General features: G+C 35.4%; 1 long non-coding RNA gene across 1 annotated transcript; it reads left to right on the top strand.

The window, feature by feature from the left end:
* Positions 1 to 2,787: 2,787 nt before the first annotated feature.
* On the top strand, positions 2,788 to 81,267 carry LOC107322263 (uncharacterized). The gene is made up of 5 exons (XR_001558877.3): positions 2,788 to 6,707; positions 8,265 to 8,301; positions 30,679 to 30,806; positions 65,631 to 65,718; positions 80,853 to 81,267. It is a non-coding gene; the product is annotated as an uncharacterized LOC107322263 (long non-coding RNA).
* The last annotated feature ends 62,912 nt before the right edge of the window (positions 81,268 to 144,179 follow it).

A 144,179-nucleotide genomic window follows, 5' to 3' on the forward strand; every position in this document is an offset into this window, starting at 1 on the left:
AGCAAAGCATAATTGAAATGAACTCTGACAGAAGTTCTATAAGAAGATATTCTTTTAATGCCTATGGATGCATTCTCCGTAGAAGCTGGAGGAGAAAGCTCTGAGGGAGACTGGACTCCAAGTGACATAACCACATACCCTTGCAACAAAAGAAAGCTAAGTGTTTCCTTTATGGATTCAAATTTACTTAGAATAAACCAAAATTTCTGTCGATTGATATTTCAAAAGCCCAGAAAGATATACCTTGGGAACATTCTGAAAGGAGTACCCTCCTCCCTGTACCTTTTTAATTCATTAACCTCAGTCCCTTAATTGCCTTTGGTTCACTCTCTTTCCTCTGTGAATGCACTTAAATATAATGAAGTGTATCACTGAGAAAAGGAAGAGCAGAAAAACATCCCAAGGTGACCCAATACAAACAGCCACATTAATTCTCTAAACACAATTTGCAAGCATGTCATAGGCCAAATGTTACTGACATCAGATCTCCAAATAATTATAGGCTGCAGTCAGATTCATAAAAATAAAAGTACGTTTGTGAACAATTCATTTTCTTAATTGTTTGCTTCATATAGCCTGTATGTGGGACAAGTGATATTAGGAAATGTATAGCTCTTTTTACTCAGATGAATGCTTTCAGTAGTAATGAGAAGACCTTGAGTGGTGGAGAACATGAGAAAACAGTATGCCTAAATTAAACATGAGAATGTTTTTTCATAGATTTAACAGTATTAAATCTATTACAATATTAATGTTTTGCTAAATTCTACACCTAATACAATATTTGTATTTCACTGAATTCTTTCCTTGACACCAATAATCAGGCGTATAATTCTGAAGTCACGTCATTTGAAAGTACTCCAGTACATTCAGTTGAGTGCAATTTTTCCATTGTTTTTGCTTCATGGGGCTATCCAGCAAATGTTGCAGTCTCCTGCAGGCAAATGGCATTGTAACAGGTGTCATAGATTTTGATTTACCTAAAATACTTTAGATAATCCACATTTAAAATAAACAAACCCAAACCAATTAAAAGTCTGTATAACTCCTAACTACACCTACATTATTCAAACTGTTTCTTTATTCAAATAACATTTAATATGCACATCTGGAAAACAACAGAGGGGCTAGTGAAATTGATTGCAAATCTAATATTCCTGTAGTCAGCACTGCCTCGAGGTAAAAAGCAGTTAATGTGTTAGAATCAGACAGCTCTTCTAGCAGCATCTCCAGCATCTCTAACTCTGTGTTATGAAGTACTGAAATGCATTTTTAAATGCTTTGTAAAAACAAGCTATTAGTGTTGTGCTGTGTGGAAGACCAAAGGAATAGTCCGAATTTGTCTTTATTCTGAAAAATTCCTGAGAATTATTCTGGAGTTCCTTGGGTGAGAACCTCTCTCAGTCCCAGCTCTACGAATGCATCCAGCCCCAAAGACCAGCAATGCATGGACTCCCAACTGCCATGTTTTTGCTAAGAGGGTGTGAGTGACTTAAGGTTAAGATGCAAAATCATTTCACAGGTAATGAAAATCTCTGTTGAAGAGAAGTACAATTTTGGGCACTGGCCTTATGAATGAGATATTCATCTAAGTCTGTTTAGGATGCAGCTGCAGAAAAGACAGCCTTAAACATAACTTCATATCTCTGTATTACCTGTGTTGTTGTTGTTGTTGTTCTTTTTTTGTTTGTTTGTTTGTTTGTTTGTTTGTTTTTAAATGTTGCACAATGATGAGGAAGTTTCATGACATTTTATGTATTGCCAATTTTTTTTTTTGCATAATAAGTGCTAGTTCAGCTTGTGGGTTGATTCATTTTCTGTTCTTTCCTGAGCAAGCGGCCTTGCTAGGAAACTTTATTAGTTTTCTTGGATGGGAAATAATTTTACTTACATCTTTTCCAGGACTTATGGACAGGGTGGGACAGGAGAAAACACTGAAATAGCATGGTCTATGGAGGGAAAATGTTTTGTTACTTTAAAAGCAGTGAACAACAAGAAAGACTGAAAATGTAATATGACTGGTCTGTCATGGTCTAGTTTGTGGTTGGTTGGTTTGTTTGTTTGTTTCTTGTTTGATTCTAAGGAGTAAAGTGCACAGCTCCTAATGAAAGCCTGCTGGGTTTAGGCACCCTTAAGTCTTAGCCTTCATTTTATCTTTTGGAATTAGAAAGTGGATGTGTGTAGCAGATGTTCCCAGACTGCTTTGCCTCATTGTAATTCCTACAATACTCAGTTCCTTATCTTTAACCCATTTCTGAAATCGATGGTGTCAAGCCTCTCTGGCTTCACATAATCTAATATGTTTTAAAAAATGATTTTTCTAGCCATCTTATTCTTTCTGCCTCACTTCTGCATCTTCCATCGACTTTAATTAAGCTTTCCTAGGGCTTGTGACCTTGGTGAGCTTTTAAAAATAAAGTGAACTGTGTTGCAAGGTGATTTTTTTCAATCTTTTTGTAGCCCTGCTGGAAATTTGCTTTGTGTGGTGTTTGAAAATAGAGGCTGTTCTTCTGGGATCATCATATGTGCATGAAGTGGTAACACTGAGAAACCTCAGTCTGCTCATTACTATGTAGTAGTAAATAGCTCATTTCTCTATAATTTATGGTTTGTCTTTTCTACCTCTTTAGGTCCTAACTATACACAATTGTTTTTAAGAGAATAAGTTCTTTCAGGCAGACAGTTTTGAAAGAGAACCTTTAAAAATAGGTTACAGTGCAAAAGACTAGAAGAAATGCCACACAGAGACCCTCAGCATGCTTTTTACCTTCCTTACCATTTATTTTTTTCCCCTAATAAAAATGGGAAGAATTACATCACTCTTCCTAATTCTATTTATAATTACATTGGGCTGGCTCTGTCAGTCATCTGAATAGGAGAATCTTGTCCTGATTTTCACTGCTACTGAATCTACATATAAATGCATACTGTTGTATTCTGGAAGGTTGAACACAAAACAACCCTGGACTTTTAGGTGTTAGGTCTACGGATAGTTTTACATACAGAATGGATGAATAGGGCTAAAAATTTAAAGGATTTTTTGTTTGCTAGTTTATTCTATTTTTTCTTGCTTTGAATAAGATTTTTCTTGTTTAGTTTCCATGCCTTGTGAATAGCATGAAATCTACAACCCTGTGCAGAACTTGATGCAGCTTTTTATCTGCTAGCCATTGCTGAGGCTTCTGCTCCTGCATTCATTGCTGAACTGGAGGAGTAGGCAGTGTGTGGGACCTGCCCATTGCTCGCCCTTTAGTGAAAATCGCTTGATGCTAAAGCAGCCACTTTGTTTGAGTAAACAAAGACAGTATTAGCTGGAACTGAACACACAGAGCAAACCCACAGTAGAAAAAAAGGCTTTTATAGATCTTATATAATAGAGTAAATAACACAAGAGAAATCTTAGTAAAAGCTGTCATTTTAGTATTAGGCTGAAGTAAACATTGGGATGAAGACTACGGTGTACCTTGGCCTAATGACCTGTAGCCAAAGAAGCACTTATTTGCTTTTGCTAAGAATATATTATGGGCTAGTCAGAACTTTTTAAGGCAGTAAGTGCCTTCCTTTTGAAAAAAACAAACAAACAAACAAAAACAAAAAAACCCAATCTCTTGTGAGATTATGCTTAGTGTTAGTAAAGACTAACCTTGAATTAAGCATGACCATCTGAAAAGCTGCTAAATTTAGCACTCCATAGGGAAATGGTTCATTTAAAACTTTTCTAATTAACAGTACACCTCAAATCATACACTAGTGTGATGTCACTTTCCATTTCAGCAGGACTTTAAATGTGAACAACATCAGATTTTTGTTACTTAGATTCCCTAGTAAATTCCCCAGCAAAGTGCATCACCTCCCTGCAGCAACACTGGTATTCTCCTTTGAGAACTCTAAGTGATGCCTCCATTCAGCAAAGTGTGATTCCTTTCTAACACAGCTACAACGATTTTGACATGCAAGAGCTCTATGCAGGTGTGTGCTCTGCTACCAATGAACTCGATGTCTCAACCATATTACGGCAGAGCTCTTTGTAGACACAGCCTCACTGCACAGGAGAGGATGAGTCACCACCATGAAATTAGGTCTGTGACTTCAACAAGTGCTAGATCAAGGCCTCACCCTGATTTTAAAGAGCATTGATTTAGTCATTTAGGTCAAATTTAATGTAAGATATTAATCATGCTGTAAAATTATTAACAGCAATGCCTTGCCATCTATGAAAAGTGACTGTTTCAAACAGCTATGACATTAAAGTCACACTACCTTTCTTTTTATAATGTTAGAAAAAAATGCTGACAGCAGAGAGGCTGCAAATTATTTTCCATGTGCATTTTTTTTTTTCTTCCCCATGTGAAGCACTTCTTGGTGCGTAAAATAATATTTGAATGTGTAAGACTGCAAGCCTTGAGACTTTGAAATAGACTTATGTTGAAAGGCTGGAGAGGATGAAGGGCCACTTCTCAGAAAAGCTTGAACATTCATCCTGAACTCCACATGGTAGATGCATCAGAAGGCTTTAAAGAATGTATCAGTGTTGCTCTGGATTCATCATCTCCTCTAATGTGAATATTTGACAAAATGGAGACTCTTGATACTAAGTTCTCACTCTGGTATACTGACCTTAAACATGGGGAAAATAGTCCCGGGATTCTGAAGCAACTCATGACAGTGCATGAATTCAAACTGATGCAAGCATGTTCAAGAACAACACAAATTTGCTTTAATAGTCTGTCTGATTAATATCTGTAACTGCAGAAAAGGGGCTCTGTATCTAGATTCCCAGGGATGCATATCTGTTATGCTACAATAAGTTTGGAGACAAAGTACACAAAGCCTCTTTGAAAGAAATTTATTCTTCAGCATTTTCTGTTTTTCTCTTTGACTCCACAGATGTCACGATCAACTTGCCACATCTATATTTCTTTGAAGAAACAGTTATCACTGTCAGATGAATATGTGTGTTTCATGAGTATTTATACATGCCGTACATCATCACTGTGTAACACATCTTCAGTATCTTCAGTCATTACTGCAGATATTTGCAGAATATCTGGATTTTTTTTAATTTTTTTTTTTTTTTTTTAATTGCAGTCAGTCACCTCTGACCAAAATATCCAAGAAGCACCATGTTGCTGGAAGGTCTTCCATCCTCCCCTATATGAAACATTGAGTGGGTGGAGAGTAACCAGCTGGGGAGACCAAAATGAGGGACAAAGCAAGGAGAGATTCTCAAAGAACAGAAGGTGAATATGGGATATGGTGATATGCTGCTAAGTACAGAGGGCTATAATTACCCAAGCTGTAACAGCAGAGTCAAGTTCCTGCAGCATATCCTGCAGTTATTTTATTTGTATTCAGTTCATGACCGAAGACCTTGACAGTGATGAGTTCAGTTATGGTAGGCATTGGACAAATGCATGCCATTCATGCAATTTCTGAACAACGTATAACCTAAACAACACAGCTGTTGGGTTATCCCGTTTTATAATTGTCATTAGCAGAAAAGTGCCTAAACAGCTTTAGGGATCTGTTTTAGGATGACTATCAAGGTCATATGGACATTCAGGGGCCACTCAGAACTGAGCTCATGGGCCCTATCAATAGTCTCATGCCTGATATATTTGCTGGAGTAAAGGCATCGCTGTAACTCCTCACATTCCTAAAAGAGTGTGAAAAGGGAAGGGCAGCTTTCACTTGTTGACATTGTAACAGCACATTAATTTTAAATCCTTAAAGGTGGAACAGTGTTTAGAAAATACTTAAGTACTGTTTATAAGTAGGTGATGACAAACAGACAACTTTCTTCCCAGTAGTGCTTCTCTGTGTTTTGATTCCTGGGCACACTCTAAAGATGTATTTTAAATTTTCTTTACAACCAGTACAACTGTCAACTGCTTTTAGTGGGGAGGACTGCAACTCCTGAATTTGCTGATGAACTGTCTGAGAATGAGCTTTTATCTCTTACAGTAATCATATGCATTTAAAAGATACAAGGGAAGCAAAATCGCTTAATGTGTCAAAAAGAACAATATCTGTGTAGGAAAATGCCAGTCATTGTAATATTATTAAACCTCAACCCCCTATCAGCCCTGCCAGTGGGGCAGAGGAGTTGTAAAATGAATCCTAAGACAGATTTGTCTTGGAACATAAATACTACCAATAAGCATCATTGTTACAGAGTTATTTAAATCTGAAGAGATTTCTTCCCGAATATTCTCCATAAGCTCACAGGCATCTTCTTTTTCATCTTATTGTTTCTCTTGTTATTTATGTAAGACAAAAAGAAATGCACTTGAGTGTATTGTTGAATCAGATAAAGGAATAATGCTTAGCTGTCCTAGAGTGATTAGTCAGCTATGTATAAAGTAATGTCAGTCCAGTGGGCCACTCAAGTCTTTCCTTATTTATTCAGTCGCTGCTGGCTTTAGCTGGTCTGAAAACCCTGGTGGTTTTTCATATGGTTTTACTTTTTGTGTGTATGTTGAGGGTACCAGGGTTGCTGTTTTTTTTTGGTTTTTTTTGTTTTTTTTGTTTTTTCTGTTTGTTTGTCTGTATGATTTTTGATGAAGTTCTGTTCTTCCTGTCCCCAGACAACACGAACCAGTTGCCAACTCATACTGCTATTTATTGTTTCAGTTAAGGCCAAAGATCATCTCTCCAGAGGCTCTTGGGGCAAATTTATCTTACTGATGTTAGAGGATGTTAAGAAGGTAACCTGTTTATGACAGAACTTTCCTCTTTAAATTTCTGCTGCTGCTCTTTTAAGTACTGCTACAATTACATTAAATACAATGAGTGGGTGTACTTGATCTCCCATCCCTGACTTACTTCACTCACTTTTTCTTTTGGCTTCCAACTCTCACTGTGACGGTAGTTTAGATCAGTTAAATATGTATTTCAGTCTGCTCAGTAAGGAATATATGTCCCTTCCATAGAAAATCTGTCACATGTAAGAAAGAATTTGAACCAGTGTATTTCTCTAAGATTTGATGCTTTCTTCAATGCAGTTCTATCCAGACTACGTTTTCTGTGCAAGGAGGATGTCTTGGTAAACAAGAATTTCTTGCTCAAATATACTGTGTTTTTAGTGTGTGTTTGGTGGGTTGTTTTTTTTTTGTTGTTGTTGTTGTTGTTTTTGTGTGTGTGTGTGTCAGTTTGTTAATGCAAGTAGGTGTATTGGGTCATGGAATTTTCTCATTTCACAAACCTGAAAGGAAACTCAAGCTGTCAAAATGCAATAGAAATGCAAGACAGGCAGTCTTCTCATATGAGTGGGAATTGAGGTGCACTGACTGATTGCATCCGAAGAGGCAATGTATACTGCTTAATGCTTTTGAAGGCTGACCATTTGAGATCTGTCCTTCAAGGTTACATTTTTTTTTGTTCCTGCTCCAATTACACTTGCTTAAGAGAGAGGGGAAGTAAAAAGACAGAACAAATGGCCCATAACAGGTTTCTGGTTGATAGCACAGATTCAGGGGATCTTGTTATAGTGAACAGATATTACTTTCCAATAGTTCTGCAATAAAATTTCGCTGTCAGCAAGAATCCATATTTTTACTGAAAAATAAACCAAGATTGTTTAGCCAGATGTATTACAATAAACCTTGGAGTGTAACTTGGGAAGAACACATGGCTAGTAAAGAAACAAGTCTGTAAGATAAATGTATTTATTGCCAGTTGGTATAGCGCAGGTTTTTATGTACTGCATCAACTTAAATTTTATGTAAAAACAACAAGAACAACAAAGCACTTTTAAAGTAGTAATTTAAAAAAAAAAAAAAAAAAAAAAAAAAAGACAGAGAAAGAGAAAAAAGAGAGGAGGTGAACTGATTAGTCTATGCTAATTAGTTGAGATCTGTCTTGCTGCAGGCATGTTTAACATTGGAGAACGACAGTGCAGTTGTGCAGTCAATGGAGTTGTGAAGTTAATGTGCATTTCCAGAGCTGCAGAAAAATAAAATATATGATCACTCCCTAAAGCGATTAGTTTTAAACTGACTGATATGGTTACTACATTTTCTATTAGATACAAATCTCAGAGATAAAATTAGCCTAATTTGTCACAGTTTTTAAGATTTGGGGATTTTGTACACAACTTTGAGTTTCTACATAAATCATCTACTACATATCTAAACACAGTACATAATTTTCTCCTCTCTTTCTTTCCTTTAGTGTAGTATGAGTTCAGTACTTCTCCAACAAGTGCAAGACTTTAATTTTTTTTTTTTTTTTTTTTCCCTTTCTGAAAATTCTGGCCACTCCAGTCAGTCATCGGAGAGTATCAAGGCAGCTGGTTCCAAAGTAAGTTGCACATTTGGCCTGTGTGCTGATTTTTTTTATTTTTTTTTTTTAATCTTCTCTTCTCTTCTCTTCTCTTCTCTTCTCTTCTCTTCTCTTCTCTTCTCTTCTCTTCTCTTCTCTTCTCTTCTCTTCTCTTCTCTTCTCTTCTCTTCTCTTCTCTTCTCTTCTCTTCTCTTCTCTTCTCTTCTCTTCTCTTCTCTTCTCTTCTCTTCTCTTCTCTTCTCTTCTCTTCTCTTCTCTTCTCTTCTCCTCTCCTCTCCTCTCCTCTCCTCTCCTCTCCTCTCCTCTCCTCTCCTCTCCTCTCCTCTCCTCTCCTCTCCTCTCCTCTCCTCTCCTCTCCTCTCCTCTCCTCTCCTCTCCTCTCCTCTCCTCTCCTCTCCTCTCCTCTCCTCTCCTCTCCTCTCCTCTCCTCTCCTCTCCTCTCCTCTCCTCTCCTCTCCTCTCCTCTCCTCTCCTCTCCTCTCCTCTCCTCTCCTCTCCTCTCCTCTCCTCTCCTCTCCTCTCCTCTCCTCTCCTCTCCTCTCCTCTCCTCTCCTCTCCTCTCCTCTCCTCTCCTCTCCTCTCCTCTCCTCTCCTCTCCTCTCCTCTCCTCTCCTCTCCTCTCCTCTCCTCTCCTCTCCTCTCCTCTCCTCTCCTCTCCTCTCCTCTCCTCTCCTCTCCTCTCCTCTCCTCTCCTCTCCTCTCCTCTCCTCTCCTCTCCTCTCCTCTTCTCTCCTCTCCTCTCCTCTCCTCTCCTCTCCTCTCCTCTCCTCTCCTCTCCTCTCCTCTCCTATTCTCTCTCTTCTCTTTCCTCCCCTCCCCTCCCCTTCCCCTCCCACCCCCCCCTCCCCCTTAGTACTATGTACTAAGACAGGAAAGCAAAATGGCCTTGCTCCAATCTCTCAGCAACAACCAAAACAATGGTGTGCTGTTAGCACTGTCTCAACAGAAAACAGAACAGTAAGTTAAAGGCAAATCCATTCATGCAGTGACCAAGCAAGGGAGTTATCTTAACTGGCACTGTGCACTGGATGCTGCTACAAATGAAGTGAGATGCTAGAAACAAAGCTATTCCCATTAATCATCTTAATGATGATACTGGTGATGATGATTCTCATCATGAAAGTGATTGCCTGCATTCAAAAGGTCGAAACCTGCTTTTATTGAGTTCAGACGCAGCTCTGACAAGGGTTGAAGTTAGCTGGTAACATTAGTTGGTATTCGCAGTATAGCAGGAGTAAGTACACTTTTATACACCCCTTGCCCCCCCCCCCTCTCCTTCTTTCCCGTTTTAAATCACCAATTAATTTCAGCAATTACTCTTCCTCCTTTTTAGTTTATTGCTTGGATACCACTAAGGCCACCTTTGCACCAGTGTTGCAGTAGCAGTATCAGTTTAATTAGAAGCTTTCTGTATGACTCCCACAAACCCAACTGATTACTGACATGGGGAAACTACTGGAGCAAGAAAGTTATATGAGGATAGAAGTGAGGGAGACTTTTAAGGCTAGAGCCTTAAAAAGCTTAAGCTAAAGGAGTATTTGCAGAGACATCTAAAGATGCCAGTCCTATTGAGCAAAACTGACTTATAAGTAGGCTACAAATATTCTGCCTTTGAACTGCTTCAGCATCATTTTCAGTGAGTTCATATCCCTGTGCAGCGGCAGTCATGCATCCGTTCAGCTCATGCCCAGAGAAGATCAGTCTCTGTACTGTTATATGTGTACAGGGGTGGCCTTGCCACAAACTGGATGAGAAACAGCACATTTCAGTTTGAATCAAACTTCACACCACTGCAGCTTCCTGGCTGGATCTGGCTTGCTTCTAATTGATTTCGAGAATATACTGCTAGAATTAGTTCCCACTGGGAAATGAGTTCTGCTGACTGATCTCATTGGTCAGAGTAAAATAATGTGCAGTATAAAATATATGTAGTGTGAAAAGCTACAAAGCAATTAAAGAACAAGGGTGTTTTCAATGAAAACCAGCAGAGAAGAAATATTTATCTTCTGTCATTTTTCATAAAATTGAATATGCTGTAATTGAGATTTTTTTTAATTTGCTGTTTTATGAAGTAAATTGTATAACATTAATTTATTTTTAACTCATGTTTAAATCTTTTTTAAATTAAAAAAAAAAAAAAAGACTGGACAGGCAAGTAGCTGAAAATCTTGCTCATGGTGGTTGGAGAGCCATATGAAAGTCTTCATTACGGACAGCATTCAGTTTGGATAAAAATCTAGGCATGCCAGTATTTTCACATGTATGTGAAAAGGCACCTAAGGTCAGAGTAGACCATTCTGATCAGAGCTTGATCTCCTGTCTACAACATGTATCACAAAACCCTAAGAAGATTATATTTTCATCTCGCTGTATTCAGATCACCTTGACCAGCTGAATGTGAATATTCAAGATCTGTGACACTGCAGGAAAATATGCTGTAATTTAGAAACTATATCCATCAAGTCAGACGGTTAATTAGTCTGAGTTTAATGTGATATTTTCAGTAGAATCAATCAACATAGCATTGCTGTTCTTTAATACATATGCTTCATACTCGTCCTATGTGTTTAAGAACATCTTGAGAATGGCTTATGCTGACCTAATTACTGCAGTGGAAAAATTCACCATTCCAAATATGTTTGTTTTGCTTATCTTGGATTTTTCACTTGAGACCCATACAGGTCAAACACATCTATCATGAGACTCCTGTTCTCTTCAAAGACATGAAATCTATATAGGTCGCTCTGAAATTAGTGCCTTCTATTTATTTCCATGGAAACTACAACAGATTAAAAAGTATAATAACATTCTTTGATGGAGAAAATTCTTAACTACAAAATGTTATTTTTCAATGTAGTTACCACCATTAGCTATGCATTGCTTGCAATGAACAATTGTCTGCATGCCACACTTAACAAAATGTGCATGGCTGTCTAGAACATGGCTTGCCATTCGTATTGCTGTCACCACAGCTGAAATGCACCACTTACTGCCTCACCGTGCACACATCCACTGTTCAGCCTTCAGAAACTTTCAAGAAGTATTGCTGAATGTCAGTGATTGCTGTTTTTTCTGCATGGAGGAATTCAATAACATGTCAATGACACTTCCATGTTAGATGCCTTTTTGTCAGACTGTCCCTCTCTGCCATTTGTCACATAGCAACAAAATATAATGGAATATTGGTGGAAAGGTTCAACCTGTGTTACCATACCACCAACATATGACTCTGATATCACAGGCCAACATAAGAAAATAGGAGACATCACTTCTAGAGCAGCCATCATGCATAAAATGCATAACCAAATACTAATTTTTGGCATGAAAAAGAGGGTAAGCAAGTCATAATTACCAATATCTTTCTTGTACTTTTTCCTTCTTGTTTCCTGGAAGTGAAATCAATCAGAGAAGAATAATTTTACATGTGGCATAGATTAAATATATTGACTAGATGATGAATTGCAGCTAAGATCCTCTCACTCAATCAGTTTCTGAAGCCAATTCTACTACTACTTGTTCTTTTAAAATTTTATTTGGATCATTATATTTTAGAATTTCCTATCTGAAAACCATTCTAGGAAACATCTGTGAAGAATGCTATATTAAGTCAGATGAGGGAGGAGGACATTCTTTTTTTCTTGACTGTTTAGCATTCTGTCAATGGTTTACAGGCTGGTCTTGCCCAGTTCCGTGACTAGTGAGGTGGAGGGATTTCATGAAATCTGTGCCTCTGGAAAAGGGAAACAGGGGACCCCAAAATAATTAAAAACAGTGGCAACGATCTGAGGAGAAACAAACTAATTTACTAAATATGGTATCATTATACAAGATAACACAGTATAATACAATATAATTAGAATTGAAGCTAATAAATCAAATATAATGAAAGAGTACCTGCGAGCTGCAGGTCTAACAGTAATACTGAAGTGATGTGCACAGTCGGGACAGGCAGCAATGAGGAGAGATGAAGGAAAAGAGTGATGAAGAGAAAAGCTGGATCGGGAGACCTTGCCAGGAGTTCTATCTCCTCTTTGACTGCAAAGCCCCCTGGGTAATGTAGTTCTTCTTCTCTTCTGGACAGGTACTGGAGCATTAACACTTTAACTCCCAGTGCATTACATGATGTTATGATGAGGAATACCAGTAACCAAAAATCATAAAACCATGACACTCTGCTTAGTCTTTAATGTTCCAAGTGTGGGAAAATATAATTTAGACAATTTGTGTGTGTGTGTGTGTGTGTGTGTGCATGTGTTTTGTTTGTTCATTTGTTTTGCTTTTTACCATTCAAGACTAATGTGGGAGCTTGTCTGTACTGGAAGATGACATAATGGTGAAGTGCCCTTGGCTAAAAGCTGTGGTATATACACAGATAGTTGAGTTACCTCTTGGTCAAGCTCAGACACCTGAGGAAAAGTGATAGGCTAGCTTTGACAGTGTCAGAAAGGATTGATGGCTTTTATGTCTACTTAGGGCCTACAGCAGGGATGACCTAGTTAACAAGAGTGCCTAAGTTTAACCACATTAGCACATCACATCTGTGTGAGGAAAACAAGCAGATCCGCCTGAACTAATCATATTAACTCTGTTGACAGTCTTCACTGTACCGTGAGGGTTTTTCAGCTTTGTCACTTTGCCAGTGGGGTTGCATGTGGGGCTCGCGATAGCGTGAATCAGGCTCTCTTTGGGCTTGTCAAGAGTGTGGTAGATTACTCTTGCAATTTCCTCTTTCAGCTGTACTTGCAGAGAACTTCTCCAACAGCTAGATGCTATTTTTAAGCAGCCACAAGGAACTGATTTATCTGTCAGTATAGGAGAATATGCTTTGCAAAGCAGTAAGCTACATATCTGGGTCACACACAGTATCACATGAGGAAACTATGTTCAGTTCCATCACGAATTAGGCAGTTATCAAGTGTTGTTTTTTGGCAAAGAAAAAAGAATCCCAAAACAGTAGGGAAAGAGCGTTCGTTGGGTTAAAAGTCATTGTATGATACGCTAGACAACCATACTTTGAAGAATACCTTTAGAATTAAAGAAATTATTCCATTATTTTTAATGATAAAAGAAAAGTGTGCAGTTATTCATTGATTGAAGCTTTGTTATGAACACAAATGACAGGACTAGGTACCCTAAGTCCTTCCCTAAGCCACGCTGGCTTACATATATGATTAGTATAATTTCAAAAGTATTTGGACATGGGATTGAGAGAGAATTAGCTTTCTCTGTGGTAGAAAAGCAATCTTTGCATCTTTGGTGAGGTCTGAGAAAGGCAAGCTTGTTTGTTCTGTCATGTGTCTTGAATAACTTCACAGTAAAATGAATTTGCAAAGCATTGGCTGTATGATCTCACAAAAAGAACAGTGTCCTTCAGCTTTCCCTAAGTTTATGATGTTAGGCTTGGAATGTTTTGTTGGTGCAGCAGAGAGAGGTCTTGTTTGGGGACTGGTTCTGGCTGTCACAGGAACTTCAGCATCAGATCAGCTGCTGTCAGCTCCATGTTAGCAGATCATTTGATGAAAACCAGAAAGATTTACCCTCCACTCTGCAGCGTTCAGTAACCTGTGTGGTACTGCCAATGGGTGGTAGTGTTTGTGATAAATGAAATAATATATTTTATATCTTCAGCAACAGTTTCTACATCATTGCGCAGCAAGCAGACAAAATACGCTTTCTAAGACTTTGTAGGAAGTGAAGAATAAAGACAGGAACATGGAATAGATTTAAAAAATTAACAAATGAACAGTAAATCAATTCATTTGTTGCAAATATGAAAATTTAGCTTTCAAGGAGGCTGTTGTATACAGGAATGACCAAGTCAACTCTGATTCATTTGTCTGATGCAATATATTTTTAAGGTTTTGACAGCATAACCCTTTAATGGTGATAAATAATTATTCCTAGGCAGTCCAGACATCTCAGAAACAAGTCTAGGTCAGGATCAATCAGTACTGCTGAATTCTTCTAAAGCAGTTTCTGGTAAACTCCATTATGATGGTATTCCTAAATTAAAGTTTTAAGTTAGTGGTTTTTAAATGACAATGTATGAGTGAAAGAAGAAAAATCTCTCTTTTCTTTGCTGAGGACTTGTTGATCAGGGTGTTTTTGATGTGGATAGACTGGGATTAGAAGGTGAGGCAGTGCTGGTAAAGCTTTGGCAGAAAGTACAGACAATACAAACCAGAAGCAGAGGGAACTCATGACTTTACTTTTCTGGACCTTGCTACAGCATGGGAGTAGTGGCAGCATTGGCATGGTCCGAACACAACTACCTATCTGAAAACAGAGGGCCAAATCAGGGGATGCTGAGATCCTGAGTCTGATGAAGTCCCATCATTGTGATATGTTTGCCCATCATGGCAGGGCTGGTGTATTACAGACACCACATGCCTCAGAAGAATACGGAGCTGTCTAATTAGAAGCTCTCTAACAGGCAGGTAGAAAAGGAACAGAATGATGTAAGAAAAATGTGTAAGAAATTCCCTTTTTTCCCCTCTCCTGGTCAATCTAACTACATTCTTGTTCAAAAGAGCACAGTGTTTTATTGTGTCAAGCTTTTTGGTTCTAAAGAGATTTGTTAAACATCACTATGCATTTTATTATATCTATCTTTATAATGAAGTATTTGACTGAACTAAGGCTCTGGTTGTTTTTTGTGGGTTTTGTTTTGTTTTGTTTTGTAAGACTTATCTTTCTGAATCTTAGCCAAGTTTTTTTTAACACTATTTAGTTCTGTGAGGGTTTGTTGTCTGTTTCCCTCAAATAGCAAACATATTAAGATGAACTGATGTGTGCCTTATGTTATTTATCTGAATACTATACAAGAATGTACTTCTTGAGATACCAATTAGAATCTCATGTTTTGCAAAGTTAAAAGATACAATCTTGTTCTGTCATTCCAAATGCACCTACACAGTACTATTTGTGCTTGCTGGATTGAGAAGACAGTATCTGGTTTACATGGTATTGAATAACTTCCGAAGTAATGGGATTCAGTTTGTTCTCTTTCTGAGTTTTGCATGCCAGGAGAATTAATATGGTTACATGAGGAAATTCTAATCCAGGCATCTGTCATGAAATACATGGAATACAGTATGTCATTTGTGTTTTGATAATTTGATAATGAATAATCATACTTTAATTTGAAAGTAAAACTATTTTACATTTTTCATTTGTGGAGGAGCAGGGCTATGATTAGATAAAAAGGAAATAATGTAACATTACTAACAAATTAGAAAACTTTGGATTCATATTTTGTCAGTGAGTTACACTTCTGCTCTTACATTTTCATCATAATCTAGCCAAGCATCCTCATGATGATCAAGAAATGGGCTTCATGCCCCATTTTCTGGGAGTGAAACTTTGCACCTCGGACATGTTGCAGGTCTCCAAATTATCTCTGGCTCCCTTTAAGAGATTCAAGCACCTCATTTTCTCAACCTCTTACATTTGCCTCAGTAAAAGTTTATGCTGGAGTCAGCATGTGGAACAGCTTGGATGGAGAACTGTATGTCTTTCCAGTGCTTTTATGCAGATATGTAAAAATCTCCATCTGTCAATATGCATTGATATCTACTGGCCAGTTCTGTTGCTTAGAATGTAAAAACTACAGCTATGATTAACCTGTATATATAAAATCTTACATTCAGATTCTGAAATTCATAGAATATAAAATATAGTTTCACCAATTCACTTTTGCTTTCACATCGTATATGTGTTACAAACCGAAAGTCTCTGTTTAACTTGGATGTAACTGTTCCTATTTATAAGTATTTTGGAATTTGTAAATTCACAGACAATTACATAAATCTGGTGTCAACCCTTAAAACTCCCCAGAGGCAGAGGGTAAAAAAGTTTTTTTGTTATGATTTTTTTTTTAATTTTCTTTTATTAAGAATATAATGTCTACTCTGGAAGTTTGTGGTACGTTAAAGCAGATCTCTGAAAGCTTTTCCAGAAAATTTTTACTGAAGTTAAAAAATATACTTCTAGGATATGAATGAGATTTCAGGGTAGTGGACGCACTTGAGGTGAGTGTTTTTATCACAGAATGAATATGAGCTGCTTTATCTCCAGCTCAGCATGTTTTGATGTAATTACATGACTTAGGAAACCTTGTGAAGTGGTGCTGAACTTGTAAATTTCATTCATTTTCTTCTTTCCTTTCCCTGTCCCTTTCTCTTTCCTTTTGTGATTTGTGATGACTAGTGCATACACATCTCAAGTTGTAATAGTATTTATATTGTTAGTGACCATAGATTATTTTATTATAAAAAGAATTGTACTGTTATAAATTACAGGTAGATAGTATTACAAAGATAGAACAATAATTTAAATAGCCAGAATAAGAGTGTCTGAAATAGTGCCAGGGCAAAAATCCATTACATGTATTCATGTCCACTTTTAAACACCATGTAAATTGTTTCTTCTTAACAAAGTGCAGTGTTCAGAATTTTTCACTCCAATTCATTCTGTCCTGGAATCCTTTTATTTAAAGCAGAGATTATTCAAAACTTTTGTATATGACACTGTAAATATGCGTATTTTATATTTAATAGCTTAATTTCACTGTGTAAAGTATACTTACATATCAAGTATAGGAAAAAAAGAAACACACACACAACAGCAATCTTTCATTAGCAAAAAGAAAGAAAAACATTAATTTCAAGAAAGAATATCACTTTCAGGTTAAAGCAAGAACAAAATGAAGGTGGCTGGACATACAATTAGTGCTCTCCTGTGGAATTCTCTATTGTGAGCATTTACCTTAATAGCCTAAATTTCTATTCCCATAATTGCTACTCAAGCGTAGTGTACCTGGCAATTATTGCAGTTTGATCCAGCAAAAGATGGCTTCATAGAGACAGTGAGTTATGTGAGTTTTTCTTATAGAAACTGTAATGTAATTTGGGTTAAAAGATTATGCATCCATGGAGAAATCCTATTGTTCACTGTTTCTCAGGAAAAATTTCATTGTTTTTTCATTGTCCCTTCAAGAAGCCTATATTTTTCTTATCATTCCAAAGTTCCACACGCTAACTGTGTAACATTTATCGACAGTTTTATGTTCTGGCTAGAATATATCAGAAGCATATCTTGAAGTCTCTGCTTCAGATCTCATTGGCAGAGGTGGCTGTGGGGTTCCCAGAAAGCTTTAGTGACTGATCTTCTCAGAGGTACACTAACTGGTACTGCAGTTACACCAATAGGAACTTAAGCTCTCTGAAAATCAGGTTTCTACCAATACATGAAAGCATTCCTCTCAGTAGAAGGAGAATTTGTTTCCTACCGGTGAGCTGAGGACTCAGAATGTCCCCTGCTAACTGATGGTTTTATCTGCAGCCAAAAGGCAGAGCACAAGAAAGGATGTGAGGCTTGTCTGCAGGGTCCATCTGTGCCTCTAAACATCACCAGTTTTGGGTGCTGCTCAGGACCTGGGGTAACTTCAGGTCTTTCCAGAAAGCTACCAAATGTGAAGAATCCAACAGTGAGGATGAAAAAGGCATTGCCTTATCCCTGGTTTTAGTGGAAAGAGGCCGGGCTACTTTTTGATGACCCAAACCTTCTGGATCCTCCTGAAAACCAGACAGATCTATGCTGCCATTTGCTTCTCAGACTAAGCAATATGTTTTTGCTCCAGGCATCTCATTATAGTGAAAAAAAAAAATAAAAATAAAATGAGCTGAAGGTATTTTGAAAAAGGTAATCTGAAGCCAGGAGAGCCACTCAGGGATGTAATTATTGACTTAACTGTCAATGTAACTAACTCTTATATATTAAAACTGTATGCCTTCTGAGTCCACAGCCTTCCTACTACTGAACTGGATTCTAAGTGGGTGATCAGATTTATTTTCAAGTGGAATTTTACCACAGCAATTCTAGAAAGTTGATATTAAAAAAGAAAACAGATTTTTCCCAAACCTGTGCTTAGTAATTGTAGTCTTCCTGGTGCTGAAGTATTGGTTTAACTCCCTTTTACTGCTCAATTCCTCTTTCTTTTGTGCGATTAACTTCAAATAATTCCCATGCTAACATCTTTGAACAGTTTCATAGTAATTAAGATGACACTGTATAGTTTGTCCTCTAGGCTTGCAAACTGTGTTCTAAGCTCTTCTGTTTGAATCATCATCCCCAAATGTTTAAAAACCATTTGGATGTGGAGCTCAGGGGCATGATTTAGCAGTGGGTTGTTGGAGTTAGGGTGGAATGGTTAGGCTGCTGTTGGACTTGATGATCTCATCTTTTCCAACCTGAGCAATTCTATGATTCTATGATCCAGGAAACGAAATAGATTAACAACTTTGTCAGGCTGTTGACATATAGGACTACCTCTAGTTATTTCTCCATATTACTCATCTACCTTCATATTACTTAATATTACTGCTTCAAACCTAGTCAGAGACCTTTATGTGAAAATGATTATTTTCCAATACAAGCACAGCCTTATTCATTTCAAAAGACTGCTTGTTTAGGACCTCACATATTGTTCTGAGTTGAGGCCAACAAAAAAAATAAAATATGTAGTTTGGAAGATTAGATAATTGTACTCCGTTCTGGGCTCTACTTTAATACCAAAAGAATTTCCTTTTTGAAGAATTGTTACTAAAGGCTTAGTATCATTTTGGGCAACTACAAGTGGAAAAAATAATACTGAACTTGTGAGATCAGCATCATGGTCTTCTGTATATATATGCACATTGTTATATCACTGCAGATTACTACTCACTCACCCAAGTAGTAACTGTGGAACACCTGTGTTGGTGTTTGGTAATAAGTATATATTTGTACTTGAGTTTTCAGTCATCTACCCTGTTGGCTGTCAGTGATGGTGAGGTGATGGATGGAAGAAGCTGCAACTGCAGCACTGTGATTCTTGCCACTGTAATGGTGTGTGACAGAACAAGATACAGAAGATGTTGAGCAGAACTGATTATAGTAGTGTGGTGTTTCCTGGGTTTTGAGGAAAGCTTTGTTGCCTCAGTAGTACACACAATTTTCCACTTAAATGTAGAAATAAACATTTCAGGCCAACGTCCTACAAATAATTTAATGTATGCTGAACTTGGTCGAACAGGAACTTTCATTTCCTTCCTGATCTGCATATTCTGGGACGTATTCATATGTTTACACTAAGCTTATTAATTCTATAACCTACTTATTGTGATATATAAACATCAAAGTCTGAGGCTGAAAATGTATTCATAAAGATTAACTTTTACCATAACCCTCACCCTGTGTCTTATTATAAAATTATATATCTTATTTCTAAGGGGAGTTACAGACTGTATTTATCTCTGCATTGTGTGGTATTTGATAACTGAGTAAATATTCCACTAGTGACAATGTTAACTATAGTGTGATATGAGGTAGCATTCCTGCAAGTATCTCTCAATAAATCAGTTTGGATGTGCCTGGGCTGTTACTCAAATTCCTTAACAAACATTTACAGAAGTATATCAAGCCCAATGAATTATAGCTCCTAAATTGCTGGGAATGTAGTCATGAAAACAAATCCTGTTTGTATAAGAAGAAAGGCACAATCGTTCTTTAAACTGTACAGTAAATCTTTACTGCTGTGAAAAGGTTGAAAGTCATTTGCATTTGGCAGAGGTAATGAAATGTATCTTAATAGACTTAAATGGTCGGTCTTGTTAACACAGAGCAGCAGAACATTACCATTTTATGGGTGTGATCAGGTGAGTTTTACAAAAACAAGTTTTTGTTCAGCAGTTGGATCATGTTCATTGCTAAAATTCTCCTTTCTTTGTGGCATCAAATCATATATTAGACTTGCAGGAAAACATAGCATCAGAGCTATTATCTCATGGAAGTAAACAAGAGTCATTTGTTTAGTCAGCAAATATATGCTTAATAAAGAATACAGATTACTGCAACATTTTCAGAATTGCTGTTAGCTTGATTAGGAAAATGCTTTCTGTAAAGAATTTCACTGAACTCAGGAACGATAAAATATAATGGAATCAGTATCCCAAGGGGATTTGTGATGCTGTATAATTGTGAGAAGTTAGTCTTGCCACAGCTGTTCTATTTAGATTTTCTTTTATGAAATAGCTAACATTTCAAAATATGCTGCTTTCTTCACTTGTTTTAAAACTTGTTTTGAAAGAAGAGGCTAGTCTCGTCAGTAGTGTTGCAGACTTAAAATGCAATCCATTCCTATTAAAAGTGTTACTATGCCATAATAGAATCTGAATGCTTATTGTTTGTGTTAGAAACATGACTGTCCCAGGTGTACATTTCTTTCCTTCTGAAGAAAAATAGTTTTTTCTGCTCCTCTTTCTCCATTAAATCTTGAACTAGAAGGCTGCCATAAAAATAAGTGTCTGTTTGTCCTGTTTGCTGATGGACATACCAGTTAAGAAAAAAAAATAAATGCCCTTCATATTTTAAAGGTGCACATTGTTTATACCATCTCTCTCCATTTCCATGTATATGCACAGCAATGGTTAGACACTGAACAGACAGGGAAGAGGAATATAGCCATTAATAATTTATTTGGTTAATAGCATAGGAGTCTGTATGGAAAGTCAGATTTATTTTTATTTTTTTCCATCTGTTATAATTAATTAATCTATGTTTAAATTGAAATGTTAGTCTTTACCTATAGACACTGTTGATAAGACCTGATTATGTTTTCTCCTAATTATCAACTAAACGGAAACTAAAACAAGTAATAGACACTGGTATAAATCAGCTTCCATATCTCAACTTTCTCTTCTATGCTATTTGAAATCCAGAGAAACTGACTGAAAATCCTTCCCTCTCTCTTGTAACAAATGACAACTACAAAAATCAAGATTTCCATTTCTACAATACCAAGCTCTCTTTTAGAAAAATCAGAGGGATTCGTATGTGAGATCCAAGAAATGGTAAGCTTTGCTTGTTATTCATTGCACATGTATCCAAATCAAACATTCAAGTCTTAGAAGATCAGCATTTTCAAAGAAAGGTTCCAATGAAATTTTCATTCTTTGTCTAATTTTCTTTGGGAGTTAACTGTTGTGTACATTTTTCTATTCCAGAGATACTGAAATCTAAACAACACTTTGTTTAAACTGCAGCTAAAATAAAAAAGGCTAACACATCTTCAAATTCTAGTATTCTACTTATACCCATCATGAATTAGAGAAGCTGGTGCAGAGTAAACCTAATATCTGTTATTTTCAGCCAAAAGTTAAGTGGACAGAGCCTTGATGAGAGCAGAACTGTAGCTCCTCCTTTAGAAGCATGACCTCATATTATGTAGAGTCTCTTTCTTGTTGCAAGCACCTCTTTGCCACTTTATCTGTCTTTGGTGCCAACTAATGGTCTGCACTGCAAAGATTCCTTATTCTGTTCTGGACCCAGATGCCAGGCCTCCAGTCAGGTCTATCATCAGTCAAAAGCTCATGTTGTGACAATCTCAAGGGAGATTCCTTTGCAAATCCCTGTACTGCACAGCAAATACCAGCCAGCTCCTTAACAGGCCAAAAAGTCTTTTGAGAAGGTCTTGGAATTGTTTAATCCACCTGAGCATTCCTTTCTGAAGCAAACAGCTTTGATGCTCTGAACACCAGCATTTATATATAGTCCCCAAAGAGCAGCATCTTTTTGAACTGAAGAATCAATGTTAGCAAGGTGGATTATTTGAAGACAGTTTTGTTGTTGCTATGTAACCTTAGTTCAGTGACAGATACGCTATGATGGGGTAATTCTTCTGATTCATTTGCTGCCTCGCTTGTTCATTTGTTTTATCATGTTCCGCTAACCTGTCCTTTTCTTCTAACAATAGCTTACATGATCTCTCTTTCAGTTAGATCATCTTGTATGACTACAGAGCCATTTGATAATGCTTCTCTGTGATTTTCAAATGCAAACAGTACAATGGAATATATGTCAGGGTACTTTATCTTAGAGCCAAACAGAAATGAAATAAGTAAAATGGTTGATTTTTAGTCTTGACAACGAGGTCTTTTTTTTCTGCCATGCTATACTGTTTTTAGTATAAAGCAAGCCTAAAATTTGCTAATATTCCCTGAATACTTAAGGAGACAGCAGCTGAGCATGAAGGTAGCAGACAAAGCAGTATAAATTATGTAAGCTTGAAAGTAGAGGAATTGCAATGGAAATCAGCAACCCTGGACTGTATAGCAGTCAGGTCTTTTAACTCAAGAAATAATGTGGAAAAATAACAGCAGAATTATTCTGTGACATCTGCACTCTAGATAATAGTAGAGAAATATAAAGTGCTTTGAAATTCACCACCTATACCGTAAGTATTTTTAAAAATAGAATCACTTTTTTCTCCCTCTTATTAAGTACTAAGCTACTACTTGAGAAAGGAGATGCATTTGAAATTTAAAGAATTTCAAGGGGTCACTTTACAGCGACAGTTTCAGGGGAATTCTGTTTTGAATAACAAGTATATATAAAATTTCCTCTTCCCCTAGGATCGCATGCTATGATTTACTTTCAGCTGGTCTCTGACCAGCAGGAAAGGCTGATCTCCCAGTGCAATGCATTCAGGACACAGCTTCAACCTGAATTCTGAATTAGGTTCTTGTGGTGTAAACAGTGCTCTGAATATTTCCATTTTTTCTTAGCATAGTATTGTCCCAGACTGTGCTATGTTTCTAGATGGTCATAATTGCTCTGTAGGAACCATTTGAATCTCTCAGGTGAATGCAAAACTGATATGTAAGTCCTAAAAAATGTATTATGTGTATTCCCTGTCTGACTAACCTGCATTTTAGGAACTGTCATTAAAAGATCATTCAAAAGGTACATTATAAGCTAATAATGCAGCAAGTAATGAAAACTTCTTTCTGCCGTATTTATTTATTTTTAATTTTGAGAAGCCCTGGAGTAGCATGTCCATGGATTTGTACAGACCGTGGGAGCTATGGATTATTCATCTGTCATGAATGTGTGCTAAGACTTCAAGCTGAAAATCCCCTTGAGAGTTTTATAGGAGATGGTACTGCATTTTCAGACTCACTTTGAGAAAAAAATAACATCTCAATCATTTTTATTTTTCCCGTTGAATAGTCAGTGCATAGCATTTGAAGGAAGGTCTGTTGAGGTAGCTTTATCGCCATTGTGTTAGTAAAGTAATTTCTGCCTCTCTCCCATTTTGGGGATCGTATTCTTTCTTACAAAAGCTGGCCCATGGAAGTCATGTATGTGTGTGTGGGGACTGCCCCTTGTTTGGCAGCTAGGAGAATCAAAGCAGCTGATTAGAAGGGAGAGAAAGTTTGATATTGAAATCAATTATTTCTCCCTTGGGACAAGGAGAAAAATGATCACAGAGGCATTCAAATATCTCTGTGGGTGGAGCTGGTTGCATAGATCTTTCTTTTTAATCAGTTGGCCTTTTATTTAATTTATTGTTTCACTACATTTATGCATTAAAAAAACCTCTTAATTTATTTGTTGAATTGTTGACAAAATGATGAAATAACTAATAGCTTTATATATTATTTAACATCTTTGTGCAATCTACTCACTTTTAAATTTCAGTAACTGTTTGCCACAAGCATAGAGGTGAAAGGTAATTAGGGAATTCTGGAGAGAGAGAAATCTTTTCCTTCCTGGTTCTGACTGCTACTGCCATACCAAAGGAGGATAGAATCTTTTTCCTCTTGCTGCAATTTGAATGTGAATTTAATCCTCCTAAGGTAGGAAGATCTTCCTAAGGAAAAAAGATCAAGTATCTTGTATCCGCGCACAAATAAAGGGGAAGTGGAGAGAATAATTCTGTTTGACATTGTCAGTGGTGACATGTAACCTATTGCTGAGCATATATTAGAGACCTACCCATGTCAGTATACAGAGTGTATCTATTATAGTCCCATCTAGAGACTTTATTTCTCTGTTTTGGACAGTAGCAACTTAAATTTTCAGCTTTACAGATACAGCTGTACTTTGACAGCTGCGATCTCAGTCTATATGCAAGGGATTAAAAGTGTTTATTCATGCTGTAGTCTGTGCAAAGAAGGACTTGCATATTGCTCAACTTCGCCCCTATTTTCACTCTTTGTTGTAATGGAAATAGCAGAAAATGGAGGAAGGAGGTATCAAGATGAGATTGGTAGTGCGTCCAACTGCTATTTGATACAGCATGCATGGCTGGCTGCAGGTGGATTCAAGCTGCCTCTCCTCATTCTGCATGCTTAGTTAGGTACAAGTCTGCTATTCCTGGGTGGTATAGATATCTATAAACCATTTGGCTGATAGTTTTAGAGGATAAGTGATCACAATAAATTACATACAGTGGAATGAGGAATAACCTAATGAGGACAGCTATTTTGTAGTGAAGCTAAGTGAACAAGGAATGAAAGAGATTTTTGTTACAGAGATTTTTTTTGACAGACTAATGTGCCATAAAGTTTTGTCAGGTGTGGAGAGAGAAACCATTGGAAATGCTGTCGTAGAAGAGAAACAACCTCTTCTAGAGACTAAGTACTCTCTCAAGGATCCAGTGAGAGACGAAATCACAGGAACACCTTGTGAGGTCTTTTCGGTGAACCACTGGGTTTTTGTTTTGTTTTGATTTGATTTGTTTTCTGTTCTTTGTCTTGTCAACTTTTTTTGTTCGTTTGTTTCTTCCTGACAAATCTTGAAACAATAGAAGCAGAATATTTTCTCTGTATTTTCTATATTTACTTTTCTAATTTTGCTAAAACAAATATGCTCTTGCTCTGGACCTAAATTTTTGTACAAATGGCAATTTTTATTAAATTAAAAAAAATAAAAATAAAAATCTGGTGGTTGTAGGTTAGAATAAAGACATTTTCTTTGTCTGTGTCTAGCTGAGAAATAAATTATGTGGAGGAAACTATAGTCACTTTTTTCTTTTGCAGAGCTCTTCATCAAGCAGCTGTTGTTATAGTCATGCTCTGGACATGATCAGCACCATAATTTTTGTAGTTTGAATGTATTTTTCCCTGAGACAGGTATGCACATTGAGTATGTGTTCTTTATAAATTCTCTTTTCTTAGAGATCAATGAGAAAATTCAGACAATGCACCAGTTTCATTTCTTCGTGTTCTGAAACAAACTCCCTTTGCAACATCTGAAACATCTTCAAATGATTTCTCTTAGACTATTTACCTTCTAAGAGTCATAATATATCATTGGTTTTATTTGTTTATTTATTTATTTCCTTTTCAAGGCAGAACTTCCTACTGAAATCAATGATGACTTTGCTTAAAAATCAATGTGAAATTATATCCCTGAAACTTAAGACAATGGATGCTCCTTAATCATATGGAGAGGGTGATTAAGATACCACAAACTACTAATCTGCATGCAAAGAAACGTGCTACTTTGAAAGCAGCCATCTTTACCACAGTGTAATTCCTTTTGATTTCAGTGTGAACTCTGCCTGAAAAGGCAGAGTCGAAACAAGTACAAAATGTGGAGCGATGTCATCAGAATTATTAATCAAACATTTGTGCTGAACTAAGGTCACTAACCAAGAAAAGATTGGTCTTTAAGTAAACTACACAGGCAACATCACTGATTTCTTGGTTCAAAGATCTTCTGGTCCTTGGGGACTGGGAAAGCAAGAAATGAATGTTCAGAGCATCAAACTGCATGTTCACGAACAGACTAAAGTGATGAAACGATAACCAGATAACCTTCTTTCTCAGAAGACCTTTTAGACCTTCAAAAGGCTGACTGGGCTTTGACATGCATGGCAGGGATTTACAGAATTATTCCCCTGGGAAGTAAGGAAGTGGAAGTTTAGATTGCTTCTTGTTATCTAAACATCCTAGTCCTCTTATATTGCACTTTAATTTTTTTGGGCAAGCTAAAAACAAACAAGTGTTTCTAATATTATCAGCTATCAGCTGTTTTTGTTTTTGTTGTTGTTGTTGTCTTTATCTTTTTGCAATCGGTAGTTCTGATCCTTCATATCTGTGTGAGTCTCCTCACAGTTTTCAGAATACCTTCACCCTAAGGAAAGGGACAGAAGCCAAGAGCATCCTGGATGTAGATTTTTGTTCACCATCTGTTTCTTTATTGGACAAAATTTTACATGTGATGTATTTTTGAAGACCAAGAAGTAAAAAAAGCCAATTAGCATCTTTCAAAATTAGTTTAGAAAGTAGTATGTCGACGCTGGAGATAAGCATGGTTAAATTAATAATAATTGAAAATATATTAAAGGATAGAATTTGGAGACTAATTTTCCCTGCTAAAATGAACACTTATACTATTTATAGTGTTGAATATACTCCTTAGAAAATGACGTTAGAGGTACAATATAAGAAGAAACTGTGTGTGTATGGTTGCTATTACAGTCTGCTGTTGCCTTTGTCTAACTGTATCTTATCTCTGTCCTTAAGGTTAGAAAACTGATCTCAAAAGAAGCCTGATTTTAACTTCTCCTCTTGATTAGTTCCAAAAAGTCAGTTTAGAGATTTATCAAATGAAAGACTGAAACTAAAATTGGAGCTCAGATTAGTCATTCATCCTGTAAGTCAAGAGTGATTTAGTGTCTAAAATCTGATTAAATTATTTTGCCAAGAAATACTGAGAAAGTCTTTTGTTCATTTTCTGCATGTGGTCATTACTGCAAACAAATGAGCTTAATTTGTTTTGTAAGCAAAGGTGCAGTGGAGAGCAAGGACTGAAAAGGTCTTCTCCATGTGTGGTTTTATTAAGAACTGTTTTCTCCAGAGAGATCTCATGCTGCTAATACAGAAATATAAAGAGACCTTTTACTGTAACAGCTTTCACAGTTATCCCCTTAGCAAAGTTTGCTTTTGTGATAATTACATTTTACTATCTACAGTTGTTTACTAAATGAACAGCTTTTCTCTTGCTGCTCAAGTAGTTTTCCTTTGATAATTTGTGGTTTCAATGAAATATTCAGACATATATGTTTGCCTTATGTTTGTTTTGTTCTTGTTTTGTTTTGATAGAAAATGGCCTTGGTTGTGGTTCTGGTGCATATAAACCTCAAGGGTTTATTTAGGAATTATGCCTGAAGTAACATGGTATTAATGATGCTGTTCCATTGAGAAGAAAACTCATGATACCTTATTAATTTATTTTCCCAGTTAGCAGAAAAGAATCTTTCTGTTATGCCTGCAGCTTCTAGGATACATCACAAAGGCAGGACATCAGGTTAACAACATCTGCAGTACTGAGTAACACATTTTTGCAACGGAAATAAACCATGTGTGAATGCATGCATGTATTCATTCTACAAAATGTTTGCTTTTTCAGCTTTTTAGCAGGTAGCAAACCTCTGCTATAATTAGTATATCAAACCATCATGCTACCATATACATATGTAAATATATGCATACATATTAGGGATGCTCCAAAAGTACTGTCTTCTATTTCATTATGTTGGTCCACAGTGTCAGAGGTGGATGTTGGTGGCATGGCAGTAGAAACTGAACCTTCCCACCAATATTATCACATTTTGTTGTCATGCAACAGATGACAGAAGAAGGGAAGTCTGACAAAAAAGCATCTGACACACCTGTGCCACCAGCAGTATGGAATATTAAGATAAATCTAAACTGTGATTTGGAACTTTGTTATTTCTACAAATGTAAAACACGACCTCAGATACAGATTTCAGACAGTACCAGTAAATTTGTCTTTTGAGTACATCTGAATGTGCAAGTTTAAAACAAAGAAAAAAAAGTCAGGAAAATATCCCAGGATAGTCAGATCTTTTTTAAAAACTTCAACCTTACAAAGGTCCCATATGCCCTAAGAATAGCACACACAAAAAAAAAAAAAAAAAAAAAAAAAAGTTTTCATAGTAGTGACATAGCAAATTAGTAATGCTTTTGGAAGCACATTATTAATAGTGTAGGTGGTTTGAAGAATTTCCTTTCTTCATCGCAGCCTCCATACTCACTTTCTCACCTTGCTTTCCCCAGGATTTTTGTGATAATTTTCTAGAAAGGGTAAGTCAGCCTTGCTGAATTCCATTAAACAGAGGGAGGGGACTTTCCCAGTGATGAACAAAACCTCACTATGTATGACATCTTAAGTAAATAAAGCCTGTAGGCCAAACTACATCATTAATGGTATAGAAACAAATGCACTTCCATTACCATAATCAGACATCAGACAGTTCTTCTGTCTTCCATGTCATGTCTCAATTTGTGTCCATTTCATTCACCCTCAAAAAAAGTGTCATAAATTATCTCACTGAAGGTGTAGTATCTATGCTTGGTTCTAGATTTTTCTTAATACAGAGTTAAGAATCTCTGCAAGCAGGTACACGTGCTTTTTCTTTTTCTTTGTCATATAAAAGTAGCTGGCTAGATTAACAAGTTAGCAGTCTAACAGTATAAATGATAATATTATTACCCATTATAGTCTGAAAAAGGGACTATGTGTGTGTCTTGGCCACTATGCATTTTATCACCACTGTAACAAACAGAAACAAAATAGTGGTAAATCTACATTAAAATTGCAGTTCCTATGTTCTGAACAAGAAAGCTGGGAAGCTCAGTGCCGAGGCAGATCCTAATCCTTTTTCCAGCTGTAGGATTCCCAGTTGTCAGAAACCAAGGCTACATGTGCAATGCTGCTTTAACTTCAGAGGCTGACAGCACAGTATCTATAAATACAGGCAATGTGGAGAAATTTGCTTGCTTTTTAAAAACATTTGAACCTTTTGTGCTCCCTCTGATAGTGATGAACTTCAATTCGCATAAAAAGAATAAATTCTGAACTATTTTATGTGGGCAATTGATATCTTTATACTGATAAATACTGCAGTACTATAACTTCATGCAGATAACCTCCACCCTAAAGAGCATACAGTCTAAGTAGGCAAAATGAATAAAAAGCAAGAAATGCATCGTTATTCTTCCCTTTTTAGAGCTGAGAAAACCACAGCACTGAAAGGTTAAGTGGCTTGTCTGTGGTCAGGCAGGGAGCCCATGGCAGGGCTGTGAATTAAATGCCTGTTCTTGCAAGAGCTGTGCTGTCTCCTTAGGAAATATGAATAGCAGAGTACAGAGAAACTACCCAGCATGAATTTACTGTATGGTACTTGAATAACATAGCAGGTAGTGCTGGAATTGAAATAATGAACTGATAGCTGAAAGTGGACAAAAATGTATCATAAGACTGAAAAATGTGAGAAACTTGGTAATTTCTCCCTCTAAACATTTTTATTTTTTTTCCTCATGACAACAAAATGTGCAGGTTTTCTATGTCAGTCGCTCCACCTCTCTCTTTGTCACAAATCTTTGCATGCAGGCAACAGGTTTGGGAGCACCATGTTCTTACTCATATGGTTCAAAGTCACCTTGGTGACTTGCATTTCACACCCTCTAAGACAGAAATGCTGCAATGTGGGTTGGTGACTACCTGCTCTGCTTGGCTGCCCAGGTAAAAAGCACCTCTGGCAATGAGGGTGCTGTGGCCTGTCCTGTACATGGCTCATCTGTGAGGGAAGGAGGTATGTGGTGGGCTGCTCTAGGAAGGGAGCAGGAAGAACTGCAGGAGCTCCCTGCAGCTGTGCATGGGAAACCAAGCTGGTGATGGTGGGTTATGATCCATAGGTGCAGAGGAGTCTCACATCATTTAATGTGTTCCTTACTGGACTCACAGTGATTTTCTTCCTATTTGCTCTGCAGTTGTTACTTTGTTTTTCATTTATTTTTATTTTTACTTTTTCATCCTTTACTGTCCTATGTAGTTCTAGTAGAGTTTTTGGTTGATATGTGTGGAAATTCCAAGTTTCACTTTGAGGTTCATACTAATTTCAGTTCTTCTTTCAGACTTCTCAAGAGAGGGAAGTTGGCCTAAATTCAACATCCTCCAAAGTTATCTGAGCTGCACAAAAAAAAAAAAAAAAAAAAAGAGTACATGGCTAGTAATTAGCTAAACCTTGAGAACAGTTAGTTTAATTAGCTAGTATGAAAGAACCACTTCAAATCAAGGACTTTCTGAAACCTCCACATGAGCTTAAGGACATTTAAATTTCTGCAACACTTTTAGTTTCCTGTAAAAACCCTACAGCTTTCCATTTTATAGTTGGTAATGGTAATTTTGAAGCTTAAAGACAATACTAATTCTAATGGAAATAAGCAATGTTTTCTATCTGCACCTTCAAAGTTGCAACCTTGCACTACTTAATTGTTCATAAGACATTTTCCCCTTCTATTTCAATAGGCCTGAAAACATACAAAGGGTGTGAATTGCTACCATACAAATTTATTTTATACTGGCTTAGTGTTTTCAGTAATTAACACACATTCAAGCAAATCATTGTCTCTCCAGATAAATTATTAAAATAGCCACAAGGACACAAAGTTTCCAGAATGGACAAAAGGTTTCCAGAATTCATTTTTTTAATCAAGATATTTATTTATTTATTTATTTATCTATTTCTCCTTCTTTCAGCTAAAAGTTCTTCCCTGGACATTAGAAAGGGAGGCTACTTCATCATTTGATGGTGATTCAGAGGCATCTTTTAAAGGTGTAAGTTCCAGGAAGAATGTGAAAACAAAACAGTGTACCCATATTGTCAGGTAAGTTGTCTTTTGTTAATTATATTGCTGTGTATACAGGTAAACAAATTATTTTTCACTATCTTCCTCTATAGAAATGTGCTATTTTCATTCTGTGTTGATAGTTGTGGAAAGGCTTGTTTGCTGGTATGATTGTTGTTAGGCTGTTGTTCATTCTAAGGGAAAGAAACAGGAGGTAAAAAAGAGCCCACAAAAATCCCAGTGTTCCTTCCAGAACAGAAAGATGATGGATGATCTGGGATAGCTTGAGAAAGTTTTTCCTTACAAAGCAATGATAAGAGTTTGGGTAATTTAGGATGTTATCTATTTGCCTGCTGTAACTAAACTAAGAAAATAATTGAAATCAGATATTAAAGTGCACTTTCACTCCTCATGGTATAAAAAGGAAAAAATATATAAATATATGGCAATACATATATATATCTCCTTTTTGAGAAGCAATCTACAAGTCTAAAGAAGCTTTATTCAAACTGTCTGATGAACAGGCATCAACTTAAATTCCTGGAGCCTGGTGTGTCACCCAAGTACACATTGCTTTATTTCTGTGTATGAATGTCAGCTCTGGAGGTATTCCTTGATCCAGCATACACTGGCTGCTTCTTCTGTATTGTACCACTTGTTACAGAGAGTTGCGCTACCACTCAGAGATGAGGAAATATCATTACCTCTTGATAGCAAAAGATTGGCTCAAAAATTTCTGTGGCTTTCCTATAACCTACTCTTTTCTCCTTAAATATCCTGTATTTCTTTGCTTATTTTCAGCTCCCTGCTTGAAATGGCTGTGATCAAGAGGCTTTCTTTGAGAGTATGGAAAGAGTACAGTAGGGTTGCACTGGCACTCTCAGTGCTAGAACTGGAAATAGCTGTTTCTCTGATTCTCTGTGCTCCATTTCATCTACCACTTTCTTTCAGTGAAACAAAAAGCTTGGTTGCTTTCTTGACATAAAACATTGGCATCTCTTTTGGAAGACAGTGGAAATTGGAAACAATTTCTGTGAAAGCTGTATTCCTTACACCTCTGTGGCATGTAATGAATAGGATCTTGGTTAAAAAAATAATAATAAAATGTCTGAATCACACAAAATCTCCCTTTCTGTTTAACTTCGGAGTACCATGTCTCATGCTTTATTGAGTTCTTGCTCTGATTTTTTTTTCTTTTAATCTTGTGCCACAGACACATTTTGAAAACAGGTTTGTGGGGAATAAATGCTTCCTGTGCTTTATATATGTGACGCTGGGTGACACACACATTGCGTTCAAATTGGATAACCTCTGCAATCATTATTTGTCTGCTCTTTTCAATGACGTCTGAAGGCATGAGCTCAGGTCTTTCTAGCAGTGCACTTGAACCGATGAAGCTGTCTTTATATGTGCATTCCTGCAAGTAAGATCAAATGCCTGTACCTAGTGGGAAAATTTGCTGCTATATAATTGACATTAATGAAACACGTGAAACATATTTCTGTACTCTGGGTAATACCTGCAGCTGAGCAAAAGAATCAGCACTGTTTTTAAGTATGCATATAACAAAGGACAGCAGGATGTTCCTGGTTAAAAGAACACTCTGCTCTTTCCTCTGGTTATGTTTCTGGCTGGCAGTTTTTGAGAAGGCTTTGAAAAGTTTAAAGAATGGAATATCATGATCCACTACAAAAGGGGAAGCTTATTGGCATGCACTTTGTGATGACCTTTGATCAAAAGACAGAGCTTACTGTTGTTTAATGTGCTTGTGAGCCTGTATACTTGAATGAGGAGGTTTGACTTTCGGGGGTTTTGCTTTTTGAGATGCTGGCATGGTGTGCATAGTAGAGACAAGCTGCAAAAGACAGAATCACTTTTTCCTCCTCTTCTGTTTTGCCCTGCTGTATGCAGATCTCCTGCTAGTTAGAGGTTGCAGATGAGATGAGCAATTTCAGATTTCTTCTCTGAACTGGGCTCAGATCCTGTATCTGCCATCCTGTAGTTAGCTCTAGTCACAAAGCTCAGCGCTGGGCTTATGCTCTCTTCTTCTGACTAGGAATCCAATCTCCCTATGAAATTCTTTGATGTTTTCTGTTAGAAACTGTTTTGTTAAGAACTAGCAATCCAAAGCATCAATCCACATTCTATGCAATTATGTTCCGTAATAGTTCTTGGAAGTGGTAATGAAAGGTGCAATCTGACATTTTATGATAGAAAAGGTGAGAGAAACAAATGTGGGACCTCTTGAGTTAAATGCCTGATTTAACTTCTGTGCATTCCTTCTCTCTCTTTTTTTTTTTTTTCCCCCCCACATATAGTGCCTGATATTGAAATGCACTTAATTGCTTGTAGTTTTCCAGGAAATGCTTTTCCTGTCTTTTCTAATCTTCTAGGTTAGAACAGAAAACCATTCTTCTGTTGGTTGAGTTAAAGTGGATTAGTAGGGATTGCTCTGCTCTATTGTGTGGTGCTTCATTGACCTTCAGTGAAGATACAAGAAGGGATAAATTTAGCCCATTCTTTTCGCTCTGATAAGAAATAACTGCATATATGACAATAATTCCTAGTCCTACCTTCTAGTTACCAACAGGATCTGGAGGTCAGACTGTTTTCAGAGGGACAGAAGAGGCAATGAATACTAAAGCCAAAGCCTGAGAGATCCAAGGTCCTGGTAATGTTCTAAGTATATTATGTACATTTGAGGTAGGAGAAATATATATTGTTTTTGTCTTTAGCTATGAATTTAATGCAGTAAAAATGAATGGATATTATGCAAATGAAGCAGCAGCTTTATTTGGGAAATTGTAAAAGTGTCCTAGGAACACTTTGTATCTCTATACAAAAGACGAGTGGAATATTTTTAGATTCTGTTCTACATCTTGCCCTCTCTTTTTGTATTTGGTATTTTTGTGTTAAATTTGTTAATAATTTCAGAAAAAAAAAACTAGAGTGATGTTATTTAAATAATGCAGTAATGTCTAGTTCTATAGCAATCACAGGTAGCAGTCCTCTTCCAGCATCAAACTGTTTTCTCTGATTACTTTCCCATTTCTGCCAAATTTTCTAATTCAGTGGTAGGGTGGTAATTTGCAGCTGCAGTCTCAAATCTTGATTCCTCCCCTCCCTCTTCAAGGGTTCTTGAAAATTTATTCTATGTAAAGACTAACAGAAGTGACCTTATTGTCCTTCCGGTCCCTCTGGTTTTTTGTTCTCCTTCAGTGCTTTTGGTTGATTCATTGGTTTACTTTTTTTGTTATTGTTGTTTTGTTTTCTTTCTTTCTTTCTTTCTTTCTTTCTTTCTTTCTTTCTTTCTTTCTTTCTTTCTTTCTTTCTTTCTTTCTTTCTTTCTTTCTTTTTTTTTTTTTTTTTTCTCTCTTCTTTTTGTTTTTCTTGATTCATTCATTGGTATTTCATCCTCACCTTCCTTTGGCTAATTTCTTCCTATTATAAATTAATGCAGGTGTCCCATTTGATTCTGTCTGGGGTATATCAACTGTGTTTCCATTCTAGCTCTTCTAAAATTTAGCTTCAGTCTTTTGCAGACTGTTTTTCATGAGGATTCTGAAGCTTCTGATTTTGTTTTTAGCCAAAACTATATTTCTTGAACTACTAATTGCCTTTCATAGTTTCATCCATACTTGTCCTGGGATTTCTTCTTTCATAGACTTCCTTTCTTTGGTTCTTAATAGATTGTCCTTTGACTTTTTCTTTCAGAGAAAATAAAATATAGGGAATCAGTTTCTTCATCTTCCCTCTTGGCAGTATAATTTTTGTAGTAACTGCAAGTAAGAATGACTAGAGCCAAAAACTTAAGCTAAGTTAAGCGTACCGTGTTCATGGGATGAATCTTAGAGAGGTAAGTGGATTAGTTTTCTGAAAGAATCATTTGTACTTCTAATATGCATTCAGAGGATAAGGATATTATTTTAAAATAGTAATGAGTGGAAAAACAGGGAACTGCAACAGAATGCTTCCCTGATTGCAATAAAGGGTAAAACTGACAAGGGAATGTCAGAGACTTATACATGGTAAATTACACTCACATTGATTTAAATTGCTTTTAGAATTAGTCTCTAACCAGACAGTACTCCCACTGTGCCATGTGGTGTATAACTAAACAGATGGGGAACATTTTAGAATGACTAAGCAAAATAGGTGAAGAAGAAAAATGGTGCATTACAAAGAAAAAGGCAGTAGGTTATATTTCAGAGAAGACTCACAGATTCTCTCCAATTTGCAGATTGTTTTATCTAAGATATGGTGATTGTTTGGCCAGATGAATGCAGGTGATGGACTTAGCTCTTCGTGTGTTGTTTCTTGCCTGCTTTGGTAGCCCATTTGAGCCTGGCAGAAAAAGGTCCTGGTGCTCCCTGCCATGAGATGACTGTTCCACTGCAGGCCTGTATAGTATAAAAGTGAATGCCAAAGGAATGAAGTAATTGAACTGATGAGGCTTTCAATAATCAGGGCCAAATTCACTGACAAACAGATCTAACTCAACTAACCCCTTCCTGTTTTCTGTAGCTGGTTACCAGAAGCTCTCATTTGTCTCATCTCTCTGTCTCCATTTCTCTGAATAATGCCTTCTGCAAACCCTAGTTTAGTTCCCTTTCCTTTCATTTACTTAGTAATATATTTAACTTTAACTAGCCTATTTTACTGCCTTTACCACATCGATATAGGTAGCCATTAGGCAGGCTCAGTACAACTGAAGAGCTCATTGCCCACTACCCACTTGTACTTACTTGTCAGTCTGTCCCGGGTTCTGCTCATTTTGACTAGTGAGGTTTCTGGACAGTGTCTCAGCCTTACCATTTCTTCCTTTTCAGCACTTCTGAAAATATTTCCATACAGAAGATTTTCTATCCAGCTCATTCAGTCTCTTCTTTTATCTCAGCTACAGCAACATCCTTCACTCTGGCCTTGACAAATAGCGTTCTGCTCCACTTGTAGCCATGAAGGATACTGCTGAAAAGATCACTCTCTTTTGGTATCCCTCTCTCACAGCTTTCCTTTTTCTATATTGCATCAGAAATAACTGCTTTTGCCTTCCAGGTTCTTTAGAGTCCAACCTTGCTGTAGCTATTACTACTCATTCACTGTCAAGATGCTGACTCTTGCCTTTGATCAACCTATTACAGCAGCCTCCACTGCCTACTCGTTAAATTTTTAAACAGCCACTTGTGTATGTACTCCTGTGCTGCCTGTCATGCTTGGAAGAGCTTCTCCAGCCAGAAACTTAAACTAAACAGGCACTTTCGACTCTACCTCTTTCTAAATTCTGAGTTCAAAGCCCAAAATATTGTTGTCCATTGCTTACTGTCCCCAGAATAAGTAACTAGATCCTTGAAGCTCTGTAACTCATGGTGGGCATTTATCATACAAAACCCTGAGGACTCGTGCTGTAGGTAACTGAAGAGACCACAATGATAAGTTACTAATCATCTTATGGCACATTGTACCATCAATTTGAAGCATGTATCTCTGCTCAGTGCATAAAGGAGTTTCTTCAACAGGCCTTTGTGATGAGTGGTGTGTACCTGAGCAATGCTTTACGGTCTTTCATTAAAAAAGGAGGAAAATAGATATGTTGCCTCTTTTTCCTTCTGTTTTACAACTTCTAATTGACCCAACTGAAAAGAAAACAAAATATTGGTTTATTTTGGTAGATGTAATAAAGAGACAAGGAAGCTCCCTCCTATACATTTTAAATAAACACTACAGAAAAAGAAAAAAAAATGACTTGATGAAGTAGTGAACAGCAAGATGGTTTCTGGATTCAAGGCATTTTAGGAAGAAAAAAAAAAAAAAAAAAGGAGTAAGTTTTGTGAGGAACAGATAGAAAGAAAGGGGAGAGGGGTGAACTCTGTGAGGAGAAGGCAGCATATTAAGGCAGAGGCAAGATAAGCATGTGACATCTCATGCTGATTAAAATACTGCCTAACTTTGTAAAAATTACACCTTTCTCTTGCCAGTTTTGCCTATCAGTGTTCTCCCTAAGCTGAGTAAGGTGAGGCAAGAGCAAATGGCTTGAGGAAATTAAAAGCCTGCAGTTCCCATCAGTTTCATAAGCAGGTGCCAGGTGAGAGTGCTGTGGAAGCTGGGGCAGGAAGAGCCAAGATACTTACTACTGGCTGTGACCATCCTCCATTAAAGTGCTTTCAGAGCAAGCACAGAGGAAGTCTTTAACCATATTCTCTGCCAAGGTACAAAAGAGCTCTGTTAGATTTGGGAAAAGATGGAAAGAGGAAAGGGAGAAGAAGATGGAGAGGAGAGGGGAAGGGAAGGTATAGGATGAGAGAGGATGAAAAGGGAGGGGAGGGGAGGACATGCTTCACTTTATTAAAGAAAAAGTAAAGCTTGTTTCAAACTTAGTTATTTTGTAATAACCTAATTTTCCTAACTAAAAATGTTAGAATATATTTTTTTACTTCTGAAAGTATTTATAATAGACTTGCTCCAGGAGAGTAACTAAGGTGACCAGCACCCACTGACATTTATCAATGCTTGAAGAATGTTGATGGAGACCAAGGAGTGGATGTGAACCCAATGAGGTGGTGTGTGATGTTTTTCAGCAGTGGTAATAGTAGCAGTGGATCACCTCTGCTGGTGCAGATTTTTAAAAGAGCAGCATGTAGACTCTTGTTCATTCCTGATGAAAATTCATGGCTAATGGTGGAAAATAGTGTTTTGTAGCTGAGAATTTTTTTTCATCAAAGAGTGCTACTGTGCTCTTTGTTTCTGTTGTAGGTTCTATGGAAATAAATAGGAAGCATTACTTTCAGAGCAACACACACACATTTCCAAAAAGGTAAAAGAAAGCTTCAAAAACTGCTTACTCCAAAATGGTGCTAGGAAGGGAAAATTAAATTAATTCTCATTAAAGCAAATGTAAAACATTTGGAAAAACAGAAAACTGTTGAAGGAGCATACACCATTAATTAGGAATTACAGATACATGTGAAAAGTTAAGGATAATACAGTGTGTGATGAAGAGGAAGAAATAATTTCAGTATTGCAGAAAGATGGAATTCTACCAATGGTGTACAGCTGATACTAGATAAGGATGGTAAATGTATCAACCATAGCACAGAAAACGTAGAAGAACTCACTATATATTTCTATGCCGATTTGGAACAAAGCATTTTGATATACTCATATCTGACAGTGATAAGAACTACTTCCTATTCAATCAATAAGCTGGGAGGGTGTTAAACAGCAACTGTCAGAGCTAAACTTTTTTTTAAATTGACAGGGCCAGATAACTTGCACCCAAGAGTATTAAAAGAGCTCACTGTGAAACTTTCTGAACCATTAATGTTGATTTTAAATAAACTATGGAACAATGAAGAAGTTCCAGAGTACTGAAACAAATTCAATGTACCAATAATTAATGAGCTAAAATATATTGCAATAAGTCTATTTGGCAACCCAACATTAATCTTGCGCCAAGACTCAGAAAGGCTGTTATGGAACTCAAATCAGTAAATATATGTAGCCTGCTGTGATAAACCGTTTAACTGTGTATGGGGAATGTAAGTGTACACTTGAAATCATCATCATTTGGTGCTTTGTTCTGCCTGGGTTCCTCCTTGGCCTAATGCTGTTTAGTGCTGCTGTTAGGACAGCAACAAGCAGTAAAGGACAGTGTTTCCCACCAGCCTTCCGTGGGACTGCAGAGAGAAAATCTGCTTGCACTCACTATAGCCCGAGCTCAGAAATGCCCTAGCGCATGATGTTGAGTAGAGTATGCAAAGCAGGAGACATCTTTGCATTTTACTAAGATTTCTATGAAACTTGGTCAGGGAATAGGTATAATCAGAAGTGCAGCCATTTCTCATGAACAGAAAAGAAATCCCCTTCTTATGTTCACATACCACAAATGTGCTTTTGTATTTGATCCCCACTGGGCTTACACAAACTGTCAGACAATGCCCTGCTGACTTCTCCAAGCAATTCTTAAATGGGCTATTAGTGATACAGCATCAATTCAGCAGCTTTAGAGTGTGCGTGATCATGTATACAAATTTATATGTGGGATTAAACATACTTGGAAGGATTAGATAAAAAACAAACAATAAATACGCAAATTATAAATGTGCTTTCTTTTCAGCTTTTGCTTGGGGTTTGAAGCTATCACTTGTTATATCCTGAAGGAGCGAGATGAAGCTTAGGTCACTAGGAATCTCTGTATCCACCTTCAGGAATTACAGTCCTAGTATGTTTCAGAGTTGTGTGTACTTCACTTTACTGCTTCGACATAACACTCCTGAAATAAGAAAATACAAATTAGGAGAGCTTTGGCAATGTGCCTACTCAGTACTCAGTATTTCATTCCTGGTAGGTTACTAAAAGCAACAGCACTTTGTTCATTTGTTTGTTTGTTTTAGATCTGGGGTCTGGAGACCACAGACTAAGCAGATGAACTGATGTTTAACTTCAGAAATGAAAGGCAAAGAAAGGCAAGACTTGTAATCCATGTGGAATGCAAAAAATAATTGCATTTTTAGTGTTGAAAGTGTCACTGCATCCTCTGTAAAGAACACAGAAATATTTTCTTGTCAGTAAAGCCTACAGAATGTGTCAGTAGTGGATCAAATATTAAAAGTAATTTTTAATAAGTGGGAATCAAAGAGGGATTAGAAGAGCTCAGGGGACTTGGAGATGAGACCAGTTCAGCGAATCCCACAGCTCAGGGGCGTAACAGGCGAATGCTCTGCTACCCACAGATGAGAGACCTGACAACCAGGCTGATGAATTTGAGATTTATTATTAGAAAGTAGGGACTGAGGGTATGTATAAATGGAGATCAGGTTTGATAGGTATGAAAAGGATGTTTCAGACAGGTAATGAAAAACTCACAACAAAATTTTAAAGTCAATGCGTTGACTGAAAGGAAGCAGATATAAATCTGCTGTAGCTGAAGTAACGTGATTGGATTTATTGCCACAAGTAAACATATGGGATGCAGTATACTGAACAATGTGGTCATTTGTGAATATTATTTCGTATAACGTATACCTATTGTTGTAATCACAGAGTTATAAAAATGGTCTTCAAAACAGGGCAGGTAACACACAGGGTAGCCATAATACCTGCAAAGTAGAAGCATGTTACCCAAGTGACTGCTTTTGAGAAAAGCTTTCAAGAAGTTATCCATAAATGCACTAAGAGAGTAAAGAATATAAAGTTGAAACTTTTGGAGGATTCATCAGACACACATAACTGCCACCAGATGGGAAAACAGAATATGACAAACTGTACATAAATAAAAGACAGATGAAAAGGGGGAGGGTGAATTTGGGGATTTGATTTCAGAATTCAGTGTCTTATGTATCCATCATCAGTAATGCCTTCTATCTCCTTCATATGTGCGAACGTGCATGCCTTTTTCCCCTTATCCCTCTACCTCCCTCACTTGCTTGCTCTTTCTTTCAGAGATTGACAGCTCACAGTTTGAAGAGTAGCTTAGAGAGAAATCCATACTGTTCTTTGTCATACTTCATGAACTGAGTGATCTCATGAGAAATGAAACCTTCAGCAAAGGAGGGGCCTGAGAAGAATTTGGATCCAGATCTCCTACAAAATATTTTGGTGCACTACAGTAGCAAAGAGCCACATCACATGGGTCAGTCCTGAACATCTGCATGGCTTAAAAATAATGTTAGAAGTCATTACTCTTTGAGCAATGGCTTAGAAAGCATTATGTAAAGCTACAGTTTATATTAATGTCATTTTTATCCATTTCATTGCTATTATTGTTGGCTTTTTTTAAAAAAAATCATACCTTAGAGAAATAGGGGTCAAGTGATTTTTTTCTGTCCTGTGCAGAATTCAATATTGGTGTCACAATTTTATGATTTTTGGTTACTGGTATCCCACATCATAACATCATGTAGTGCACTGAGAGTTAAAAATTTAATGCTCCAGTTTTGGGCACCTGTCTGGAAGAGAAGAAGAACTACATACGCTGGAAGACTTTGCATTCAGACAGAGGATACAAGCTTTTGTAGATCACCTGACCATCCTTTCCCTTTTTCGTGATTCAGACAGAGGATACAAGCTTTTGTAGATCACCTGACCATCCTTTCCCTTTTTTCATGCTCTCCTCCCTGCTTCTCAACCTGACTGCCCATCTCACCTCAGACTTATGGTGAGGCCTTTTCATCTTTCAGACACTCTCTCATTATACTTGATTTATTAGCTTAATTTGTAATTATACTGTATTATAGTGTGTCATCTTGAATTCTGATACTATATTTAGTAAATCAGTTTGTTTCTTCTTAGACTGTTGCTGCTGTTTTTAATCATTTGCGGTCCCCTATTTCCCTTTTCTGAAGGCATGGATCTACAAATCCTCTGCCCCACTAGTCATGGAACTGAGCCGAACCAGCCCATAAACCGCTGACAACTGGAAGGTTACATCTGTCTGAAACTGCCACTATCTCCTTTTCTGAATTTTTATTTATTTATTTATTTATTTGCCAATTTGTAGTGTTGAGCATTTCTGAGTCATGAGATATTTACATTTCTGAATAACTCATCTATAAAATATTATGTTCTTTATTCATGAAGACTTATGATTTAACTGGAATGTTCTATAATTTTAATTTCCACTCTTCAATAATTTTTAGCACTATAGCTTGGTGAACCTGATTTCTCATGACCTGGAGTCATCTAGTAAAGCTTATTATAGTGCAGTTAATACTCTTCTTAGAGCAAGTTGAAAATGGAAAGACCAGATGCCTGTGATCATCTGTGTCTGGGTGGAGGCAAACAGCAACCTCTGTTTGATTTCTCTTCTATTACCTCATCATCATAAAGATATGGTTTTGAATCTCATGATTTCAGTGACCTAGCAAGGAAGGAAGTCCCTGAACAGATGATGTATTTGATCACAGAGAAGATAATTCATAGCATGGCTTACTTACTTTATTTACACTATTATATTCTGATTTATAAGTTCAAGAACGGCAACATTTTCCTTTTAAATTCTTAGTCTGAATGAAAACAGTGTCCTCTAAAAATGCTCTGGTTGACATTTCATTTCAATTATCATGCAATTTTCTCCTTATTTTGCAGCCCTTATATCACTCACTAGGGACAGAGAAAAGATTGATATCTTTGCCAATTATTTTAGATCTCCTCATGACTTAAAATGTCTTTGAAACAAAAGGTTTTTTATAACTCAAAGGTAAAACAAATTATGACATAAAATTATATTTTCTTTCTATATATTAGAAAAAGAGAGAGCATTTATAGGTAGCAGATAAAAGAGCCTCAAAGGTGTGAAAACTGATCTAGATCTGTATTTAATTTTTAAAAATTTTTAATATAAGCACTTGTAGGCAGATCTGTAAAAATACATAGATGTCTAAATTCCACTGATAGCAGATAAAGATGGAAGTCTAAACATCTTTTATATCTTAATCTTTTTTTTACTGTTTACATAATGCTAGGAAAAACAGGTAGTTGAGAGCAATATTTTGACCTTTTCAGTATTTTTTAGTGGGACATTGTTGATGGAAGCAGATGTTTTTGTATCTTGGAAGTTCAATTTCTGCTTATACTTGCCAAGATGCTACTTGTGACAATTAACATTACATTTCTATTGTTTCTTTTAATTTTTCTAATTTTACCAAATACCTGTAAGTACTCAGATGATTTAGGTAATTTCTCTCTTCAACAAAATGATTGTGCTACTGAACTGCTGTCCAACAACTTTTCTTCATTCTGGAATACTGAGAAATTTGCATTCAGTGTGTTTCTTGTCACTGTACTTGTGTGTATGATATATCTTGGCTAAAGCTTAGCATCCATCCAAGAAAATGTTGAGGAGCTTTGACCCACTTTTAGGAAGTATTGAGCTCATTAGGAATTGCTATTAAGGGCCGTGTATAAAATCCCAGCTATTTATAGAACTCCAACAGATGGCATGAAAAAGTTATCTTTTCTTCGTTCTGGGAAACATACAGTGAAGGGCCTGCCAGAATATGGCAAAGACCTGTGCACTGATGAATGGATGGGAGATGACTGAAATCGTTTGCTACCTTCTTTAGTATGGCAATATAGAATCATAGAATCCTTTGAGTGGGAAGGGACTTTTAAAGGTCGTCTAGCCCAACTCCCCTGCAATGAACAGGGGCTAGATCAAGAGTGCTCAGAGCCCTGTATAGCCTGACTTTGAATGTCCCCAAGGACTGGGCATCCACTACATGGGGACATAAAATGAAATCATCAGATATCTGTGTCTAAACAAACAGTGTAGATTTGTAACCCAATCTATAACCATGCCATGATATTTTGGGTATGCATTGCTGTGCACTTGTTTTGGTCTTGTGTTCTCTAACTACCTTTCTTTTGGCCTATCTTGAGGCAGAATCCTGAGCCATATGGACCTTTGATTAGATCTGACTTAGTATCAAGCTAGTATGCTGTTTTATTTGTATTTCATGCATGATGCTACTCATTAATTCCCCATATGCATGTACAAATGCAACCTTTACTAATATTTCCACTGTCTCAATCAGGACACAGCACATGCTACACTTCGTGATTACTGTTTCGGATCTGAACATAGCAGCATCTGGAAATAGGAAACGTCACTCAGAAGTATCAGAATGTTGCAGAAAAAAAGGATGAAACATCTTCACCCATGGTGAAAATAGGGTGCATATACACTGGTCTTGCATAGTTTGTATTTTCTGCTAAAACTGATAGATTTGATATAAAAGGAGTGATCACCGGGAACAGCTTGATATTCTGCCTGTAAGAGATTACTCTTTTATACTATTGTCTCAAATCTTGCTGAAGGACACAGATGAACTAGTCCAAGCAAGTCCTAGTCAAGGGCTGAGAAATCCTGTCTGCGGACACAGAAGGACAAGGCCAGGGTCAACGAGAGACAGGTAAACTGCAGCTTCGTGGTTGGGAAGCAATCTTTTGTGTGGGCTTATCTCAAGGAAGGTGGCCATCTCAGGGGATGCTGCACATGACTCTTATTCAAGCACCCAGGGATGTCACATAGGCAGGAAAGAAGGAAAAAAGAGGGATCAGCAACCATGAAGTTAGTTAGGTTTCTGACAACAGATTCCTCATGATCTGAGCCCTACATGCTGAAGAACAAAAAGGTTGTTGACACATGAAGCCCCACAACCTGCCTCACCCTCCCAGACTTAACCTGTGGCTTCCTCCTGCTACCTGGTTGCTGCCTAAGGCTGCCCACTCTGCTGCTGCTCTCTGCCTGCACTTTTGCCCTGGACTACTGAAACTTTGTGCAATGGGACTGCTGCTAGATCCTGGTGGTGACTATCCCCACTTTTCACAATTCTTGCCTCTTTCTGTCTTTTTATTGCCCACCTTCCCTTCCCCATTACCTTAAATCATAATATTGTCTGTCCTCCACTTCCCCATCTTCCTGATTAAGATTTGTAATAATGTGGTCAGACTAACATTTGAACCGTTGCTTTTTAATCTCATGCCAGATATACAAATATCTGAGAACCTCCTTCCCTCCAATAAATTGGAGCGAGACACTACCTTGCCTTAAAGATATGGGTATGTATTATGGGCTAGTCATAAAAAAAAGGGGGTAGGTGGTGAGCAGGGTGAGGGGGAGCACTACACAGAAAGTGTGGTAAGAAGGCTTGAGGTACTGCCACCTAATAGTGCGTGTCACTGCTGCACCAGGGTTGGAGAGCTTACTTGTGACCCCAGGGGCACAGAGGAATGGGGTGCATGGGTATGCATAGGATGTGCTTCTCAGGAGTATTTGTGGGCCTCTTAGATAATGTTTCCTCTGCTCCTCTACCGAGAGAGAACAATTAAGCAATATCATTTTGTATCATTTGAGGAGCTGTGTGAACATATAGGTATACATCATGTGTGTGTATATACATATATGCAACTTAGAGTGAATAGTGGGATGTGCACTGCCTGTACTATAGCACACTGAGCTGGCACAATGAGGAATTACATACATAGCTGTATCTTGTGTCATTTAAATTGTATAACCACACAGATTTTACTGTGTGATCAATCTGATAATGAAATATGCAATATGAATTCATAGCTCATATGGGCTATCAGTGACAGTTTGCTGAAGTGTCACCAGTGAAAGGACAAAATCAATTGTTTCCACATATTACTGGGTATTCATATGGATGGTTCTTTCTGTCTCTTCGCAAACTTTTCCAGCACTCATACTAGACTAAACCATTTGCCTGGCACTGACTTTCAAAGAGAAGTGACATTATTTATTCACATTACTAAATTTATTTTATTTTAAAAACATATAATTACAGAAATTTTTGTATTAAATACTTGAATGTTTCATAGATCCTTTTACATTACTGGTAGGTAATGTACTACTAGATAGTAGGATTATGCAGTAGTGCTTTTTGTGTGTGTGTGTTTTCATAAAGCAAAGTCGATCAAAATAGTATTTTTTCTGATAACACTGAGGGGATTGAGTTAGAGAAGGCATTGATTTAGATTAATTTATCTTTTCTTCTAACTTCACAATAGTGGTAAGAACTGTAATTTACTATAAATGTGTACAGAGCAAACGTTAATAGACATTATCAGCTACACTGACATTTCTAGGTTGGAATTCCTACCTTGGACTACAGGACTTTAGTCACAGTCATATCAAGCAGTGGGCTGATGCTAATTAGATTTTTATCTGACCTAGTGGGTATTAAAGCAACTACTAGCTAACTGAAACAGTGTGGAACTGGATCTTTGGGTCTTAAAAAAGGAATATATTTATTCTAGCTTACTGGAGAAGGTTTCTGTCTCACCTGATTTATTCACCGTTCTACCTTTCCTTCCTTTCTTTAGGAACTTCTTTGCTCATCTAAGAAGTTCATCATTGTTCTTTGATCAGTCATTTATTCAAATAAATAAAATATTAGGAATGTCTCTGCAAGCAGAAATGTTACTGTGTATTATACTCTTTTGTTGATAGACTCAACAGAGGCTTATTGAGGCCTACGTCTTTCCAATTAGGATACAGGGAGAAGCACGATTGAAACATGGTTCTGTGGTGACACAAAGCTGGCCAACATTCTAAGTAAGGCACTATTTTAATTAAAGCAGAAAAGCAATTTCATTTTATGATATATTGAAGGTTCAAAGTTTATTTAATTTTACAGTAAAATGATTGTGAGACTGTGTTTTCACAGAAGAATCTACTACTGAGCATTTAGAGCATGAAGTCCAGCCAGAAGATGGCTGGACTTGATTCTTTACTATTCTTCTTTAGGAATAGAAGGGTTTTTGTTATTTTTTCTCCATTCACATTTAAACAATTGTTATTTTGGATCTGACAGATTCTTTCCACAGCCTCGCCTTTTCTAGCTCTCCCTTGAAGCCTTCTCTGCATAAGAATTAATCTTAGCAAATGTTTAATTGAAATTGATTCATTTTCACAAAACATTTTGCTTCAACCAAATTGCATTTTTCGTAGCTGAAAAAAAAAAATAATATGACAGGTTGTAATTATATTCTCTACATAGCCATTGGGAAGAAAGTATACAGGATCAAAGTGGTAAGAGAATGTGAGTTACTCATAAAGTTTTATTCTCCTGCATAGAATAATAGTAAACCTCATCTATCTTAAAAAGACTTGGCACACATCCAGACACCAGGTATTGTCTTTGTCTCTGTTTACAGTGATTGCATAAAATGATCAGTATTGAACATTCAATGGAAGCAGATTGCATGCACAGCATAATTAAGTTGCTTAGGCGACTGCCTTTGGATAAACCAATTTCTAATAAACTGTGTGTTGGTATGCTTATTCTCAACTTCTCCAAAATATGCCTGCTGCTTAGTTATTACTGCTCACCTTTTCTTGTGCCAGGGTAAATTTTACTTATTAAATACCCTGAAAGGAGATTTTAGTGAAGAAAGGAGCTATGCCAGTGGTGAACTCTCAGAAATCTCAGCTATTGAAATCAGAGTTTGAAATTTCAGTCAACAGATTTGTGTTTCCTTAGAGTTTTAGTTCTCTTTTATTCCCCTCTACCCCTTCTTCCTTCTTGGTGTGGAGCTCTACATATATATATATATCTACATACTCTACATATATATATATATATATAGGATAAGGGCCTTGTTATAGATATTCCAGTGATATAGTCTGAGTACAAAACCAGTAAGGCATATATGCTTATGTGGAGATTGTTCTAAAATCATGTCATATAATGTTGTCAAAACTGAGAAAATGGTTCCTGAATGAATAGATCAGATTAGCTAAACCGTAGGGTCCTGTAGGCCTGAGATTGTCCATATGGCTCTTTAGTTTGCTACTAAACAGACTCAGACTACGTATTTTCTGACAGATCTTCCTCCTTGGAGAAAGCCAAACTGCTACACCTGAAGCAAGAAAGAAGTCAGAAAGAAACAGGAGTTGTAGGGAAGCAGTGATATGGTCTGACCTTCAGTAGATGAGGCTGGACACATGGGAGACTGCATCTCAGGGTGGCACATAAAAGTTAGCTAGGTCTGGTATTCTGAGCCTCACATCAAGGTATTGCAGCCAGTCTGTAACATGACCCTGTCAGGCAGCATACAAACCATCATAGGTGCTAAAGCTCTCTCCTGTCTGTTTTCTGCAGCGTCTCCTCCCCTGAGCACTCAGCATCAGTTTTGAATACCCATTTCTTTTTCCATCTTTTTCCGCTGAAGAAGCTGAAAGTGGTTTCTCTGTTCTGTGTAGAAGTCAGGTGCAACTTGACAAGAAGTAGTCTTTCCAGCTGTTTCTGATTTAGCTGCTCTGAATATGTATTGTATGAATTCTCTTGTGGCTGCAAAATCTAGCTCAGGCAGTTGGTTATCAACAGTACTTTTTTTCCTGCTCTTTTTGTGGGCATAGCGTTTCTAAAAATATATTATAAGCTATTGTATAATCGGGCAGTCTCCCTTTAAGCGTTCTATTGAATAGTTACTCAATATCAAGAAGCTATTCTCATCTTGAAGATGCCAATTACATGGTGCCAAACAAAAGTCTGATCTTTGCCACACTGATACTGGTGGCAGGCAGGGATGTGGTTTCGTCACATGACTTAGTAGGTCAGATTGACAGTTGGGCTAGATGTTCTTGAAGATCTTTTCCAAATTCCTTGATTCTTTCATTTCTATAGACTTGTAGAATATATGTAGCTGAAGAATGTTTTCTTAAAATGCACATTGGCTACCATTTTTCTTCCAAAGTATTTCTTTCAGTGAGCTGTAGGCTTTGCTGTGTTTTCTATCCAGGTATACATACTGTTTCCTGAAACAATACAAACCACTTTTTTAAGATTTTGTTTTACAACAAACATATGTTCATTTACAATAGGAGTGTTTTTACCACTATGCAAGCTGAGTTTTATCTCTCTGTGTTCAATATGACTGTCTTTTTATCGACATGATTTAATGAAATACAAGAGATTATATTAAATTATGTATCAGTGTCTAAATTGTAAGTCATAGAGCATTTTTCATATTCAAGGTGATATATAAAGCCTCTCAGTGTAGCCTTATCTTGAGCAGCTCCTGTAATAAAATTTAGTTCTTTGTTCAACGTGCATTTGATTCATATTTTGTTTCTCTTTAGGTAGCTTCAGTTCTTTGAATGCAGGCTTCTGCAAAATGTTTACATTTTGTGTGTAATGACCTTGTTTAAGAACAGAATGCTGCTAAGGGTTTGTGTCATCTTCAGAATTTTGAGTTACCTTTAGTGCCATCTTACATCAATTAATTTCAGTAGAACTCTGCAGATATGTCCTTTTAACCTTCAGCTGTTTTTTTTTTTATGCTCCTTAAGCCTTAATGTTTACTAACTAGAGACACTGCTTTGTTTTCTGTCCATCAGTTAGTTTTCACTGGTCAGTTTCACTTTATTCTTTCTGATACTACTTTATTTTATTATGTAATCAATTGTTTAAGTAATTTATTAATATATCTGTTTCTATTAATCTTACTCATTGACTTGGATTTTAAAGCAATTACTGTTTAAGTTCAGATTAAAGATTTCAAAGGAATTTCTATTCAACAGGAGCTGGACTGAGCTTCAGATTTGTTGTAAAGGCTTCATATGTTTCTTCCACATGTTTCTTCCCATCTTGGTGTTCCCAGATGAAATTGTTCACTTTCAAGAAAAAAATCTCTTTCTGGGCGTCATATATTTGAAACTTATGGGCTAAACTAATAACTGGTTTTGATATCTTTCATTTTGCTGTAGGCTTCTACACAGATTTTGGTTCTCCAAAAGGTCATTGTAAAAAGCCAAAAAGTATATTTTCACCCGGCTGCAAGAGAAAACAAACTCCTTGCATAATTTCTTCTAGTTTTCTGCTACACTTCTGCAACCGTCCATATTCCCTTCTGTCCTTATCTTTTTCTTCTGTTCTGCTTTCAGATTTGTTCTTCCTTATACCACGTATTGCCTGACAAGGTTTTCAGGGACTCTCTTGTAGTTGTATCAAAAATCTCACTAGACCATTACTTTAAGCAGAACTGGATCCATGAGATGAGTATTTATACTCCGTCCTGCCCACAACTTGGCTTCACACAGGGGCATTGTTGACCAGAGTAGAAAGGATAGGAACATACCTAGGGAAAAGTTTTAGTTTTCATTTTCTCTAGTGGCATGGACCTAGATTAGCATAAACTACTTGTGAAAATTCATCCCATTTCAGAGGCATGAAGCTTACTGAATTCAGCCTTAAGAATGACTTTTTCCAGTGTTCACAGAGTGTCTACACCTGCATAGACAATCCTTGTCCCCTTCAACTGCATGCAAACATTATCCAATCTAAAAACCCATACAGTTGCTCTATTCTGGTATACCATTGCCAGCAGGGCAAGGGGGTAACTGTCCCCCTCTACTCTGAGGTGCCAGCTAGAGTACTGCATCCAAGTCTGTGGCCCCTAATACAGTAAAGATGTGGAGCTTTTGGGAGAGGGTCCAGCAGCAGGCCACAGAGATGGCATAGGAGAGCACCTCTCCTGTGAAAACAGGCTGAAGGAGCTAGGCTTGTTCGGCCTGGAAAAGAGAAAGCTGTGGAGAGGCCATGTTGAAGGTTTCCATTATTTCAGTGGAGTTTATAAACATGAGGGAAATCAACTTATTACATATGTAGCGGTAGGATAGGGGGGAAAGGTTTTAAATTAGAGGAGGGGAGATTCAGATTATAAGTCAGGAGGAAGCTTTTTAATGAGGTGCTGGCACAGGTTGCCCAGAGAGTTTGTGGATGCTCTGTCCCTGGAGGTGTTCAAGGTCAGGTTGGATGGGGCCCTGGGCAACTGGTCTAGTGACTGACAACACTGCCTGTGACAGAAGGGTTGGAAATTGATGATTCTTGATGTCCCTTCCAACCCAAGACTATGATTCTATAATAGTAGCTGTTGCTAAACAGTATTAATGCATGAGTGTAATTTCCACGATGAGGTGTTTTGAAGCTGGTTGATGTGGTACATAAGTCGAGGAGTTTATATGTGTCTAAATATGCCTCCCTGAATTCAATGGGTATCTTAGGTTTCCTAATCTATCCTGACTGCATACTTTTTGACAAAACATGCACTGTATTGCTCAGGCAGGTGCTTCTCAACAGCTCTGTTCAAATGATGCTTTGTTAAATGTTTCAAATAATTAAATTTAATGAAGAGCTTGGGAAAAAAAAAACAAACAAAAAACCTATTCATACTGTTCACTGGTCTACTTTGTGTGCTTAAATGTGATTGACATCCATGGTGGAGAATGTGCATCTTCTTTCTAAAAAGTCTCCCCAGGTGGTTGCTGATGCAAAATTGATGAAATTTTACAACTTAATAAAAACTGTTCCTGCAGATGCAGAAAAGGTCATGTAGGAATTTTGTGTGTTAGAGGTGTTTTTAATGTAGTTTAACACAGCCAATTTCCATGGATTGTGAATGTGCTAGTTTGGTAACATTAAGACCAGCTGGATTATAGGAGTTGAGAAAAATAATGGTTTGGTGATCTTTGTCCAGCCTAGATGAAGGAGTCATTGCAGGGATCTTTGCAACAGAGGCTTCCTCTGACCACACAGTTTAAGAGATTTGATCCCCCTCTCCCCTGAAAGTGCTACTCTCTGCAAAGATCTCAAAACTAAATTAGTTTTTTAATAAATGTTCTGCCTGTGAATGTCTATGTAATGGATTATAGGTACACTACTGTGATTGTAACAATGGTCGGGGCAGATTTTCAAAAAAGCTTTGGCACTGATTAGCATCTAACAGTGGATTTTTAAATTTCAGGGAACTGGAAATGGAGAGGACTTTATTATCCAAAATGAGAGCTCTGAAATATTAAACACTTGTCAAAACTTACATGACCAAGTGAGAGGTGGTTAATCTATGAAAATCTGGTGTTAATTGGTGCAGTCTTCATGTTGTAAGACACACATTTCTCCCTTGTAAACTTGAGCGGCAGTCCTCTGTCCAGTGAAGAAAAGTAGTTATAAGAGATCTCATTAGAAGGAGCAGTGTTTGAAACCAGAGCTTGTAATGACATGCCATTTAGCATTTCTTTTCCATGTTTGTTAGATGCTTCTTTTTCTCTTTAGAAACATATTGTCTCTGAAATATATTATAAATTAGTATAGCAACTATAAGTATTATAAATACTGCTCCAAATGTAATGACTCCTATTTTATTATGAGGGTCTACAATCACAGGGATTATTTTTGGTGCTATGGCAGTAGAAATTGTACCTTTCCCACCAATACATCGTTACATGTTGTTGCCATGTGACAGATGGCAGCGGAGGGGCAGTCTGACAGAATGGTATCTGACATGAAAGTGTGTAGGAAGCAAAGATGTGTCACTGAATTCCTCTGTGTAGAAAAAAAAAAGGTACCCGCTGATATTCCTCAAGAATTGCTGGACATTTATGGAGACCAAACAGGGGATGTGAGTACAGTGAGGCAGTGGGAGTTTTGTTTGAGCAGTGGTGATAGTGACCATGAGTCACCTCCGCTGGTTCAGATATTTATTAGCGTACCACGCAGTCTCTTGTTAATCACTGGTGAAAGTGCTTGTTGGTGTGATTGTGTTGAAAAGTAGTGTTTTGTAGCTGGGAATTTGCTATATCAAATAGTGCTATTGTACTCCATGTATTTCCACAGAAATGAGCCATCTATGTAGTTTCAATTGGGGAAAAAAAAAAAAAAGTCTTCTGTGCCTTTGGATGTACTGCAGAGGTAAACAATTATAAAATTCTCCATTGTATGACTGCTATCTTTCTCCTCTGAACAAAGTTATTTTTAAAACTACATATTGATTTCCTTCTTTCCACATCAAAACTCCCCGGAAATGACCTCCACTGTCCTGCAAGGACCCCAGTTTATAATCTGTAGCTCAGTTTCATGGTCAAGTAAAAGTTTCCTATTGATTCCTGAAGGACCACTGATGAGTTCCTCAGGGACCTGGGGCCAGAACAGGAAGCACTGCTATAATGAACACCTTTTGAGATAAACACTATGTGAAATAAAAGAGAGCCTGCAAAATGTCCTTAAATTTATATTTCTATCAAGATTTCAGATAAAGTACATGACTTCTGGACTTTAATTACATTTTTGTCACTCAGCAGTAATTCACTTAGGATGCTGTTGTAAGTAACCAGGAGAATACAAAGCCACAATCACCTTGTTATAATAGTTTCTATGGAGTGCTCCTCATTTTTGTCCAAAAAAAATGTTGATTCTTCCTTTGAGAAGACGTGACTGTGGGAAAAGCACCAGCTTTCTTGGTCTGAGTTTATTATCCTGCTAAAATCTAAAATTCTTTAGCTGCTTCTTCTCCATCATAGACCTGATGAAGATGTTGAGGTATCTGGAAGAACAGAGCTGGAAGTAGACATGGAGGCCTAAGGTGTTCTACAGTAAGACTATTGCAGGATCAGCATTGGAAGCCATGTACCTTTTACTTAAATGTTTTTTGCCCAGCTCAATAGATGTCAGAGCTGCACAGCAGAGACTGAAAGTAAACATTGCCTGGGGGAAGGACACATAAAGGAGATCAAATTTAGGAGATTTTAAGGTTTGACAAGTCTTATGTTTACCAAGAATGTTCTTATCCTTAAGAATAAATAAATAAATAAATAAATGGACAAATATTAATCAAATCAGGTATTGAAAGGGAAAGATACTTTTATACATGTTTTGTATATGTTTGAATATTTATGTATAGATTTTCTTTGAACTCGCTCGGATGGTCTGCCATTATAATTAATGTATATTGTATTAGTTAATCTGCCATTGACTACCTCTAGGGATGTTGCAGTGAGGAGGGTGGTTCTCTGTTCTTAGGTGACAAGTGAAAGGATACAAAGCAAAACTTCAAACTGTACCAAGGCAGATTCTGACTGGTTATCAGGAAGAGTTTCTTCAAGGGAATTGATGGTTAGGCACTGGAACAGGCTGTCCAGAGAGGTAGTGGAAACATCATCACAATTAAGAACTGTATGGGTGTGGCACTTAGAAACCTAGTTTAGTGGTGGACTTTTTTAGTGTTAAATTGATGGCTGGACTTCTGATCTTGATAGCATTATCCAAGGACAGTGACTCTATGAATCTATGTCTCCTCATTCTGAGTTCTGCCTGTCATACAGTGAAGTACACAAACAGAGTTGTTCTTTTGGGAATTAAGAACTTGTGGATTTTTTTATATTCACATCACTTAGTATATGATATAACACTTGTTAAAAATAATTTCTCAAGGTGTTTCTAGCAAAAGGAAATTATAGAGAAGATTATTGCACAAAATGATTACTTCCAGAGTCTTTGAAAAAGATATCAGAATTTTCATTTCCAATTACACTCACGTATCTGCTATGTTTTGGTTGCAGACTGAATTGAAAAATTATCCCAGACATTTCTAAAATGATCTGTTTAGTATGTTTACGGGCTCAAAGTGTAATACTGTTTCAAAAAATGTGACATGGATTCTATTAATCTGTAACCATATGAACACTATAGATACTGCTGTTGGGCCTGTGACATCGGGAGGAAGGGTCACATTTACAGATTAACCGGGATCAATACAGTTGTATGGGCAATAAAACGTCTATTATTTATTCTTTCTTATGTTTATTAGGGAATGCTTGGAAAAAAAATAATGAAATATAAGACAATATTGTAGGTAATCTCTGCTGCTGAAAATGCAGAGAGTTTCCATGTGGACTAAAGTAACATCATTTTGGCTCCGGTTATCAGTTCAAATGTGCTTATGCTACATGAATCTATATTCTTGGTTATTGCAACTCACAGGAGTTATCTAGTTAGAATTCAAAACTTAGTTGTTCAGTGCTTTGACCTTTAAGGAGGACAGAAATCAGAGTATTGGAAGTCCTATGGCAGAAGTCCTCACAAGATGTAAAATACCACAGCTCTAAATTCACTGCACTTAGAGAAGGGATTTGGGAAACAGTGAAGAGAGAAAGGAATATATTCTTTGTTATAAGTGGCTCTTAGGAAATTTGTATGGTACATTTTTCAGTAACTATGGCAAGTGAAATCAAGAGAGCATGAAGCTGACAGTCATATGACTGCATGACTGTTAGAAAACTTACATATTTACTTAAGCTTTTAAATACCTAGACTCACAAGCTGTGGTGGTAAGATGTGTGAGTGAGCACTGAAGAACATGAGTGGCAAAATGTGATACCTTTAACAAATTATAAGTCCCTTTTCAGTCTACTGAATTTGACGGTTTTGGTGGTGTCTTGGGCTTTTAAGGAATAAGAAAATGAGGTAGTATCTCTCTTCAAAATCCTTATGGGATTTTAAATGCTACTACCAGAAGTAGCATAAAGGACATATTTGTATTTAGACAGAGCCCCAAATATTTCTGGAACTGATTAAATTCAGTGACGCCTGGATGCTTCTTCATCTGTCCCTGACTGACGAAGGTGCTCTGTGAGGAAATCTGCAGGTCTTCCTCTTAAACCTCTGGTAATTGTTTCTTGTGTAATAGATTCCCTCCTATTACTCCATTTGTGCCTGTCAGTTGTCCTTTTGCCAATGAGGTTAGATTTAAGAGGCCGTCAGGCTTGAAGGTGCCTGCGAGAACTGCACTGGGGACCCAGTGTGGCAAGGGTGCACAACCCCTTCCCCAAACCTAAGTACAGAGAGACAGCAGTGAGACCTGGCTGAGTATTGTGGTATTGGAGCAACCACAGAGAAGCACTCTCTTTTACACAATTCCAGTCTTTAAGATGAAAAAAAAAAACAAGTGAGGAAGTTGACTCATTAAGCAAAGGGCAATTTCTTCGCTTATGTAGGTTTTTTTCATACCTAGAAATGAGGAAGTGAGAGATAGAAACAAATGGATGAGTACTAAAACAATCTGATTATCAGTGTTTTTGTAAGGATGAGGAGTAAAAAGCTAGGAATCTGTAGAAAAAATGGAATTGTTTATTCCAGTGCTTGACATTTTAATTTCAAAGAAAAGCCAAAAACTAAGGAACACTTGAGGAATACCTGTCATGGACTACTAAACTGCCTACAACAACACAACATTTAATAAGAATAAATCATTTACCTTCTCACAGTTCTGACTGTAAAGTAATGGCATTGTCCATTTTGTAGATGCCTGCCTTGTTTTTTTCTTTTTGAACAGCCATTTCTTACCTTTAGTGAAAGGTTTTTCTGTATCAAAGTAATTTGTTTTGTTGTGTCATTAAAATAGCTGCAGTGTTATTTCTGGTCAAATTCCAAAATATGTTATCAGGGTTAGCTTTCAAATTTTAAGAAGTGTCATGCCATTTGTTAGCATGCTTGAAGATTATAGCCTATGAATGATCATGAATAATTTAGTTCAATTTAGTTTAAATGATGCCTCACTGAATTGAAAGATTTAGCATATCTAGATGGTGAACAATTGTAAGGTAAGTAAATGCATACAAATATAGAACGTGGCTCTAAAGAAATGCCTGAGTGACCTTCTAACAGATTTGCTCTAATATTTATACAGGATGATAAGATTTTTAAATCTGGAATTGATCCAACTTTTTGTTTGTTTGTTTGTTTTTGAGTGCGTCTTTTTAATGAGCATTGGTTTAAAATATCCAGGAAAATGAAGAAAATTGAGAGAAAAAAAATTAAAACTTCTTTGGTATAAAGAGAAAGAAGAAAATGAAGATAGATTACTATTTTTCTCTCAACAAACAAACAAACAAACAAAAAGAAGTCCCCACCCCACCCCACTCCCCCCAATGTAAAAACATATCTAAAGTAATTCTATATTTTAGGTGTCATACATATTTCAGGCATGTAGAAGAATACTGTCACTAGGATGATGAATTTTTGCATTGTAAAAGGAAAAATTAGGCCTGTAGTCTTTATGAAAGATTAAGAGGAGACATGATGGAGTTGTTTACTTTTCTGAGGAAAGCACTGTGGATGCAGATGCAGTAAAACTGCTGCAGATTATGAGTCTTGAATTTGTCATTTCCTTAGGAAGAAAATCTTCAGTATGTGAAAATACTTTTGAGTTTTGGAACCTTTAATATGTCAAATGTAGTTACACATATAGGTAGAAATTTGCATGTTAGCAAAGGTTCCAAAGGCATACTGGATTGTATGAAATATGGTATTATGTCCCTTGTCTTCAATATCATGCCTACAGCCCAGTGTGATCTTTGAATGAATTTGATGTAACTTTTTTCATGTTTAGAAAGATCAATGCTGAAGACATACAGCTTACTGAAATTCTTTGATCTGATTCAAGTCAATTGAACAGTAAGATGTTCTGTCCATCACTTCTGGATAGTATTTATGGTTTGTAAAGATTTGGCCACTGTTTGACTTAACAGAGGTCAGTTACTTGTCTTAATAAGAGACACATATCACAGTCTCAAGTTCTGTCTCCCTGCATCAAAATAATTGGAGATGATAATGCCAATATTGGATAGGACAGCAACTTTTTAGTTCCTAAACATTGTGGTGATTTCACCTGCTACTTCAGACTTCCACTGAGTGCCAAATGGTCTATTCTACTGAGAAGCAAAATAGCAACCTCTGACATCATCACGGATTAAGCTTACATCCTAGACTTGAAACAGTCTGGAGGTCATGGATTTTTACCAGGTTAATAGTATTGAGCACTGCTTACTGTCTGTTAATTAATGGAGGATGATTTCTCCATTCAATAGCTTGGGTCTGTCGTGTGCCTCTGGCATTGCCTGCAGTGATATAATATCCTACATAATGGAAATTACAAGACAGAGAAGACTAGTACTAAAACAGTCTGGTTTTAGATTGATTTTTTGTTTGATTGTTTGATTGTTTTTGTTTTTCTGTTCTTAGCAACATTTCATAAAGGTATAGAAATTAGTGAGATGTTTTCAGTTTTGACGTCTGTATCAACAATATCATTGATATGCAGATGTAAATTTGTAGGCTTGTCCTTCATAGAGCATGAAAACACTAACACCAGGCTAGCCCAGGTACTGTCTCATAGCTGTCAGCAGTTTGTTGAAACCAAACCAGAATGAGGCCAAGCTCCTGCTGGTTAGCAAAAATGAAAATAAAAAACAAAAACCAAACACAAAAAGACATATTAAGAATTAAAAACTGGATGTACAGTAGAAATGTAGAATGGGCAATCCTGGTGGCAAATCTTGTTTGACTTAGAAAAAAGACAGTATTGGAATGTCATTAAGTGATTATATTTTCCCAATTTCTAAAATCGTAGAGAAAAATTGAAGTGCAAGAAATTTTTGTGTAAAGATCTAAAATTCTGGAAGCCATCAAAAGCAAGCTTACCCTTGGAGTTTTTTTTTTCATCATTAGTACTGCTCATGCCTTTCTTCTGAAGCAGCATGTTTTACTGCTATCTAGGCTGGAGGTATACGGCACCATGCTTTACAGAAAGTCGGCTATCAAAAGGTATTCAACTTTTTGACAAATTACAAACTTCCAACATTACATTTTAGCTAGATAAATAAAAGTAAAAATAAAATAATAACAATAATAAAAGTATTAAAGGTATTAAAGTGGACTTTTTTTTTTAACCATAAAAATTTATTGGGGTTTACTTTGTAAAAGTGGGTATCATGTATAAACAAATATTAGAAACTTCTGAATACCAATCTGATTATCCTTAAAAGAAAAAGCACCTGAGTTCAAGTAGTTAGAATTGAGAGAACATATAGTTCTATGTACTATTTCTAATAAATGAGCAGAATTACAGCAATAATAAAAGCATTCTCCTATTCAGTCAAGGGGAAAATGCCTTTTGACTTAAAATGGAGTGAAATTAACATAATTGTCTTTTACATGTCTATATTGCTTTGTGCACTCGACTAATTCTACTTATATTTCACTTTAATGAGATGATTGCAGAAAAGATATTTCTCATTTGTGCAGATATTATAGGACTTGTTTACATGATCATTGTGAACAGTATATGTATTGGCTTATCAACACAGTTATTAAAAAAAAAAGTGCAAAAAAGAGATATTGGAAGACACAAGCGAGTAAAATTTATGTATTAAAATTGTGTGTGAAAGCATAACTAATTTTGGACGGTGATACAAAAGACGCATAATTCTAGGACTGAGCAAATCAAACTTGAACAAAACACTGTTAAATCAGAAAATCATAAATACTAATCATAAAGCAATATATATACCATAAAATAAGAAGAGGAATTGAATCTGTTGTCTGATCTTTTTATGCATTGTTGGAACGCAACAAACTCTTTTAAGCTCCCTTCCAGCCTAATAATCTTTAAAAATAAAGACATTTGCACCTTGTAGTCAAGAATTAAGTTTCACATTACCTACGTATTACAGTTTAACACGTATACTGCAAGATAAACTCATATCAAAACCAATTGCTAATTAAGGAGTTATGAAACCTGGTCTTTAATGTCTTCAGTCTTCCACACCTGCTTCCTGCCATCCTTCCTCTGGTTCCAAGCAGAAATAATTAGTGCTCCTGCTCTTTAGTAAAAAGCTGAATGAGGAAGGAGAGAACAATCTTAAAATATATCTTTATACATAAATTTTCACTCTGACTTGTGCTTAATACTATGAGAGAAAATTCATAAAGTCTGGGACAACTTTTTTGCACTTTTGCAAGTACTTAAACACTGGTATGGAATAATCAAATACTGCATGTGAGAGGAGATGGTGAGGGACTGGAAATTTTACAGGCAGCTCCAGAAACATGAAAAGAAATCGAAGAAACATCTCCTTAGATGAAGAAGGTATTTTTCTGCAGCATATGTAGAGGACCAGTATCCACACTGCAGCCTGGGAAGGACTCCGAGCAGGAGCAAGTGAGTACTTCCTGAAGGAGCTGCACTCTGTAAAGATCCCATTCTGTGTCAGAGAAGATCTATTATGGCTAGAGCCTCTATTCCCCATCCCCTATACTACTTGGGGAGCGAAGAAGCACAGGACTGGGAAATTAAGCTGAATCTGGACAAGAGGAGGAAAGGTATGATTTTAAGATTTTGTCTCTGTGTCATACTACTAAACTCTGTTTTTATTGGCAATAGATTAAATTAGTTTTTCATAAGCCCGTTTTTTGTGTGATGGTAAATAGTAGGTGCTCTCCTAGTCTATTTCAACCCACAAGCTTTTTCACTATATTTTCCCCCTTGGTTTCACTGAAAAGGGGATATGTGGGGGAATCTGAGGAAGAAACTGGAAGCCAGCTGAAGTCAACCCACCATAGTACAGCTCACTGTAGAAAGATAAAGGATTTATAGGAATCTTACAATATTAAGAGTAATGCTCAAATAGCAGTAAATATTCCTTAGAGCAAAGAGATTGTATCCTATCAAAAATCTGCCTGTATATCTTCCTGAATAATCTCTATTTCTATTCACCTACTAAGGTAGAGTACATCTTGAAGATCTTTAGAGTATTTTTTCACTGAGCAGTTATCACCCCAAGTAACAATAGAATTATACAGGATACTTGTTTAATAAGAACACTGATTTCTGCTGGAACTGATATTTTAGTTAAACATCTGGATTATCTTGCATTAAAAGTGTAGCACATTTTGAAACAGTTCATCGGCCTCTATTTACAATGAGGAATATAGTATAATACAAAGATCTTTCTAAGCAGAACCGCTGTATCAGAGCAGTAATAAAAGGCTGCACTTAAAAATGGAAACGGGGGAATTCTCCTCACTTGTAAGATTCCATCTGTGTTTAATACTGGTAAGGTATACCCATGGGGAAGAGAAAGTGACATCTAATATGGGGTGAAAGAGTACATTTAGTTCAGTGAAAATTGTCTTGATATTTTGCAGTTTCTGAGTTACATTTCTTGGTAGAATAAATACCACCTTAAAGCAAAGATGTTACAGTAATGAAACAGGCTCTGGTTCCACTGAGTTATTGCTACCAGTATCTTACTCTTTCCAATGCATATATGCATAAATTTTGCTTGCAGTCTTTAAATGACAATCCTTGAAGTGAAAAACTAAGTAGCATAAATTTTATGCATATATTTAATAATGTATTTGTAAAATTTATTTGTAAAGTAGGTTAATAAGAAAGTTGATCTGAATTAGTAACACATTACCTATGAAGAAGTTATACATATCTAAATTTCACTAGATGAATACATAGGAATGTGTACTGGTAGAAAACAAGGCAGCTGAGTTGAAAGTAATTGTGAGACTCATAACACAGACTTTGAGTTTACTTGTGTCCTGTGCACATGTAAAGAGACAGAATAAAAGTGAATGTTGAAGAAAGTCTCACAGACACATAGACATAAGGAAAAAAAAAAAAAGAAAAGAAAACAGAAAAAAAACACCACCAAAAAAAAAATAATCAAACACAAACAAAACAAAACAAAACAAAACAAAAACCCGAACACTCACTTAAATACATTAAATTGTTAGAAATAAGCAAAATCAAACATCAATCACAGGTCTAATCAAATACACAGGAAAAGTTATTGCTATAATAATATGGTTTTACATGTTATTTATTTTATTTGCAAGCAGATAAAGTTGTTTTTGTAAATTATATTTAAGAATGTCTGAAAGATGCCCAAAATAAATACAATTGGCTTCCAGAAGCAAAAGACAGATCTTGTCTTATCTTAGAGGAAGTTAATTTACTTGAATACATTTTGTGATTGGAATCCTTATGTTTTTGTCTCTATGGGAAAGATAATGTGATATAGTTTAACATCAGCTTTAGAGAATCTCTGAACATTGTGTGTTTTGAAAGTCTCAGATTTAAAGAGCTGTCCATCTGACCTATGTTTTATTCTAATCATCCCTGGAAGAATCAGATAGTTCTTAGTTGGAAGTGAAAAAGTAGGATAGATGTAGTGTTCTTGTGTTTGCAATGCCAAAATCATGTGTTTCTATGGCAACAGAATTAATCTATACTGTTTCAATTGGATGAACCCTGATAAATTTTTCTACCTAACGTAACATCAACTGTGGTCCTAGTGACATTAGATTGCATGATATAAATTGTCTGAGTCTAGTCTTTGTCACCATTTAACAAAGATGCATTAAAGAACTTGAGTAGGGTGACACAGGAGCTGTAGTTGGTACTACACTGTGAGATGCAAATACAACTTCATCTAAATTATGTTTTCTTAGCTACCGAATTAACAATGTCAGATCAATCTACCTTTTGTGAGATCATCCTCAACTGATGCATTTTTAAAGATAATCTCTATAGAAATTCAAATTTTAATCAAACCACTTTGCCACGTGAGCCTGATGAAATTCATAAAGGAAGACACCTTCAAAAATCTAGGTTTTCCTAGAAAGTGGCTTCCCACTGCCTTGTGTCTGTGAGCCTCTTAGGAAAACAGGATCTTGTGTCTAGCTCCTCTAGATCCACAGATCCACCATTGAAGGCTTCAGCTCAGCCATTTCTAGTGTGCCAACAATGCAATTATTGCAGTTTCACCTTTTAGGAGTATATGGTCTTGAGCAAAATGGAGCCAGACATAGATTTTTATGTTTTAAAAGGAAAAAAACAACAACAACAAACAAACGAGTTCTTGTTTAGTGCAAGGAAATAGAATTCTCATTCATGAAATGAACATATGACACTCGTGTCTTCTCTTTATATTCTTTGCCCCTAATCTATTATTTCTGGGTTTCATTATCTGTTGCATTACTTGGCCATGGAATCCTTCTTTTCTGTGAATAAGTTTGCTCTTATTTGGATGAACTTAGCACCGATAATGACATTTCTGATCCTATAGTAATTCCTTTCCAGATCTTCTCTTGACCTTCTTCCTTTAAAAAGTGACTTCCCACCTATTTTTCTGAAAAGATTTAGTGGGAACTAATAGCATTCAGGTTTCCTTGTCAAATGACCCTGGATTGGCGTCACCAGCTTATTACATTTTCTTTGCAGGAGGTTTGTGGCTTAACCTCTCCATTAATTCTTCAGATTTAGAAATATAAAGCAGCAAACAGCTATTTTGTTGTCCTTATCTTGTTCCACTTGGCTGAGGAATCATGATGGGAAAATCTCCTGTGTGATAAGCATAAGGTTTGCTTTTTACTCTACAGGACTCCTGCTCATTGTAAAAATAAAATAAAAAGAGTGAAAAAAGAAAAAAGCTTAATTTCAAACTGAAGTTCATACGCTAACATAAATATGTGCAAAGTCCTAAACAAACTCCATGCACGTTATATGAGAGAAGCTTTGAAGTGTGTAATTCTTCCACATAAAATCAACCAAAATACTCCATAGACTTCATTTTAAAACTGCAGTTCAATCAGTATGCTCCAGATGGCACACAACGATGATAAAATTATGCATATGTTACTTTGAAAGATGGAATATGCAAACTGAAGTAGCTTGTTAACACAAAGCCTCTAGAAGCAGCCTTCAGAACCAACACAGTCATCTGTGTAATCAGGAAACAAACAGCGTTTTTGACTCTTAAAATATAATCTCAAATATAATGCAGGAAACACTAATGTTTGAAGAATTAGCAGCATTTGTATGCTAATAAATACTGACTGTCGTCTGTTTTCCAAGTAGATAGATGACTAGTTTGACTCTAAGTAATTTAAAAAATAATACAAGATATATGAGTTTGTAAGATTAAATGTTAGTTGAAGATAATAAAGGATCAACAGAAAAACTCCATATCTTAAAGTAATTTTGCATTACCTTTCTTTCATTCAGATTAAAAATTTCTGCTCTGATTAGTCCTTGTTACATTGAATACTGCAGACTGCAAAGCAAAGTTACATCTGAATGCTGATAAGCCTAAATTTCAAGAATAATTCCATGAGATATCATTACATGCCTGTATGTGTTGTGTAAGATAGAAGAGAAATTCCCTGCTTGCATTTTAGCAACTGATTAAAACCTATTTTTAATAGTAAGCTTACAAAGTATAACTATAGAGAATGATGAGACATGGAAGGAGTATGTTGTAAAATAATTATATATAAAATAGAAAATAATTTCTGGAACTTCTGTTCATTCACTGTTAGTATAATTTCCATCAAAAGCACAGTTACATGGCAGAAACCATTCAAAGGGCTGACAAATCAGCCTTCTTGAGTTACTGGCTAAAAGCCTACACTCAGGCATCACAAAAACTGTTGTCTCAAAGAGCAGAACACACCTCAGTCTGGTCAAATGGAAATGTGGATGTCTAAGAACTAAAGAAAATGGCTGTAATAGAGTAGCTTTCCCTACAACAGCTATCCGAAGCATATTTATTTTAAATAGTAGTCTGGACGGTTTTAGATAAATGCCATAGCAATGCTCTTTGTAAATGCACAAATCTAGGTAAGTACTGTATTGTATGAGGGGGCAAGGTTTACTTTTTGTAGTTCTGCATATTGATTCTGATGAACATTTCATGCAAAAGGAGTTTCTGTAGTAGAACATTTCAGAATTCATGAATAGTAATTGAGCCCTTTAGTTCTGCACTAAACTTAAATCCATTATTCTCCATTTAAAGCAGACACATCATGTTGCTCTACAGAACACTGCTCTGTCAATTCAGTGCTTTTTTCAGTGAGCTGGGCTAGAATATTAAGCACTCTTTGCTCTCGGTATTCTTGCTGTGCTTGAACACGTTTGGATTCCATTTGAAATAGGCAAATAGCAATTCTGTTCATAATGAATAGCCTATATGTATATATGCACCTTGCCTTTGAAAACGGGAGCATACGTTATTTGCCACATCTTGAATCTTCGGCTTCATTTCCTCTCTCTCCTTCCTCAATTCGGTACATAACTGTGGAAATGTAAAGTACAATAAGAGTCATTGATGGATATCTGTCTTCTGTATCAAACATACCATTCTACTTCAGCATTCAAAGTATACATTTTTTTTTACTCATAAACAGATTAAAGAAACACATTTAAAGACAAAGAGTCAACAAAAAAGAATAAAGTTTCTAAAAGTGCCCTTCCATGCTGAACAATTTTCAACCATTTTTAGAATGTATTTATTACTCCGGTGAAGTTTTATTATGCTGATGCAGACAGATGTCTGTCTCTACCATGCTTGCAGAGATACAATTCATACTCTTCCAATATAACTTTTTTGGTTGTTGCTAAAATTGTGTGAATACATAGTTTAAATCCTCCTAACATGTCCTGTTAAGTTTCTGCACTAGAAGGATTTTATGTTCAGCACAAGCAGCAAATCATGCAGTTTTGCTTAAATGAATTATCTTGTCTGAGAGCAGTGTGCTAAGCTGAATTTTGTAAAAGCATGCCAAAATCTAAAATTTCCAGCCTGCCAATTTTTTCCCTGTTAGCTACAGTCCTGTTACATTTAGAACTCCATTTATAAGGATTGCCTTCACAGAAGCAGAAGAGAGAAAATTGAATAGAAAAAAAAAAATAAAAAAAAATCATATATATATTTTGCTTAACACATCTCCTACAGGGATACCTACAACTAAGAGAAATAATTAGAAGAAATATCTCATTTCCATACTTGATGTTCAAATAGACTTGAAATCATAAGGTACTAAGGAAAAATTATTACAGTATGTATATGTTAATCCACAAAAAGAACAATATTTCTCTCTTCCGTACTGGAAGAGTTGAAATATGGTTGTATAGAATAGTTCCCAGATCCTCCCCAAGCCACTCCTTTGTGTGTAGAACTGTAGACTTGAGATATAAAGCCTACTGTTCACATCTTCATTGGCTGATGGTATTTTCATGTGTACATCTAGTACATGTTATGGTAAAGATCAGCAAAAAGTTGAACCTGCTGAGGTTATGACAACATTTTAAAACCTAAGGTTGTTAAAAATCGTCATCACAAGCCTTAGCAAAAGTGAGACTGAACTGCCTGTGTGAAACAGACATAATAAAGACAGCATAAACAATGAGGGCTTCTTCAGCGCAACACATTTTGCGTGCAGCTATCAGTGCAGCCATTTATGCATCCTTTGCTAGTAGATGTTGATAATGAGCAATGTATCAACCGGTGATAAAATAACAGGTGTTTTATCCTGTGTGGTAACGTATATGTGAAATGACTTCCTGATTTCCTGAGAGCTAGCAGGACAGAACAGCTTGAGAAGACTTGCAAGCATATTCCAGGCTTCCCAGCTCAGGAGGTGTTAATGAATTACCAATTAAAACTGTTGTTTGAACTAAAAGATGACTGAGAAATGGGGCTGCCAATTTAGAAAATGGTTTAAAATGCAAATCTTTCCTCACAATCAATTTTTCAAGAAAATAAGATAACAATTCAGGATTTAAAGACTGTAATTTGAATTTGGTATTATTGCTTGGATGCTTGGATTGCAAAGGTAATTGACCTGCAGCCTCATGTAGTGTACAAAGTAGATGCTCATCCAGAAGAAAACCTATTTTTTTTTTTAATTTATTTAATTATTTTTTTTTTTTTTTCAGAAAATTGAGACATTCTGCTATGGGTTCACTTCTGTTCCTTGCAGAGGTCAAACCAGTGTCTGCTTGAAAAATTCATGATCCAGAAAAGGTAATTTTTAATGAATATTTATGAGAGATGTCCTTTCTTATCAGAGCTGTGCAAGTTTTCAGAAGCTTGCCACTAAGTCTGGATTCTGATTCGTAGGAAAAAAGCTTATGAGTTCAGTCTGACGAATATTCAGGTTACATTTTTGTCTAGGTTTTTCTAGCTTTTTCTGGTATGCATCTTTTTTGCAAAGAGAGATACTTTCTTATGATGCTTTTGTAGTGCATCACATATAGTTTTTGACACATTTTTTTAGACAACTAGTACTTTGAGAAGGTCAATAGTTTGAATTACTGCTGCTATTACAGTGTTAATCACTTAAAAATTCATCATTAAAAACAAGCCTATGATTTAATGTAGTTCATTTAATACAGTTCATTTCTGGTATAACTGTGTAGAATTGCCTATGTTCAATTGGACTAGTTTGCTTTCAGAGTACTGCCAAATAGTAGGAAAAAAAAGAGTATTTCTTTTTCAGTTGCTTTTGTTTTTAATGGCATTACAGCAGTGCCTAGAAACTGCAGCTGAATTGGTACCTGATCTTGTGTTCATATTGGATATTAAGCAATAAGCTTCTGAAGAGCTTGTTTTGTATAGAGCAGAGAGAAAGAGAGGTCTGGAGCCAGAAGTGCTCCAAGGTGAAATGACTTGCCAAGGCCATGCAGCAGGGAAAAGCTGAAATATTATCAAGAACAGCATTCAGAATGAGTCTTGCATTCCTTCAGTGAAGTTGCCTTTGAATAAGTTTATTTACTTGTAAAAATATTTCAAGAAAAATATTGCTCCTAAACCTAGATTGTCATAAAGAATAAAAAAAGTATTGAGTTCTGATTTCCTCTCAGAGCTTTACAATTTACAATTACTATTTGGAATTCAACTCACTTTTCTCTCTTCTCCTTTTTTTGTACTTTTAGTGTATTGAAAAATCTTTATATTTTTGTGCCAAAATATTTCTCATTTTTGACAAGTATAGCAAGCAAGTCCTAGCCATCCCATATTATATATTTTTTATCTTTTATAACTTTCTGCTACATATTTTGCTACATAAGCAAATATACATAGGTCACTCCAAAAGTTATGCCTCCCATCTTTTTCCTTGGAAGCTACAGCAGACACAAAGAGGACAATAACACTATTCGATGTACAAAATTCTCAGCTACAAAACATTATTTTTCAGTGTAGTCACCTCTGTGAGCTATGTTTTTTTACTAGCAATGTACACAAGCCCACATACTGTGCTTGTAAAAATCTGCACCACTGCAAGTGATCCACTGTTGCTGTTGCCACTGCTGAAATGTACTACCCATTGCCTCACTGTGCAATCTGCAGTTTGGTCTCCACAGAGTGCTGATGAATGTAAATGGGGGCATTATTTTCCATGCAGAGGAACTAAATGACACACCTTTGCTTCAAACACACTTCCACATCAGATGACATTTTGTTAGACTGTCCCTCTACTGCCATCCATCATGTGGTAACAAAATGTAATGGAATGTTGATGGCAAGGTTCATCCTCTACTGCTATACCACCAACATCTGTCTCTGATGTCCTTGGCCAACATAATAAAGTAGGAGACATTACTTCCATAGCAGCCCTCCTACACTATTTTAAATCATATCTGCTTATCATAGAATCACCAAAGTTGGAAAAGACCTCTAAGATCACCCAGTCCAACCATTCACCTATCACTAATATTTCCCCTCTAAACCATGTCCCTCAGTACAACATCTAAAAGTTTCTTGAACACCTTCAAGGACTTCAAGGATCTAATTAGAAAAATTATGAGGTGTTTGTTTTTGTTTCATCAAGAGCTTTACTGTCATATTGTTGTTCCTAAAATATGGGGAACATTCAGAAAGTAAAAACATAAAGCATTTTTAGAAATAGCAATAAGAGTATAACAAAACATGCCAACCAACAGTACCCTTCTCTACATGTTTTACTTCCTTTTTGTACAGTCTCGCATATACTCTCTTCTTTATTCTCTATGGTGCTGTTTGGGACTAAGTATCCTTTTTTATTTTCTATTTTATTTTATTTTATTTTATTTTATTTTATTTTATTTTATTTTATTTTATTTTATTTTATTTTATTCTATTTTTAAATTATTATTATTATCATTATCATTATTATTATTATTATTATTATTATTATTATTATTATTATTATTATTATTTTATTATTTTAAATAGAAAATAAATAGTAATAAATTGAAAAGTCATGCAAATGCTTTTTTTCTTCCTCATCAGTGACTGCACTGAAATCTCATCTTTAATTGATGGCATAACTGATTATTCCTATTTAGGAAATCATTCCTGCCAGAATAAAATATATGCTGCTTCGTTTTGCACCAGGCAGTCTTATTCCATCACTACCTGCTTTCCTCCTCCACCATCCTACTGCAATGCTTTCTTCACTTATATTTTCATTGCTCAACTTATCTGGAGTGGACTCAGCAGATACGATTCAGTACGCTGACTGAAATGAATCCTCTCCTCAGGTCAAATACGTTTAAGAAGTTAGCAGTTTGCTGCCTTATAAAAAAATAATAATGATAGTTAAAAGCTTTGATTTCTAGTTCTAGCTGGTTTGCAGGCAATGGATAAGCAAAATAATAGAAAAAACATTTCCCCCCCCCCCCCCCCTCTTTTTCTCATTTCTTCCTTTCAAATATGTAGGAATAAAGGCAAAGGCCCTTTCTCTGACAGTTTACCACTATACAAAGGAATTATTGTCACAGAAATGCAAAAGAACATTTAAATACTTTCAGCAGTGACCAGAGATTTTAAAATTATATGTAGGTTTTGTAGAGAGAGGAAAATGGAGAAATCACAGATGGAGTTTTTTTCTTTCTGTGGGATCTGTAAGTAACTCAGTCACAAACAAAGAGCAGCTTTAAATACCCTCCTCCCCACTTCATTCTGTGGGTGCAAATACAAACAGCTGCATGTCTGATGATACAGGACAGCCTGCTTCCCAGAGTAGTGATGAGGTGCATCTGAAAAATTGGGTGGATGTATGCTTAAGGTCATGAGATTGCAGCTTTGTCTCTCCATTTAGTTCTATGCAGTGTCTGGGGGGCAGATCAGCAACGTGGGAGCTCAGTGTCAAAACTGAATTGATAAAAAGATTGCAATCGATCTTAACTGTCTTTGGTGGTTATTTTTGACTGTAGGTTTTTTTGAATAGAAATGCCTGCCTGCTAGCTGTTATTTCTTATTGTCCTTTAAAGACACCAGCTCTTAAAAACATTTTATTAGGAAATGCTTTTATGCTCATTTTGACCTCACACTTCAATTGCCAGCTAAGATTTAAGTTATATATTTCAGTGGTCCGGCTCTGCTCCTAGTACAGTTGTATAGTTAAGCATTTGCTTAATGACTGCAGTGATTATATATGTTTTCTTTAAAAATATATATATTAAAAACTAATGATTACTCATCCTATGGAAATCCAGAGCCATACTGAATAATATCAAACTTAGTGCATCCATGGAGAAAAATGTAAAAAGATGGTGTAGCCAAAATTGAAATGACATTTGGTGTCTTTATGGCCTTTTTTTTTTTTTTATTTTTTTTTCCCCCTGTCCTCACTGTGTATTTTTTGGAAAAGACTAGCCACATACTCTTTTGAAAAAGATTTCATGTTACTGAAATCCTTATATGCTGAGAATGAAAAGCATCTGTATGCCCACAAAATGACTATAGTAGCTTTTTTGTTGTCGTTGCTGCAAGAGTTTCTGCTTTTGGTTTCTGGACAGCAAAATTCCTTTGTGAGCCCCTCCAAGACAGGCAGCCTAGCTTCATGGTGTTCAGCTTAACTGGACACTGCTTCCCTTCATCAGTTTCCTGTTGGGAGGGTATTCTTCAGCTCTGAGATCCAGCCCTGTGTGGATTTATCTCTCAATTTGATGTCACAGCTTGGTTTTGATGTACTTTCTCTTCAGGGAGATGCTGGTAAGGGTGTTTATAAACCAGGTTATCTTCAAAGAAAGAAACAAAAAAAAAAAATGTAAAAAAAAAAAGTTGCCTTGTCCTTATGCTGTACATTCCTTTCTTAGAAATTCAAAATCTCTATATGAAAATGTTTAAAAGGACAATTTTAGAAACCCCATAGTATCAGAAGAAAACTAATTACTATCAAATATAGTGAAATGTAGTCAGGTTGTGAATAACCTGTAATTCACATCTTTTACAAAGGTTTTTAAAATAGCTTTCTGAGGTTGAAGTAATTTTAGTAATTTTTCCCTTATTATAATGTTTACAAATAAAATAACATAATTTATTTATTTATTTATTTTTAATTGAAGGAATGGAGATTCTATGATCTCAGTGGGCTGCAAAAGAAGGCTCCAATTTATGCAATAAATTGGATACTTTGGGTACTCAGATACATTTGAAAGCCAATGCAAAGTTTGATACTGCTCTGCAGCTTCACCGACTCTTTTGTGGTGCAGAAGGGAATGAAATATTAATAAATCACAGATGTAGGGCACAGAACTGAAATGTAAAAAGGGAACCCTGTACCTAGATGTGGATCAGATAATCAGCTCCTCTTAAATGAACACAAAAATTATTTCACAGCATCATTCAACTGAAGGTTTCATTCTAACAAGCCATTAACTCAAGTCCAAGCACTGGACTGTTGAGTGAGCACTGCTCCTTTGATAAACTGGAGCTGACATGTCTTAAGGCAGAAATCTTTGAGTGGTGGAATGGAAAGCATAGTTAAAGGATCCTTCTGTTCTCAGTCACTGTGGGGATTCCATCACTTACCACTTTTGTTCCTGGCTTGCTGATTTTAATTTATTTTGTGCTTGGTGACCTTTTGAACTCAAAAAAATATAATGATTGAACATTGAGAACTTGGGAGTTTTTGCACAGTTAATTGATGCCTTTTTGTACAAGTGGAAATACTATTCACTGAAGTCATCTAGATACATAGAAATATTTGGCCTGTGAAGGAAATTAATATTGATTATTTCAAAATTACAAATACGCTAAAGGTCTGATTTAACTATGAGTATATGAATAAATACTTACTTAAACAGTGAAACTAAGAGAAAAGCTAAAAATATTCAAGAAAATTGAACTTGCCAGAAGAATTATCTGAAAATATATGTTCCTCGATTGCATTGAAAATACTCTTTATGTATAACTCATAGATTATTATTTATCTATTAATTGGTCACTGAAATGAAATAAAATTGAGTGGAAAGTACATTTTCACCAGCTAAGCAGGTACTTCTTTTTAGAAAGGTGAGAGTTAATAGATCATTTTTATTTTTGATAGAACTTTGTATTCTTATTTTCAGGGATAGTCTTTAAAAACTAGCCTAGCCCGATTTCCTTAATCTTAAATACTTAATTTCCTCTTAAATAAATGATGATCAAACTAATATGCTTCCTTTCTGACTAAAGAGGAGCCCATAACTGCCAACCTAGAATTAATATCCTGTTTTAAATATGAACATTTCCCCTGCTGGTTTGTTGTTGTTATTGTTTTGTTGTTGCTGTTGTTGTTGTTTAACTAAATAAAAGAACAGAAAACCTAGAAGAAATTCTGAAACTTGACAATTTCTATAGCAAAACTTCCCTATACTAGAACCAATATAAAACTCCTAACACAATAAAGTGGAACACTTTGCTCGGAATCTGTAGATCATAAAAAAATAATGCTTTCTGTTTACGTAGAGTCCTTTATTTCCAAAAAGAAAATTATTCAGAAAAAAAAAAAAAGAAACAAATGAAGGAAGACCAACTTCACATAAATTTGATTTAATTTTGTGCCAATTAATTGTTCCTGCATACTGTGGAATTCACTGCTTGCCACTTTGAATTGCACCACTGGTTGGTTTGTCTAAGCAGCTAGAATCTGAGGATATTAAGCCACTGACACTACTCAAAGAAGTAAGCACTGATAGTTGCAGAGTTGGAGTCCAGATCTGTAATACACAGGGATTGTAGAAAGAGAATTAAAAGCTTCTGTAAAGTAAGGAGAACTATTTGCAATGCATTTAGGAGTATTTGCATGATTAGACTCTAAATCATCATAAAAATGACAGCTTTAAATCAGGGCTTCAGAAGGAAATAATTTTGATTAAAATGTGTTTGTTTATTGCTGTTGTTGTTTGTTTTTAGCTGTTGTTGTTTGTTTATATTTTGTTCTGTGTAGAATTAGTACTGCTGTGTTTTTTTGTCATAGCTCCAATTATCTGATCTCTTTGTCTTTCATAAGCTGTTTTTTTAACATACTAGTCCGCTTCTGAAAACTATTAAAATTCAGTGAATGCCTTTATCTGAGGCCACATAAAGAGATCCACCTAAAGTCTACAATTTTGGACTGTAAGGGCTAGTTCACATCTGCAGGTCCTGTTTTGTGGAGCAACAGTGACAACCAGTGGCCATTTAGCTAATATTGGCCAAGCTATTCAGAGTGGACATCCTTCAGATTACTAGCCAGCCATATCCATTATTAAAAGATAAAAGACAGATCTAATTTATTTCCTTTTATCTCTCTTAACTCTGATGAGGAGTGTAAAAGAAAAAAGTGTAATGTCTAATGAAGAGCAGTATTGAGCTCTTTATTTATTTAGATAAAGAAATAAAATAAAGTAACTTCTGATCCACATTGTCCATATTTCAGTAGTGTATAAAATTATGTATGGCCATTAAAGGTTTCGGTGACTTGCTTGCGGGGTAGCACAGGGGGATCATTAACTGTGCTAAGGAATCATGCATTAGTTATTCCAAAGAGAAAAGGAGAGGGTTTGAAGAAAGATGCCATACTTTTCTACTTATCAATCATTAATGCATATAATATATTTGGCACTTGACTGCAAATAATTTGAGTATATCTTTTGTTGTATGAATTTTGGTTTATAATTTCTTCACGTAAAATACAGATTTTGTCTATGAAAACTCTTGGTGGTGATGTTTTTACCCAGGGTAAAAGTAATTATATCTACTGCCATTCAGTTTAATAGAGTTAAAATATTATTTCATTTAGACTGAAGTTTGAGCAAACCATACTTCATCAACAGTTCTTGCAGGATCAGTGGGATTACTTCTGTGGAAAGGTACCCTTAAAACTATGGAAGATGCCAGAATCTAGCCCAGAGGGGTTTGCTGTACATTGTTTAGAATTGTCTAGAATCATTTCATGCATAACATTTGAAGGCTTAATGCAAGGTCAATAGTTTACATCAGCCTTTGAATACCAGCTCTCTACACATCTTGCAAATTTTCTTTTTTCACCTCACAGAATTAAAAAAAATAAAAATAAAAAAATAAAAAAAGAATCTCCACACCTTCATTTCCTCTTCTCTGGCACTGCTTTAAGAGCGCTTATGGCAAATTTGCTTCTGTAATCATAACTTGAACCCATCTGGGGATGAGATTGGCTGCTCGCTTAGTATTTCCACTTAACATATTCATGATTAGCATGCACAGAAGGAGCAGAATTAGGATGAATGTTTTTGGAACAGTACAGATAAATCCTCATAAATGTAGTACAACAGCTCTGGAAATGCACAGTGCTGAAATGTAATGAAGCTGAACTCTATAGAGAGTTTGGTATTCTCAGTACCATGCCTCTCCTAATGAACTCATTTAGATTAGAAAATGGATTTAATATTTTATTGGAATTAACCTGAGCCAGTAAAGAGGATTACAATTTCTTTCCATAAATATGGTGATATTACAGGGTGAGGTAGCATGTTACATGAATATTAAGCATTTTGTGAACATTGTCATAAAGCCAGAAAGAGTATAAGGTAATTAGGTTTTAATATAGTGATACTGTTCTTATAATAATTAAATTTGAAAAGTAATAAAAGTACATTTCAAAATGACTTAAAATCTTTTTTTTTTTTTTTTTTTTTTTCGGGTTGCATTTTCACACACACACACACACAAAACCTGCTAAAAATGGAAATTATCTCATGATTTCTGAAAATAATGAGTTTCAACAGTTTGCTTTTAAACATGGAAAATTAAAAACACTGCAGGTCCTTAAGATACGGAACAACTGACATTCTAGGGAAGAGTAAATAAGGTACTTTTAATTTATTTGCTCCACAGTGTCTGCTGGTATAAGAAAACATGTAGAAACCAAAACAAATATTAACATGGATGAATTATTTTTCTTTGTTTTTCAAAATAATTCAAACTTGTATCTTATTATTTCTTCTCTTTCTTAGTCAGTCTCTTACATTTACAGACAAGTTTTTAATCACTGTCAATGTTTTCTCATTTTTAAGAGTAAAAAGAATAAACCTCTTTTAAGCTGTCTTGGTAGATCACACAATTGAAGGAAAGAGTACTATAAAACTGTGGAAGTGTTATTCTGAACACTACTGCTAGCAAACTTTTGTGTTTGTTTGTTTTCTTTTTTTTTTTTTTTTAATTTATTTTTAGAGCCTTAAATTGTCTTTCAGTATAAACTGTCTGTAGAAATTATGTTACCTGCTGAAAACCAGTATATGCAATGTCGGAGAATAGCCCCGAGCCCAAATTAAGAACAATTCAAAAGTTGTAACTAGATGTACAGACAGATTTCTTTAGAAAATTTCCTTCTTCTATTGAAGTTTTACACTTAAAATATCTGAATACACATAGCAAATTTGTAAGGTCACTAAGGATTATTTTCTTTGTAGGAATCTCTCATCAATTTTATCCAACCATAAAGGAATAAGTGCAGTCTGTTTAGAATATGAAAATAATAATCAATAGAAAATGTATCACAAAGAATAGATTTTGTGCTGGAAAAATTAATCTGAATTACTAAGTGTTGGAATGGGAATGTGGAAAGCAAACAAGCTCAATAAATAGGAGTACTCTGAGGATAGACAAGTAGTGGCTGTGATGGATAAGTGGGAGTATATACTATTTCTTGACTACGGTAATTTTAATATGGTAAAGTATCTGCTAAAGAGCTATGAGAGCTTCATGAGAGAAGTCAGATTTCCAACCACTCCAAAAATGCACATTATGCAGCAGAACAGAATCTGCTACACGCCTACGTATGTTTTGTTCACTGCTGCCAGGCCAAGACTTCATACGGTTTTGAAATTCCATCCTGAGTGACTGTCCAATTATTTAGTGTCCTGTTGCATTACAATCCGAATTGAACAACAGACTTAAAAAGATCAGATAAAGAGATGAAAATAGAATTAGCTATGAAAACTCTTACTGGTTTATTGAGTCTAAAAAGATGTTCCCAGAATACTTCATTTTTTCAAGGGAACCGAACAATGGTAACTCCTTTACTATCCACTGACTTTGGTCTTACTATAGCTAAAATCATCCTAAACATCTATGTCTACAAAATTGGGATATATATCACATATATCTCAAATATAATCAAGAAAATGGGGAACCAGTTATGACCCAAGAACTTATTATATTGGGAGGAAGATATTTTTCATTATTTTGATTAATCCATTTTAAACAAACTTCATATTTTTATTGATCAGATTTTAGTTATTCGATGTCCTTTCATGAATCACTGAAATCTAGGACCAGTGGGGAGAAGCCTCAAGGATAGACATCAGCAGATCATAATTTGCTAAAACAAAAACAAAGACAAACAAAAACAGCGAATAAGCAAAGCAAAACAAAACAAAAGGCAAAGAGAGTCTCTTTAAAACTTTGGCTGGTGCCTGATCCAGAGGTGGCAAATTCTATCTCAGAATTCCAGTAGTTTCTAACTAGTGTATTCATATTCATGGACCAGTTAGTCAATACCATTAATCCTAAAAGAAACCAATCAAACAAAAAAAGCAAACAGAAAGTGAAAAATATAAAACAAAAACAAGAACAAGCAACAACAACAAAAATGGGAAATGTGATCCCATTTTTTTTCTTTAAATTCTACACTGTTATTTAATTATCATCATCTTGTTTCCTTGGATCAGGAATTATTAATAGAATAGAATAGAATAGAATAGAATAGAATAGAATAGAATAGAATAGAATAGAACAGAACAGAATAGAATAATGTATTATGCTGTATATAATTTACATCAGCATTCCCGCCATATTTACAAAGGAAAGTTGCAGTATAATTTATCTACAAGATTCCAGTCTGCTTGGTCAGCACTTAATTATGGCACCAATCTACATTTTTCTGAGTGCTACCAACCTCAGCACATTTTCAGCAAACCTGCATTTCTCTTCTAAACCACCAGAATTTCATTTTCTGCTTCAATGAGACATGGTGGGTAGTGTGAAAGAAAGGTGAATAGAACAAGAGGGATGGAAAATAATGAAGAAACATGCTATTTTCATCTCCTTCTCACCTTTGTTTAAATAATTTCATTTGCTTTCTGAGACTGTTCTTACAGCATATTTTCCCTGAAAAGTTGGGAAATAAAGGAGAAATAACATATCCAAGGAGACTTGCCTTGAGGCAGGGATTGAAATTCCTTAGAATGCTAAAATACATATTAATTATGAGTGGCCTCTACTTGCAAGTGAATCTCAAGAGGAGGCAAATGTTCACATTGGATTTTGATCTTCTATGCTTCCAGTATAATCAGAGATTAAGGTGCTTATCAGGTTTGAACAGTAAGCAAGTAGGTTACAATGACAAATGGTATAACTAAAGTCTGCCGTAATAATGTCTTAATAACACAACATTGAGTTGTAATTGTCCTTTTGTTATAAATACATTTTCTTCCTTGAGCTTTTATCTCTGTTCTCACTCATTTTTTTTTTCATTTTCATAATTAATTAAAATGGCAATGTTCTATAACCAGTGATTGAATTATCCAATATTACATGCCTAAGGCGATCAAAATTAATCAAAATAAGGAGTGAAAGTTTTGCTATTTTTAATACAGCTGATTTGATTCCTGGGGTTTAGATCAAATTAAATGGAGGATCAAATTAACCAGTGATTAAATTGAGTAAAAGGCACTTTGTATTCCTGAAATATATTTTAATTTAATTAATTTCAAGACACAAAATATTAAATGGTATTTTAAAAATTCATTTGTATTTCACTATTTAATTTCTAGAAACAATTTCTTTCTCAAGGTTAGGATCTTTTAGAAGAGGAAAAAAACCATGCTTTTAAAATAATTTCCTGCTCAATCTTTTCAGTTCTTTTCCATACTGTTTGTGATCATACAAACTCATGAACTATCATTCCAAAGCCTCAAAGATTTGATATGCCAAATGCCATTTTAGGCAGAAAAGACTCTTCAGAGTCTTGAACAGAATTTTCTCACCATGGGAGACTTCAAATTGTTATTACTTAACCCTTGGATTTTCAGAACTATTTCAGAAGTGTTGGCCATGAGCCAAAGTATGTCCTTGTGATAAAGTAGGCCAGTGGTATTCTGGGATGCATTAAAAAGTGTGGCCACCAGGTTGAGACAAATCATCCTCTTCCTCTACTCTGCCCCGGTGAGGCCACACTACGAGTACTGTGTCCAGTTCTGGGCTCCTCAGTTCAAAAAAGACAGGGATCTCTTAGAAGGAGTCCTGCAGAGGGACACAAAGATGATAAAAGGCCTGGAGCATCTCTCATATGAGGTTGAGTAAACTATCTGTTCAGCCTGCTGAAAAGTAGACTGAGAGAGAATTTTTACAAATATCCATAAGGAGATGGGAGGCAAATGGGTGAGACCAGGCACTTCTCAGTGGTAGGTATCAATAGGGCAAGGAGAAATGGTCTAGAATCTGAACATAGGAAGTTCCATACTAACATGCAGAAGAACCTTTTTATGGTAAGAGTGACAGAACACTGGAACAGGCTTTCCAGAGAGGTTATAGAGTTTTAGTTTATGGAGATATTCAAGACCATTCTGGATGCCTATCTGTGCAACCTCTCTCTGTAGAGAGTCTGCTTTGGCAGGTTTGGATTCAGTCCTCTGGAGGTCCTTTCCAATCCCTGAAATTCTGTCATTCTGTGACTCTGTTACTACTTAGTCGTACACAGTTTCATTTACTTTTTGTTAAAAGAGAGTGTCATTTTATGTTTGTTCAACAGGCTGGCTAACTTTCTGCTATAGATGACCACTTACAATGAAATCGAGAAATAGGATTTCCATTTTAGGGCAAAAATGATCTGCATGAGAATAAAATAATTCACCATTTTTAATTTGCGTGGTTAGCACAAAATTCCACTCCACATCTTACTGGCAATTTTAATTGACTGATAGAAACTGGCTAACCTAGATGGGGGTGTCATTGCATGAAGCTGAAGCAAGAAGTAATTTTCTAAAAGGTTGTTTTCACTTAAGCTTTAATGTTCCTCAGAATCTGAGAACATAGGAGAAAGGCAAAGTGAGGAATGGGGTCCAATTTTGTGGGTTAACAGTGTTAGGTAAAACCATTATTTTCTCTTGAAATGCTTCTCTTTGAGTTTTGAATACTAGCAAAAATGAAATAAAGCTATAAATGTGTAAACATACCAAAACATTATTAAAAATACTCAGTGTTGTGTATCAAGAATGAGAACATTTATGGATTTGAGGCACATGTACATCTCAAGCAGAATGCACTGGTTATAAGTGGGGTTTAATCTCATTATTCTTTAAGTCCTTAAAATGCCATACTTAAAGGATTACATCTATTGAGTGTGATAAACAAGGTCAGTCTGTTGCAGCTATTTTTGTTTAATAAGAATACTCAGAAGAGAAAAACATTTTAGTGGGAGAAAACAGAAAATAAAAATGGACACATAAAGAAGTATGAAATTACTGTCATACTCTGTGTACTGTCACATAGTAACTTAACAACGTTGTTTTGAAATGGCCATTACGAAGAAGTGAAAAACTGGCTTAAACTTGATCTTTATTTTGTATTTCTGTACTTGAAGCCATTGATGGTGAGTAGGAACAGAATCTCTGAGATAAAACTTTTATGTCGCCTTTTGGTAATCCCATTGATAGCCTTAGGACAAAGATGTAGGACAGGAAAAAGCACACAGTTTTTGATAATTGAAGGATTTATATCTGATAGAGCCAAATAGTGGAGAAGCTGCAGAGAGCCCTAGCGTTGCCTAGCTTACAAATACTGCTTTGTGGCTTTCAGGGATTTCAAGTCAAATTTACTGGACTGTCCTACATGTTCTTTGGAGAACATGTAGGACACAGACTTTCTCCGAGTCTCTACTAAACATAGGTATTTTATGCTGCCAGAATGCCCAGTGTCTGCATAAAGATGATAAGTTGTTAGCTGATGGCATCTAAGCCTGCAAATGCCCAACGGTTTTCCAGTATATTACTAAACAGAAAAACATACTCCCTTGGAAACTCATCATGTAAGATTCCCTGTAGAATCTAAATTGATTTTCTGTCATATTTTTTATTAATATTTGATAATGGAAGTTTAATTTGGTGGGGAAAAGATTTCAAGGTTCTTCTTCTGGCTTTGCTATCATTTTGGAGCTACTGTTGTGACCTGTATTTCAATAACTTTCTTCCTATTCACTGATCTGCAAAAATGAACATAATTCCGTTTGCTTATTTTATATGACACTTGCTAGACTAATGCATTTTAAGATCCGTGGATAAATGTTGTTATGGAGCAATGTGTTTTTATGGTGTTTGCACTGTGTAGCTTAAAATTGCAAATAAAATTTGGAAAATTGTTTTTATGAGTGGTATCAAAAGTATTCTGAGATATGCTTGGAACTATCAGCAGAGCTTGATTCAAAAGGTCAGATGTATAACTGCATTTCTATAACATCCTTGACAGCTATTGTGTTTTATGTACCATTTTAACCCTGAATATAAGTTATATGACATCTCAGAGTTCTTGAACCCTGTTTAGTTTTTCCTCAGATCTTACTGATTTACACAAGTTCTTCAATCAGTTTAGTTTCTTCCACTGAATTTATTTCTTCCTACTTCCCACTTACTTTCAAGAACTTCAGATATTTACAAAGATGCAAACAGAAAACCAAACCATTCTTAAAATTCCAGCACTTATCTGTTATTCTCCCTGCCTTCTCTGATGGATATAATCAAAATTATTTTGCTTCTTCTTTGGTGTTATGTTCTTTACATGACATCTAGAGGCCAAAATTGATGTGAGCTGTAATTAATCTTTTTAAGAGGCTTTGTAGATCTGTTGGTGAACCAGAGATAGGAATCACACTGTCTGCATACATAAACTTACTGAATATCCCAAAACAAATCTGCATGCAGAAGCTGTATTTCTTGGTGCCATCATCCAGCAGATGTAAAACATATGTTGAGGAAAAAAGAAGTGTGAGAAACAAAGACACATTCACTGCAATCCCTTGTGCATTTAATTCTTATACAAGTTGTACGGTAATCTAATTAGTGCATTTGACATTTTCTTGTGACAGCCAGCACCCTTCAGGTAATCAATAATGCTAATATAAAGTGCCTGATTATATACACCTTCATTTCTATCTGTATTATCAAATTGATATGCAAACTCACCTTTCCTGTGTCATTTCTAATTCTTGTTCGCTGGTTCTTGCTTGTGACTGTATCCATATAGATTCATTTAAAGACCAAAAAGGCAAATTTTTCCTTTATAAGGCATTATAACTTCATATGCATTCTGCAAGCTGCATCAAAACATCTCATACAATACGATCAAGTTTCATTATATCATTGTTATATATATCTAAATATGTTACTAAATACATCAAGTAGAAAAATTATATTGTTCTATAATATTTAAGAATTACATTTACATAGCCTAAATATGGTTCTTCTTTTTATAATTTTGGACAATATGTTTTAACTTTTCTTTCTTCTGAAGACTGCTTATCAAGTTTACTGTTATTCATATCCCATTAAAAACAGTCTATCTCATGATTCAGAGCACTGACTAGCAATTAACTTGTTTCAAGTCATAAGCACTTTAGATCTTGAACTGTTTTTTGCACTGAAACGTCTAAACTAATTCATACTTAACTCTTCTAGACTTGAAATTCAGTTTAGATTGCTAACAATTAGCTGCAGGACCTTGAGTATGCTCAAGGTCACTATTAGTAATAATTTTCTGTACAAAATCTTGCCTTTTAATGTCATACTGCTTTAGAAGTCTTAGATCACAGTGAAGACTTTCCTTACTACTTTCACTCAAAACCCTGAATATGGCCAGTCTGGTATTAATGGGAAAATCTATCCCTGTTGCAAGTGCAGGTGAGTGTCTGCAAGACTCAATGATGATGAAAGGAGAAGATCCTGGCAGTGAAGTAGAGGCTGGAGAAGGAATTAGAGAAATGAGGAGCATATCTGAAACACATTTCCAGTTGTCTGCATTCCCTGACCCCAGCTGGCTACTGTTATCAATTTCTTCAGCACAAGAATATTTAGTCAAAATGTCAAATGTCATAGTGGTGTTTTTTTTTCATGAACTATTGTTATCTTCATCATGCTTCTAGAATAATTTAAAATTAAATATTCACAAATTTTTTAGAAAGACTGTTGATCAGTTTTGTGTTTTGATCTCTAGATGTAACACACTGCAGCACTACTACGTATTAAAAACTACCCTGAATTTTTATCACCATCAATCTGTCTCTTCAAAGTTACCCGGATAGCTCTGAAATTAATAATGGCTCGAGTATTTCAACTAATTCTTGTTTCCAATCTGCTCCGGGGGAAATAAATAAATAAATAAATAAATAAATAAATAGTTTCATATGAGTTTTTTTCTGCTTTCCTGTCCACTAAACTAAGAACAAAACAAGATTACCTAAGACCACAGCAAAACAAAAGCCCTCTTTCCACTTCTTATTGTGCAATTTAAATCTCAGCCTTTCCTTCAGTGTATATAAATTCTTTAAATAAACTGATACAACAAGAAAGGATAAAGATGCATTAAGATAAAATATGAAAGGATGTTGGAAGCTTTATTGGAAATGCCAGAATATGTTTATTCATAGATTTCTCATAAATTGTATTTATAAGTTTGAGTATTATGCTCATGAATATATACAAAAACTACCTTTGTATTCCTGAAGTATTAGCATACAAGAGGATGCAAGATGACTGGCTTCTGTTAGATATCCAAAAATATATTTTTTTTAAAAAATGTATTCTAGAATTAATGTTATTTGGTCTTTACTTTTCATATCCTCAGAGTATTTTTCTCACAGTAGGACTACATATTAAGTTTAACATTGTTTACTGATTTAAAGTCTTTTGAGTGAAGTTTAGACGTATTTTTGTCCTATCATAATGCATGTCAAGAGGATTATCACATCCTTTTGTTATATACTATATTGTGCATGAAAAATCAATTCATTTCATGTACAGTCAAAGGGATATGTTTTTACTCTATTTAAATGTAGGAGAAGAATGTAGCATTACTGTATCTTTTGAATTTACCTAGTATCTTCTATCATATTTCAACTATGAAGAGTAGACTAGACTCACCAATACAATAAAGCAAGTAAAGCACACCAGCCAGTTGAGCTGGCTGTTTATGGCTGTTAAGCATCTCCACAGAATGCTGATGGAGCATACGATCCTTAATTTGAAATAGTAGTGACAACCATCTGTCGTATGAGGTCAAAAGGGAGAGCTCTGTCTCTGTCACATTTATACAATCTCTATGGGCAAATACAGTTGCATTTTTCTTGCTAGTGCTCCTTCTCTGAGCAGTGTAAATGGCATTATTAGGAGTCTTTAAGGAACCATTGCCCAAAAAGCATGTGGGCCACGTGACTTATGAAAGGGAACTGCATCCTTACATTGCATTTCTGTTGCTGCTACCTGGTATCCCTCAGACTCTTAATAAACCAGAGACAACAGAAGTTTTGTGTGCAGATTTGATTGCTAATTAGTTTTTATGCCACAATGAAAATGTTCAGACTTACTGTGATTGTGTAAAAATTAATAAATGATATTAAATAATTAACCATCAGTTTTCCTGAGGAATATATGCAGGGATTCTACAGCCTTTTAAAATAAAGTTCGAGAATTTATAATATTTTCTTTCTGAAGTCATTAGTGGAAAAAGACTGACATATGTTATGACCAACTCTTTTCTTAAAGGAGTAAAATTTTAATTAACTTTAAGTCAAATTAATTAATTAACTACCTTGCAATTTCTCAGAAAAAAAAATTGTCCTTGCAGACTGAGTAGTAATTTTGGGGATAATGTGCTACATTCATCACTTACAACGAAGAAGGCATTGCAAAACAGAACTTGGTCAATAACATTAGTATCCCTATTTCTCGTGCTTTGGATATTTGTTTGAGGAGCAATTTTGAATGTGCCAGAAACACTGTGAAAACTGTCCTAAGAAAGCAGAGCAGTATAATCCGCAGGGAAAAAAGTGTCCTGACTGAGCTGTAGGATGTCATCATGCTCAGTTTTCAGTGCTTAGGTAAAGTCAGTTGCGGTTCCTAAGAATTAGGTGCTTAACTTACTTCACTGATTCCACTAATGAGATTACAAGATTCTCTACATGTTTCAGATCTTCTCTGTTCATGTTGTTGCCTTCTAGCATCTTACATATTATAGATTAAGCTCTGTGAATGTGGGGGGATGCATTTCTTCTTTCCAGTAGTCTTCTACACTCTTAAACATATTACTGGGTCCATTTTGGCTCCATCCTGGGCAAGAAGCCTACCCAAGGCCTTCTCAGTATTAAATGCAAGGTTCTGATTGCAATTTCTTGGCTTATTTTGCTATTAATAATATCCTCCTTATTCCCATTATTACTAAGGGTGTCATAGGAATGAAGTTAAGCTTTCTGATCCTAATTCCCTGGCCCGTTTCTTTTTTTTTTTTTTATTTTCTTCCTTCCTCTTTTATTTTTTATTTTTTTTTAATCCCTGAATCTATAACTATTCTAACTTTTAATTTTTTTATATCTCTTTTTTCTTCTAGAACATCCTCTATTGTCAACATATCAAGTATTCTGAATAGTGGTTTGTCATAAATGGTGATCTGATCCTGAAATAGTACTACATCAGCAGTCAGTCATGTGCTGTACCTAAATTTCTGTCTCCTCTGTCTTCAGTGTATTTGCTTACCTATGTCACCAAATCCAGTATTGATACTATGTCTGTGAGCACATGTCCCTGGCTTCTGGATCTGTGAATACATCCTTATTTCCCCTGGTTCAGTCTTTTTGACGAATCAAAACTCATCTACCATCCATGAGGCATCTTCAGTATTAAAATGATAAGAAGGTGTAATGAGATCTGAGGTCTGCATACTGAGTCCTGTCTGTAGGACATGTTTACCTTCATATTCTATCACAAGTTGTCACCCACAATCATTGCCGACTCATTACTATATTGATAGTAATATATTATATTATTAAATATACCATGAAAACTGATATTTTATACTTTTCTGAAGCAGTGAAGTACAAGCTGCTTGACTCAAAGTAATGAGCTACCAGTAAGAACTTTGCTATTTATGCATTAAATGTATTTTTAGTGAGTAGACCTTTAAGAAATCAATGAACAGCTTTGAAATGGTCATTTTTCAAATGGCTAATCTTTTCTTCAGCTTTTCTGTTGCATCAGATATCAGGATCATTTAAGGCTGAAGCACAAACTATTGTTTCTTCTTAGAAAACCTTTCATTTCTTTTTTTCCTTTTTTTTTTTTCCTTTTTTTTCTTTTCTTTTTCTTTTTTTAAATCTCATTTTTTTTCAATCTTTTTTTTTCTTTTTTTAAATCTCAAACTTCTGTCACAGCTACCAGACTTCAGAATTTCCTAGAATTTAAATATACCCTACAGAGAAATTTCACTTCATTACAACTATACAGAAAATGAAATTATGTTTAAAGATGCAATTTATAAGCAGCTGTATCCTGTAGAACCTCCATCAAATTCACTATGCACTTATTTTCTCAATCTATATCACTATTTAGAATAAATTAAATGGTAGGATTTATAATATATGTACTGTAGACATGCCATAATCAGAACAACAACAACAAAAAAGTAATATGCCAAGGATTAGTAAAACTGTAGAATTTTGCTAAAATTTTTTCACCAGCTTTCATGACAAAGAAGCACACGCATTTCTCAGTGGTTTCTATTCATATAATTGTTGCTCTACAACAGAAACAGATAACGCCATGCTTGAAAGTAATTGTTGGTTTATTCTTACTTGAGAAAAAAGACATTTGTTACCTACAGAAAAAAAGAGATATTAGAAGTCAAACTTTCTACTTTATTATTAAATATTAAATATTTTCCTCAGTCTGAACAGATATTACATATTTAAAGTATGCCCCTGGAAATGGATTCACCTATCTTTTTTATGACTACCTACTCTATCTGCTTGTTGTATCTTCTGATGTGATTCTTGGAATTTGCAGTGCTCTTGCACAGTGACAGTAGTGTAGAAATATGTAGTAAAACTAATACCCTTGTGCTATAATGAGCTGTAGACAAATAAAACTTTGAGATCCTTCGGCACCTTCATAGAGTTGCTGAACAGATCTCAGTTCCCTTAGGCTATGAATGAAGTGATTCACCTTTGGTGGGCCACTGTAAGTTCAAGATGTACACCAGTGTTAGTGAGGTGTATTCTGTATACATATTCTGTATAATTCTGTAATTTCACATGTGGACTGATATACAGGCAGTATGGCATAAATCACAAATTCACCAGTTCCTGTATTCTCAGAAAACCACTATCAAGAGGGCCTGGAAATATTATCTAAAACAAACAAACAAACAAATAAATCATTGAATGGCCAGATTCTATGAGAAGTATATGATAGTTAATTTCCAATAATCCACAGAAAAGACGGCTTGAAAAATGGCAATGTGAACAGCTGAAGTGTATTTATATCTTCAGTTCACATATTTCAGCTGTCTTTTTCTCATTAATCAGTCAAAAGTTTCAAAAATTAATCACTTTGTGAAGTCATTTCAGGAGTACACACTTGTACATTTCCTTCCTTATATTATTTTTTTAAACTGAGATTTATTTAAAAGGAAGACTGACAGGGATAATGACGCAAAAAAAAAAAAAAAAAAAAGTATTTTTAGAAGAGTAATTGATTGGACTTTTTAATAGTCCCACTATTAATTAATTATCACAATTTCAGATTCCTGCAAGGTTTTCTACTGTACCTTAATCTAGTTTTCAGGAAGTCTTATAAAAGTTAAGAGGCCATACATTACACATGATGCTTATTTATTAAAATTTATCTTTGGGGACTGTTAAGAAACAAAATTTATGACCATAAATTTGAGTTTACCTTCTGTGCTTCTAATAGCTGTTCATCAGTAATTGACACCTTATTGTAACACAAGCTGTTTGCTGAAGTGCACCCTATACCTTTCTATGTATGCAGTTTTGTAACATGCCAAAAATAAAAACAATTAAAAAAAAAAAATTGTACATTTTTTTCTTGTCCATGGAAAAAGAGCTGAACAAGAAAAACAAAGTGTACGTTATAGGGTCTATGACATAGGTCTAGCTAAATGAAGGTGTATAATATACTATATTGTATTATTAATATCTAGTCTAATAGCAAGTTTAATTATATTAGAAAGTGAATTATTGATAGAGTAGTATTATTAAAAAAACATCAATTTGGATGTAAAGTTTTCAGAGGGATACTTATCTGCGATTAAAATTAAAGAAGCTACAAAAGAATTTTTCCAAAACATCTCTATTCATTCAAAATTTGTTTAATTAAGCCCCAGAATGAACTGAGATTTAACTGAGATGCAGAGTCTTTGAGGATGAATAATAGGTCATGAATACAGGCAGTCTGTGAAACTCCTTGTATCTTACTTTATTCAGATTCCTTGAGATTATGAAGGTAAAAATATTGAGTGATTCTAAAATATAATACTAGTTGTAGCTTGATCTAAGCAGAGCTGTTTGGATTTATTTCTGCAACTCTGAGATCCTTTCTCTTTCCCTTTCTTTCTGTTCCTATTTCCCTTTGTTCAACCATTTCTTTCTTTTCAGTAAATTTTTCACTTTCTTATCCCTTTCTGCATCATCTATCTACCTACAATCCACTACATCCATTCATCTATCTACTTCTGTCTACTCTGCTGATTGCAGTCCTTCTTCACTTCCCAGAAAATTCAGAGAGGAACAACTAGTGCACTTGGGGAAATTTCCTCATCTTTCAAAATGCTGGGCAGCTGGAGGGCTGTGCATTGCTCAGGTGACCAAGGGCATACCCAGAGGATGAAGGCTACATGGCAGCTGCTGTGCATGAGAACACAAAGAAACAATGCTGCTTTACATCCAAGAAAAAGTAGTGCACTGTTCTAGAAAAGCTTGGGATAGGTTTGACAGATGTGCAGATACTGTGGAGACTATTAGCTGCTATTCAGGCACTAGAGCAGTAGTAAACCAGCTGCATTTCTGAACTTTCAGCGCTGAGGCTCTAGTGGGCTGTGCCTCCCCTCAGTAACCATCTCCTGGTGCTGTGTGAGAAGCTGATGAACTCACACCACCATTAATGATCCAGGAACTTCAGTACAAATTTGTGCTAAAGGTTTTGTATTTGTTGATCGTCATTCCTGTGTTCCACATTTGAAGTGATCTTGCCTTAGGCCCACAACCTCTGCTCAGCTTTGGTCAAAGCAGTCACAGTGGCAAGGACACCTGAACAAGCATTTTGCTCTCCTTTTGCCTAGAGAAAAAAAGTCCTGGCTTACAGATGTCAGACCATGCAAGGTGCTTCTCTGCCATAGCTGTCACAATCTATTTACAACTTCTTGTATTTCACTGTGGGCAGTAATGCTAAAGCAACATGTTGAAAGTGAGGCCAGGTAGCAAATACTCTTGTCCTTTGTAAAGTCACAGGCTCATTAACTAGTTACTGAGGAAAGTCAGTGCTTGGGTTGAGGCCTTACACAAGCAGTGATGATGTGAGAAGAATGGCAGTGTATTAATGTCATTTACTGAACCATAGAAAAGAATAGCGTGATGACATGTGTGGGACAACCAGAGGATCATGCCTAGCAAACATGAGTTCATGAAATGCTGGTCCTGCTTGACCAACCTAGTTTATAGGAAAGGTGACTGACATAGTCTACCTAGACTTCAGCAAGTCTCCCACAAATATAAAAGCAGATATACAAAGCACCATCTGCTTTGATCTGTGCCAAATTACTTCTTAGTGTGGGCACAATCCTTGTTACTTTCTTTTTTTGCAAAAAAACAGGTTTCTGTGCCATCGGTGGCAGGTTTATAATACTTAAACAAAGGGAATTTAAGTTGGACTAGTGATGTGTAAATGTGGTTAATCTAGAGAACCTAAAAATAGTTACAGGTGTTTTATATGTAAATGTGTAAGCATACATAATGCGTAACAGTCAATGCACTTTTAATGGAGAATAACACACTATTTTTTCACACTGTGTTCCTTGTTAGGTGCATATATTCAGGTTAAATGCCTTTCAAGAGGAAAAATAAGTATAATGGCAAATTCACTTTCTTATCATATCTTCCATAGGTGTTTCTATTCCTCTCTTTTAAAGCAAAGAGAATGAAACTCCTTTGAAAACCTTAAATAGATCAAGCATATTACAGAAGAAAAATCTAAATTCTATTGATAAATGTGAATGGTTGCAACAACTTGTTTCCATAGAGCCAACACAAGCAAATATTGAAAGAAAGGCTAAACTAATTAAAAGTGTAAAGTACTTACACTGTGCAAGTGAAGAGCTGTGAATCAAGAAGATAAAGGAAGAGCTGGCAAGCCAAAATTTACATATGTGAACAAACATACACAACAGAGTAAATAAGTAAATATTTGTCTGGAAAATGCAGAGGCAAGAAAATCCATGACAATATCCTTGTCTATTAATATTCCAGGTGTTAAAACATATATAGAGAGATATTTATTTCAATGTTTTTCCTCTATGGAAAAAAAGAAGGAAGACTGAATAAAGACTGAGATCTGGTCTCATAGAATCTAATTAAATTCCAGTCCAGTGTTTGGGGTTTAAATAATTTTATGAAGACTAATTTTAGTATATGATATACTCACAAATGAATTAACACAATTTGTCACATGAATTGAATATGTTTTTAAACTAGTGAATTGTAACACAAATAATTATTTATGAAATCTCTTTAAAAAAACAACAGCAACAACAACAACAAAACAGTCAGTGGCAGATATCAGTTTGGTCTAAGGCATATGTCATATGTTTTATCATAGAAATTTCAGCCTAACTGATCTGGTAAGTAACTAAATCTTTCAGGTAAACAATATATATATTTTTTTCATCAGTATGGGAAAGGATTTAGTGGTATGCACCTCAGTATGTTTTGATTCTGTTTATCCTGATTATAAACATCAATCCCCATTAAGATCATGTGCAGGAACTACTGTTTGTGCAAATTTAGAAAATGTTGCCAGTGGCAGATAAATGAAAATAAATAGATAATTTATTAAGTCAGCAAAATTGAAAATTTTGTTGTTCTCTGGTTAACAACATGGCCATAATGAAAAAGTTGCTTATTTTAAACGAGACATAGACATTGGATGAGATTTGAAGTTAATATATAAATGAAATCAGATGGACTGAAATTAAGGTATAATGTAGACTGATTAATTTTCAAGGCATTCTTCATCTAAAGAAGCAAAAATGAAAGGTATTATTCCAGAAGATTTTGAATCAAAAGAAAGACACACAAACAATACTCTAGAGATGTTTCATCTCTAGACTTTATCATCTAATTATCTAATTAACTGTCTAACATAATATTCCTAATGATACAATTAATAGCAGTTATTAGTATAGATAATCAATGCTAATGTTTATTAGAAGCTAAGTAGAGCAAATGATTTGGGAGGTGGCTTTGTAAGTCCAAGTCGTGAGTAGTCAGATGTGGTGCTAACATATGTGTAGAGATCTAGCTGCAGTTTTGAAAGGGAATTAGTAGATAATATCTATGATAAAGCACCTTCACAGATACCAGAGTTTGTTTGGTGAGCAAGTCATAAGGCTTTATGGGCAAAGGCTACCAGCTTTTGACAGACCAGTAATGGAGTCTCAGTCTACTTGAGGATCTCCTATGAAGTAGAATCTGAAAGCATCTAATTCTTTTGATTATTGAATAGGGTGTTAAATGTAGGAAGCTGTGAATATTCAAGAATTAGAAGATAAACCCATGGACCTGACTGCTTATTAGAGTCTGGCAACCAGTGGAGATGAAAGTCTGTGTAAAATGAGTATATGTTAATAAGGTTGAGAGGTTTTTTTCCAGTTTAAGTTTTCACCATATGATCTTTGTCTTCTTTCATGAAGGATGATTAAAAGTGTTTAAGTCCTTCAACTTGGCATTTGTTTGAATGAAGAGCAGACTCATTTGTGGTGGTCAGTTAAAACCATAAGTAATGTCATGATGGACTAAAGGAACCAGCTAAGTTTTGTACTGAAAGGCAGTGTTTGAAAAGGTGACACTCCACTCTTTGTGTATCTCAAAAGACAAAAGCAGTTGTCTGCAAACTTCTTTCATTATACAGTTATACAGAGAAAAATCTTAAAGACTACTCATGTCTGAACGTATAAAACAATGACAAAATTAAATTATAACTTGCATGAAGGTATTTGTAGACAGGAGTTCAGGAATGTGGTGGATTTTCTTGAGAGTATTTTCTGCATATCTTGATCATGAACACTAAGTCAAGAAGATTCCTCTTAATATGTGCATTATCTTTTCCATATCTAAGTACATTTGTTTTCAAAACTACAAGCCTGCAAACAACAACAACAACAAAAAACAATCCAACACAGGTGTCTTAACAAATTATTTGATTATTGATGATGGCTACTTAGTGCTTAATAACCCACCCAGAATTTATGAGTAGTGTCTGCAAGATTTTCACATGAAATGATCTTGAAAATTTCACTGTCTGGATCATCATAGAGTATGTCATGGAAGATAGAGGAATTTTGTCATGTACAGGGAATTTTTATTCATGTACAGAGTATGTTTTGCTTTATTATATAAAATCAGTGGATATCAGTATTCTCTTGTGGTGCAATCTGTTTATAATGTATACTGCATTACAAGATTTAACCCTACAGAAAAATACACTCAAGCTCATTTCATTACTATTTTCTATATTTTTGTAACAGTTCTTCCACAACTTTTATTTATTTATGACTTCCCTACAGTAGTCTTTACTTCAGCATCTTTCAATATAAAATGAAATAAAACTTTACCAGGCTGTCTTGCATCCAGTAAGTTTGTTAGCTTTTCCCTAATGAAATTTGGAGGCTTCACTTTTTTTTCTACAGGGATGATCTTATATGGATCTATTATTGCAGGCATTCCTTAAGTGGAAAATCAAATTAAATGTGAACCAGGAAAATAGAACAGTTAAACTATGGCCCTCTGTGAAGCTGGAGTGAGTACACAAGGAGGGCAGTTATCCCTGGAGGATCCTACTGGGCTCTTTTCCTTTCCTTTCTTCTATGTTATTTCATGACCAGAATACCAATGACTTTTGTCAGTTAACATTGTGTTGCTGTCATAGATAGAGCTGATTCAATGATCAGCTTATGGGGAGCTGGTGGGGACAAAGTGTAACTGTGCCTTATTTTCCCCCAAAAAGGAGTAATTAAAGTATTTTGTTGAAACCTGCTGGGAAAGGCAACGTGTCTCTTTAGAGTGACCCAAGAAATCTCTTAGCACGAAAGGAAATCCCTTTCTATTTTCATGTCATCTGGAAAGAAAGGGATAGATTTGGTGGTGAGACATCGAAATGAATGTACTGACTCCCACTGGGAATTCTGAAAACATTTTGTGTGAGCTGAGTGTAAAACAAAACACTCAATTGTTTCTCAAATTATATATACACAGATCAAGCAGAATAATATTATGCTATTTCTTTCTATTTATTTCCTATTTTTGTTTGGTTTTCTGTTGTTACTGTTTATTTCATTTTTTAAAGAGGTGCTATTAACTACCTGTTAAATATTTAGGACTTGTTCTGATATTGTACCACAGAATATATGAAGACGTGAAAAAAATACTAAAGAAGGAAGATAAGTAGTATTTTGTTGTCTTTTCTAACTACAGTGAATTTTGTGCACTAAAAAATAGCAAATTCCCAAAAAATTCATAATGGTTTTGATTCCTGCAGTGGATTTTTTTTTTTTAATCTGTTTTGCATGTGAATTAAGTTTGGATCTATGAGTGAGTAAGACCTTAGGGCTTGTTGGACTCCAGCTGAGATGCCTAAGGCTCTACAGCAAGGTGTAGGAATTCAGAGATTATACTCTGATTAGAAAGCAATGTTTTAATATGCTCTATGGAGTTAACTACTTTTTCATTTAGTTTGACATGCTCCTCATTTGCTTTTCTGGCATGATGCTGCATGAGTTACGCTGAAGCTTCTCTTTCCTTACATACTAGATATAAATCTAGGGGAAAAAAATAAAAAGCCTTACACTGTTTATATGTGACAGATTGCCAATGATAGGTGATACAGTAGATGCTGTTTGGATTACAGCACTTCGGAAATCAGTGGCTATCAGTAGAAAAGTCAACACCTGCTGGCAAAAAACAAAACCCAATATTCTCTTTAGATTCCTCAGTGTTATCAATTTTGGGGACATAGAATAAATTATTGAACAGTATTAGGGAAAGACTGTTGGTTTTTTTTGTTGTTGTTGTTGTTTTTGGTTTTTTTGCTTTTTTTTAGCTTATAAAACAAATTCGCCTGTAATATGGTAAATTGAGGACTGCTTATTTGCTTGTCTGTTTCTTACACATTCATAACATCTGAGTATATGAACTAAATGGAAAGTAAATTGAGTTTTTTCAACTTAATCATCCAGACAAGTGATTGTTAATCACAAGTGTAGCAGAAATGCTAAGGCTTGGCCTGAAGCAGTGATTGTGCACCTGGGGAAAGGCAAGGCCTACCCAGGGTTGCTTAGGTCAACCAATGTACTTGAGTGATGGGAAGCAGTGGAGCCAGGATCAACCCCTCTCCAGGTCACATTCAAGGGCTGGCATCTTGCGTACATGAGGCCTTCCAAAGGTAAGCACCATTTGTTTGTTTTCTCCCTTCATTTCTGTGTCCACAGCTGCTGCACTTGGGCTTGTCCTCATTTGCAGTAGCCAATGACTTTTTGCCACCCTGCTGCCATTGCAGTACTTTCTGTCACACTACACATTGCAAGAAGTTTATTCATAGATTGGAATTGATTATAGTTTGGAACCTCAGCTTCTGAAAGGTTGGGTTCAAAACAAAACAAAAACGATCTGAAGGACAATCTGGTGTATTATTCTTCCTCTAAAATAATTTAGAACCAATGGCAATTAAGTTTACATTGATCAAATGAAAACACAGAGTAACTGAAGTACAACTCCTTCTGAAGACAGAGTATGTCAGTAGTGTGTTTCTGTGTCTGGCACAGTGGGTGTGATGGCTGGTTGAGAAGAAGAGTTACTATCTGTAAACATGTCAATAATCTGGGATGTTTGACTTTCTGAGGTAAATGCAAAACTATTGTGAAGCATTTTGCTCTCACTAGCTTTTGTAAAGCAGTCAGTCAGAGAATAGCTTTTGTAAAGTAGTCAGTCAGAGAACTGAGGTACTCAGGGTTATCTTTGAGACTTTCAGGGATCTGATCTAAAAGCAGGTATGAGTGTTTCAATTCATAAGAAATTCAGATTAGCTCCATGCTGCAGTGTTTCTTGAGTATTAATTTCAAATCAGTTTATCTTACTGTGGATATATACCACATGCTGGAACTAGGAATGTGCTCTGATTCAGAAGAATATATTCGCTTATCAGTAAATGTTGTCTTGAAATTAAGCCATCAAAAAAAGTGAGTAGTTCATGAAATCTGCTACACAAACAGGAATAAAACACCTTTTTTTCCTGAACCCTAGTCTAATACCACATCCATAAGATTATCTCTTGTTCTCAAAACCTTACATCTAAAAGTGCTATAGTAGAAGTAGAAAAGATAAAAGGAAAATCAACAGAGATAATCAAAACTGTGGAATATTTTTGGTACAGAGAATAATGTTTTTAGTCAAGAACTCTTTATACAGAAATAGAAAGCATAAAGACTATAAAATCATGACCATGATGAAGAAGATGATTTACGTTATTCCTCATAAAGGGTTGATTGTAAAATGAAGTAAACCTTTATTCACATAGTGGATACAATTGCCATAAAAAGCTGTAGCATCAGACTGATTCTAAAGTCAGTGCAAACACTGAAAGAAAATGTAATCAAAGGATATTAAATATAAATATATAAAAGGATATTCATAAATAATATTTTGTGATATTTGTCTTAGAAAGTCTGTAATCTGTAGAAAACCGGGAGCTGTGTAGTTTGAGTACACTATCTTCTGCTGGCCTACACACATCTTTTGATCTTACTTTCATAGGAATGGTTATCAAGGATACTGATGTCCGCTGTATAAATTATTATAGGACAAATTTAAAAGCTTAAACCTCATGCTTGTAATCAAATATACCATAAGATAGTATATCAGTTAAGACATGATTAGTAAACATAAGCTGTAAGTAATGACAGATTTAATTTTTCAAATATCTGACCTATAAAATTCATGCTAGTTAGTTATTGCATATATCATTCCAAGATTATATTGTGATACTCCATGCATATTTAAAGACCAAGTTATACTTTATTAGTGGACCTAAAATAAAGGGATTAAATTCCTGTAAAAGCCTGACTATATATATAAAATAAAACTGCCATTGATAAGTATGTTTTGAACTGTTCTATTGATATCCGTTGGATGGATCCAGTTTCTCTATTGTCCTGGCTTAGAGAATGAACAAGGTAGATTGCCTAGGGACAAGGACAAAAAAGGAGCAGACACAGCATTACTTCCCTGAACATTTTCTTGGTCTCCACCAATTTGCTGCTCAGGGACTGCCTGACCCAGGGATGGCTGTATGTAAGTGTATATTTAATAATTCATTGTGGCATTACACTTTTGTGAGCTTGTTTTGTTTTCCCTTGGTATTGTGTAGCTTTTTATCACCATGTTGTTCTCCCTCTTGGCCGTGTCCTCACAACTCACCCCTTTCCAAGAGCATGTATGATTGTTGTGCTCAGCAGTGTATTGTACATCCGTAAAAAACACAGTAAGTTTGACCAAGTATTATGTTGAACAGCAAAGAAGCTTTCAGTGCATTTGTACTGATCTTTGCTGTCGTAGTTCACTTTCCTATGTCTAGCTTTGAATCCTATTAAATAATGATTTATTTATTTATTTATTTATTTATTAATCAAGAAAATAAAAACTTCTACTTGTGGTGATGTTCACCCTCTACTTCTGCTAAATTGTGTTCAAGAATATGAAATTAAGAACAAAGCTCAGGTCACTTTCAGGTATAGTTTTGAGAACTTGTTGAGGTTTCCTTCACTAGCACATTGTTCAACCCATCAGAATATTTGCTTGACAGGCAGGACTTTCTATTGCACTAACAAGGTAGAGAGCTTTCAGATCTGAGTGAGAAACCCTTGGATAAATTAACCTTGTTTTCTGGCAAATTTGATTTAGAGGTTATAATATGAATATTATTTGCAATATTCCAGCACTAATAAATGAATGCTTGCAAAGAAATTTTATTATAATTTTTCTGTGTTTTGTGTGTGTGTGTGTGTAAAGGACTTCACATATGCTTACACTGGATTTTGCCAGTTGGATTATTACTGATTTTTCATATGGTTGTAAGATAAGTGTATTCTCTTATTATTCTAAAAAGAATAGATGTGGGGTTTCAGAAAAAGGTGATATGATTTATTATATGATTGATTTATAGTTATTAAATAACTGTCATCTTTATACGAGCAGTATTATGTCTACAAGTATTAAAATATTTTTTTATATATTATGGAAAAGTACATTATATTAAATAATTATGCACTAATATTTTAGGTGGTAACCTATATCTTGGTTCCAAACAAGTTTTAGTTTGTTTTAATCTGAAGTGGAGAGCAGTTGTCATCTTTTTGTCCATTTATTTATAGATATGACACTGAGCAAATTATCTTTTATTGACATCAGGGAGAATATATGCCATTTACTTATGTGATTTGTATCTCAGTATTGACGGTTTCTAATCCAGTTATGTCTATTTATATGAACACAAAGCTGCTGAAAATTCAGGATGACAGGAAATATATTGGTAGTTTGCTTCCTCAATTTGCTTCATTTTTAATTTTAATCTTTTTCCCCCAATGAAAAACCTTGAGGATTTAAAAAATTAATCACTATCTAAATCTGGTAAAGGAAAAAGAATTTTTGAAAAGTACAAATGAAATATTTTAATTTTTTTCTACAGTTCTTGTAAAAGGATGCTGCAGTTCTTGCAGTATCCAATGTCAACATTATAAAATATCTATGCAACAACAAACTGTGTTCTTAATTTTCTCCAAATTCTGATTACAAAGATGTGTGATTTTACAAAAAGATAAGCAGCTTAGTCTCTTGAAGGATGATTTCCAAAAATCTCATGCTTACATGAAAGATTTCTTAATACATCTCAATTAAAGAGGAGGATTATTTATATAATGACTGATCTTGCTAATATTGGTACTTGGGAGAAAATGTGTTTGGGTACAGTACTCACTGACTTTTTCTGGTTCTAGAACAAAATCTGTGGTGCATCCCATGTTATAAAAAGTAATTTCAAATGAAACTGGGGTAGTGGTGGAACAATTTAGATGTTTTTATGGTAGCAGGAAGCAATGTGATACAGAGGCTGTGTAGTCTGCAGCATGAATTCTGAGTGACTGTCTTGTTTCCATGCAGTATGCAAAGCAGCTAACCTGGTAATAGCAGGGAAATTAAGAGAATTTTATTCTAAATCTGCTCTTGAATAAGATCTTCAAAACCGTCTCCTCCCTACCTATTTCTTAATTCACTAGCATGGAAAAGACAATTAGACTGAGAAAACAAAAGGAAAGAAAGCTATTGGAAATGTCAGCAATGATTAACAGTTAGAGGGCCAAAGGACTTTTAAATATTTGTAGGCATTCTTCCATTTTTAAGAGAGAAAAAGATATCATCAGACATCACCCAGGATAAGAAGAATTTTTGCCTAGAAGAGATAAAATATTCAAAGTGAATAGGAGGAAAATATTCCTTTAGTTTGTAATGTATCCTCTGTTAATTAACTTTAACAGAACATGTCATAGAATCATAGAATATGAGTTGGAAGACAACCACAGGTATCAGTGGCCCCAAATCCTCCATAAAGGACCACCTGAATATCAAACTTTATATCTGAGAGTGTTGTCCAAACGTTTTTTTGTTTGTTCGTTGTTTTGTTTTGTGTTTTTTTTTTTAACTCGGGCAGCTTGGGGCTGCAAACATTGACATGGGGAACCTCTTGGTAAAGAAACTTATCATAATTTCCAAAATGAGATATGATCAAATCCTCTGTAGAGCTTTTTATGTTGACACAGAAGAGAGTGAAATATACAATGAACAACTATCAGGACCCAGGTCAGAAGTCTCAATTTTGGCAAGCTTCTATACAGCATTCTACAGAAAAAGGATTCTTCCCACCTGTTTTGTCTAATCCAAAATAGATGACACAAAGAATGCACCTCGCTGTTTCCTGAACTCATGTTTTTGCCTATTACCCAAGTAGACACTTTTTATTTATCAGTTACCTTCATTGTGCGTCTTAGAGATTCTCTCAGAAGAAATTATTAATGTTGATGAAGATACTGCTTGTCACTGAGCTCATGCTGATAAAGCCAGAAAACTGTCTGAAGATTAAATACTTCTGGATTGGACGTTTTTGACTTTGAAACCATGAGAGGCTGTAGTGATTCAATGTGAACTGAGGCTTTAGTGATTCAATATGAATAGCCATAGCAGCCTTCAGTATCAAGGAGTGTTAATCAAGCATGAGGTCATGCAAACTCTTACCTATTTATAACAGAAGTTAAGCTCATCAGGCAATCACAGTAATCGAAATAAAACTTGGTGGAAGGTCTTAGTGTTATCCAGAATATATAGCCATCTTGTTATATTTTTAGTGGTAAAATCCAACTTGTATTCAAGTGAAGAACTGTTTTAATCTGTTTGAAAAGTTAGAAATGTAGGAGGTAGAGATTGCAGTAATACATCCAGTGAGAGTCAGCGCTGATGCAGTTCTGTTCTGTTCTCATTATCTGCCTTATTAAATTCTCAATATCTTTTGTCTTTATCTACGAATCAAAACCTAGAGATAAAGTCCCCCAAACTTCCAATGGTATTAGACAGAGACAGTAATCCATCTTGTATTGCTTGCTACCAGTGCTTCGCTATTGCTTCTAAAATAAAAATCATGGTTCAGGTTCAAGGGCAGAGCATCAGACTGAACACATGCAATAACAATATATTTCTCCTTTACTGACAACCAAGGTAGTACTTATCAATTCTACATACCAGCTGCTGAGGCAATGTACCAGCCCCGCCAGTGGCTTTCACTGAGTATTCATACATGCAATCTAATTGCAAACCTGCATATGCCATCAGATAAGCACAGATTTCATAGTTTGATATGCATTTCTCTGCAATTTCACAGACTGGACAATTTCTGCAGAAGTTTGTGCTGTTCCTAATTATTACTCAAGATTCAAGTTTTCCCTAATGAAAGGAAAGATATATATATTCCAGAATATATTTTTCTGTTAATGCATATAATTACTCCTTCCTTTCTCACGTGACAGAGGTTCATTATGATATTCTTTTTCAGGCTTAGGATGTCAGATGGACATCCCAAGTTTTCTCAGCAAGCTAGGAAACATTTTCTTTGGTCAGCCTGAATGTTTGTGGGATAGACTCACGGACTTCTTAACAGCTCAGAAGCTCTGCATATGTGCACACATATGATGACTTTGTTTTTGAAATGATACAAAAATATATTTACTCATTCAAATTATTTCCTCTATATTTCAGCACAGTTAAATATATTCTTATTTGGTTTTTCTTCTTCTCATATTTACAGTGAGGGTGACGGAGCACTGGAACAGGCTGCCCAGGGAGGTGGTGGAGTCTCCTTCTCTGGAGATATTTAAGACCCGCCTGGACGCCTACCTGTGTGACATGGTGTAGGGAGCCTGCTTTGGCAGGGGGGTTGGACTCGATGATCTCTAGAGGTCCCTTCCAACCCCTACAATTCTGTGATACCTGAACTTTGAATTGTATTACTTCACAACTTTGTCTACCAAAATTGTTAATGTTGCTCTAATGAAGAGATTACAATCTTTATTTTCTTGTCTATTTTACTAAGTATTTTTGATTTTGTAATACATATAAAATTATTTTAAGAACTTTTAGAGGTGCCTTATACTAAGAGGTTTTATCCCATAACTTTATCTAAATATTTTATTCTTTTCATATACACATTTATTTTCAGAGGTTTTTTGTTGTTGTTGTTCTTTTTCATGTATGTGAGTTTAAAAAAAAATCTTATGGCCTTTGTATAAATACCACATTTTTTACGATGCTTATCAACACTTCGCTGTTCTAAGGTGTTCCTGCAGCATTTTGCAATATTCTTTTCCAAAATGAACAGTATGCTGTAATTTTGCTTCCATGATTTCCCTATAGATCCCTGCAAAGTTTGCAGGGATAATCAGTTTTCAGTGGTCTCTACTGTGCTTATGATTGCAGTTCTCTTAATGAAGGTATTGACTCTATTGAACAAGTAGACAACCACACACACACAATATGAACTGGCAACATAGTAGAAGATCACAGTTTATCAATGTGCAAATCTGACCAGCTATTAAAGGGAAAAGGATGTAGAAAAGTGATAGAGAAAATTCTAAAAGCCCTTAAAAGGTGCAGCATGCTCCCAGGAGCAATTATGCCTGCTTGGAAAGGGAAAAGGCATTGTTCTATTCAGCATTTGTTGGAGAAGGTCTTCTGTAAAATGTATGTAAGTTGATCCAAATGTTATGTTGGCAAACACTAGTGAAAGAGCTGAATTCTGTCAGTGTAAGTTCTAATTTCAACTGCTTGAGAAACTTTTGCTTTTTATCTGAGTTTTCTATATAGATTTGATGAATAATTGCTAGTTTGAGGGTAGTGGTGGATGGCAATCTAGGCATGAGCCATGAGCCAGAAGTGTGCTGTTATAGCTCAGAAAGTCAGCTGTATCTTAGGCTGCACTAAAGGAAATGTAGCCAGCAGATCAAAAGGGTGCATAAGAATGAAGGGGACAGGCTCTTTAGCAGGCACAATTGAAACTGTTTCCCCTTCCCCGTCCCAAAATAAAAGATGGGGAGATTTAGACTAGATATAAGAAAACTGTTTCTTACAGTATGGGTTGTGAGGCACTGGGACAGATTGTCCTGAGAGGTGGTAGATGCCCCTTCCTCAGAGACACCCAAGGTCAGGCTGGATGGGGCTCTAAGCACTGTGATCTAGATGTACAAATATCTCTGTTCATTGCAAGTGGGTTGGACCAGATGACCTTTAAGGATCTCTTCCAATTCAAAGGATTCTATGATTCTACCATTTTGATGTTTACTATCTTTCTTGCATTTACACACTTATAAGAGCATGTAAATAAGAGTGACTGTAACCAGTCCAGATGGTTCCAAAAGGTTCTAATGTATGCGGTGTTGACTTCTTAGAGTAAGGTACATTATACAGCAGAAAGCAGATATAATTATTGACTTTGCCCTGACTGATGCTACTATCATTGTGATAGCTAAATAAAACTCTACTATGGTAGTGTAGCAGACAACAAAGATGTAGTGCTCGAACAATATCAGATAACAAGAAGAAATGGGAAAAACCTGTCAAACTTAGGCATACCTAGTAAAACATTAGTCATGGGTTATATATGGAATAACATTAACTTGTTAGGCAGTTTTTCGTGGTAAAACTTTGAGGAAGAATTAATGTTCCTGTAGAGAAATAGAGGATCTTTATCTCCAGTAAAAAAAAGATCTTTGAAATACTATCATTCCAAACACAGAGCAACAGTGCTGATCATAAATTTGCAAATTCTTATGTGAAAGCCTTTTCCCTCACATCTGAGGGAGTGCTTCATATACAATTTATATTATTTGTAATAAGAATGTCAAAACCCAAAGCCTTATTTGGAGAACATTTGTCTTTATTTTACCTGTCTAGAAATCCAACCAAGTGAAAATGAAATAGTTTATGGTTTTCATAATCTCATTTATTCCATTACATGTTAGAGCAGAGAAATAAATCCTGTGATTAAGATTTTCAGACACCTGTAGGTAGGCACCTGGCCAAGTTTACAAAATGCTGAGCTCTTGCTAGCTTCCATTTATCTCAGAGACCTGCTCTTCTGATGTTTTTTTTAAGACAGTTTTTACTATTTGCAAATTCACTTATTTTCATACAAAACAATGAAACTTGGAAACTTGAACAGATCTTAAAATTAAAAATGGATCAGGCAAACAAGTACATCTTGAGCCTGTCTGCTGTTTGTGAATTTAGCCCCAAACTGGTATGTCTGTTACTTACAGCTAATGAATAAAAGAACATTGATTTCCTAAATTTTTAATATTGTATAAAGCTAATGAGTTCTGTGAACTGAACCTCAAAAGATGACAGATAGAAATGGCAAGACTGAGCCTTTTGACTGGGTAGTATCAGACATTTTTGGAGGTTATTTAAGATAATGGATTATTCCACAAGAATAACTTTCTTTTTATAAGACATCCTTTTATGAACAGGAGAGTGTTTTGTTTGTTGATTTGTTTTGACTAGATGACTGGGTGGTACAGCCTGATTTTCTGCAGTTATCTCTACTATTATTATTCCAACTATATCATTAAAAATCTACCAAATAATTCCAGATGGGAACAACTGCAATCAAGTTCTAGTCTGTAATTTAACCTGAGAAGAAGACTTCTGTTTGTAGGAGGAACGTTAGGAACCTTTTGAAGAGGATCAGGTATTGATAGTTAGCAGTGAAGAAAGATTTTAGCTGAACTTTCCATCTGAATTCTATTCCTTTCTCATTATATGTGGAGTTATGTTTTCTTATATGAAGCTCTAACAGAAAAAAAAATCTGGTTTTGTTTTTCCTCGCATTCTGTTGTCTGTTTTATATGTAACAGATCCAGTTACCTACAGATATACCTCTAGTTTGGCTTAATATAGAGACAATTTTGAACTTTACATGTTCTTTGAAACTGTCAAATGTTTAATAAATTCGTCTGGAAAGTTTTGTTAATGTTGTAGATGAGAATATGTTAACTTTACTCTTGCCTTGGTAATAATATTTAATGCATGAGGGAATGGTTTTCAGATTTGCCTATTTCAGGCCAATAACTCAAACATTTTGCATTACAAACAGTGGCACTACTAGTGAGGGGTTAATTTTGAATTTGTCCTTTTCAAGATCAAAAACATTCTTAAATCATTTTCATATTCCACGGAGATTCTTCAAACCTCAAATATCCTATCTGTACATATTCTCAATTGTTCATTAATCCCTTACTTTCATTAAGAAATCTGAGTAAAGAACATACATAATTTCCATTTTAATAATATGTCTTCTGTTAATCTATCATTTGATGCCATGAAATACTGTAGATATAATAACATGTGCTGTTTTCTAATTCATTTATTTAGACTCTCTTATCATTTATGAGGAAATCCAAATATGCTCTTTATCATTTGTGGCTTAGCATCAGTAGCCCAAAGTACAATTTTGACTGTGTTTTACAAAGAATTATCTGTTACTATTATTGCATTTCTCCATTCATCTACTTTGACTTACAGTAAAAGAGATTTCATGTAGTTTTTTTAATGTTATTTTCTTTTCCACTTTAGACTAACTATGCAAAATAGAGTGCATCCTTCGTGCAGAAAGTGGAAACTACTTTTATCGTTCACAGTCACAAGTGCAGTTGTAGGCCTGAGTCATCAGAAACTGTAGAAAAAATTCTTATTTTATGGTAGCCAGTTGCCCGTTATTCACAAGAAATTTACTGTAGGAAAGGGAAAGGTTCTGCTGGCTAATCTTTAAAGTGCAGTTTCTACAATGGATGACTTCAGTTCTTAAAAGGGCTAAGAGCTCCAGCAGTGGAGAAACAAGAAAGGAGGTTTTGAATCACAGCCTTTGATTCCCACATCACATTTCCTTCCAGATAGGACCATTCACACTTCAGTCTATCAAATGTTACTCTGGGGAATGTGGGCTAATGCAGTCATCTACTACTAAGGACATAGTGCCAAAGTTTTTATCCTGTCATGTGCTGAAAAGAGAAATATGGTTAAAGATAACCTCTGGACACCCATCATGTATCCAGATTATGAAGGGCAAAAACTGAAACACTATGAGAGACTTGTATTGAATACACTATTCCCTGCTAAAATAGCTTTTGTTTGAGTGGATTTATAGCCAAAATGGAGTTGAAATAATGTAAAGACAGGTTGTCTTGTTTAAACTACAAGAATGTATGTACATACAATAAAAGTGTGAGTGCTACAGTTAAATCTTCAAGGTAATTTTGAACATTACCCCTATTGCTTCAAAAGCCTTTTTGCCATTGAAGTTTCAAGGGTGGCTATCAGGGATATCTTAGCAGCTGCTTTGTTGGCTTAACTGTTACTCCATTTCACATTGTGCTCTAGAAATGGAGAGCTAGCTAAATTGCTTCAGCAGCAGAAAATGAAGACAGTAGGTCAAATTTGCAATCCTGTTTTCTGTTTTTCTTACAGTAAAACAAGCTGTATAAAAAGGCAAAGGCTTTAATCTGTTAATTGTATTTTTTCTTTTATTTAAATGTAGGGAAAACATTCATATTAGCACAAAAATATCACTTTAAATACAGTTTTTTCCACACCCAAGAATCCATATTATGCAGCCAGAAGGATCATGAGATAGAAGACTAAGAATTACTCTAAGAAAATCAGACCTGCAGGGCTGAGGTTTATGTGTTTCCACAGGCTGCTACAACACTTTCTCCTCTTTCAGGTCAGTTACATTTTAATCTGTTTGTCATTTCCAGCTCTTTTGGGCAAAAGAATTCAAGATTTATGCAAATAAGATGCTAGATAGGCAAACAGATATTATCAGTGCTGCAAATGTGAAGAAGGGTAATAGATTACTATGCAGTATGAGGAGGCAGCGTAGGAGAAAGCTCTTCTCAAATGCTCCAGGCTTTACAGAGTCTTCCCATAAGTTTACCCAGCACAGCTGGCACTCATGAGACACAAAGCCAATGGAAGCAGACTTCATTAGCTAAGGTATTTGACAACTACTTCTTTGCCTCTAGACTTCCAGTGGGAACCAGGTCAATTGAGTAGTGACAAACTAATTACTGTTTGATGTCTGGCTGTCTCATCTGCATGATTTCAGTTCAGTTCCCCATGCGAAGCATTTGCATCATGAGAAATCCAGACTGTAGCCTGTTCTATACCAGTGGCTTTATAGTGGGAAAAAAGGAGAATAGAAACTTCATCATAAATGCTGTACTGTACAAAGATATTTAATTTCCTGTACCTAGAGTAGATAATAGTATGCTATGAAGGTTCATAGAAAGCTAGTTTCCATTCATTCCAAAAGGCAATGACTATTTTAATAATAGTTTTAAGAAGGATTATAAAGTACAAGCTGTGTTGTTATAATACTCTTTTCCCTGTAAATTAGAGAACTTTCATACATCTCACTTCTTTCAATATAAGCTTCTGGAAAAATTTCATTGAGTATGGATCACACTGTCATTTCATTTTCTATATTAAAGTAACATATATTTGCTTTGACTTTCCTTTTTCTTTTAATAATTGGTTAAGACTAAGATAATGTACTTCAGAAGTGGAGTTTTATAAGTGAACTGTGAGACTGCTTGACAAGAGATCCCTTTGTAAGTCCCTGACCAACAGATGCTTATACTCAACCTAACAACTACCTACTTAACTTTACCAGAGGAAAGCAAATAAAACAGAGTTGATTGTTAGTTTGGTGGCAAATCATATATTTCCAATTTAACACTCTAATGTAATAAGAGGTATAAAATGTATTCTGGTTCATTAGGGTTATTTCCTTCAATATATCTTTGAAGGGTATGCTATTAGTCTGTCCTAATGCAAAATGATCAGCTGAAACTAATCTCACTAATGAGGTTCATTTGTTCTTTGACAAAACCATAAATAGTTTTCTCAAGAAAAAAAACTTAACTAATAGTTTAGCTACAGACTTATAATTAATTTTCTTCTCCTGTGCTAGTAAGCATAGAAACAAACAGTAAATTTTTCATTTGTTCATCTCTTCAGAACAACTGTTTAGCACAGATATGCTTGATTAATGGATTTAATTTGTTCCCTTCTCCTGTAGTCTGTTTTCATATTACACTGGTTATCAGAGGATAGGACAATAATGTGGGCATTCTCATTGTACTGTATTCCATCAGTGTCAGAGCTGCCTTCTAGCTCTGGGTCTGCATCTTTAACCTTTGTAGTCCCACGGAATCTTTCATCAATCTGCGTTACAGTCACCTTGGAGAGGAAAAGCAGAAGCATTCAGTCAGCACTTACAGGTAGTAAAGTGTGTCATTATTTCTTACAAAATGCTGGCAGCGGTGCACCTTTCATTTCCAACAGAAATATGATTTGTGAGGTGAGCTACCCTACTGTTAAGAGAGGAAAACTCAAGTTAATAGTCTGGTTGCTACCTGGATTTGCATTTATATTTATGTGTATGTGCAGTAGTGTGTATAAGAATGCACACACACATATATATAAATTTTATTGATTTTTTTTAAGTTTATGCACATATACTACATTTTCATGGTTCTAAAAATCACTGTTACATACTTATAATTTATATACCTGTTTCAAGTAACATCATAAAAAATAAATAGGCTTCAAAAACTTCCATTTCGCAATCTTAGTTTCCTCTCAGTGGAGCACATAGAAACATAGAGACATGCTCAGTTTATTCTAAGGTTCAGGACAGCAAGTGCCATATGATTAGAAGGTGCCATTTTCTTTCAGATTCTATTATACTCAAAAGGAGCACAAGCAAACTTAGTGGCAAATATATTACTTCAGTATATGGCATACTACATTCTTATGTAATAAATCAATTTTATGAAATCATTAAAAACTACTGAAATAAAAATATATTTCAGAGTATCACCATAGGTATGTGTCACCTATGTTCTTTGAGGATGATGGGAAAATAACTTTACTGAACTTGTTATTCATTTGCCAGTTCAGCAACTATCTAATTAAGGGTTATACATCTGCTGGGTTGTCATGTGTAATTCAGTATTACACAGTGGTATTAATATTTACCAGTGTTCTCCTGATTTCAGTAATACATACATGCTGTGAAGGACAGTCTAGGCCAAATAATATTTACCATTTAACTAGAGAAGTCCAGTTACTCAAGTGAGGGGGAAAAAAAGAGATGAGAATTGCTTGCCTTGTAGGTTGGTTTCACAGCTAAGGGTACATCTGAGACCTGAGATTATGCTTGGATGAGCAGTCCACAGAGCATAATGACTGTCTGTCACATGTGTATTTCAATATCAACCATCCATATTATTTCTGAATTTATCAGGATGAGATAATACCACAATACACAGTAGATGTTTCAATATTGTGTTGGATAAGGAGGAAAGATGTTTGTTACAGAGTTTGCTTTAAAAGAATGTTATACAAAATTCTTCACTTCTCAATGACTGCAATGACTCAGCAAGTTGTGAAATACTTCTACACATTTTACTACTCAGGTTTACATCACTCATATTGAATATTTCAAATGTAGTACCAGATGAGGACTGAAAAGAAAAAGTGAGCATAAGTTGATAGTTACTTTTAGCCTGATGCAACCTAGAAACTCAGATTTTGTAAAATGAAAGAAAAAAACATAACTTATGTTCAATAATAATTTAAATTTACATAATTATCCTGACATCTACAGCCAAAAGTAAAATAATAAAGAAAGTTAAAAAATAAAATAAAATAGGACTGTGTTTAACTAACAGTGTGATATTTTAGGAATGCTGTATAACTAATATTGACCAGGATTACAGCTTTGAAAAATATCATTTTAGTTCTACTTCATTAACGTGTTTCCCTGATTCACTTTGTTTGAAGTTTTTGTCTTGTTTTGTTTTTTCCTTTTTTCAGTTAAGCACAGTTTGGTTTTCGGTTCTAGTTCCAAAGAATCATAGATATTTATATGCATATGTATACGGATATATATTTGGTTCTCCTGAATTTGAGAATCTTCATACCAAACAAACATTCTCAGGTACTAAAAAGCTCTTGTATGTAAATTTTACCCCTTGTTAACCAGGAATTACGATTTTCAATAATTTAAGAGGAATTCTTACACTATAATTTAGCCATGTGATTCCACTGAGAAATGATAATGTGAACTCTACCACATTATTCCATTCTTTTTGACTGTTATGTATTGCTTAGAGATAAGAATATATTTGATTTTTATCACTTTTTATCATTTGTTACTCAAATGATGTTGTCTCAGTCAGCTAAACAAAATAGTATTTATTTATTTATTTTTAAATTAACCTTTTGTGTTATTTAAGTACTTTAAAAATTTCATCCACATTCTTCTGAGGCAAATCACAGGATTGTAGAGGTTGGAAGGGATTTCTAGAGATCATCCAGTCCAGCCCCCTGCAAAGCAGGCCCCCTATAGCAGGCTGCACAGGAAGGTGTCTTAGCAGATCTTGAATATCTTAAAAAGACTCCACAGCCTCCCTAGTCAGCCTGCTCCAGTGCTCCGTCACCCTTAGTGTGACCAAGTTCCATCACATATTGGTGCAGAACTTCTTATGCTCAACTGTACAGCCATTTTCCCTTATCCTGAGCTACTAAGCTACATTACGGTATGAAACAGGAGCAATCAGACATCCCAAACAAGCAAAGAAGGTGACTTATAATTATGTACATTTGATAATGCACAAATTCTTTATAAAATAAGAGCTCTTTATTGGTTCTTTAAATTTCTTACATTGATCTCAGGTTGAATGTCTGGTTGAATGGTTGAAATCTGCCAAGAAAACCTCAGCCAATAGAGCTCATATATGCCTAAGAATGCATAAAAAAAAAAGTAGTTCATGCTGGGCAACATGACTAACTTGGACATACTCAGCTTCAGGCCATAACCAAAACTGAGCTCAGTTAGCATCTTGAGTTTGCATTTCATGACCCTGAGGAAAATTATGAAAACCATGCCGTTCAAGTGCAGGTAGGGAGATGGATCTGTCCAGGAAATGCCTATACATGGGAGCTTCAGGAGCAAGCTGTGGGGGGGGTGGAGAACATTTAACAGGGGAAAGAATAAGGTGAGATGGAGCCTTCTACAGAGCTTGATATAGGAACTAAGGTAGATTGAGGGTACTACAAGCTGGGGTGAAAGCAAACACATATTTTTATATGCTGGTAGTTAACAGCTGAATCTTTCCATAGATGATCCATATTCTGTAAATATTCAATGTAGTAACTGTTTTTGTTTTTTATACTATTTCAGTACTTTGGAGACCAACCTATAGTTGTGCTAATGAATTCAGTGAATATTTGAAAGTATATTTTTACAGTGTTTCTTACATTAAAAGAAGCAAATGAAAAAAATGCCATCTTGAGAAAATCTTTTCTGAGATAGTAAATCATTGATTTTTCAATTTCTGATATCAAAAATTGAAAAAGCCAAACTTCATTTTGCAGTTATGTTGTACAAATAGTTGCATAGGACTAAAATATGCAAAAAAATCTATGAGGAAATAAATAGCTCTGTTTTTAAATTAGAGTATGCAAAATATGTGATGTATAATGCCATACAGTAATTGTGGATTGTAATAAAATTCTTACTCTTATGAGTACATGCCTTCAATTCTGTAGGAAAGAATGAAGAGTAATGCAGCAACAAAATTGCAATTCACCTCTTTCTGTGTCTGTACATTAAAATAAAGTTGCCTTGAAACTACAGTTCTGTAACTTCCCATTTAAGGAATATTTTATTTTACTCGCAGATTATCATTATATATATATATATGTATTTTTATTTTTTTTTTTTAGTGTAGCATTGTGTGTGCACATCTCTGAACACATAATATCTATTCAAACTCCATCATTAACATGAGAGCTAACAAGCTTGGAGATGACTTAGTGAAAGGTCAGTTGCTTCATTAAAAACCACTTGTCAGCCATGGGAGGATTTCTAGGAATGGTAAGCTATGACAAAGACAACTCAATTTACATTATACTTCTGTACAATTAATTCTAAAGAAATTAGAGGCAATTTAGAGGAATAGCTGAGAGACTATGAATTATACTCATCTGTACTAAACTAACATACTTCATTGCCCTGGCAATTAAAATACTGTTGTCTATATAGGAATGACCATTATGTCAGGCAGCATGGCTTTGTAATCCTCAGTCAAAAAACATCTAATAAGTTTTTCTCAGGAGACATAATTGAATTCAGAAGTACTGCTAGCACATTCAACAGCATATTCACCTTCTGTGTTTACTGGGAAAAGTGTCCTGGTATTTTTGGTATAAGGGTTAGAAAGTCTGTTTTTTCAAGCAGAGGAACTGAAAATTGCTTAAAGATGATTTTGGCTTAGAGAGACTGTGAATGCATTTTGTACTTGCTGAGTTTCTTATACGCCAGTAAACCCAGAGGTGAAACAAATGCTGCATTTCTCCTTTCTGACAAAGCTGGAGGCTGTTCCAGAGAGATGCTACTCCTTTGCACCAGTTTTGATCTGCTGTCTGAAGGACGTACTCTGATTTTGGTATAGCTTTAACTTGGCATGCCTGTGACCATTACAGGAGTTGAAAAGAACTGTTGAAAGAAGACATTCATAGTATTAGAATAAAGTTCTTTAAGTACTCTGATCTGATACATTGACAGAGGAGTTAGCAATTTTGAAGGGACTAATTTTCTCTTAATGCCCTGTTACACAATCTGAGAGCAAAGAGAATGAGCTTGAAGTAGATACTGTTAATTCATACAAAGCAGGGTAGAATTCACTATTGATGGTCAGTTGTTGTAATTTGTATTTAAAGCAGACAGGAAAATTTACTGAATGTTTACTTTAGATGATTAATTTTTCAGTGTTTAAGAAAATGTAGTTATCCAAGCCTCGTGTGAGCTGTAGCTGAAGGGAAGAATTGCTGTGTTTTCACTTTGGCAAAAATTTCATTACAGTCTCCTAGTAGTACTTAAATACTCATAATAATTAAAACAAGAATGAGAAGCAGGTAGCAAATGGAAATAAATACATATTTTAAAACTATATTAGAATTCCTGGCATCAAATTAATTCATTAGACCATTCAAAAGTACCTGCCATATTATGAATAGTCAGGCCCTGGAATGCACTGCCCAGGGAGGTGGTTGAGTTGCTCTCTGGAGGTGTTCAAGAAACATTTAGATGTGGTAATAAGGGACATGGTTTAGCGGGAAAATATTGGTGGGAGGTGTGACTGGGTGATCTTAGAGGTCCTTTCTAACCTTGATGATTCTGTAATTCTAAGGTATGTAAAGAAAAACTTTTTATCGAATTCATGTCTGTTGAGTTTGTTGATCTTTTTGCCCTACTTCAGAAGTTTTCTCTCTGATGACATAGAAATACTTTTTCCTTATTATTTTTTTTTTTTTTTTCCAAAGCCTGAATATTCAAATTAACTAGTTTGGCATTTCTGCAGACTTAGTATGATTTAAAACACATTTATTATACATTTCCCAACATCATCCATGCTCTTGCAGCTTCCAGAGTTCCTCTCCCCTCCTAAAACTAATGCTGGATTGAGGGAAGGTTAGAAAAGCAAAAATGAACTGATCTGTTTTGGCCACAAAAAATGGAAAACAAAAATGTTTCCTCCCCCTCGTCACTGTCAACTGTTTACAGGCTGGTTCCGGCTGATCCCATGACTCGCGGGGCAGAGGGATTTGCAGATCCACGCCTCTGAAGAGGGGAAATGACCCTCCCTTTATGCTTTTTTTTTTTTTTTTTTGACTTATTAGTTGCTTTTATGAAAGAACTGTGAAAATACATAGATGAGATAACCAATGGAAGACTGAAGGATGATCTGATAAATGTTTAGAAATATCCCAAGGGAGGTGGGAGGCAAATGGAAGAAAAAAATATGTATTTACAGTTCCAGGCTATGATTTACAAGATAAATATATCATGAATGCAGTACTTACTTCCAGTGCACACAGAAAAGTTGTGAAAAACTGTTTCTTATTTTCAATTATATGCTTAATTTTATAGAAGAGTTATTTTTGTATATGTACACCATATCAGTGTATTTTGTAATAATTCCAGTTTCTGGACCTGCCCCAGTCTTATCAAAAAAATGTTTACTGGGTTCTTATGACCAGCCATTGTGCTGAGACCAGCTGAATACTCACAGAGGCTGGAATCAGCCTAAACTGAAATTGATTGAAAGGAACTCATTTGAACTTTTTTTATTTTTATTTTTATTTTTTTTTTATTTTTTGGTTGCTTTAATTCCAGAAGGACTCTATTATGATGACATTTTAAAATATATATTTAAAAAAGTCAAAAAAGTCTAATCATGGTCTTTGTACCTTAGATAATGACTGCAATGAAATTGCACTGGCTTGTGACTTCATTTGTTTTGCTGAATGATGCAAATTCTCCAGGAAATTTAGATATCCAGCTTTATTTTTTATCTCCTGCTTATTGTACAAACAGATACACAGTCACAGTTTGTGTTCACATCTTTAGTTTTCTGTGAAAATGCATCTAGAAAGCTTTCTTTACAGATTATTATTATTACTTTTTTTAGTAGAGTTTGTATTTAAACAATACTTAATGTTGTCGGGCGTGTTTTTCTAATGAATAGCAAAGGACTTTAGAACCTGCAGAGGCTATTTTTGTGTGCATTTCCATGTAATTTCCTTTCTGAAAGTAGCAGAATATAAGAATATTTTCCTGATAGATTTTATTTTGTTTTGTTTTAATTATAGCACACAAAGTAATAGTTTATGTACAAATGCAACTTTATGCTGAGGTGAGGGAGATTTTTTCAGGAATCTCAGTGAAAACATGAGTGTGCTCACAACATATCTTCTTCAATCAAGTGCCATCTCCCTTGTGAATGGGAACAGTGACATAAAGTGTGATATGAGGCAGATTAGCTGTGTCTCAGTGTCTTCTGGCAGCACATTATGTTCATGTCATGTTCTTGAATTTCATTTACAGATAAGCACTGTGAGTAATTGTAGTGTGCATCTTAAAACTGTAATCTACTTTTGATGTATAGAAACGAAGGAAATTAGATCGAGAGAATCTTTCGAATGACTTTGCATGTTATTTAGCTTTAGTGTACGTGGTTTTCCATAAGCAACACAAATCTTCTCTTCCACTGTTTCTCTTTAACCTTTCCACTCTCCTAAAAGACTATACATTAAGATAAGAGGAATAAATTTACAGCCACCAGTGAGTAAGTTTTCATGATTTTTCCTTAATGCAATATGTCCTAGTAGTCTTGCAAGCCTGAATAGTGTTAATGTTCATACATTATCTTAATGATCTGAATGTCATTAATATTTCACCTTAAACATCGGTAATTACTTTTCAATTGATACTTAAAGCAGCATCTTTAGGGTGCAGATCCTACCTTGCTCCCACACAGCTATATCATGTGCAAGAAATGATTAGAACACAGAAAATGAATTGTATAAATTCTTCTAAAATATGAGTGTTCAGTTCGAATTTAACAAAAGAAACTCAGTTGTTACATGGACTTCTAAAGCCAGTGATGCTATTGTGCACCCTTCAGCAGTTGACAGAAAATTTGTTGTGAGAGGAAATGTTCTGAAAATACTTTTATGAAGTGTTAATAAAAGACTTCCAACCAGATTGACTCAGAATCTGGGAAGGTGGGGGGATCAGGGGGAGAGGGGGGTGGGAGGGGAGGAAGACAAAGAAAAAAAATCTTGAAAAATTCAGATTTTTTTAAAAATTATTTATTTATTTATTTATTTATTTATTTATTTTAGGAGAGCTCTGTTTTAAATACCAACATTTTCAGTTTGATTTCATTTTGTTTGGTTTCTGAGTGTGATGACAATTTCCTCCTTCACTACACATTAAACATAGACGGCCTAACCTGATGAGATCTCTTCCTACTATATCTTGTAAATGACTTTTCTATGGATTCATCTCTATTCAGAGGTTTGAAATGCAATTATCTCACCTTACGCCTAAAGGCAGTCTCTTTCAACCACAGGTGAAAAATAACCCATATGGATCATGTCTTGAAACTGACCACCTCAAAATGGTAAGAGAGAAAATTTCATATCATTATAAAGAATGGCTAGGGAAGAAGTTTTGCAAGCAGTGACTCTCCCTTCTGATATATTTTCCTTTTTTTGGGAACTAAAAGTTATCTTTGCATAGAACTCATGGTAAGATGAAACACTACACATATCCTTTTTGTAGATAGCAAATGAATATTGCAGAGGTATTTTATTGTATTATTGCTACTATATGCCATCTGACATTTTACAAATATCATTAAAGTGTAAGAAGCTCAGTGTTAATATGTTTAAGATTTAGCATAAAGTGCAGTTATGTGTACAGATTTTCCATGCTTGAACAGCAATCTAGCCCCTCTGGAATATGAGTGTTTACTAACAAATCCACTTTGCTGGCAATTATTGTTGCAAACAATTAGCCCAGTATTCACTTCTTGGCAGCTGTTCAAAGTAAAACGGTTTCTCTGAAAAATATTTTGACTTAATTTTAATACTTATTTTGTGAGCCAGACTTGCAAGAGATACCATTTTTCTAATGATCTTTCAGTGGCTAATATCTGGATTTCTTTGTTTCAGAGAAATGTTTTGATATCCATAGGGTGTATGGGATTTACTGGAAGACTCAGTGAGAGAGAACACAACACAGTGCTTTACTTAACCTTGACTTTGGTATTTGAGCAATATTCTAATGCATAACACTCAAATCATCAGACAAAGCTAAAACAAGAACTTTTGTTCTGAAGATCATTTCAAGGTTTTTTCAGCAAAGCCTATACTACCATACAGGCTTAGTCTGATAACTCACTTGTCGGACTTCGTACATATAAATTCTTAGAATTGATGAAAATGGTTCTTCTTCTGAGTCTACATCATCTTTGAGTTTGAGATCCTCAGGGATTGTATTTACATGTAGTCACTTTGAAGATAGTGTTTCCTGCAAGGCCACTTTCAAGGGACTGTAGTTGATAGTTGTTTGACTGTGCATACAATGATACATACATGTATGCTGAAAATATTTGTCATAGCTGAAAATGCCATTAATGCAACCTAATAAATTCACAGTTAATATCTCAAGATTAATATCTCAGCCTTAAGTTTGTGAAGTATAGTGCAGATTTTCAACTGAGAAGAAACAAAAAAAAACAAAAATCAAAACAAAAGAAAACCTTCCTCAGCATACAGCCTTCCCTGAATCCTGCCACTCTGCCCACTTCATGTCCTTCGATCATGTTTTGTCCTTTGCATCTTAACAAAAGTTTGAAAGGCCTCATGCCAGATGTGGTAGCTGAAGCTTGTCAGTAAAAAGAGACAAAATGCAGGGCAATATGGTGAGGAGAGGGCACTGCCACATGCATAATTGTACTCTGTAGTATCAGGAGAATTTCTTATAATATGATTTCTAAAGTTAAGTAGCTATTCTTGAATGGATTTATTTTATTTGCTTTAACAAAATATTTATCTCTTCAAAATTTTGAGGAAATTTAATTAAGATAAGCAACATTGATCATTGTTTAACAGATCTGGAATTTGTAATAAATTACTTATCTAGATCGTTTGTTTTAAGGACTTAAGAGGCAATTAAAACATCTCATGAAATTGGGAAATATCTCAGAAAAACAGAGTTTTGGTGCTCAACATGTATGGTTTTATAGAACTGAAAGGAATTTTACTTTGGGACATATATTTTAATAAAGTAACACAAGGGGATTAATGCTCTTATTCAGAATTTAATTGAAAAGACCAAAGGAAATGGCTCTCCTAGACACTGGTAGCATCATGTAGCATAGGTCCCTCTGAAATTAATGTCTCCCTTTACTTCCATGGAAAATATAACGTATAAGAGAGCACAAGAACACTATTTGATAAAGAAAATTCTCATCTATAAAACACTATTTGTCAACATAGACACAACTATACTATACTTGTATGTATTTATACAAGCTATACTTTATCACTAGCAATGAGCAAGAGCCTGCATTGTGTGCTCAGAGCAGTCTGCATGATTGTCCAGAATGTGGTTTGTCTTTCGTGTTGCTTTTGCCATTTCTGAAACCACCACTGCATCCACTGTTTGGTCTCCATATATGTTCAGCAAGCATTGATGAATGTCAGCAGGTGAATTTTTTTCTGCATGGAGGGATTCAAAGTAATGCTTTTCTTCACAAGCACTTCCATGTCAGACATTTTGCTCCGCTACCATCTGTCACATGGCAACAAAATGTAGTGGAATATTGACTGAAAGGTTCAGCCTCTACTTCCATACCACATCTACCTCTAATGTCATGGACCAACATAATAAAATAGGTGTCATTACTTTCAGATCAGCCCTGGTATATAGGTGAAGGCTGAATCTTCAGTTAAAATAATGCATCCTTTTGCTCTCAGGAGAGAGAAATTCACTAAAATACTTAGAAATATTTCTCTTGCACCTTTATGAGTCCAATTCTAAGGATCATTTTATATCGCAAATTCTGTATGTGGCCTAAAGCTACATTTTTGTGTGTTTGGTTCTGATATGCTTTGGTACTGTTAAAACAAGTTGTGTTGAAGTAATTTTTTAATTGTTTTTTTAATTATTATTTCTGCTTGTATGTTCTTTATCTTAAGGGAGATAATGGATTCAAGGAATATTTGTTCTTACAAGCATATTCAAGTAATCACACACAATCTTGAGGTTATTGTTTTCGGAACAATAAATTCTTTTTTTTTTTTCCCAGTCATTTAAAGGCTGATGCAATACACATAGAAGTCAACGGAAGGTTATCAAGACTTACAGGAATAATTTGACACAGCTAAACACCTGCTTTGTCTTCAAAGATATGTAAGTAATCAATCATGTTTGAGTTTTATTATATGCTTCATACTTGTAACTGTACATTAATAAGAATTTCATAAATATAGATGAGGTAATTTCTTCATTTTATAAATAATATCAGATTTTTTTAAATTGTAATCATACTTTTACCTGAAATCTATAAAGAGAAAGTCTTCTGTGGTTGTTTTTTTTTTCAAAATACTGCACTAATTTAATTATGGAAAGCATTTTGATGAGGAACATAAGATACAGTCTTAAAGGCTTACATTAAAATGCCTTTTTTTTAATAAAAAGAGTTGTAATTGCATTCTAATTGCATTATACTATATTTTCTGCAAAAAAATATTTCCTTCACATCTTTAACAGTAAAGATTTTTTTCATAGGGAAGAAAAAGAACAAAATAAGAAAGCTGTGAGAGAGGAAATTGTGCAGAAATTGAACTTTTGCATCAGCTAGTGATTTCCTCATTCTAAACCAGATGAAGAATTTCAGTTCTATGACCTTTGAGGTTTCATATTTGCTGTGTAAACTACTGAGGACCAGGCAAGACCATTTTTTAGCAAATATAATCACATCTAAAGAATGATTCTTTTTGATTCAACTTATTAGAGATTGTTGTGGTTTAACACCAACAGATAAGCACCGCATAGTGGTTCTTCCCAGGTGGGATGAGGGAGTGAGTGGGAAAGGTAAAACTACAAGATCTCACACATTCAGATAAAAACAAAAGTAGATAAAGTAAAAGCTGTGTGTAAGCGTACTAAAGAAAAACAAGGAATCCATTTGCTACTTCTCATTTGCAAGCAGATGTTCAGCCACTCCCAGGAAAGCAGGATTTGCCAAATATAACAGAAGTTTCTGATGAAGAGAAGAGCCATCACTTTGATGGTGCTTTTCAGACTTCATCTTGGCTTTTATTGCTGAGCATGACATCATATGGGATAGGATATCCCTTTAGCTGAATCATCTGTCCTGTGTCCCCTCCCATCTCCATGTGTACCCCCAGCTCCTGGCTGGCAGGGCAGCATGAGGAGCAGGAAAACCCTTGGCTCTCTGCAGCACTGCTCTGCAACAACTAAAACATCTGTGTGTGATTGCCACAATTCTGGTCACAAATCCAAATGTAGAATAATACAAGCCTCTACACAGAAAACTATCCCAGGTAAAATCATGACAGAAGTAAAAATGGAACCTGTGCATCAATGGACCTTGCCATTCTGTGTCAATAAGGAATTATATATATATCAGTTCTTTAGGAAATGTTAATTCTGTTTCTAACGGATCAGCCCAGATTTGCTTCTCAATCATTCCAATGCATCTGGTAGAGACGTTATGGTCTCCTGCAACTTTGAGATTTTCAGAATAAGTTATCAAATCACAGAAGACACAAGACTAGAGTTTAGGCCAATATATATGGTAAATAAGTTAGCGAGACTACATTTGACAAAGGTTAAAAAGACATTTGGAAGACAGATACCAAAATAATGCAGCAATAATAGAAGATCTCACAAAGACTAGTAGAATTTACAGAATAGGGTAGAAATACTTTTACCTTATTTGACTTTGCTTGGTACAGTGGAGAACACAGGCTTATAAAAGCATATTATCTATTCACTAGAGCAAAGATGTGCTATCAAAACCTGGGAGGAGGAGCAAATAAGCCCCAAACCCACAGTTGAGTTTGACTCTCAAAATACTGAGTGCTAAGTGGTGGAGACAGGAAGGTGTCTGGGGTAGGACTTTCATGGCTTTTTTTATCTAGTGTCTTAATCTGTCAACATATTTCCTGAGACATGCTGGAAGGTGAGCAATAATGGAAAGTGAACAATTCCTCATTATTAGATAATCTATTTGGTATTTGTGTGATCATTATATAAAAAAAAAATATTTTTTTTATTCTAATCATTGCATACATTTTAGGAGATTGTATACAAATGTACATGATGACATCTATGAGATCATATCTACATACAGCTCATTTTTAGTGAAACAATTGTTGTGTATCATAGTATTATCTCTGTAGAGAGACAATAAATGGTTTCGTATTTACTCAATCAGAATGGAAGACAACCTAAGCAAACAACCTAGAAGGCAATGCAGGAACATACTATTTTCAGTTGGGTACAGACTGATGGTATATAAATTAAATCTGGGAAACAAGTAGACTAAAAATAGCCCTTTACAGAAAATTCTCATGTCTCCCTAGGGGGAGAAAAAAAGTGATGCGTGGAATATCAGCTCCTCAAATTGTCTTGCAGAAGGAAAGCTTCTGTATGAGTTAACTGCCTTTATTAATATTATTTGAAAATGATAGAAGTTATACGTCTCATAAATTAAGCTATTTATATGTTTAAAACCCAATTTATGAGCAAAGAACTCAGTGAAATTATACACTTCTGGTAAATTGTGATTAATATAGTTAAACAGGTATTTTACTACCAGAAATAGAACTTAAACACAACAGTCTTTCTACTTAAATCCTGTTTGGATTTTTTTTTTTTTTCCCCCCATTTCATGATATATTACTGAAGCAGTTTTGACAGATTTAAAATTTCTCCTCACCATTTTTCAGTAGATGTTATTAACAGCAAAGAGTCTATGAATAGTATTTATTTGTTCTTCTGTCGTATTTGAATTGGGAAGTTCAAACCACTTTTAAATGTTAAAATAATAAAAAGATTAAAATAAAAAGTCTAATAGAAATAAAGAAAGAAAGGAAGAGAAAGAGGAAGAAAAGAAAGAAAAAAGTTTTATGAAACTGTCTATGAGTATAGAGGGTGAAATATGAAGGAACCATTAAATTCATGTCTCCGTGATTACAAAACAATGTTTCTTTGTCTCTGGTTCATGAGACTACAGTGCTCTGAGACGTCTGTAAAACCAAGGAATCTGTATTGATAACTAAGTGAATTAACAAACAGATTAAGAAATAGGCTGCTTTCCAGTGGGGCTAAAAGTTTTCCCCCAAGTCCTGTAAATAAATGCTTACCTGTACGACTAAGGCTAGAAGAAACTTGCCTTCAGGAAATGTAAGACAATCTCAGAAATAAGCAAGTGTGGTTATGTTTGAATGTCTATGTAATGATAGGAAGAGAAGGAAGAAATGCAGAAAGTATGGTTTGGTAATTTCTAGGTAAATTTAAACGAAAATGAACTTCCTTAACCTTAAACTGCTAACTGGTGCCTCATTAATAGTAGAAGAAACACTTGCTTAACTCTGTTTACAGATTTTACTTAGAAAGCATCCTATGAATAGACGCAAATCAATTCTATGTGGAAAATCAGTTAAAAAGGTATGAGCTTTTGAAATAGAATTATTAAATTAATGGAAGAATATAAAGCAAAGCCTTGGGATTCTAGTAACTCTTATGTGGAAAATACAGTGTTCTAAGAGTAAAGAAAGCGACTCTCAGAAGAAGATCAATTTATAACACATTCACACTCGTATCCTCAGCAGAATGCACCCAAACATTCTTCTATTTAGACTGTCCATACTCCTTGTAGTCTCCATTGCTCACACTGCTGATTCTTGGAGCTCAACAAGAAAGGTCTCAATCCAACTATTGGTAAGGCAGAAAGAGAAGAGGCTGGCTAACATTACATATGATTGTAATCATGCATTAGTAACACTTAATAGACACCTGAAAATGACTGAAATATGTATGCTTTTCTATATGCCTGTAATTTCTCATAATAACTACAGTCTGAGCTATGAACACAAATCTGAACACAAAATGATGGTGTAAACTGGTCTGATGGATTAGAGCCCTGAGCAATAATTCAGTACATTTTGGTCCTACACAGGAGAGATAACCTACTAATCCATCTCACATAAATAGAAGGCAAACAGTAGGTAGGGAAGCAATCATGTTCTGTGAATCTCTACAATTCTTTCCTATTCAAATCAGAGAATAATCTTGTTCGTTTGTTTTTCTCTGGAAATGTGCACCACACAATTTGCCTGAGACATGCTACTATGAAATAAATTAGCAGAAATGAGGCAGAGCAATAACAAAGCTTTGATGCCATAATCTAAGTTTTTAACATATAAAGCAGTCATCTGCTTCACAGTTAAACATGACTGCTATTGATGAGGGAAAAAAAAAAAAAGCTCCCATTTTCATAATAATCTGTATTATACTTACATGCTGCTTTCAAATAAAGAGAATATGAAGAAAAATACAAACCACTTTTGAAATCCACACATTAGAAAGGTGGCAGCATGCCTATTTTCAGGCACATTTAACAAGGAAAATGTAAAATCTCCATGTAAATTGTGCATTTGCAATAGCATTTATGACCACGTTTTCTAACCTCACATTATTATCTTTGCTGGAAGTGCAGTCATTGTGAACACAGAATTACTGTAATTAATTTAATAGTGTTAAATAGCATAAATATTTTGAATATAATAATTTTATACTACTATATTTATTAAAAAGTATTAAAATATTGTAAGTGTAATTTGCAATAATAGAAGCATATTAAACTCATATCTTGATAGTTCAGAGTGTTAACATGAATTAAATCTTTTCCTTTTCTGCATCACGTTTCAGTTTATTGGTTTTGTTGTTGTTTTGTTTTGTTTTTTGCTGGGACAGCAAAAGAAAAAAAAAAGAAGAAAAATGTCTTATATCACTTGTTGATTTTTTCAAGTAAAAGTGGATAATTCTGAGTGGTTAAAAATTAATTTACTCATAATTACCTTGAACAACTCTGTTCTCAGTGGTGTAAGGTTGTTATCTGGCATATGTGAAATGAAATTCAATTCCCTGATCTGTCTAACTTACTGTATATCAAAAGATTTTGCTCTATATTTAAACTCTTTGAACAGAATCATTGCATAAATTAGTTTGAAAGGAGACTTTGGTAGGTCATTTGGTCAAGTCTGCTATTCAGATCCTTCACTAAAGCTAGAGTGTGGCCAAGCTAGAATCTGGTTGCATTGTGAAAATCTCCAAGGAGGGAAAATGCATAGCTTCTTTGACCACCTGGTCCAGTAGTTTACAAAAATTGCCACCTGTAGAACGAGTGAGTTCTAGCATATTCTGTACACTTAATCATTTATCTAGATGTATACTTTTGATAGACACACACACAATATCATATATATGTATCATCGAATGTATGTAATGTGATATATAGATATATAATGTGTGTTTCCTAGTACAAAACTCACTAAACTTCTGCCAGAAGTGGGGCTAATTGACAATGGAAGAAATTTTCATCAATTGCAGAGTCCAGGGTCATCCAGATATCCCCAATGAAGATCTGTCCCAAAGATCCTCATGCATAAGAGGCTGTTAAGAAGAAGCAGCTCATTCTGTGAGCACAGCTAGGTTCTCTTAGTATCTTTTGTATAAATATATGAGTGGGAGTAGAACACCAGCTCCTGTAAGGGAGTTTGCTGGCCTGTTTTCTTTGAAGGCCAATTCATTTTTCCCAGTTCCTTTGTTCTGTACCCATCAAGTTTTCTTTGTCTTGCCAATTAAACTTAATTAAGGAGGTTTTGGATGAGCTCACTAGACATTCCTCAGAGGTCCTAGGTAAGAAAACAGCTAGACTGGCTCTCAAAGGTATGTTTATAAAATATATTTATTTTTAACCAGAAGAAGAACTTATAGGGGTTTAAAAAAAAAAATCAAAAAAAAAATAAAATCAGTCCTTTTCTGTTTCTGATGAAAGAAAAGTTAGGAATTTTTGTTTGTTTGTTTGTTTGCTTTTGTTTTTTCCTTTCAGAAAAGATCCAAAGTGAGTTAGTTTTAATGAATTTGCAAGTAGGCCACTTCTTGCTATTCAGCTCCTGACTATTTGGGATTCCAAATGTTTTGCAAATGATACTTCTACTTCCTAGGGTTTTTTCTTTTTCTTTTTCTTTTTTTTTTTCTTTTCTTTTTCTTTTTCTTTTTCTTTTTCTTTTTCTTTTTCTTTTTTTTTTTTTTTTATGAATTCCAGAAATCAATTGAACTGAATCATTAGTGTATTCTGAGCACATTGATTCAGACAAGTATGCTGCTAAGAAAACATAGTACAAATGGGTTATGAATACCTTTGAAACATATAATCTTCTTTGTTAGGTTTTTTAAAATACAGGTTTATTCATCAGTAATCCTGCAAATGTTCACCACTTCTGGTGAAAGACAAAGAGCAAAGCTATGTAATTTGTTTACAGTAGACAAACAAGTAAACTAAGAGATTGGGATCTAGTAACTTATTTGAAATTAAATTGAGATTGAATACTATGTTGAAGCAAAAGTATTGATCATTGGCTCATCCCTGAAAGAAGAAATTTCTATGAGATCATAGGATAAGTAATAATGGTAGCCATGTTGTCAAATTAGAGTCTTAATGTGCTTACTTTCCCATGTCAGCTTTCTTGGCAGTTTTATAACTTCTTGATCAATCTGAATTGCCCATTAACAAGGAAAATTGGCAAAATTTAGCAAACTGTGGCATTTAATATATGGATAACATTAATTATATCTATGTTATATATGTAGTGTATCTATATGATATTGTTCATGTGTGGGAAGTATTAGTACAGAAGGTGGAAGAAAAATGGCAACAAAAACCATTTAGGTCAACACCTAAATTATACTATGAAAAAATCTATTTTAATTTGTTTCATTATTTGTAGTTTTTCTGTCAAAATCCTTAATGTTATCTTTTAGGGAGACTTGCACAGAATTATACTTAGTATGTTGGCCAAAAAAAGGATTTTTAAGCAGCAAAAGCCAAGAAAAAATCTCTTGATTTTTTTTTTTTTCCTTTCACTTACACATTTTTTAATGCATTAGAAAATAGCTGCACATCAAAACTGAAACTGTATCATCTCCTCAGGCTGAAGCCACAAGCCAAAACAATTGGTAGTTTGTTTAAAACTCTCTAGTTAACAGGAATTTTATAGAAAATCTGATCTCGGCTACTCTTCTTTTTTTTATTCTTCTTTTTTTAAGCAAACTTCAAACCTATGTGAAAGAGAAGGTGGTGTCTTGTGAGAAATGTAGCAATTTATCAGGAAGTATATTCTGTAACTTATTTTTTGTTAAGGTTTTACTCTTTCTTGTACATTTTTTTTTTCCCTTTCTTTTTTTTTTTTTTTTTTCCCTTAATGAGTGGGTATTAAATATTGATAAATGTGACGGGAACAGTGTTCACAAGTCGTAAGCAATTTGATGGACACATATGCATAAAGTGAATGGCCTCCCAAGTGGATAAAATCAAGCCACCTGGGTTTTATATTGTAGTTAAAAAAGACTGGATCCTCTGTAAGAATGATAATACCTGTTAAGGAAAAAGTCATACTCTTGAATTTTTTTACTTAAACTTATTTCCACAGGAATTTGGGTCCAGAGGAGGGCCACAAAGATGATCAGGGGTCTGGAGCACCTCCCCTATGAAGACAGCTGAGGGAGCTGAGCTTTTTCAGCCTGGAGAAAAGAAGGCTGCGGGGTGACCTCAGTGCAGCCTTTCAGTGCCTGAAAGGATACCAGGAAGGAAGTAAATTCTTTGAAAGGGCTGATAATGGCAGGACAAGGGGAAATGGTTTTAAGTTGAAAGAGGGAAGATTTAAATTGGATGTTAGGAGGAAGTTCTTTACTAGGAGAGTGGTGAGGTCCTGGAAAAGGCTTCCCAGGGACATTGTGGATGCCCCTTCCCTGGAGGTGTTCAGGGCCAGGTTGGATGAGGCCCTGGGCAACCTGATCTAGTAAATGTGGAAGTTTGGTGGCTCTGCCAGGCAGGGAGACTGGAGCTTCCTGATCCTTGAGGTCCCGTCCAACCTAGGTCATTCTGTGATTCTGTGATTCTATGATTCTGTGAATTACCTGTGTTCCAAATGATAGTTAGCAGCTCTGCTCACAGTCCAGCATGTGAGTTGGGAAATCACCACTTTGTGCATCTTTCTAGAATAAAGTTCTTCCGCTGTTGTTTATGTTACTGTCATATAGTATGATCAGAATGCAAAGCACACTACAGGTACGGAAAACGCTGTCACATTATCATTTGGCAAGATTAACACAATGCCAACATACAACAACAATCATATAATCATGGAATCATTAAGGTTGGAAAAGATCTCTGTGATCATCCAGCCATTCCTCATAAGACTTGTGCTCTAGTTCCCTCACCAGCTTTGTTGCCCTTCTCTGGACATGCCTTGGTGTTTTTCTTGTAGTGAGGAGCCCAAAACTGAATACAGTATTCAAGGTGCAGCTTCACCAGAGCTGAGACCAGAAGGTCACCTCCCTGTTCCTGCTGGCAGTGCTATTTCTGATACAAGCCAGGATGCCACTGGCCGTCCTGGCCACATGGGCACTCTGCTGGCTCATGTTCAGCTAAGCATCAACCAACACCCTCACCCCCATCTTTTTACTCTACATAGTCTTCCAGCCAATCTTCCCCAAGCCTGTAGTATTGCAAAATTACCAAGTGCGTGATGTCTCTTCCCTCCTTTCTTTCAGTGCACTACATATTACATATTTATTCAGATACTTCATCTTTGCAACCTAGAGAGAGCTACAAACTTACTCCCCAACCCTCATAGCTTAAACAAAGTGACACACAGGCTTTTTAGGACTGATTTTTGCTGACTCCTTTACCAGGAAAGCCCTGGGCTAAATAACTCAAAGAATGAATATGTATGTATGAATGTATAACTTCTCTTGTTAGTTCTTATATGGGAAGAAAAACAAGGTAACAGAATGATGACAGAGAGAGGAATTCCAACACATTTGTCTTCTGAAATTGTTCCTGGACCTCTTAGTATATCAGTCCTGTCCCAAAGAATTTTCTATTCATTTTTTTGTGTCTGTGGCAGAGTGACACTGATACAAGAGCACAAAGCTGAATATTGAGATTGTTAGTTAATTTAGATTTTGTAATTATTGGGTGGAATTTGTGAGATGTGTTCTAACATTAAGATACGATTAAAACAAAATCTTCACTTTAAGCACAGTTAAATTATAGTTAGAAGAAATATGTTTTATTACTTTTATTTATTCATATTAAATCCATAGCATATTCTTGGAGGCTCATCATCTTAATTTTCTTTAATTTTGATCATATTAATCATAAGATTTTGTGCAGCGAGGGAGCAGACCCCTACTTAGGTTACAAACTAAAACTTTGGAATTCTTTCAGAGCAAGATGTCTGTGAAGTTGCTCCACAATGACTGGCAACAGGTTAGTATCAGTGGCCATTTACAAGAATGCCTGCTGTGTCTGGAATAAGGAGGTAACAAGAGTCTGAGGCCCTAGATTTAGGATTAGGGATTCAGAAATAAGGAAATTCTCATACATATTTCTTGTTGAATTAAATGTGACTTTTCTTCATATATCCGGCTTCTATAGCTCATTTGTGTATGTTTAGCTGTGGTGCAATAACGAACTAAACAGAGGGGAGAAAACTCTATCTGTATATTTTTATTCTATTTTATTTTATTTTATTTTATTTTATTTTATTTTATTTTATTTTATTTTATTTTATTTTATTTATTTATTTTGTGGCATGTTAACCCAGTTTATAGATGGATCTCATCATTTATAAAAAAAACAAAAAACACAGCATTTTGTGTATGTGAAAACAATATCTGAATAAATCATGGTTTCAATTTCAATTTATATAGAGGAAATCCATATTGAGCCACAGAATGATTCTGTTTGTTGCAATAAAAGTGCAAATGTAACTATATATAGTTTTATGTGGCCAGGCCTTTTGAGATGCTTTTGACTATTAGTCAGGAATCTCATTGTATTGCAAAGGACTATTAGGTTCATGAACTAAATGACGTGCTAGTTTTATCAAACCTCTAATTCCTGCTATAGTGGAATTTCAGGTTCTGAAGCTCTTCTGTATTTTTTTCCCTTTGACACACAATGTAGTTTTAGTATTCCCTACCCATATCAAGTTCAATTATGTGAGAGAAATCCTCTCTACTCCTTCCCCTCTGAACTCCTGGTAACTACATGTTACTCCAATTGATAAAAAATTGTTTAGTGTTTAGAAGCAGAAACATAAAGGATTTTTGCAACAAAATTTAGGATAGAAAGGTAATTCTGTGGAGAAGGATCATCAACAACAAAACTGAAAGCATTATGTTTTCCAATATCTTCACACAGCTGACACAGTGTGTCATTACTGGGTTGTAACACTGAAGCATTCTGTCTGATATCAGATGTTTTTTACAATTATACAGCTGAATGAGCAGCACACTAGAGCTTAAAGCCAACTTAGTAACAGACATGAAATTAATTCAAACTAACAAAAGACTTTGAGATTACAAGGAAGATGAGATGTAGGTGCCCTTGAAATACAGACCTGCTTCTATCAAAGCATACTGACTTCTATGATTCCATCAATCTGTTTCTGGAAGAGAAATAATGGTTTATTTTGCTCACTAACTTGCCTGATATCATACTGCTAAGTATGGCTGATATACCAGCTGTCTTAAACTTTACCCAGGCTCACACATAATTTTGGTTGGGCTTATTAAAATCCACATATACTTGGTCTTTATTAACATTCCATTTCACGGTGGTTTTACTCTTGTTAGGACGCCTGATTCTTAGGGATGCCAGTAACTTTCTGTTACCATCTCTATTGGAATCTCTCCTTGTTATAGAGCTACCCAGTGCATGTAATAGTATGCATTACCTTTTAACTTTACTTTCCAAACCAGCACAGCATCAAGGATAAAAAGATCAGTATTGCCATCAGTATAGACAGTAAAGTCAGTTTTCTTCTATAACTGGTAATGGCAAAAAAGACAAAAGTTGTCATTTATTTCTCCAGGTTTAGAATGAGCCTCGAATTTATTTTATTTTTTTTAATTATTTTATTTTATTTTATTTTATTTTATTTTATTTTATTTTATTTTATTTTATTTTATTTTTACAGTATATGATGAGATTGTGGAGCTAAGGCCAAGGAAGTTAAACAATGGCATGTACGCATAACATGATTCTAACTGTGATTTGAGGCAGAATTTTTAAGGCTATTTGTAAATCTTTTTATAACTAGCATTTCAGCGTTTCCAAAATTATTCAGAACTGTGTCAGTTAGATCCAAATGTGTATCAAATACATGACATAGAAGGAAAAGGAAGAACTCGCTCCAGAGATAATCCAGGCTGCAAAGTTTGGTTTTGAATACCTGGATTAAATAAAACAGGGAAGATGTAAACTTGGGCTTCCCACTTCCCTGAAGATTATTAGGTCAGGTTTTTTTTAGATATTTAGTCACAGCTCCTGCTAGTGCATTGTATTTTTCTGTGGGGAAACCCATAAGTCTCTGACCTATCATTGTATTGAGATTTTAGGAGGATAAGGGGGAGGACGTATCTGACACAGTAGTGAGGTGAGGTAATTTATAACTTGTATTTCAGCTTGAGAAAGACTCCAAATTGTTCTCACAGGCTAAAGGAGAGATGAAAACATGATGGAGGAAAGGTAAGGGCAGTGAATAGACCCTTACTGGTTCTCCCTCTGCTGCAGTAGGCACAAGGAGTAGTGTATGCCTTGCTATGATAAAACCAGAGGCACTTTTCAAACACAGACTGGCCTTTCAAGTGGAAGTCCTCATTTCCCTCTAAACAGCTGAATAAGGGGATTGTTGAATTGCCTATTTAAAATTCCATTTTACTTCTAAAAAGACTATGGTAAGGTAAATGATTCCCCCACATGTACATACTGCACCAGATAGTATTGATAACCTTTGTAAATTTCTCCCTTGCTGAATGCTGAGATTTACTCTCTACTTTTATTATAGACACAGATTCGTCACGGTCAAGGTGGCATCATTTCCCCTTAAGGCGAGCTCTACTACGAGGTTGTGGATACTTCTCACTTCTCTGATCATGCCACTGATTCCTGCAGTGATGGCTTTTATTAATATTTATGTCCTGTCCAGTGAGACAACTTGTTTTTTAGGAGAGATGGATGTGGTGAATAATGATTATTCATCTACACAGTAATTCACATCTCTTGTCTCTGAAGTTCAAATGAAGAATTGAAGGTTGAGCAGCAGAGGCAGTATTAGCCTGAGGGAGTTTATTGACTTAAAAGATATAGACACTTCCCATTTAAAAGAGGACTTATTGCCATGAAGTCTAATTTTACTAATATATCTGAGGTCAGATAACATGTAATAGGTCAGTTTGCATTTACAGGCTTCTTCTGACAACCTCAGGTGAATTCCCATGTGAGAAAAGCATAGGCTATATATGTTAAAATGGCAGTGCTCAGAAACAAATGATTAATAATTTACACAACAGTTTGTTGTTGTTTTTAGCACTACCTTTTCAAATAAGCATTTACTTCCCCTACTGACTGTTGCACCTGGCATTTTTCTTGCATTTTTAAGTAAGAGAGTGGCTCTCATTACTGAATAAACCATGTAGTTAAGCAGTAGATTTTTTTTTTTTTAGACATTTTTGTTTATTAGAACAATAGATTAAGAGAACAGTATCTACTGTCTTCATCACATGTTATGGTCATAGAAATATAAATAGCAATGCTATTTACTCTGAAAGCAAACTAGCACAGTTTGACTGCAAAGTGGCATTTTGAGAAACTCTCTGTTTGTAAAAGTTGATGAAATGACATTATGTAATCTTCCTATAGGCTGTGATGGTGCCTTGAGAGCTAAAACCCCCAAAATGTGGAATTAAGACAAAACAGGATTTGCAAGTAAGAAATTCTGAATGTGTTCTGTTTATTGAGTTCATTTAATCTACATGATTTTGAAAATGCAGCGCCTGATAATTCATGCAACTAGTAAGTCAAGCTTTACATGAACAGAAATTTAAGGGATGATGAAATTGAAGCATAATGCATTTCAAATTAGGAAAAAAAAAATGTGTTTTGCAAAAAAAAAATTTTGTCCTTCAAGTTTGCTTCTGTGAGAGAAAGCTAATCATAGAAGTTTAGTGAGATTCACAAGCAGCGGACATTTGCATGGATATGGATTTTTTTTTCCAGAGATAACAGGAAGTGGGTAATTTCAACTCTATCTATGAAAACAGTGACTAACTGGAAATAATTTAGAAGTGTTTTTACCATTCTAGTCTAGTTTTCTAGTACAGCATTACTGGCACCTTTTTTCCCCTAAAAAGAATCCCACAACCTATTCCTAATACCTGAAAAAAATGTACCTTTATTTAAAATCCTATTGTTGCTAAACCTCAGCTGCTTTATAGCAAATTCTTTCCACAACAAGATGAATTTGCACCTAGGTTTACAATTTGATTCCCTGATATGTATACAGTGTTTGTATAAGTCTAGCTAAAAATCTTGTCTTTTGCCTGAATCATGGCAAATAATTTAATTGCCTTAAGAATTTAATACCCTCACTTCTGTGGAACTGTTTTGACTCAAAATATTGAATGTCTGTGCATTTTTAGGTAAGTGCTTAATTTTTAGCTGTCCAAGTTTGGTGGAAATCTTGATATTGCACTGAAAGGTGTCTTTAATGTATATAGTGGTGCAACTGAGTGCAACCTGGAATAGGGGTTATTATTTTTTCATTTGAACAGACTTTGTCTCAGTGGGTATATAGGTAAATTAGGCCTAAAGTGCAACCCAAAGTTTTTTTTCTTATTCACTGAGTCTGTCAGCTATAAAATCCCACCAAAATGGAAACCCATAATAAAGCAAAAACAAACAAACAAAAAACAGCTTTTGCACATCCACTTCTCCACTTATTCCACTGCCAAGAGGACTGCTGTTTTTTATCTTCCTCTAATACAATAATCTGTTACCTGCTAAACGGTTGGTAGTAGTGTTGGTACTCACAGGTTCTGAGGCCTTTTTTCAACTCATCTGAAAGATACTGCTTGAACAAAAACAACAAAAAAAAACAAACGCTACTGTGCCTTCCTGAAAGACTGCTACATAATGAAGAGCTAATTCAGTTGCTGTAAGGCGTTTTCTGTTTTTTCATAAGACAACTCAGATTCTGCAGTTACTGAAGTCTCAGGAGATGATAAAGAACAACAAAATGGCAAGGTCATTCTATTGTACTGCTAAATTTCAAAATAAAATGCAGCTTAAGATGATAAGAAATGAAGAAAGCAGGGATTAAATAGATAAATAAATAAAAACAAAAACAACAAAAAAACAACCTGTAGCTTATCAGTGCATTTGTAGATTTTCTCTATCAGAAGTAATTCTTCTCTTAGAGGACTCAGCTCTGAACATGAAGTAGCGAGCACAGTACTGTCAATGAAATGAAAATTATATCAGTTAATTTCAGAGATAGACTTGGCTAAGGCACATGTAGTTATGCCCTCCAGATGCATGACTTACTATCATACTCATTTCCAGCTATGCTTTCTAAGCAGAAAGAAAATATGCTTTAAATGAGAAAAACTGATAAGGAAACTAAGACAAGGATGATTAGGAGAAAAACCTTTCATTTTTATGTTTATGGAGCCAGAGTAAAAATCTAAATAAACTTCTACACGTTTCTTTCTCTCTAAACTGAGATTTGGCCTTTTCCAAAATCACAATTTTCATACTAACTTTTGAGAAATAGTTTGAGGAAACAGCTGAGTGTGTACCAATCCCTCTGAGCCGTGATCATAATGATCTATTTTTTAATGAGAATCCACTGAAATTAATAAGCTCCTTGTGTGTACTGAACACATGCAGTCTTCTTTGAGATACTGTAGTCACCTTTCACATTGACAAAGATATTGACAGGAATTTCATTTAAAACTGAGCACCCAGAACTGGGCAGGAAGCCCAGTCTTATTTTATACTTCTCCTTTCTTCATTTGCTCAGAAAAACAACCAACAGTAAGAGTAATTTTATGAAGTTCCACCTTCAAGTCAAATGTGAGCAACGCTTGTTTCTGCAATACCAAGGGCATATATGGTCAACAACATATTTTAGAACAAGAAATTTTATTTACTCTCCAGATTGCTATGGTGGAATAAAGTCTAAGCAAGATTAGAACGTGAATCAGAATGTTCTATGCAAAAGTCAAAAGTACAGATGGGTAGAATGTTCTTTTTTTTTCTGCAGCTGTTGAACAATCCTCTATTTTGGCCATTAATGCAGAATAACAAGGGGAAGGTCTGTATAGTTATGATGAATAAATAGATGCCTTTAGTCTTGGGCTGACTTAGAATGTATTGCTAGAAGACAAGAAGCATGGTTTTTGTGCACAGTACATAAATGTATTGGCCTGTACTTGAAATGTTATAGTTCTGTGGAATTCACGTACATTTTATTATTTAGATTTTGTATAGAGTTTGAGTTTGGAAAAGGAAAGGAAAAGAAAGAGGAAAAGAAAAAGAAAACAAAAAACAAACAAACAAACAAACAAAAACAACAACAATAAGCTTTGTTCTGTCTCTTTTCATTTTTCAAGTGCTTTAAGCCCGAAGGGATCAGAAGGAAGGAAAATAAAACAAAAGGTAAATAGAAGAAGAAAATAGAAAGCCTAATCAAAGTAACTGAATAATCTTTTGTTTTGGTCTTAGGGTTTTTGAGACAGTCAGGCTTTCTTCTTTTTGAACTACTATTAAGTTCCTGAAAAAGGGACAGATTCAAGGACTAAAGTCAATGGAAAGATTATCATCTACAATGGGATACCTCAGATTTGATTCTAATGCTGTTATTGTTCAGACAAGCTAGCCCTGAAATGAAACTTGTTATACATAGTGGAAATGCAGTTCTCTCTGCTGAAATTCCTTTCTGACTTTGTACAAGGACATCCTTTTATGTCTGTAAGATTTGCAAAATCCCCTAATTTTTTTTTTTAAAGTCTATGCATACACAATATCAGCTCTTCTGATCTAGTAATGGAATAGGTAGCCATACAGCTCCATTTTTAATGAAATATATTTATTTCTGGACTTCCAGAAAAGTGTTAGCAAAATATATTCACCATTCAGTGTTCAAAGGCTGAAGCCATAAGCAGAGATGCTTGTACTTTGTTAGAGTGCCCTTGACTATAATGCTGAAGTCAGGCAGGTAAATTATCATTTTCTTTTTTTTTTTTTCTTTAAATTTGTTCTTTATTTCCTGAAGCCAATTACATATTCTGTAATTGAAAAGCTATTTCAGTTTTTATGAGCTTAATGAAAAGTAGCATTTTTTCAGTACATATTAGAGAGGAATGTGATTTTTCATCAAACCTGCTTAGATTAGTTGTAGAAAGCATATTTCTTAATTCAGCAACGTGCTGTGAAGTCAGACACAGAAAGCTGACTTTGGACTAATGGATGCAGCATAGCAAAGCATAGCATAGAATAGATCATTTGGAAGAGTCCTTCAATGACCATTGAGTTCAACTGCCTGACCAATTCAGGGTTAACCAAAAGTTAAAGAACATTAATGAGGGCATTGTCCAAAGGCCCTGACAATCATGTGGCATCAGCCAACTCTCCAACAGTCTGTTCCAGAGTTTGACCACCCTCATGGTAAAGAAATGTTTCAGGCTGTCCAGTCTGATCCTCCCTGGCACAGCTCTGTTCCATTCCCATTCTGCCCATGATTCCCAGGAGCAAAGCTCAGCACCTCCCTCTGTGCTTTCTCTTCTCAGGGAACTCTAGCTCTGGAACTTTTCTTTCATCACACATGAGTGCCAGGCACTACAATCAGGAAACAACACTAGCAAAGGCATTCTCATCTCAGATTTTCTCATCTGAGGAGGAGATTGGAGAATGTTTTCAAAACCAGTAAAAGTTAAACCATTCTCAGCTCTCTACTCACTGGGTTCAGATAAAGAACTGGCAGTCCTCTTCCAAGTTTAAAGTTTAAAAGGGAAGTAGGTCTACATAGCTGGTCCATATAGATCTGCATGACATATGGCGTGACAGAATGAAATGAACTGAAGTCGTCACAACCAAGTTCTACACGTACTCTGGAATCACTGACTTTTCATTCTGCAGCTGATCCTGAATGAAAAGCTATAGTTTATCAGTGTTTAAAATAAAGTATTTTCTACCAAATGATCTTGCAAGTCTATAACTGAAAAGTATTTTTAGTGTTGCCTTTCCAGTAATTTTTTACTTTGACTGATGATTGTCTGTAAGATCCAAAAAGAACAGATGTATCTTGCAGACTTTACTGCTTTATTGTGATAACTTTGAAAAATTAAGTAAAAAAAGCTAGAGATGCTACAAGGTAAAATCAATCTTGCTGCTGATGAAAGAAATTGTATGCCACACAGTTAGCGCTTTAAATTATTTAGAGTGTTAAGGCTTCCTTGCCAGCAGACATAATTGATTTGAGAGTTGGTTCACTAAAGACTCACAACATGCTATGTAAAATTTGTGATGTATTCTGTGCTGGCAGTTCACCATGCTCCTGGGCTAAAGAAATTGCTTAGAATTGCTTTAATTCATAAAGGTGTTCTAGGCGAAGTCATTGTTAGAAGAAGCACGGCAGATATAAAATGGTCACTAGTTTTCCATGCAGTACTAGAAAGAGAGATTCAGCCTTTTCAGCAGATTTTATGCTCTCAACGTTCCTCCAAACCACACTAAAATGTATAACTGGTGTAGCTCCCAGAACTGTCAAAACAGTCAGACACTCATCAAGTGAAATAGAATGAAGCAACAAATTTCTTTCTGGTTTGCCCCTCAATCTCAACAACAGCATGCACTAAACCTTAACTCATTTAAATGATTTCCTGTCTGCAAAAACATTTGCTACCTTTTCTTTTTGATATCTCAGTAGGCTAAATGAAAATAAACAAATGAAAAAAAAACAGACAAACAAAAAGGCAGGCTATTTCTTGGAAATATAAAATGCTAAATATTTAGTTCTTCAGTCAGAATAATGTCCAGCTGAATATCTCAGCCTTTTGCTACTGAATGGCTGCCCATCAGCCATTGGTGTCTGAACCAAATGGAATGGAAGCAGAGTCCGGACTACTGCTACTACAGTATCAATCGGTCTATCCTGTCATCCAAGAAGGACAAGTACATGTATGTTCTAAATCTTTCCAGCAACCCGTGCTTATGTTTTTGTTGTTTATGTTTCCTTGCCTCAGCTCCTGGAGCTTCTGAAATGCAGCTGAATGTGTTTTTTAACCAAAAAGTAAATAATTGGGATGAAAATAGTAGAAATGCAGCTTCATATCTCCTGAATGTGAGCTCATCAGTTTAACCAGGACTTCTGAAGATCTCTGATCTCCATACAAGAAAATAATCCATTTGTTCCCCTTTATAAAGCAGCTTTTTCCAGATATTCATTTAAGGGCATAGGCTGAGTCTAACAGTATTGGCCAGCACTATGAAGAAAATAAATTGCCAGCGAAAGAATTATTCATTATTATTCTGCTATAAATGCCATGCAGTTAGGGAAGGAAAGGGGAGAGTAAGGACATCCAGTGCAGCAGGTCAGACCTATGCACAACTGCAAGGCTTAATGAGAGTGAAACACGTCATGTCTGAATGGAGACTTCAAATAAATAATTTATTTACTTGTCCATTCTGCCTCCTTACTTCTTTGTTCTTGACTTTCTCTTGTGAAAATTTTATTACTTTCCACTTTAATTGTTTTTAACTATCAGACTTCATAATTATCATTCATTATTTTGATTGTTCAGATGAAGCAAAGCAGTGGGGATTTTTTTAATGGTTTTTTTTTTTTTTCTTTTTTTTTCTTTTGCAACCTGCCAAATACCAGTTTTACTAATGTGATCATCAGTTTTTCCTGTTTGTTCCAAGCAGGGTAAATTGATTTAAAGATAGAATTAGCCTTAGCCTTTTATTAGCCACCCCCCCCCCCCTCCTTTTTTTTTTTTTTTTTTTTTTTTTAAATAAATTGAACGCAAAGAATAGCAATTGAAAATGAATGGGCAGTTGATAAGAGGCATCTTTTAATTTTATAGTGTCATCTTGGCATACTGAAAGTCTCACACAGTTATAGAGCACTAAGCTTTAGAAGGAAATATCATTTCACAGATCACAGAATAATGTAAAGTGAATGAATATGAGTCTCCTTCTTGTTCTAACCGATATCTACATGCATACATACTACAGATACAACCAAAATTTAGCAAAAAATAACCGTGTTAACTCCAAGTTTACTTTTCTAATTTTGTTTTTTATGACAGACTAATATCATGAAAAATAGTTTAGTTATCAATCGCTATAAGAAGCAAACCAAGGACTTTTAATAACAATGAAAGAATTTACAATATGAAAGTTCTTATATTCATTACTAAAATGACAAAATTCAGCTTTGGCCACCTTTGCTTCACCAAGTCTTTCTGAAACCACTGAGATCAGTGCAGGAAGTGTGAAGCTAAAGTATAATCAATATTAGAAAGGCTGCAATGATGCAGATCTATTTCAGACACCTTCATTTTCATTTTATCACAGATTCTTTATCAGTGACACTTCCCTTCCTTAACAAAGAATAGAATTTAGATTAAAAGTAGTAATTTTCTAAATTTATGCAGGACTGTTTTTAATGCAGATCCATTTCTCATTTTGTGGTTTAATAAGCAGTTGTATCCATTTAACTGAGGTGATCGTGGGAGTCCAACCTTTCAGCTTGCCTGGATAACACTTGGTGAGTGGAAATTGTCTTGGGCTGCATACATGTAGGTTGCTCCAAACGTAATGCCTCCTATTTATTTCCCTGGAAATGACAACAGCTACACAGAGTACAATAACAGTATTTGATAGAGCAAATTCTCAGCTATAAAACACTGTTTTTCAACTTACACACCACTGTTAGCTATGTCTTTTTGTTTTCCAGAGATGAACATGTTGTGCACAAAGCAGTCTGCACCAGTGAAAGTGATCCACTGTCACTACTGCTGAAACACACCACCCCACTGCTTCACTGTGCCCACATTCACTGTTTGGTCTCCATAAACGTTCAGCAAGCACTGGTGAATGACAGAGAATGCAAATTTTTCTGCATGGAGTTATTTGGTGACACATCTTTGCTCCATACTCACTTGCATGTCAGAGGCCATTTTGTCATATTGCCTCTCTGCTGCCATCTATCACAAAGCCACAGTATGTAATAGAATATTGGTGGGGAGCTTCAGTTTCTACTACTGCCAACATTCACCTCTGAAGTGTGGTCCAACATAATGAAACAGGAGGCATTACTTTTGGAGCATGTTTCACAAAATATTCAATACCATTAATACATAAGTAACAAAACAGGTTAATTTAAAATATTTTTCTTAAAATTTTAAAAAAGAAGGAAAGAAGAAGGAAAGGAAGAAAGGGAAAGGAAGGAAACACAAACATAAAACTAGTGGAAAATTTTATATCATTTTTATGAAACTATAACATCACTTTGGTTCAGTGGCAGTGGTTGTCGTCTTATTAAGGTATCAAGGTGTTCATCAGTGATTTTTGTTGAAATTTTACTCTTTCCCTACTTCATCCTTGAGAATAACTTTTCAAACTATGTGTACTGCCAAACAGTAATGACATGAAAAAAGTGTGATACTGAAATTCTATATTTTCCATTTGAAAATGTGCAGGTAATGTTTTTATATCAGCTGAAAATGGTCTCACAAACATAAATTCATGATTTTTCCTCACCTCTGTCCCTGGAAAGGCGATGAAACAGCTTGTGTTGGATGCCATCTCCAGACAATTGGAAGAGAAGACAGTTATCAGGAGTAGTCAGCATGGGTTCATCAAGGGGAGGTCATGCCCAACCAACCGTGTAGCCTTCTATGATGTTGTCACTGTCTGGGTGGATGGGGGGAGAGCAGTGGATGTATTGATTTCAGCAAGGCATTTGGTACTGTCTCCCACAACATCCTTGTAACAGTGCTGAGGAAGTATGGGATAGATGAGTGGACAGTGAGGTGGGCTGAGAACTAGCTGAGTGGCTGTGCAGAGTCCGGTTGGAGACCTGTAAGTAGTGGTGTTCCCCAGGGTCCAGTGCTGGTGGTGGTGCTGGGTCCAGTCTTGTTCAACATCTTCGTCGATGACCTTGAAGAGGGGATAGTGGCCACCCTCAGCAAGTTTGCTGATGGTACGAAGCTGGGAGGATTGGCTGACACGCCTGAAGGCTGTGCTGTCATTGATAGACCTGGACAGGCTGGAGAGCTGGGCAGTAACAAACCAGATGAGGTTTAACAAAAGCAAGTGCAGAGTCTTGCGCCCAGGGAGGAATAATTGCATGCACCAGTACAGGCTGGGGGATGACCTGCTGGAGAGGAACTCTGCAGAGAGGGACCTGGGTGTCCTGCTGGATGACAGGTTGGCCAGGTGTGCCCTCATGGCCAAAAAGGCCAATGGCATTCTGGGTTTTATTAAAAAGAGCGTGTCCAGCAGGTCAAGGGAAGTGATCCTCCCCCTCTACTTTGCCCTTGTAAGGCCTCATCTGGAGTACTGTGTCCAGTTCTGGGCTTCCCAGTACAAAATAACTGTATTTTAATCCAATTGTAGATTAGATATAGGCAAAATGTCTTTTACAGTAAGGGTGGTGAGGCACTGGAACAGAACAGCAGTGAGTTGGACAGAACAACTTCTAAATGTCCCTTCCAACTCTAAGGATTCTATGATTCTGTGATTTGATTTTTAAATTTCTTTATCAAAGCAGAAAACATGGCTATGTATTCTTCACTGTTCAGAGCACTCTGTTTAGCCATCTCTTGAGTCAGCACTGCACAACACTGCCTTCCCTGTGCCTTGCTTTCTGTCGATGCAGCATTAATAGTGAAAGGATGGTTTGCTTGTTGCTGAGCAAAGGGTGTGTTCCCAGGGCTACTCCTTTAGACTGTGGGGAGGGGGTGGGCTGCACAGCGAGCTGTTCCCAAAGGCCACATGAGGCCTTTGGGCCTTGGGTTGGACATGCCTGATGGTAATGATGGCAAGTGGACAGGCAAGAGGAATGGGATCTGCTTGTGCTGCTACTGTGAAGGTTCAGTACACAAAAAGACCTGCAGTGTCAGCAGTGGAGCAAGGCAGGGATTTGTGTTGCACCTCCTTGGTAATTCCTCTCAGCTGAGGTAGCAAATAGTATGGACTCAGAATAGCATCCAGGAAAGGGGGGTGCAAATAAAAGAAATGCATTGCATAAATTGCATCAGATTTCCTGTTGGTTTAGAGGTGGGTTTTGGTTTCTTCCACGCAGAGATGGCAGCACCGATATTTCAGGGAAAAGGTGCAACTCTATTCTAAATAGAGATGTGGAGTGGTAGAGAAAGGGTAAAAATTAGAATTGTTTTTTACATCATTGTTGCTCAGCATTTAGGTTCACAGCTTGCTGCAGAAAGCTGCTGTAACAGGTCTCTGTGTTGGGGAAAAAGAGGCTGTATCACAACTTGCAGTATGAGAGAAGGTTTTCAGCTTCCTTGAGAACTATAAAAAATACAGGAAAAAAAAGAGAATTTCTCATAAAGAATAATTCCAAGATGGATCCTTTTCCAGATACCTGAATTTGTTGTCTATAGATTGCTTCCACTTCACTTCCAATACACATGAAATGAGAAAAGGAGGAAAAAAGAAAAGTTTAAAACTGCCAGCAGTGACATTCAACACTTGGAGGTATGTTTTTCCTTATATGTTGCTTGGGTGCCAGAGGGAGGCAGATGTGAGGGATGGGACACAAAGCTTAGGGAATTTCCTTTCTTGTGAAGGGTAGTAGACCCATATGGCCCATACGACCCAATCTCCAGTGGCCTGGGGGAGATCCAAGGAAGAAGTAGCCTTCCCAGTGGGTCACTCCGCACTGGGAGTGAATCTCCCAGTGATTAAGAATTTTTCACAATTATGAATGCATGTTTTTCACTGATGCCCACCCTTTTCCCTGAAAAGATACAGAAAATAACTCCTAGATCTGTCTTTGTGAGTCTCATGCTGGCTTACACTAGAATATGGTATATATGTTACCCTTCTCCCCCTTTTTTTCTGTTTTAAGGCAGGGATTTGATAAAAAATTCTACTTTATCTGTTAAAACATTTTGAGTGTATAAAGGTGTTCAGCTTCATAGAGGTTAAGGACAGAAAAAAGTACAAGATGATCTAAACTCCTTTACTCTTTAATGTTGCAAGCCATTGAATGTCAGCTTTATCTGAAATCCAATAGTGTATGTTTTATTAAAGAATCCAGTTGAGGAAGATTCTGTCTGATTTTAAACCTTTTGAAAGATGAAGGCTCCAGACCTTACACTGGTTAGTTACTGTCGTTGTTATATATTTTAGCTTGTTAATATCCATTAATTTTGTTTCTGTGTGTGCTTGTACACTGATAATTATACAATAATATTATGACTTTTTTTTTTTTTCCTAGCAATTAAACTCAGTTCCTTCAGTCACTCACTGAACAGACATTTTTCCGCTAGCCGTGAGTTGTTCTTGTGTTTGTTACTTAATAGTCACTATTTACAGGGCTCAAAGAGTGGTGTGTAGTGTTACAGTACCCATCTCAGAAGGACACACAGTAAGGTAAAACCAATCTCCCATCCCTCTCATTACTCAGTTCATATACCCGTCTATCTCCAGCCCTTGTGCAGCCTGATTCCACTGGGAATTCTTGTTAGTTACTGCCTAACCCTTCCAGCCCTTAAATCCTTTCCAGTGTAATTGGTTCCCAGGATAGCATCTCTCTCTGTGTGTTGCTACATCATATAGATCGGCCATATCCTCTTAATTATTTCCAATTTCCCTTTGTTATAGACAGTGCTTATTGGTTATTAATCATATACCTACAGATCACTAAATGAAGAAAAGCATATAAGATCCAGAAAGCTCAAATGAAAACGTGGGGAGGTGAAGGAGGCATCGCTACATTTGACTTCTCCATTAAAAGGCTTTTTATGATATCTGTCAATCAATTCCTAATTGTTTAACATGAACTTTGATGCTATTTTAGTGCTGCTAAATGGAGCACCAAATGACACTGAGATAATGCTTTTCATTACATGCTGTCTTCCACAAAACCAGAGATTTCTAAACTTCCTTTATATAATGATATAGCTTACAAGGAGGTCTCACAAAGTAAGTAAATAAATAAATAAAATAAAAATGAAAGAAGGAATGGTTAAAAAAAAATACAGAAGGCACAGAATAATTTGGAATGAGAAACTGAAGGACAGAAAAGAGTTCAATTTTTTCATGGTAACTTTGCCACAAACTGTAGAATAAAGAAAATCTACATTTAATTGTTATGGCTGAGAATAATCAAATTTGCCAAACATCAATATTTTCATTTATTATTAGAAATTCATTCTTATTACCTCTTTCGGGTAGCAAAAATATATGGTTCCAATATGCAAAAATTTCTCTGATGTTTCTGAGAAAGAAAAAGTGCACTAACACTGAGATTTCAAATGGCACTTTGGAGCTTCTGAAAGAAAACATTTATATTTATTCATTAACATATTTTTATATATAAAAACATTTTTTTCTTATACATGGGAAGTTACAGCCTATAGTAAAAGCTGAGCATCAGGTGAAAAGGTGTGGTTAAACCAGGCAGTCCATGTACAAGCTGTGCACCTGAGTGACCAGTAGACCTAGGGTCCACCCCTTCTCATCCTCATTTAAGGATTAGCAGCTGAGAGAGCACTATCTAGCTGTTATACTTCTCTTGAGCTGTCACTGGTTTTTGGAAGGGGTGAGTTATTTTATTTTTTTTCTCTGTTATCTTCTGCTGCTCTATAGCACTTGTATCCCAGTAGAAGGCACTGCTATTACCTTCTTTTGCCTCATGTTAGCAGCAAGCCAGGCAAGAGTCTAACCCTTTAAAGGCATTCCATCACAAGATTCTGAAAATGGTAAAATTAGGCATTTCTAAGTAGCATAATAATAGGGTAGTTTGGATGGGGAAAGACTACCCGTTTGCAGGAGATCTTGCCAGTTACTACTGTAATTGAAAAATGGGGCCCCTTGTAGGATGGAGGAAATATCCATAAGTCCATGGCCCATATAGCAGAGTGCCTAACTCAGATAAAGAAACAAAGGTGCAAGTTAGACCAGTGGGGTCTACAAGTGTTTTGTAGAAGGAAACAATCTATTTCCTTGGACATTACCTCTATGAGAACTTTCTTTCAAGCAATCTTGTCTCTGGATTCATTTCTTTGTACTGGCATCTTTTGAATTGCTGAATGAAATAAATGTGCGATGTATGTGTTACAATGGAAAGTAAAAGAGCCTTTCTGCGTGAAATGCTGAATAATTACCTCATTGTATCTTACCTAAAACCTTGAAGATATGAAGATACCCAAATGTACGCATATATATATATATATAATTCTTTTTAATTACTTTTTTTTTTTTTAATTTATTTTTTTAAATTTTATATTTAATACACAGCTATAAATTCTGAAATATAATTCTAGGAAAGAAAAAATATTCTTCCCATTCAGTCTGCCATGTATTTGAAACAAAACAAACAAACAAACAAAACTAATCACAAAAGTTAGCATTTATTTGTCATTATTTAATGGCCAGGGGCAAAAGCTTTGATAGTTTAAGGTGTTGTCTAATCAGTGTTAAACATGAAAGAATTCTCAATTTTCTTGGATTAATTTCAGTTCTTTTTGCCTGTGTACCAATTTTGCAAAGTGAAAATTAGGCTTTTTTGTGTGTAACTCACATGCTATTATTTAGCAGCAATTTCATGTGAAACAAAATCTTCTTGAAACCAAAAGCCTATTACTATTTCTAATCATTGACCTCGGAGGTTTTTTGAAAACCTCAGAATCCTCAAGTACTTGAAGGACTGGATCCAGTAAGTAGATTTAAATTGGGTGTTGATTGGCAATTCCTGAAATGCAATTGTTCTGTCTTTGTTAAAATTAAAAGACTATTTTATTATTCTTTTAATTTAGGCATTCTTAAACCCAGGAAACAAAATAAAACAAATTCTAATGAAATAGTACATTTCAATTTGTATTTCTTCTCTTTTATATATATATATATATAATATATATTATATATTATATATATATATAAATCTTACAGAATTCCTAGAAAACAAAATAAAACAACTGTTTTGATGCTTTTGATACGTCTGATTTAGGGTAAGGAAACTGGAAGCCATTTTGCATTTAGGAGAAAAAGTTTGAAGTACTTGACTGTATAGCTGACATAAAGCCCACTTCACTCTAAGTCACCAGAGGACAGAATATATATATATAGAGGCTCTGGGGAAAAAGAAGAAATTGTATTTTCCTTTCTGAAACACAATTAGATCCATATGCTTAAGGCTTCTATGTACTAGTGTCAAGCAGTGATGCTTGCATTAATTGATTGTGGACTGATTTCAAGGATCAATAACTTTTTTTTTTTTTTTTTTTTTAATTGATAAATTAAGATGTGAATTGAATTAGATAACAGACTAGCAATTGACAAACATAAAAATAAAGAATTTAGGTCGGAGCAGTTTCTGAAGGTCGTCTGGCTCAAAGTCTCACTTGAAAGGCAGTTTCAAATACAAATACAATTATTAAGGTTGCTCAGAGCTGGTTAAGCACTGTCTTTCCTGACTATTTTGATCAACTTGCTGCAGGGACTGATCTCCTTCAATGTGAATTTATTTTGTTCTAATATCTAATTGGATTTCCATTGTTGCACCTGTATACCTATTAAAAGATTTTGTCTGGTAGCTTACCAGAATTTTAGGAGAGGTTTCAAAAGGGAAGAATTTCTTCCTCATGAAGGAATAAATCAGACTCAGAATTGTCAGAATCTGCAAAACATCATATATAAATTACTGATAAGTGGCATGTAATCCACTAAGAATGGTCTCATCCTCTGGTTCTTGTAAGGAGAGCATTATGAAGACTTATATCATTTGTAGGAGTCATGCTCTCATAGCTGTGATTACTTCTGGAGAGCTAACTCAGTATCAAAGAGAGCTAAAGGTTTATTCTTGACAGTAGAATCTAGATAGCTATCTGTCTCAGTATTCTGGAGATCAACATTTTTATTTTGGTTCACTACAGGTGGAATATCATAGAAAGCTTTATTTGTATAGTGGGGGCTGTTAAACAGCTGGGGCTGTTTAAGCTTTTTCTTGTTTGAAACGTAACAATGTGTATAGGCTGCATGCTTTTTCTAAACACATCTCTATTTGTGATGTATGTCTAAGAGTACTGTAGTAAAGTAGGGGAATCTAACTCTACTTAAACATTAAAAAATACAAATAAAAATTGAGGGTGAAATTAATCTCACCTTTAACCAGACACGTTTAAAGATGATGATCTGATCTGCATTGGTTATTTAGATTTCTTCAATTTTCTTTTTTGTGAGGTCAGCGGATAAAAATTCCAGTGAGAGTACTGTTTCATCTACCTCTTTACTCCTGCTAAAAAAGCAGACTTGGAAATCAAGTTCAATTGCATGTGTAGTTTTTAGATGACTTTTAGATGAACTTTCTCACGTACATTAAGGGTCAGAGGCACGATGGTATTTAAACTTTCAGCTCCTTCTCTTAGGCTACTACATCATGTTGATTTCACTGACAGCTAGCTGGCTGAGTAATTTCTGGGATTTAGATCTAATTACAGTATAAAGATCACAAGTGAAGTCTATGGCAGGCCTTACTGAAGTAAATCTTTCAAGAAACTTTGCTTATTCTCTTAAATAATGCCAATAATTTTTCTTGCTTCCTCATTCCCAATCAATGTAATGCTTGCATATTATGAAATTTATAAATAAATTCTTTATAAAGAGTGGGATTCAAAGCTTAAATTACTGTGAATTGCAGTCATTTACACTATATTCTTGATGAAATGTGCCTATATATCATTCTACTAAAAGAAATTTAAGAAATTAATTGAAGTAAATAAGTAGATGCCAGGAGTACAAACTAATATATGTTAAAGTACTTACCAGCCCTCAAAAGCAGGTAGACACATGACTTCGGTTAATTTGCAACAATTTTTAATCAGATTTGATCATGTTCTTACTAAACCAGCTTTATCAAATTAAGACTGTAATCGTATAATTGTTAAAATATGTAACAAAATACTGCATGTACTTCATATACAACATTTAAAATTCCTGTCCACTTTTTGAAACCAACTGTGAATATTTAATCTTTGTACATACCCAAATTATCAAGCTATTTTGAACTTCAAAAACGAGTCTGCATTTGGTCAAAAAAAAAAAAAAAAAAAAAAAAAAAAAAAGGTAAAATATATTTTATGTCATTACTATAACTATTTTTGTATTGAGTGGATGGTATTTTAATCCTTGGGCTTTTAAAAAGCCATCTGGTATCTGAAATATATTAATAGAAAACGTGGTGGTAAATGGATAAAATTCTTTAACTTCAGTAGACATTTATTTGACCTATTCTGCTTCTTCCAGCAAGTACAATAGCCAAGGTTAATACATAATGTATATATGTTATTTAAAAGTGATAAACTTGGTCCAATTTTTTTTCTACTTCTGGCAAATGAATTATTTTGGGTAAAGATGTGAGGGCATTTAAACCATCAAGTCTTACCTTTTCTTAGCATTTTCTTTATGTGGGATGTACTCTACTTTTATCTTTTATTCTAAGTGATTTACAGGTG

The sequence above is a fragment of the Coturnix japonica genome, chromosome 1 (assembly GCF_054131305.1).
Source record: "Coturnix japonica strain WE chromosome 1, WE-NBRP24, whole genome shotgun sequence".
In the NCBI taxonomy this organism is placed as follows: Eukaryota; Metazoa; Chordata; class Aves; order Galliformes; family Phasianidae; genus Coturnix; species Coturnix japonica.